At 40.0% G+C, this 118266-nt stretch overlaps 5 protein-coding genes across 6 annotated transcripts; 1 reads left to right on the forward strand and 4 right to left on the reverse strand.

Annotated features, from left to right (window-relative positions):
- Nucleotides 1–15184: 15184 nt before the first annotated feature.
- On the reverse strand, nt 15185–33930 carry LOC139714370 (probable arginine--tRNA ligase, mitochondrial). The gene is made up of 15 exons (XM_071626077.1): nt 33869–33930; nt 31747–31817; nt 30928–31051; nt 28998–29081; nt 28091–28185; nt 27048–27187; nt 25770–25931; nt 25016–25089; nt 24158–24264; nt 23114–23350; nt 22377–22501; nt 21589–21766; nt 17307–17489; nt 16038–16101; nt 15185–15271 (listed from the first exon to the last, which is right to left on the reverse strand). The coding sequence occupies exons 1-15, from the start codon at nt 33902–33904 to the stop codon at nt 15185–15187; spliced, it is 1767 nt and encodes a 588-aa protein (XP_071482178.1). The 5' UTR covers nt 33905–33930.
- A 7523-nt stretch (nt 33931–41453) lies between these two features.
- LOC139714367 (nudC domain-containing protein 2-like) lies at nt 41454–49078 on the reverse strand. 2 transcript variants are annotated; one of them, XM_071626073.1, is made up of 6 exons: nt 48951–49078; nt 47645–47861; nt 46717–46765; nt 45913–46064; nt 45219–45345; nt 41454–42362 (listed from the first exon to the last, which is right to left on the reverse strand). In XM_071626073.1, the coding sequence occupies exons 2-5, from the start codon at nt 47825–47827 to the stop codon at nt 45268–45270; spliced, it is 462 nt and encodes a 153-aa protein (XP_071482174.1). In that variant the 5' UTR covers nt 47828–47861; nt 48951–49078; the 3' UTR covers nt 41454–42362; nt 45219–45267. The 2 variants fall into 2 exon arrangements, with proteins under 2 accessions (XP_071482174.1, XP_071482175.1); XM_071626074.1 differs by lacking the exon at nt 45219–45345.
- A 7218-nt stretch (nt 49079–56296) lies between these two features.
- Nucleotides 56297–63198, forward strand: LOC139714371 (scavenger receptor cysteine-rich domain-containing group B protein-like). The gene is made up of 8 exons (XM_071626078.1): nt 56297–56645; nt 56966–57286; nt 58076–58197; nt 58604–58814; nt 59604–59933; nt 60597–60929; nt 61574–61885; nt 62540–63198. Exons 1-8 carry the CDS (start codon nt 56297–56299, stop codon nt 63196–63198), a joined length of 2637 nt encoding a protein of 878 aa, XP_071482179.1.
- A 10110-nt stretch (nt 63199–73308) lies between these two features.
- LOC139714368 (phosphatidylinositol-3,5-bisphosphate 3-phosphatase MTMR8-like) lies at nt 73309–106636 on the reverse strand. The gene is made up of 15 exons (XM_071626075.1): nt 106423–106636; nt 91975–92091; nt 90852–91014; nt 89931–90088; nt 88923–89051; nt 87278–87412; nt 85652–85784; nt 84798–84907; nt 84107–84232; nt 81349–81599; nt 80388–80522; nt 79596–79722; nt 77345–77500; nt 75208–75423; nt 73309–74759 (listed from the first exon to the last, which is right to left on the reverse strand). Exons 1-15 carry the CDS (start codon nt 106480–106482, stop codon nt 74499–74501), a joined length of 2277 nt encoding a protein of 758 aa, XP_071482176.1. The 5' UTR covers nt 106483–106636; the 3' UTR covers nt 73309–74498.
- LOC139714369 (uncharacterized) lies at nt 93104–97894 on the reverse strand. Its single transcript, XM_071626076.1, has 2 exons — nt 96397–97894; nt 93104–94483 (listed from the first exon to the last, which is right to left on the reverse strand). The coding sequence occupies exon 1, from the start codon at nt 97716–97718 to the stop codon at nt 96408–96410; it is 1311 nt and encodes a 436-aa protein (XP_071482177.1). The 5' UTR covers nt 97719–97894; the 3' UTR covers nt 93104–94483; nt 96397–96407.
- Nucleotides 106637–118266: the final 11630 nt, after the last annotated feature.

The raw sequence follows: 118266 nt of genomic DNA on the forward strand, positions 1-118266 counted from the left end.
TCAGAGATCCTTCAGCCAGTATTTCTGATTCTGTGAGGAGATGCTGTGCCCCACTCTCATTGATGAAAGTACCAATGGCACTGAAAGAAAGCTGATTCAAGGTGGAAATTCCCAAGCATGATGAGAAGCTTGTCAAAAAGAGGTGCATCCAGTGCTTGGATTGAGTTTTAGCTTTCAGAGCTACAGCCAAGTCATATGTTACAACTCCATAGCCTTGCTAAGTTTCAGTGGCCTCCACCGTTGTCCTCATCATGGTTTCATGGACAACAACATTTCTGGTTGTGGGGCAGATATTGGGTCCATGTAGCAGATTTGTTGTTGAGGCAAATGATCCATGGTGAATTTCGAGAAAAAGCCGGGAAAACAGTGGCAAACTTCTGATCAGAGTAGCCAGTGAAAGTAAAGACTGCACATAGGTGGTACATTTGCTCTTTCCTGGTCTTCATATGCTGATAGCTCAAAGCTAGCATTCTTAAGCTTCTTGTAATATGGTGGGATGTTGTGTTCTTTTCCATCAAATTGTTGCCTGTTCCTCCTAACATGGAAGTGAGGTTTCTTATTACCAAAGCTCATTATTATCAGTATTAGATGCCGGTGTAGAATCATGCATGTTCTGATAGCAGATCCCGACTGTAGCATGCAATGTGTCTATACCAGCAAGGGTATCCATGTTCACATCGGAGTTGTCCCATGTAAGCCCTGTACCCAGGTCGGGATTGAGTGTCATCGTATCAGTGTTATCTGTCATTTTCAACTGAGATATGCATATTCGGTCTCCAATGCCTTGACTTCGTTGTAATTCAGCGAATGTCCGAGACGATTCAGGATGCGGAGTGCCACTTTGCACCCAGTCATAGTTCCAATTCCCAATCCAAGTACTGTATGCTTCCATGGCCATACTGCACCTCGTGACATGTTGTACACAGCATCTGAGGACATGGCTGTTCCTTTGCATGTCATTGCATCACCCCAAAAGATTCTGTAAGGCCACAAAAGAGTGTTTTGTAGAACAGCAACAGTTCCTCTGGTAGCTCTGGTGAACAGGCTTTTAGTGCTGCAATAGAAGTTGGAGTTGGAGCAATGTCTTAATCACTGCTCTAAGATAAAAGGCAACTGTGCGTATCACATGCAGATGCTTCTCATCATCATCACGACTGAGACTTGCTCTGGCATCACCTTCAGACACTGCAGTACTGTAAAAGAAATTGCCCTTTCGGTGACCCGTCGAAATTTGACATGAAGATTTTGTCTCCAAACTTTTTCTGTATTTTTTCTCATCTGAGCTTGAATAGTGTAGCTCTCCAGGGTTTCTGTTGTTTCTCCCAAGCTCAGAAACTCTGTCTTTCATAATTCCATGATTGATGTTGAAAGCATTGCCAATGAGCTCTGTCTGAGTGAGCAGTTGCATGAAGACTTCTCCTTGACATGTTTTCGTGCTTTGAAACCTTTTCGACTTCCTTGAAGAACTCATGTCGACAAGATTTGTGGTATTGGGCCTCTTTGACTATGAAGTCAACTCCATTGGCAACTAGAGCTTTTACATGGTCATTGTTGCTACAGGGGGCAGCATCAATGATTGCTTCTCACCCATTCTTGTTGAGGCAATCTGAGAGCGGCTCTACTTTTCTCTTGATGGTCTTCTGTTGCACAGTATAAAAGATGCAAATGCCCTTTAGTAATCCCCTCCCATATGATGATGGTGTGGGACTTCTTCCTGGAGTGCGTGGTCTTTTTGATGGATGTTTCCATTTTGATTCAGGGGTTGGTCTTTTTGCAGCAGTGAAATTTCTGTAACACCTAGGATGGTACTTTGAATTTCCACTTTCTTGCATATTAACTTTAGAAGTTACATTCCTGTACAGACCTGATTTCATCAAATGTCTCATTTGTGCTGCATTCCAGAATGCGTCCCATGTTTTGTCAGAAAATGTCTTCAATGGACTACTTTCCTTTTACTTGCAAATGATGCACAAGTTATCACATGCTTCATTTGTGAAGTGTTTTTTTTTTTTCTGGAAAATAATTGTAACTCAAATGTTGCATTCCCAAGTCCATACATAGAAAATATCACACCTGGGATTAAGTTTTAACAAAATAATCCAATGACAAACTTTATTGGCTTGTTCATCATTCAACAAAGCACATCATTCACTCGAATTTGTTTACAGACTCAATTGTAACCTTTGTTATATGTAATATAATTAGATATTTGCCAGTGTATGATGATCATTAAACTCGTTGCTCTCTCTCTCTCTCGCCGGCTATCCTGTCGATGCTTCCAGAGCAGTCGCAAACCAGTCGTATGGAAGCTAGTACAATACTCAGTGCCCGTCAGCCACGCTGAACCAAAGGCTGGCCAAAATCTCTCATGCAAATATGTATGTAGTTAAAAGAGTTTACAAGACACCAGACTTTTCCAGTGCAATGTCTTTTCCAATCAATAATATATTTCTTCAGGAGTATGAAAATCCACTCCAAAATAGGATCTCGTACATGTCTTTACATGCCTGCCTCATAGTATTTATGAGTGCATCAGACAGTTCAGAGATCAATTCAACCATATACACTCAAACATTTGTCAGTTCATTTTGACATAGTATAATATGCATGCAAGTGCTTATGATCAATATAATTTCTCTTCAATTTGACCTCTTTTTAATGTTTAGAATTTGAGGCAATACTGCTGCCAAAGATAAAGCTTTGATCTGTATCTGATCGACCCAGCAGTATAATTGCTTCATTTGGGATCGCCAAACATTTGTGACCCCCATTCAAATGTCTCATAGTTTGAGTGGAAATAATGCTCCACGCACATAATAATTACACTGAGCAGTTGACCATTCACTTGGTCAGACAAAGTCTCAACATTGACCAAGGGCAATAGCCATCCCAGTCACCCTCTAACTTTCTGGGTACAGGGCCTCGTTCAAGTTCTCTATGGGTACGAGAAGGTTGTGGTGTAGGGTGCATGTACTACCAAACCCGTCTTCAGGTGCAACTTCGTAAACCAGCATATCAGGGTTGAGCTGCTTTGTGATGACATATAAAGGGTTTGCATACCACCTATCAGCCAGCTTCTGCTTTCCCGTCAGTCCAACATTCCTAACGAGGATGCGATCGCCAGGCTTCACACCATTGGCTTGCACTTTCGCATCGTTGCGGACCTTGTTGGCACTGGCAGACTTGTTGGATGAGGCTGACGCAAGCTTATATGCCTGCGTAAGCTGATCATACCAACCGTTGACATACTTCACATGGTCAGTCCCAGTGAAATTGTCAGGGCTAGTGCCAAATCGCAGATCAACAGGCAGCCTAGCCTCCCTGCTTAACATAACAAAATATGGCAAGAAACCAGTACTGTCATTCTTTGAACAATTGTAAGCGTGTACAAGTGCACTTACATACTTGCTTCAGTTTGCCTTCTCCTCTTCCAGGGTCCCCAGCATGTCCAGTACCTGGTAGTGTTCTGTTGAAATGCTCAGGCTGAGGGTCTCCCTGGGGGTGGTAAGGAGTTGTCCTAGACTTCTTAATGCCAAGGAGCCTTGACAGCTTGTGAATCACCTTGCTTTCTAAGTCCCTACCTTGGTCAGAATGAAGGCGCTGGGGCAGACCATAATGCACAAAGTTCTCCCACAGGACCGTGGCAACAGTGACAGCACTCTAGTCCTTTGTGGGGAAGGCTTGTGCATATCGCGTGTCGTGATCCGTCACTTCCAAGATAGACTTCTTATTTGAACGGTCTGGTTCAAGGGGGAGAAAGTCCATGCAGACCAGTTCCAGGGGGCTGGTCGTGTGGATACTCACCATTGATGGCTTTGGAGGAGTCTTTCTTGCAACACAGCAAGGACAGTGCTTGACCCATTCCGTGATGTCAGCACTCATCTTTGGCCTGTAGAATCTATCTCTAGCCAACGCTATGGACTTCTCGATCCTAAGGTGATCAACACTGTCATGTATGCCCCCTCATTGCCTCGACACGGCGCTGGGCAGCCAATACTTACTGGTGATGGCGGTTGCCTAAGGAGTCAGTGAAAGTTCTGCAAAGCACTCCTTTGCACAGAACTAGCCTATCGAACTCACAGAGTATTAGGGCAGCCTCTTTTGAAAGACCGGTATTGGTATAGGACTGCGGCCTCTCATCACATTCAGCATAATCCCTAACAAGTTCCGAATGAGGGTCTGCCTCTTGAGCCTGTGCCCAGTCTACTACATTTAGGTCTGAGCCTTTTGCATACAAACCTGAGGTAGACTCTGCACTGGCACACAGGGTCTCAGCGTATGGCTTGCTTGTATGCAGAGAGTCGGCTGCTACATACCCGGTATTGTGACTGACAGAAGACCGAGTCATTGGACACTTTCTCACCTGAGCCTGACGTCTTGTCTTATGCAGCCTTGCCTCCAGATCACTGATCTTGCATTGCTGGTGATCCTCAAACTCCTTGATTGGATGTGATTTCCTTGACAGTGCATCTTCTTGAATGTTAGCCTTCCCTGGCTTGTAATGAATGGAGAAATCAAAACAGGAAAGTGCGGCGAGCCATATATGCCCTGTGGAATCGAGTTTCGTCGACATCAGGACATATGTTAATGGGTTATTATCAGTCATAACTCACATCTCTTTTGCTGCATACAACTCCTCGCCTAACCACATAATGCATAACTTCCTGCAGGCGAAAGAGATACTCGGAAGGGAACTCGCCTTCTGCCTGGACTGCCTGATGAAATCTGACAAACAGCTCATCATCTGTGTCGGTGTCACCAAAAGCTAGACCAAGAGCCCAGAAGTGGTCTGCAGAACAAACCTGGGGGTTCTCACACCTTAGGTGGGTAATGATACTCGATGCAGGTGGATGCAATGATTCACGAATGCGCTTGCGCCGTTCAGCATCATCCAGAGTCTGCCACTCCTCCATCTTGCTCTCAACGTGCTCTATCCAGATGGGGTAGCTATCCTCATCACGCTCTGCCGTCTTTTCACTGGGGAAGCATTGAAGTTTCCGAGACCCTGTGGTCAGCCCACACTGTGCTAGTGAAGCTGCTAAAACTGGAATGTCTTGATCAGGGAAGGAAAGGGATGGTTCACTGCTGCCAGGGGAAGGGGTTGGAAGGTTATTGTCGAGCCCACCGGAGGTGAGGGTAGACTAAAGCAAGGTTCCCACTTAGCCGAGTTGGAGTCTCGAGTTGTGCAAGCTGCGTGAGCTTGAACTCGCGTGAACTCATGTGAAATTTGTCAATTTTAATGAGCTGTGCATGAGTGATCTATGAATCAACATGAGTTTACTACGATAGCTGTACGAGTGGTCCGAGCGTGATACGAGTCACACCGATCTAGGTGTGAGTTATGATGACCTGTGTATGACTTGTGTAAAAGCTTATTACGGGCCCGTTACAAGCCCGTTATGAGTTCGCGCAATCCCTGCTGTTAGGTTTGGCCTCCAGTGGGGTCTTTTCTCCCATTTTCTTCTACTGGGACCTGGTCTTGTGGGTCTTGTTTAGAGGATTGGCCTTCTGACTGCCTCTGTAGCTCATCACGGATGATCTCTTCTGTTTCTACTGTCTCTTCCTGCTCTTCTACCTCTACTTCTACCATTGCTTGACTGATCTCCATTTCCTTCACCTGTTTTTTTCTTGGATTTCTTGAGCCGAGGCACGTTTTTTGTCTTAATTTTTACGTAATTCTAGAAATGTAATGGCAATGACCTATTTGTGCATGTGCGTTTAGGGTTAAATGAATGTCTTCTGTCTTGAAAACGCTGGAAAAATGTGAATAATTCCATATTAATAGCTCAGTGTAATGCACTTTGAATAAGCTAATACAAAACTCGTAAGTCGCAGGGCTCAATCTAAACTCGTGCTTAGCTCGAGGGCAATTCCCCCTTGCACATACTGGTAGTAGAGTCGTAGTGCTTGTATCGCGCTCTTCAAAACTCGAGCAGAACTCGCGTATATACTTGAAGGTGGCGAGTTACGAAGAGTTCATTGCGAACCTCGTACGAGTATTGACAGTTTGTTACGAGTAGTACGAGTATATTACGAGTGTAAACAAGTTCAGCACAAGTTACTTTGAGTTAGGGAAAATTTTGAACATGTTCAAAAATTTTGGAACCACTCGCGAGTTCACGGGGAGTTTTGCAGATTCACTACGAGTTACGCCGAGTCGTGCCGACTTGTCGCGAGTTATCCCGAGTTACATGAAGAGCTTTACGCGAGTTATTGCGTGTGCCCCTTTGAGGCAACTCGCCACAACTCGCCAAAGCTCGGCACTGTAACTTGGCTAAGTGGGTACCCTGCTTAAGGGATCGCCTGCGGCGTCTGTCCGTCCATCCGTCCGTCGTCCGTCCGTAACGCTACAAAAACTTGAATAACTCTCTGCTGAGGACTTCAATTTCAATCAAACTTGAAGGGAAGAGTGGTTATACATGTACAAAGTTACACATTTTACCAAACATGAAGGTCACCTCAAGGTCAAAGGTCACAGGCAGGGGTCAATAAACTTACATGGCCCAATGTTAAGTTTTTATGGCGCGTTTCGATTACGGCTCATAACTTTTGATCCCTATGTCTGTTTGTGACCAAACTTGGCTGGTAAATGTCCCTTGGGGAGTTGAAAGTCACCACAAGGTCAAAGGTCATAGGCAGGGACAATGAACTTCCAGGAGTTAGAAAAACTTAATTTTTTTCTATGCAAATTGGCGAGACAGATTTTGGCACTTGCCTAGTTAGTATAGTAGGGATGTCTTCAGACTGAACTTCCTACGTCCTGCTTTTCTCCATTCCCTCACTAAACCTCTCTCCCTCAGGTCCTTGACACTGACCCTAATTCGTCTGACTGGTTCTAAACCGTCCAACCGCACTACTCTGCACATTGTCTCCCCATCTACTGGGATGACAATCTGTGCTTGCAATCCTAACATAGCAACTGCATCTTCAAATTCACAGAGGAGCGATGTTTCCCCTGTATCGGAATCATCCCGTCTTTTAAATAGTAACACTTCAAGTAAAGTGGAATATAGCTCTGACATTGTCAGTGCAAACATCTCTGTTGGGACAGTTTTTACACCTCTTGCAAGAAGGAGGGCATTCTCTACTCTAATCTCCTTGAGTTTTATTACACCAACATAGTCTAACACCAGCAGGGGCATTTTGCAGGACTTGACCAGTTTCAATACCCATAGGCTAACAATTGGACATTGGCTACTGGGGCTAAAGGCTGGAGGGAGAATCCTAAGATGATTCATGGGGGTACTAAAACACTGATCAAGGGGTTGCTGGAAAACAGATGGGGTACGGATGTCAGAGGAGGGATGAATGGAGGGGGTGTCAATAACAGTGACCACTGGTCTTCCAAGGAAGCATGCAGGAATCTAGTCTGACGGCATTCTGGAGAAATCTTGGTATCCATCTAGGTGGCCTCTTGAGTTTCCACTTGGTTTGATGTGGTACTTAGAATGTTTACTCTGAGGCCATTTTTGGGCCTCTTAAGAGGGCCCTGGGGCCCAGGTGCAGTGGAAGGGACACAGTAGACGTCCATATCTGCATATGGGAGATTCCCCTCTGTGAACCCCACCACTAAGATATTGGTACCTCGTTTGTCTAGTAATCAAAACCCTCTACCCTCTGGCTTGCCAGGCTGTTGTGATCAACCAACATTTGTGCAACAATATATGTTGTTGTTCATTCTTTTTTTGTGCCTCCGCCATCGAAGAGGCCGGAGGCATTATGTTTTTGGGTCGTCCGTACGTACGTACGTCCCGTTTTGTTTTTGTCGATATCTCAAGAACCGTGTGGTGGTTTTACATCAAACTTGGTATGAGGGTATATCCTGGGGGGATAATACTTTGTTTGGATTTTAGGATCACGGGGTCAAAGGTCACAGGTTATTTTGTGAAAAAAAGGGTTGAAAATTCATGTTTTTCTCCATATCTCGCAAATGGTTCAAGGTATCTTCATGGAACTTAGTAAATGCTGTATATATGCTTGTTCCAATGGGCAGTGATTATCTAGGGAAGTTGGGGGTCATGGTTCAAAGGTCAGGGGTCAAAGGTCAAGGTCAACTCCTCAAAATATCTCTACTTTCCTTATATTTATGCAATACCGGAAGGTGTTTTTTTTTTTTTTTTTTAACTTGATTTATACATGTATTACCCAATATATATTCTGTGGGAAGTTTCTTGCCAAAAGGTCAAAGGTCAAAAAGTCAAAGGTCAAGTGAAAGTGCTGAATTGCACTTTTTCCTCCATATCTCAAAAGTAACTCAAGGTATCATCATGAAACTTACATATTTATGCATGTTCAACCTAACAGTGATTCTCTTCGGAACTGTGAGGTCAAAGGTCAAAGGCCAGGTTTAGATAATGCTATTTTCCCATTTGATACTGAAATTATACTTTTTCTCAATACCTTGACAATTACTTAATGCATAAACTTATAAAAGGGTCAAAAGTCAAGTAAAAATCATCAGTTCCCCAAATACCTGCACTCTGACATTTTAATCATTCATCCAATTGAACCTAGTTCTAGGAAAGTGAACATTCAGCACATTTGTGTCAAACCTGTCATTTTAATATTTTGCCAATTGTGTGAAACTGTCATCACACATTGTCAAGACATTGTACTATAGACCTATTACGAGAACCATGCATTATGACGGAGGCATATCAGTCGCCGTAGCGATATATCTGGTTTTTAATGTAAGAGTATGTGTACCAGTCTGCACTCTCCTTCAAATCATTGTTAGTTTAATTCTCAGTGACATCAGTAAAACAGTTTAAGTTATTTGCTCAGTTCGAGGATAGATCAAATTATCATGCTTATGGAAAATGTAGGTAAAATGTACAATGTAAATATATTTTCACTTTGTGCAAACGTTTATATTTTATAACTGTGTGGTGTGTGTCATTACTGTACATGTATTGACAGCTAATAAATGTGGAAGAGTGCACCTAAAGGGAAAGCAATGGAAATGAAGAGAGCCAATGCCCTTTTGACTGCATGCAATCACTTTCATCCAACACCAACACCCTGAAACATAATACTTTACATATTCAATGCACATGTATACATGACTCAATGATACAACATTGTAGATCTGCTCATTTGACTGTTTACTTATCCATTCACCATCCAGAATATAAACATTCTTTTATCCATTCATTTGTCTCCCTTGCCACCATTGTATACATTCATTCATTCATTCATCCATCCATCCATCCTTCAATCCATACTGCCTTTTCACTATTCAAAAACTCTTTCCTTCATTCATTAGTCACCTCATAACTATTTTTCATACTTCATCCATCCATCCATGCTATTCATCTGTACATTCATTCACCCTGCCTTCACAGAGACATCTGCTATGTAATCTAACAATATAGTCTTTTCATTTAACTGTCAAGCCATGCTATCCATCCCCCAATACATCAGTACATTTGTATTATATATTTATCCTCTATTAAACCATGAGTGACTATTATACGTGTATGGTGTACAGAACCTCTCGCTATCTTACTTTCAGTACACATTCACTGATGGTGCTGGGTAGCATACATGTATTCAGCAAAGCATGTCCAAACACCACTTGAGATGCTTAATGTCATGAAACCTTGTATAAAATCAATGCCACTTTAAAGGGGAATGACACCCAAATATACATGTACGTAGACTAGATTGAGTGAATACAGTTATATTAGTAGATCATATAAGTGAAATTTAAGAAAAATCCAATAATCTGTTCAAAAATTGAGTTTTTAAAGGTTCAGTGCCGCCATTGCTGGATGAGAAAACTAGAGCAGTTCACAACGTCTTGCAAGGACAACGACATCAAGAAAAATAAATAGCGAAATTTTATGCAATTATCTTCATATTTTCTTTATATCGTCCTGCAGTGACATCATGAACTGCTGTAGTCTTCTCATCCAGTGAAGGCAGCACCCAAAATTTGAAAATTCATAGATTTTGAACAGATTGTCCAATTTTCCTCAAACTTCACTGCTGTGTTCTACATTATTGCGGCATTCACTATATATATATATATATATATATATATATATATATATATATATACTTTGGCTGAACAGCTGCCTGCAGCTATTCTACAACCACTAAATTCTTTTTGGTTCTACTTCATCGCTTCTTTAAATATGAAAACAAAACTGAAAGGATAACGATAGTGGCAATTTAAGCAAATTTGTATTCTACTTTTTTTCAAACTGGCCCGAGGCATTGTTTGTGCTTCTTGCTGATGTAATTTCGCAACTCACCGATTAAGGAGGGAGGAAAAATATTCATCTTGAGAATAATTTGATACTGTCCCTCATACTTGGCATAACTTGGTTCATATTGAATTACAACAGCTATCTTCCAAGATTTTATCAAAATCGCTCACAGTAGGACTTTTGTTTTGATAACTACAGTACAAATTACATCAGAGAAACCGAGCGAATTTTGTTTTCCTGATCATTTTCATAAGTGTAAACTCTGAATGATAATCTTATGGTGGTGAACCAGCTCTCAGTGCCATAGTTACCTTCAAGTTTTGATCATTGAGGATAAATTTGATACTGCTAATTGTCGGAACGTAATGTAGTGGCAACTGATGCTACATACCCATCATGTAACGGCATTCATATTCTGATTTTTCACGTATATACAGTCAACCTTGCATAAGTCGACCTCACACAAGTTAAATCATTGCCTATGTTGAAGGTCTTTAAGAAAATCCTCTTCATAAAATTCTATTGATTTTAATCCCTCATAGGTCAAAGCTATTTCTTCAGTCCAAATAGATTTGACTTAAACAAAGTTGACTGTATACACATACCTGGTACATCCAGTGACAGCTTCATGTAGGTTCAAAAGATGGAACAGGATATTCTCATAAATCATGTTGCTTAAAACTGATGTGAAGTGAGCAATCAGACCATTCCATGCAGGGTTCAGTATAGTCAAGAAGGTCAAAGGTCAGGATCAACTTGTGAATTTGTGTCATGTACAAAGACACTTCTGATGCAAATTATTTTAAAATTAACATAATGAAATCTGAATCTGAATGAATGAATGAATAAACCCAATACAAGGCTGTACTATGATTTCACTGACAGACATGTGAGGCAGATCAGATTGAGGTCAGTTCTCATAATCAAATTTCATTGCATTTATATGCAATATCATATTGATACACAGCATTGAAAATACTGTAATGTTATGTGATAAACAAATGTAATGTAACAGAGTACAGTGCACTCCCGTTACAACGAACACGGTTATAACGAAATTTCGTTATAACGAAGTAAATCTTCTGGTCCCAAAATTATCACCATTAAAGTCTATGGCACAAAATTCGCTTATAACGAACACAGTTATAGCGAAATTTCCGTTATAACGAAGTCTTTTCCAAGTGCCACAGACAAAGAAAAACGAAAGAAATGTGCTCCATTATAACGAAATGAGAATTGCTTTCGAAAATACGTAGCGGAACTAGCATTTATAGCGTCTCTGCATGGGTGAACGCTTCACACCACTGTGTGTTCGCTCCTTGTGTCACGCTCAGTTTCTGAGGGGAACTTGCATTTATTATTGTAATACAGTTATCCCATCACATTTCACATCGCTTTCCAGTGTATGATGAGTATTCAGCAAACATAATATGATATATATACGTGGTTCCTTGTTTTTGTTATATATTGTATTTGTTTGGTTATAACGAAATTTCGTTATAACGAAAGAAAACTGCCGGTCCCGAGCATTTCGTTATAACGGGAGTGCACTGTAATTGGAAATTAAGATTAGGATACAATGCCATGAGGTCAGGACTTTGGTTTGACAGCCAAATCCTGATTTGCCATTCTTATACGAAACAGCCTGAATATTGTTCACAATTTTATCTACACAAATGGGGGTTCTCGGCTAGCCCGGCAAGTGACTGCGCCCATCCTGACCAAACCCTGTGTCACATTGTGGAGGACTGCCACCTGCGGAAGTTCGCAGGCGAGCTTGAAGAACTTGCTCAAGCAAGTGATGGCACAATGGGGTTAAGTTCATGATGCATTACAGCTCAGAGTACATGGAATAGATTTTACTGTATGTGTGGTGGTGTGTGGATGCTTGTTGAGGAATGGCATGATATTACAGTGTATTGCAGAATTTTTTCCATTGCATCAAATGAATATTTAAATGACAGGTCAATATCTAAGAGACAACTATGACTTTAATACTGAGACACCAGAGGCATTTCATAAACATGTAGAAATGACATTGCTGGTACACTATATGCACAAAGAGTCCTATCGGAACTTGCAAAATAGCGAGACTAATGTGCCCATCAACATGAAAGAGTTTCTGAATCAGAACATATAAAAGGAAATTCACCCCAAATATGCAAGTGGATTCAAGAAATGCAAAAATAGTAGTAGAACACATTAGTGGAGTTCATGGAAAATGGGACGATCCATTCAAATGTTACAGTTCATCATGTCAGCTGCAGAACAATAAAAAGAAATGTACAGAGAACTGCACATACAGTGCACTCCTATTATAATGAACAGGGTTGTGATGAAATTCTTATTACAGCAAAGTAAAAATTCAAGCCCCAAAATTACCATCTTATTCATATACAGTACTTGACGATTCAGCTTCAATGAAATTTTGATATAATGAAAGAGACCGCCGGTCCCGAGGACTTTGTTTAAATGGGAATGCACTATATATTTATATAAAATAGCATACATACTTATGATACAGGCCGGCAGTGCATGACAAAAGTTATAGTGCACATAAAATATAACGATTGCAAACGATAACCCACTATCGATTTGATATCGGTTTTTGCTCCCTCATTTTAATCATCGAGTACCGAATCCGCACCTTATCGACGCGATTGCGCCACAACCGCGATATGCTTTGCTCGATATTATCGTTATTCTCAATTCTCGCTGGCTATGCCGGCACAGCAACTTATCTGTGTGATCTATGTGGGACTAGACTTTCAGCGGTAGATTTAAACATGGAAGCTGAAATGAACAGGTTCGCTACTTTTACAGAGACTGATCTATATAAACAGTATCTTAGATAATAAGGACACAAAGGACGCCATCAAATACGCCCTACGAATTTTGGACTCCTACTGTTCTGAAAAAGGAATCAATCCGACGGATATTGAGCAAGTCAACCCAAGATTTGTGCCGCTTTCTCCGTACTTGTACATTCTACGCGGAAGTGCGCCGTGGAAATGGGCAGCGTGTGTACGGTATACATACGCTAAGCGCTCTTTGATCACGCTACGCTATGGACTTTTACTACGACATTTACAACACACTCTCGGAATCTACATGTGCAGCAATGGTGACTTCAATGATGCCTGGCACGATCCCTGATCCTACAAAACATCATCTAGTCCTGGTCCTGGGGGGTGTTTCATAAAGCTGTTCGTAACTTTACGAACAAGTTACGAGCGACTGGTGATCAGTTTTTATGTGCTATACTTATCAGAATTTCCGTAAGTCAGCACAAGAACTGATCACCAGTCGCTCGTAAGTTGTTTGTAACTTTATGAATAGCTTTATGAAACAGGGCCCTGGACCCACAGTGCAGTAAGTAGGGCGTCTAACGTGTTACTGTTACTCTTAGATCCATAATGGTAGACCTACACTGTATTGTAGGGTCAAGTGTTAACTAACGTTAGCTCTGTCGCTCGTAAGTGACGTAGATCTAGTGTAGAAAACGTTAGGCCAGGGCCCCTTGACCTAACCTGTCGTAGGGCCTAGAAAGCGTTAGATAACCACGTAGACCCTAGACTCTATAGTTGAATTTAGATCTTCAGGATTTTGTCTACGCAGGTTCAAAGAAACTGGTATTATTGCTTGTCTAGACACGTGTAGAGTCTTAAATGATCTAGGCTTTCGTATTTTCTCAGTTTATCTTGCCTGGGTATGTATGCTATTTTATATAACACATAGTGCATGACATCTTATTGCACTATAACAAGTACCAAGCACCTCCAAATTCTGAATTTGCCCTCAGGCAATTATATTCAATTCGGCCTGCGGCCTCATTGAATATAACGAGCCTTCGGGGCAAATTCAGAATTTGTCGGTGCTTATATTGTTATAGTGCATTCAGCTTCATGCACTATATAAATAATAATCTTAATTTTTCTAGCATGATGAAAGAGCACTTGCATCCCTCAGAAGGCAGGGGGTATGATACAATGTATTGCCCCTAGACACATGCTACTAAATGCAAGTCGAAGGAATGAGCACTTTTCATATGAAAATTAAATCTTGTGAAAGTATCTCATTACTTTTTCTATATCATTCCACTACACTGAAATCAACTGCTGTCATGTTCTTATAGAGTGATGACAACATGCTTTCACCAAAATTTAAAAAGTTCTTAACTCTTTGAATGGATTGCCCATTTTTCCTCAAAGGTCACTGATGTGTTCTATCACAAATACACTGAATCTACATGATACACATGTTTGGGATTAATTTGCCTGTGAGTTGCAATGCAGGAAAATTAATGATGAAACTTGCTGAGAAAGTACTGATGATGAGCACTGAAGGAGCTTTTCTAGTATTTAGTGATGCTCAAGGCATTCTAGAACATGTCATTATCCTGGTCAATGGAATCAGGCCCTTGTCCAAAGTGCACCAAATCCACATCCTAGGGAGCATTCCTGTTTGGCAGACACACATGTTAAAGCCAGCTACATGAACATTCTGCTGCCTGCACAATACATTAAATCAGTTTCTGCACAGGCAGGTTTGCGGATGAGAAGTTTGTTGTTCTTCCGGTGGCTGCAAATCTTGGGGAAATACAACGATACATGGTGTGCAGCAACGTGGATTCTTCACTCCATCTATGGTGAAAGAACTCATGCAGGCAGCTTCTGTGGTCAGCCGACTTGCAAGACATTTTCCTCGGTGCAGGCCATGTCCAGTTCAGGTGTCAATTCAAGTGCGAGGTTTATTAATTGCACAGTCAGGAAGAGAATGGCTCAGCAGGAAGACATGATGTATATTGAGGGTCTTCTTCAGAATGCATGTGCAATGGCAGGGAGCAAACCCTGGACCTCCTCATTGATAGCACAGCATGCAAACCACTGGACCCTGACATATCCACAGGTCACGACACTTTTGATCTCCTGCGATGAGACAGGGACACTACTGGGCACAACTTCCAATATCTACATTCTTTTTAGAGGTTGCATTCCAAGCAGCCGCATTCCATGGCCTAGGGTGGATCTCGCAGTGTGGAAAAGGGCTAGTCTTGCCTACATGTACACGCAGAGAAAGCAAGAGCAAGGAGGAATATAATACAATTAGTGTGAGATAAAACAACAAAATTACAAACAGACAATAATAGTAAAGCTAAAGTCAAGATTTCTCTGTGTTTTTCGGGAGATTTTTTAATCTTTTTTTTTTAATTTTTGATTTTATTTAATTCTTTTTTTTTCTTTTTTTTTGGGGGGGGGGGGGAGGGGGGACTTATTACATTGCTCAGACATTCCTTTCTCTCATACCTTCACATTTTGGTATCTTATCATTGAAATCACACAATACATATCTGAAGACAACATTATGCAGTACAATATACTGAATGCACATGTCCAAGTGGCCTGAGATAGGGCAAAACGTAGACTGCAAAAACCTTACAAGGCTCACAAATTTGCAAGGCTTGCAAGGCTCACGTCTGAGCTAACATGAGCTGCAAACAGCACAAAGTTGTGTGATGACATGAAATGCTGATATAATACAGCACAAGGCAATAACACTGGAAGATCTACTTCAACAAATATGTGCATTCAAACGACATTTAAATCCATACTTCTTATGATGTACTTCAAATCCTTATTTTCTTACTAGGATTGTGACTCAATTTTCAGGTGTTTGTGTCACTATTAATCATTTTTGTTTTGATTTTTGTATGACTGTGCATTTTCTGACCACACTAAGCAGTTTAGAGAAGGATTTAGAAGTCCATTATTCTTTCCAAGTTAGATTGTGAATATCAATAATGTAATAGTTACAGGTACTCACTTTTTGGAGGTCCATGGGGCTCCCCTTCACTCTAAGCTTGTTGCTAGCCCTGGAGACCAGATGTCTGACACAAAGAATGCACAATACTAATAATTTTACCACCACTTTGATGCTGCTGATATCATATCACTAATACTAAAATAGATACAGCAAATGATTCACTCCCAATACCACCGAGTCATCCTCAAAGCATTTTGTAACATATTGTACATTTCTCCTTACAATGACGAAAATCATGATAATCCAGACAGCCTTTAAATTTTGCTGCAAATTCCATGCATATCATCATCACTTCCTATTTGAGTCAAATCCAACCGAGGATTCACTATCACATTGAAATGCCTTCACATGTGAAAAATTCTTGTCAAAAGCCAACTTGAGAAGGAGACTATTAATGGCAAAAAAACACATCAACTTTTATGATAATATTACAATGGAATGAAAATCAAACAAATAGATCAGTAGAAATTGGAAATCAGTCATGAAACAGGAAATAGAGGTATTTTAGAGTTATGTTTTTCATGAAATGATATGCACTGTGAATCATACATGCAAATTAGACATAGCGATGATGTGACTGCCTTACTAGTCTGTAACTGATTTGTACACAAAATGATATTAGAGAGAAAAAAATCCCAATGATTTTAGTCTTTAATTTGACAGCCATGATCCCCTTCCCTATGAAAATCATTACAGCTAAGTCATAACAACTATAAAATCATAATGCACTGGATATCAATTAGTCTTCATTTCATTTTATGATTTGTGTGTAGATCAATGTAAGACTTGTGAGGTTATGACATCATCTCATCTAATATGCATATGGGAGTGTAATCAAAATCAGTGTTTTGTGAAAGTATGAAACTTGAAACTTCCATAACACTTAACTAATGTGCAATTTTGATTAAACATCTACCAAGTTTTATGCAATTTCTTGAAGTCAACATGGACAAAGACAGGTATATTGCACTTTTAAAAAAAGAAGGTATTTCTACAGTAACTGAACACACCATCTGTTTTAGACCTCCATCTATCACATTTGCCTCATTGTAGAAAATTCTTTACAAATACCAAACAAGCTCCAGACAATTAATGTCATTGTATGAATCTCAAGTGCTGGAGACAATGGGCAGTAAGGATTGCTTAGGTTCACAACTTTTAACCCTTTATGCGCTTTGAGTGCCGACTGGCACAGACACACCCATAGCACTGTCCACACTGCCCAAAGTCCCTGGCACAAAAAGGGTTAAGAGGGGGGCACAGACTCACCCCAACTGAAGGAGGTACTGGGCCACTGCCTTGGGTTCCATCTCTTCCGCTGCCCTCTTGATTGCCACATCATAGTGACCAACCTGCCAGGCCAGCTGGACAGCCTCTGGTTCTGACAGGAGACTGACATCGAGCTCAGGCAAACAAGATGGTGGGGACTGCCAGCCGTTTGTCTCTTCAATACTGCACAAAACAAGGATGATATGTCAGACAAAATTCTAATTCGGTACAGTATGTTTGCATCTGAGCAGATGCGTACAATTACAATTTAGATATACACAGCTATGAGAGGGAGGGTCAATTGTGGCAGTACCGGGTACCTAGGCATTCTGAATAATATGGTCCAAATGGTGTTCATCAAAAGCAAAAACAAAAACTGAACCAACAAATCCAAGAAGACACTAATAGTCAAGGCGCTAATTCCTGTAGGAGGCTTAATTAAGGAGTTCGTTCAACCCACCCCGCAGAAAAGGTTTGACCAGACAAGGTGGTAGATGGGACCTCTATGAACATCCCCAGGTAGTATGTGGTTCCAAATTGTGGTGTCAGTAGAATTTTACTGGCCACATTTCATCATGATTTGTTGGAACAAACATAAAAGAGTCTGCGCACGCCAAGACTATTACACGCACCACAAGCACTGCTACAGGCGCCAGTGCCAGTGCTGCGTGTAGTAGTCTTAGCGCGCATATACTTTTTCTTCGATAAACAAGGGTTTTGCCAGCAAACTAACTTTTCACGCCAAGCTGTGTTCGGTGTAGTGTAGTTTCTAGCCGTTTTTATTTCGTCTTTATTTCAAGAGTTCAAGCAAGCCGAGTGAGAGCGCATACCCGGTGATTGTGACGACCGAATCGCAATCACTGGGTGTGTGCTCTCACTCCACTTAGCGCAATATATACAGCGGGCTTCTGCATAATACACAAACTGCAACTCAGAGAAATAAAGACGAAAAAACGGCTAGAAATTAAGACTAGGGTCGGTAAACGCTTGTCGCTATTTGGGGCACTGAAAACGACAAACTCACACAGTTTTTGCATTTATTTCATGAAGAATTCATCAAAACTGCATAAAACTATATATGTATATGTTGCTAGAAATGTCATCCATACAGTGGGATTCATTGTAAGTTATAATATTGTGCATGGTTACCATGGTAACCGGATGCCTAAAGGTGACTGGTAACCCCCAAAATGCCTCCTGCTGCTGCAAACATTGTTGTTGTTTTTTAATCTTATAGATGCAATAAAAAAAAACACGATTTTTTATTGATTTTCGTTAAACAAGGAAAAGTAGAAATTACGCGGTGCGTAATATATGTCCCCGCCGGAAGTAGCATTTAGTAGCAAAATGTACGATATAGGTAAAAAGATCAAGGTCAAAGGTCAAAGAAGTCAAAGGTCAAAATTCTATGTAGAAGTTTTGAAGCCCTCACCTAGTGCCATCACATAAAGCAAACGGAATCGAAATCGGGTTAGAAATGGCGAAGGAGTAGCATTTTGTAGCCAATGTACAATATAGGTCAAAAATCAAGGTCAAAGGTCAGAGAAGTCAAAGGTCAAAATTCTGTGTAGAAGTTTTGAAGTCCTAACCTAGTGCCATCACATAAAGCAAACGGAATCGAAATCGGGTTAGAAATGGCGAAGGAGTAGCATTTGGTAGCAAAATGTACAATACAGGTCAAAAATCAAGGTCAGAGGTCAAAGAAGTCAAAGGTCAAAATTCTGTGTAGAAGTTTTGAAGCCCTCACCTAGTGCCATCATATAAAGCAAACGGAAGCAAAATCGGGTTAGAAATGGCGAAGGAGTAGCATTTTGAAGCAAAATGTACAATATAGGTCAAAGGTCAAGGTCAAAGGTCACAACTGAAATTCTGTATAGAAGTTTCAAAGCTCCCATGTAGTGCTATCATATAAAGCAAACAGAATCAAAATCGGGTTAGAAATGGCGAAGGAGTAGCATTTTGAAGCAAAATGTACAATATAGGTCAAAGGTCAAGGTCAAAGGTCACAACTGAAATTCTGTGTAGAAGTTTTGAAGCTCCCATGTAGTGCTATTATATAAAGCAAACAGAATCAAAATCGGGTTAGAAATGGCGAAGGAGTAGCATTTTGAAGCAAAATGTACAATATAGGTCAAAGGTCAAGGTCAAAGGTCACAACTGAAATTCTGTGTAGAAGTTTTGAAGCTCCCATGTAGTGCTATCATATAAAGCAAACAGAATCAAAATCGGGTTAGAAATGGCGAAGGAGTAGCATTTTGAACATTTTGATCACACACGGACGCACGGACGGACAGACACACGGACACACACACGTACGGAGCCCGTTTCATAGTCCCCTGCTCGAACTCGTTTGGCGGGGACAAAAAGTTTTCCCTGTTGCCATGGCAACCAGTATTATCCAATCAGAATTTAGTTGTCAATAACTCGAAAACTAAAGCCCATAATTTCAAAAAGCTCAATAAGCATGTCCTTCCTTCTGCATAAAGTGTACGACATCAGGTATATGTGAAGAATATTTTGAAGCATTCTCAAGTTACAGCAAAATTTCCAAGCAAAGGCATAATAAACGGCCATTGAAAGAAAGATATCATTTTCGAATAGTAAAATACATGAAAAAGTTGCATCCGTCGTACTTTCAACACAAATTTGACTTCAAAGCATAGGCAAATGTATATAGTTTTTAATAATGTATGGACACAAATTTCCCTTAATAAGATAAATACAGAAAGCAAAGCCAATATTCTATAGTAGCTCTTTCGAGTATTTACAGAGCGATGGTTATTCAAAACAATCCTGGAAAAGAGCAGAGGAAAGCAATTGATTGTTTATGTTCTTAAAGGAAGTTTATTCAAGAATACCGATAAATTCCTTTCTAAAGAAGGAATATACACGTGCGCTGGATTATCCATCAAAGAATTAAGTGTACTTTTGTGTTCGTTAACTATTGTAATATATATATATATTTATATATAGAATTAAATGAAATATCATGATATGTAAATTTTATTCAAAACGTGCAGTAATAAATTAATGCTGAGGAGAGAATGAGGGAAAAATCTTGGGCGTCTTTTCCCTTTTTATCCAGACTAATTTTACAGTGTAGAACTCATCTACAATGAGTGATGTGCACGAAAGGCAAAAGAAACAAACCTGTCTAAATTCCAGATATTTTTGGGAGTTACCAATCACCTGTAGGCATCCGGTTACCATGGTAACCATGCACAATATTATACCTTACAATGTATCCCATTGTATTGCTGACATCTCTAGCAACATGCACATATATGTAGTTTTAAGGCGTTTCGATGAATCCTTCGTGAAATAAATGCAAAAACTGTGATAATTTTGTCATTTTCAGTGCCCCAATAGCGACAAGTGTTACCGACCCTAGTCTTAATTTCTAGCTGTTTTTATTTCGCCTTTATTTCTCTGAGTTACAGCTTGTGTATTGTGCAGAAGCCCACTGTATTGCGCTAAGCCGAGTGAGGGTGCATGCTCAATGATTGCCACAAAAAACGGTTCGGGCATCACAATCGCTGGGTATGCACTCTCACTTGGCTTGCTTCAACTCGGAGAAATAAAGACGAAATAAAAACGTCTGGAAACTACACTACACCGACTCCAGCTTAGCGTGAAAAGTTAGTTTGCAGGCAAAAACCGATGTTTGTCGCGGAAAAAGTCTTTGTACGCTAAGACTATAACACGCACCACTGGCACTGGCGCCTGAAGCAGTGCTAGTGGTACGTGTAGTAGTCTTAGTGTGCGCAGACGCTTCCTCGAAGAATATGGTCATGTCGCAACTAAAATGGCCTGTAAAATTTCATTGATACCACAATTTGATATCACATACTACCTAGGGGTGTTCCAGAGGGTCCAACTGACCACCCCATGCAGTCAAACCTTTTCTGCGGGGTGGGTTGAACGAAGTCATTTTTTCTGGGTCGCTGCGCCTGGACTATAAATGTTGCAGATGAGCCTTTTATGCTCCAATGAAAATTACCACAGCTTGTTGCGCTATTTGATGGGCAACCATTAGAATTTATGCGAAGCATGGCTACAATGCATTGCACTCACATGTAACAACCAAGAAACACGCACAAATGTGACAATAACACATACAATGGGATTACATAGAATGATATAAGACATAAAGAATGGCAAAGACCCAGTCATGATGGGCAGATTACATATCAAAATAATGAATAAAACCAGAGCTTACATATCAAAATGACTGACAGAATCAGAGCTTACAGATATGATCAACAGACATGATGCATAATACCTGCAAAGTCTTGCATGTGTGTACTGGAGAAAGACACCAGTATCTCCTTTACTGGCAAGCATCTTGTCCCAGTCAAAGCTGTAATCTGTCAACAGCGTCCCCTTGAGGTCTTGAAGGATGATTGCAGACAACCCCAGGGCCTCAGCCACTTGTTCTGCATCTCTGGAGGCTTTGGTTGCTATGGGAGATGATGAGGATAAAAGGAGACAACCTTTAAACGTTGTACTAAAAAATGTCCATGATCTATAAAGTGTCATGTTTCTGAAAATTCAAAATGGATGGCTTTGAGGGAATTACTGACCTAACAGCAATAGTAAAAGTTGTTTTTCCTGGACTTTGGTTCTTATAGGGAAACATAGTAAAGATTAGGATTTTGACAATATCACATTCACAAAGACTCTTGAAAAAAAAAAAAAAAGACGTAGGTCTGGTTAGAGCATGTAGGTCATAACCATATTTGTGCTAGCGGTTTTCAGCTTATTTGAAAGTTCGGAGCAATTTTCTGCAATACTGCATCACTTCCACATGTCCACTACAATGAAATTGCAATGGAATTTGCAAAATCGCCTACTAACAGCAAGTGAGGTTACAACAAGGATAGCTAACAGACTCAAGAGAAAGGATTGCAGTGTCCCTGTGGAAAATCTGTTTCTTTCTGCATATGTGGCCAAACAGTTCTGCATCCCACATTCATAGCAGGCATCTGGGATGTTTTCCTCAGTAAAATTAGTGGTCTGTGGAGCACAGAGCGGTTGCTACACTCGACACTGGCTCTACAGCATTCTTACTTGAAGTGTTCTCCATGTTGTGCAGCATGCGAGCCTTAGCCTCGTTCATGATGTCAGTGAGGAAGATAGCACTGCCCTTCCTGGTCTGCATTCCTAGAACCTTCCCAAACTTGATGTGATGAATTCTGTTCCATCATAGGGGGGAAAATAAACAAAATGACAATAAATTTCAATGACTTCTTATCCTGAACCCACCATAGATTTATGCACAGGTTCACATCATGGTGATTTGATGACCTAGAGATCCCCCCCCCCCCTCCAAAAAAAGGAGAAAAATACAGAAACAATCTTCACCTGACTATTGCTTGGTATTTTCTTGTTTTGTTGCTTCATTGTTTGTTTGTTTTGGGGTTTTTCCCTTGGTTTTTGTTTGTTTTTGTTGACTTGGTTTTGTTTGTTGTTGTTGTTTTTGCTAAATTTGACTGATGCACATGAGAATGAACTATTCAGCCTGGTAGCTGCAGCCCCCTTGCAGCAGATTATATACATCCTCTAAGTCTCCAACTGGCAACCACAACCTCCAGCACTGGTCTCTAGCTCTCTGCTTATACAGTGGACTCCCGTTATAACGAAGTCCTCGGGACCGACAGTTTTTTTTTTCTTCGTTATATCAAAATTTTGTTTTAACCAAACTAATAAAAAATAAAAATACATAGAGCATATGGTGTTGCGATCTAAATCTTTACTTCGTTGTAACCGGAATTTTGTTGTAACGGGAGTGCATTGTATCTTCTCACCCTTGTTGGCCCCATGGCTCCCCCAGTGCTGCCAGCACACCTTTCAGCTGCTCAAAGTGACTCTCTTGACCCTTGTCCACCACGTAGTACATGCGGTCAAACTGGTATCGCCTCCGCCTCTCGAGGGCGGCAACCACGTCCCGCGTCAGGTAGAGTGAGGACCCATCGCTTCTGGCCAGAGTTGCTAGGGGAAACCGGGGACATGCTTCTGTGACGTCAATTTCTTCAGTTCCTCTTCTGAAAATGAAAAAAGAATAAATAAACATAATGTGAACGATGGCCTGGTGTTAACAAAGCAAGTAAGACAAAAAAGATGGTAACCATTCATTTATCTCTTTTAATACAACATGTAAACATCAAGAAAGCAGGAACTAGCATTTTTAGATGGTCTACGATAGCTGCAAACTTATCATTATTGTTGAGAGTTTCTTTCTGGATGAAACAGTGCACTGTAGCTGTTTGCTTTTCTTTTCCTGTATTCCCGAGTTCAAATTCAGCGTTAATATCATATTCAGCATTTCCATCGAATTTGGTGTTTCCACATCTACACGGTGGACTCCAGTACTAAAAATAGTCATTTTTGTGATATCTCTGTTTTAATCTATCACACAGATATCACACAGATGTCTGTCTCCATTCTCCTAATACCTACTGGAAAAATTGCCTTGGTCTGAAGTCAGCATTTGATCAAAGCACCTGCCTTCTATTCCTGACATCACTATAAAATTCTCTTTCTGGGGTTTTTCACAAATATTCAGAACAGACCTGGCCATAAAAGCATTTTAAAAAGGCATGATATAGAAACCATTTCACAGTAGATGTGCCTGAAGATTTTATCTTTCAATCAACAAAACGAAGTTTCTCAAAAATTTTCAAGTCAATGTCACTTGCTGTAACTTTCCTAACTCACACTGAGTGAAAATAATCTTGCCTCACATGGGGATCTGCACTTGTTGCATACTCAAGTTCAGAGTCCAATCAGTTTGTAATAAAATTCTTGACTGCTTTAAAAGTTGTTTCATAGGCAGTTATATTACAACTCACTCAGATGTGTGGAGAAGTCTCCTCTGCCTGAGCTCACCCAGCAAAGTCTGGGCATCACGGCCGTACTCTGACTCACTGCGGTACTCGTCAAATCGAATGCCGAGTCTCTGCAAGACAAACACAATGACGACATTGTAAGTGTCACCCAGTATTCACTGGCATTCAGCAATTGAATTCACTCACGGCACAGCAACCATGTGATTATGAGGAAAATCACATGTGGCCAGTATGGCGCACACAAAACGTGATGCAGCCATTGCCATTAACCTATCACTAGGTCCAATTTTTCTACCATAAGAAGTGTTTTTACCATCTTGCTAAATGCTACTGTAAAACCAGAAATTTTCAGATGCATGTAGCTTTTACAAATTTCATGAGGAGCCAAGATTCGCGAAAGTAAAATGCACATGAAAGTTTTCGTCTACACTTTGCATTGAATGCCAGTTGCCAATTTGCAAAGCTTCATGCTGCAACAAAGGCTGTCAGATCCAATTCGCAAAAGTTTCATGCAGCGAATGCTTTTGGTTTTACATCACTTAGTCCAGTGGGTGTAATTTGAATTCAACATCTTACTTCCAATACATTGAGCCCTATGATTCCTCCTCATCATGCAGAAAAAGCACAGAATGCACAGATAAAGTAACCTTAATGTATAAGACCAAATAATTAAAGCAAATCTACTTTGTCAGGGTTGATTAGCATAGTTCAATTGCTGTTGAATATAATGAAAGCTACATTTGCATCCAAGATCGGTACAAAGTATAATAAAGGACTGTGGTGTTATGAATGGCATTGGCAAAATTTGTGTCAGACAATTGACAAATATGTGTGTAAGGAAAGAATATGATGATGACTTACCTCATAAGTCCTTGTGTATTCAGAGATGCTCAGATCTATGAACCTCTGTCTTAGTGCTAATGCATCAGAATTTCCTATGGAGGAAGACAAACAAGGTTTAAATTGTAAGAAATTGACAGAATAATGTCTCTCAGTATATCTTGCTAATTGCAATTAAATAGTCTCCCCTCAATTAATCATATTTGCTTGAATTTATTCTAAAGAATATCATTTTGTATGTGAGAACTTCATCTCACACATAAAGAAACGAGAATGTGTTAGCCTGTGTTCTTCCATAGGACATTGCATGCTTGGGTGTCACGCAAATATCACGACCCTATGACTTAATCCTGTTATTCACTCATCTGTAAGTTTGCAATTGCTATGTCGGTAAACCTCTACTCCAGCTCTGGGTCTACAATCTGATATCTTCCTGGCAATCTTCATATCAAAGCACAAGGGAGATCCCAATAATTTAATATCAAGTCATTACAGAGAGTGAATTGGGACTTCAGGACTGAGTAGCAATTCTAGTCATTAAAGATGTATGTAAGAATTACAGAATGCCTACAGATTTGAAATATCACCATGAAACATGCAAATTTGTAGTTCAATAAAAAAAAAAATTGTTAATCATGGCACGACAGAAAACATAGCCCCTGGATAAAGTCACAGCATCATATGACACAGCATCAGAAGTCATTTCAATTGACCACAAGTCCACACGTTTTACCTAGCGTACACAAACAGGGCTAACCTTGTGCCGTTTCCTAACCTTGTTCCATCTTTCTGAACAACTCCTTGGCTCTCTCCCATATTAAAGGGTCCTCCTCAGCCACCCTGTTTGCTGTCACATAAACTTTGTACAGATGTCCTATAGGGTCGAGGTTCAACTCCTCTTCATTACCAAATTCCTGGAAGCCAACCCCAAGAATACCTATGAAAAACAAAAACATGGGTAAATAATGAAACAAAAGCAGTATTAGATACAATATTGATTGCTATGTGCTTTTACAAAGGTTGCAGTATCAATTTAATACTCATGTTGCATTAACCAGCTCAAAAATGGATTTAGAATATTGGTGACATTTGCTCCATCATGGAAAAGGCTCATGTCCATACAAGACAGGTAATTTTCAACAAATGCACTCAAAAAAGAAACACAATCTATAAGTGAAAGCCATGAGGTTGACAAGCAACAAGATGTATAGAAATGTCATTCACAAGCCACACATGCAAACACATGATCATCCAACTGGAAGTCATTACCAGTCTTGGTCACAAGACGTAAGATACATCTTTCAAGGGCCAAAGTATCTGTATGACACATAATGCCATTACCTTCAGATTCTGATCGCAAGGTTTTGTGTCATACAATGTGTACTTTTTGTAATGGTCATACAACACAGTGACAATTCAACTGACAGTAAACTTGAGCATAATGCATGAATGGATTTACAACAGCGACAATATATTGGTTCTGTCATACGGCTGCAACAACTGTCCTTTTCCAAAACATTTCCATGCTAACATACTTTTTGTGTGGCATATTGCTATCGCTGTCACTATTGGATTTATTGTTTGTTTACGTAGTGTTGCTGGGGAATGACTGGGCAATACCACCAATACATAAGGCCTCATGTATTATGCAGATGATCCTTGAGAAATAGCTCATAGCTCACGATCAGGCATCCTAACATGAATTGGAAAGAAAATTATTCTAGGAAGAGCTTTGAAAGAAAACTAAAACTGATTCCCCTAATCACGCCATATTCTAACTTGGCCTCGCCATTAGTTAGCAAATGGCATGACCTTTTTCAGTAATGAATTGAATGATGATGTACAATAATCCTCCATTTAATTGTATCAGAGCCTCCTCTCAAGAATACATTCCTCTAAAATTTAATCTCACGACTAGAAACGGGCAAGGGGGTGAGATCTACATTACTCAGAACATCTACTCAGAACATAGGAGTGTTAAATGGTAGATTGTGCATACACAGTGCATTAACCTCAACAGGGGGAACAAGAACACACCTTGGGTTCAACTTACCAAACTGTGTACCCCAGTCTCCAAGGTAGTTGATCCTGGTGACATTGTGGCCAAGCAGATCTTGGAGGTTGGCCAGGAAGTTTCCAATCAGTGTTGACCGCAGATGACCCACGTGGAAGGGCTTGGCAATATTTGGAGAACTGGTGGGAGGTCAAAAACAGTGGAGAGGATGCACGGTGAAAAAAAAATCAAGAAGATTACATTGGTGATTTTTCATGACAAAAATACTTAGGAAGACAAGGAGAAAATGTGACTATGAAAGAATCATAGACAGTGGGCATTAATACCAAAATGAGGGGAAAAAAGGATGATAGTTAATGACAGGACAGTAATGAGAGATAAGAAAAATTAGGAGACAGAGAAATGTACAAACACAGAGGATGATATCATGTCATCACTAATAGCAAGATACACTGCATAATAGGGAAACAGAAAACCACACAAATTGAAAAGATAAACACCATACCATGGGAGAAAATGCACAAGTTTGTATAATTACATTTAGTAATGGAAGCACTAATGCATGCACACCATGCAGGCTATGAATCAAGGAAGGAAAAGTCAGAATGGTCACCTTTGAGCGCATATCAATTGTACAAACACAATGTATACAGTAGTCCAGTTCACTTTCCTACTCTTCTCCTTTTTCATTGATATATTTTGTTCTGGCCTGTCTCTGATCGAATCTGTGGAGAATTATCACATGTCAGAGGTCTAGAAAAGACAGCTCAATTTCCGAGCTGTGAAAAAAAAAAAGTTTCTTTTTTTTCCATGATATTGTACCCAAGTAAAATGTTGGTGATTATTATATGAGCACCTATGAAAAAAAAAAACACCAAAAAACAAGAAGAAATCAAACACAACTCAGCACTTAATGAAGTTACTAAACAACATCAATCTCCTATGTCAGTGGATAGATAACAAATCTGAAAGTGAAGAATGTGATAACTGAAGCAAAGATTTGAATCAATCAATTCTTTTTCCAGTATAACTGGCTGCACTTGTAAATCAATGCATTAGGCAAAAAGATGAAGTGTACTCACCTGAACTCAACAATCACATTCAAAGGGGATTCTTCCAGCGGAGAGCATGGGTGGGCGTGTCCCAGGTTTCCACGAAATGCATCTTTCAGAACTTGCTACATGACAAGAAATTAAAACCACACAGGCAAAACTAAAATCATCAAGCATTTGCAAGACAGCTTCATCTTCCATAATATACATACTGATGCTAATATTCATTTTATTTTTAGTTCATATCATATGCTTTATAATATATCTGTAATATAAACATGATAAAGTGTATAGCCATGTTCGATTTTACATATTCATACACTTAATATCAAGACATCTACATTTAAGTGCAACTTATGCATATGATTAATATGAAGGTATGTTCAAGTGCTAGTTTCTTCACTTTGTCTCCCTCTACAAATTAAATTTGTTAAGATAGCAACTGCTGATCTGTAAATCAACAAACATGTCGGAAAAAAAAAGGAACCAGTGGGACTCAAACCTGTCATCTACGGTAGATGACAGGTTTGAGTCCCACTAGTTCTTTTTTTCCGACATGTTTGTTAATTTACAGATCAATTTACAGATCAGCAGTTGCTATCTTAACAAATTCAATTTGTAGAGGGAGACAATTAAGTGAAGAAACTTGCACTTGAACCTTCATCCCTCTGAATAATACCTTTCTTTCATGAAGGTATGTTCATTGCAAATATTCAAACAACTACTTTGTGAGTTGCATGCAAATCATTTTATGTTCATTAGTTGGCTGTTTTCCATGAGCAGCCCCTTCTAATAAAATCCTTGCCACACTCTCCATGACTGGAATGACTATCTAAAATCTATGATGTGCATGTGACGATGCATCACAAAATGAACAAAAATTTGCACCCCTTGATTTTACATGAGGACTCAAAAAAGCATGCAATCATATACATACCTCCATGAAATGTTTAGAGTCCAGGGTGAACTGCATCACACCACTCTCGATTTTGATGTTGTGCACATGTTCTGGACAAGCTACCTGTCAAACAGAGGGAGGGTGCAAGGACAATTCATGATACTGAAAAGGCAAATTTGAAGGGATGTGAACCATGGCAAATCTATAAAATGACAACGAGGCAATGTTGCCACAACAGCTGGCTAAATTCCTCCAAACTATTTAGAGTCCTATACAAGAAACTATGCATGTGAAACCCACAAACATACTAAGCAAGAAACATCAGGGGTTTGAACTTGGCTTTGATGCTGAACAGTGGCCTGTTTCAACCAAGGTTTTCGTGAAGCATTTGCTGTGGGGCTTTCACAATCAAATCTACACAATTCTGTGAAAAAGACAGTCAAATAAAAAAAGAAACTAGATATATCGCTACGGCGACTGATATGCCTCCGCCATAATGCATGGTTCTCCTAATAGGTGTATAGTACAATGTCTTGACAATGTGTGATGACAGTTTCACACAATTGGCAAAATATTAAAATGACAGGTTTGACACAAATGTGCTGAATGTTCACTTTCCTGGAACTAGGTTCAATTGGATGAATGATTAAAATGTCAGAGTGCAGGTATTTGGGGAACTGATGATTTTTACTTGACTTTTGACCCTTTTATAAGTTTATGCATTGAGTAATTTTCAAGGTATTGAGAAAAAGTATAATTTCAGTATCAAATGGGAAAATAGCATTATCTAAACTTTTCGTTTGACCTTTGACCTCACAGTTCCACAGAGAATCACTGTTAGGTAGAACATGAATAAATATGTAAGTTTCATGATGATACCTTGAGTTACTTTCGAGATATGGAGGAAAAAGTGCAATTTAGCACTTTCACTTGACCTTTGACCTTTTGACCTTTGACCTTTTGGCAAGAAACTTCCCCAAAAATATATATTGGGTAATACATGCCATACATCAAGTTTAAAAAAAAAAAACCTTCAGGCATATATTGCATTTTAAGGAAAGTAGTGATATTTTGAGGAGTTGACCTTGACCTTTGACCCCCTGGCCTTTGACCCATGACCCCCAACTTCCCTAGATAATCACTGCCCATCGGTACAAGCATATATACTAAGTTCCATGAAGATACCTTGAACCATTTGCGAGATATGGAGAAAAACATGAAATTTCAATTTTTTTTCACAAAATAACCTGTGACCTTTGACCCTGTGACCCTGTGACCCTAAAATCCACACAAAGTATTCTCCCCCAAGGATATACCCTCATACCAAGTTTGATGTAAAACCACCACACGGTTCTTGAGATATCGACAAAAACAAAACGGGACGGACGGACGTACGGACGGACGGACGGACGGACGACCCGAAAACATAATGCCTCCGGCCACTTCGTTGCGGAGGCATAAAAAGAAAAATCTGTAAAGTTATGTACTGGGTACAATCCTACCTACACATCATTGCTATTTTCAACATGTGTGCTGCAACACAGCTTCCATTCTTACAAAATGTAGTTGCACTGAAGAGTGGAGGGGTTTGTGTCTGTAATGGCATTCTTTTTTTCAGGCTTTCACTTCATTTCAGCTGATGGTACTTGCTTTACACATATTAATTTGTACATACTCCAACTATTTCAAGTATTATTGAATGATAACACTTAAGAAATTACTAACACAGACATTACAGATCTACCTTGCAGAAGTCTAAAGTTACTTCACTAAATGTGTTATGGGTTTGAGTCCTTATACATGAACATAAAATCTATAATTTCTGTACATCAACTTCCTCTTTCAAAAAAAACCCCTCAAAATAATAATGATACAAATGAAGATGAAATTTTGTGACAACAATGAACCACAGTCAACTGTAGTTCATTTCATACGATGATGGAAGCAGAATGCTATTCCCCACACATACCTTCTTGGCAATCTTCCAAGCAACTTCATCCATGGCTTTGCCATTCCCTCTTTGTGCCTGGTTTGTGGCTGGTCCATTCTGCTGTGGTAGTGACCCAACTTTTAGTCCTAGCTTGAGGTCATGGCTGTGTATGAATGGAAAAGAAAAGACAACAAATGGCATTTTGATAACACTACATCTAGGTATGAATTCTGAACATAGCAATAATAGTAGAAAAGATTTCATATACACACAGCACACACTGTGTGAAAGGATCAATGTGAAAAGATCAAATCTTGATGTGAAAAGAGTTTTCTGCGGTGCATGCACCAATAAAATAAGTAACCAATACAATAATAACAGCATGTCATGAATAATTCAACAGTACAGACTGACTAAAACTGGATACACGCATACACATGTTTGTACATTCACAATACATAAATAAATTTAAAAAACACAACAAACATAAGCTAAAGTCATCCTACATGACCAAGAGCAAAAATTGCCTTTAGAAGCAAAAATCTCTACTCATACAATACCCACATATAGAATAGTGATGACAAGGGGAATGTTGTAAATCCACAAACATTCTTACCTGGGACAACACCCTCAAAAATCCTGTATGAAAACTTAGGTCTAATATACAGCATTTCATTGCTGAGTAAACTCGTTAAATACTTGTCCAAAAGTCCAATCAGGTAAATGGGGAACAAAACACACCAAAAAAAAATGAAAAAAAAAATTATTATTTCAATATCCTGACAAAATTTTTCATCAATGCCATACAATACCTTGCCACACAACTATTCAACAAAATTTGAGATACTGATACTCTACCTGTTTTTATTTCTCAAGGGTACCAGGAGTGGAAGAATCTGCTCTTCTTTACTTGAAGTAGCTTTGGCCACCTGAGACAAAGATGAAGAAGATAACAATGAACTGACTTGACATATGTTACACCCTTTATCTTCATGGGCTTAAAGGTGAGCTTATACACAATGTTAAATTCATAACACACATAATAAAACAACAACAAAAAAGGTCTTTTCTAGGCTGACTCAAATTGTGACATGCATGTACCATCTAATGTTGTTATCCATTCTACCATGCCACTGCCTCAATCAGAGACTCCAACTCTCCCGTTTTCGACGGGAGATCTCCCGCCGAAAACCCATTTTTGCAGAATCTCCCGTCTCCCGCTTAATATTTAATTTCTCCCGCCCTGGCTCTGTGTCTCCCGTTGGAAAGGATTTCTTACTTATTGCTATTGTATGCTGAAAAAATAAGCCTTAGATAGCACCAGAGAGCATCTAGAACCCTAGGAACTTCGCGCTTCGCACACATCAACTTGGAGTCTCCCGTTTGCAAGGGGTCTCAGGCGGGAGAATCTCCAGATCAGAAGGTGCTTTAGGTTGGAGTCTCTGCGCAATCGATACGTTTCTACTTAACAATAGAATGTGGGGTGGTAAGTGGTGATGAGGGTAACACCTTTAATATTTCCTCAGAAGAAACACATTGGGACGCCGCGCTGAGCTTGAATATTAGCCACGTGAACATGCAATCAAATACACCATGACCACCACGCTCGCAAAGAGATGAAAATAACGGTTACCCTCATTTTTCATACCTTCTAAAAATATTATTTTCTGGGAAGTACAGTGGGGTTTTTTTTCTGCTCCATTCTCATCGTATTTGTTTGATACAATAAATCAAAAATCAAAAGCAAAGTTATAATTGATTGGGGGACTTCGGATTGAAATTGCTGCGAAAATCAGAGTCCTAATAGTACATCGAGACTTCAGGTGCAAGCAGACTGGCGCCACTCTAAAAATATTTTTCCTTAAATTCTAGATGGCTTGATCTTTTTAAATGGCTTCCAATTCATTCTCTTTGTATTTTCTCCTCGTTTGGTTGTTTGTTTGTTTTTTAGTCTTGTCATAAACGTTCATCTGTTTTAATTGTAAGTTTTCTAAAACATTTTGCATCTTCTATTCCTGATTACACAATCGACGGCTGGCAATTAGTGTGCGTGCCAGCACAGCCACGTGCACTGGCTGCCTTGTGTACCTTATGCAGCACTTAGGTGCAAGGCTCGCAGTGCTGCATACAGAGCCAAAGTCTTGATACGTCCCAAGTGAGACCCCATCGTGGTCGAGTTGCAATGCATCCTATTAATTACTCAATTGGAAGTCCCCCAATCAATTGTAACTTTGCTATTTATTCTAAATTGGCTAAATCGTGATATCGGTCCCCTCTGAGTCTTTTTCTGCGTGTGCGTCTTCACTAGACCACCAGCTGTCTATGTGCAAAGGCTACAAAATGGAGGTTGAAAGCAGTCACCGGCTATGACGAAATGAATGGCTGTGAATGGAGTGGTGGACTATTAATGCCTTCAAATTCATAAAGACAATGAGAATAGAGTTATCTAATTGCAAGAAGGTATGATAAGATATAGATTATTAATTATCAAATGAGGTACTTTGGTAGGTCTATAGACTAGGTAATACTAATAATACTAAGTAAAAGGTTCCAAGTACTGTTAAGTACTTAGTGTTAATTAGAGCGACTCAGCTCAGCGAGGACTCCGAGGTTGACGTTGCTACGCTACGCCGAATATTTTGCGAGGTTTCTATTTTCACGAATTTCGCGAGTCAGGTACTATTCGCGAAATTAAAGACACGCGAAAACATGGACTCTGATCCCGATATGAAAGTGACGTACGGTACATGTTTCGCGAGTCAGGTGCTATTCGCGAAATTAAAGACTGTTTTGCATGTTCGCAAGTTTTGCAGATCAACTTGATCAATACCATACATCAAATCCAGTTAATGGGACTACGATATCTCCCGCCACTGTGAGCTGTCTTTCGCTTTCGTGTTGTAAATTCTACGTCACCATAATATCAAACTCTGCCAATATTTACTCAAGAAATTTTTACAATTGATACAAAGTTACTTACCTGCTGGGCAATAACCCGTCTAATCATTAACGACATTTTCGGGCATTAATTGCCGTCCAAAATTCCACACGCTGTCTCCCACCGAATGGTTAATAGCTGACGAATGTTGTCATTCATGAACAATAGAGTGCGCTCTATCATCTTGGTTCTGTTTTTTTTTGAGCCAAAGAGATTTTTCTCCTTCCCACTGGGGAAAATCTCTTTGTTTTGAGCATACTACTACAGTAGCAGGTGTACAAAACAAGACCGAATTTATTGTATTTAAACATGGCTGTTTGCGTGCTTGTTCGTTGGTTTATCATTGTCTCTATGATTGTTTGGTTGTTTTTCATTTGTTTGTTTCTTTTCTTCTTTTCTTTTTTGAAGGACCATTCCTCTCAACCCTTCAGGGCATATCAACATAGCGGTATGCCTACTCCAATCATGTCCCCACAGTTCAGTGTCAAACAGTTTCAATTCATTCAAATTAACTTAAGAAGTGTGACCTTTGCTCCTTCCCTGTAATTCCCCAAATTTCTTTTGCATGCACAATGGCGTCGAATAGCAAAGGAAATGGGAGACAAACACATGATACTTACACAGGATATATTACTGTACCGGTACGTCAAATCAACAAACGGTGACAAAGAGTTTTCTTGGTCATACGCTTGTACAATATTTCACAAATTTTATTTGTGTTGTTGTTGCATCAACATTTGGCAGGGAAAAAAAATGGAGGATGCATGGCCAAACGCATGTGCAAACCATCATAAACATATTAATTTATTTAACCTAACTTTCACCAGGGCACCTCCCTGCTTTCACACAGTATAAAGACATCAAAACAAGCATGAAGAATGATGAGCTATCACCAAAAGCACAAGGCTATTTTTGGTAATGTACATAGAAAGATTATGCCTATTAACCCGTTGAGGACGGGCTGATTTTGCTACAACACCCATTTTCCATAGACCTCTGCCCGAGTATCTATACTCGGGACACCTCAACGAGTTAAGTAATCCCCTTAATCTTGATTACTGAAGTATGTAACCATAGCCTTCCTATTGGACTGAAACATCTTGAAGCCTGACAAGTATACACGTACCAGGTACGGTACATGCATGGGTCCAGCTCGAATAGGTTAAAGAAAGAAACTGAAATTGGAAGTTAACATTTTTTAGGGCATCGTGCCAGGAAAGTCACAAATGCTGGCTGAGGTGAGCTCATAAATTTAAAGGGGCTAATCATATGCATAAAACTTTAAGCCAGTCAAATGCAGTCCAGTCTTCACCTGCTTGTGGAAACCTTCCATCAGAATTTACCCATAGGAACAGGGTAGTATTTCAAGCTTGTGAGCACACATACTAGTGACCCCATCAGGTGGGAAAAGAAAGAACACAGCCCAAATGATACACTTAATGAAGAAATCCACCTAAAAAATAAATAAACTTCAAAAGAAAGAGAAAAATATTCCCTATAGAATGATACAAAAATGTACAAAATCTGACAGGAAATCAAGAAGATATGACATTGTGAAATTTCACATTCTTTTCTTCTAAAACATTTCTTGACCAGTCCTTATGAATATTCAAATGTGCGAGTTGATGATGTCATACCCTCACAATTTTTCATGTATGATATATAATATGAACTTTGGAAAAATTGGTTTTATTTAGCTAATATACATACAAGTAAAAGTATGTTCCCATACCACAATATATCAGAGTTAACATTTGTTCTTTTTTATTTTGGGTGGTTTTAAGACACGTTTTATATCTATACAGCTGAAATATGAGATTTTTGTCATTTCCGTATCTGCAATTAATAGTAAATTGTGAGCACACGACATCGTCAACTTGCTGATTTGAATATTCATAAGGATTGGTCAGGAAATGTTTTCTGAAAAAATGTGAAACTTCAAAATGTCATGCCTTCCTCATTTTTTATCTGATTTTTGTCTTTTTTTGTACCATTCTATAGGGAATATTTTTCTTTTTCTTTGGAATTTTATTTACTTTTGGGGTGGGTATCCTCTTCAGTCATGTAGTGATACTTCATCATCTTCATTTTTATGTACCAAAGCACAAAATATACCACAAAAATTTAGCATATTCAAAGCAAACATTACGATGTATTGAATATTCCATTCTATCTCCACAGTACCAGTGTGTAAAAGAGAAGAATCATTGTATGTGTAAATGAAGTCATATCTACGACTGAATCTTTCATTTATAGACTCAACTGTGAAAGTCCAACACACTGGTAATACTTTCCATACACATCAATCCCAACTTTTATTTCACTTAATTTCAGCATTATACTGTACAAAGAAATCTTTATGTACACCCTACGTGTAGAAATAATAAAACTTGAATCTTGCAGCAGGGATGATATTGTTTCATTTTGGCAGTATCCATTCTTTTACCTTGAAATGACTGTTTCACTGAAAGGCTGAATAATAACTATCATGGTGGCAAACACATACAGGGAATGGTTCAATAAACATAAACATATTCAACTTGCATATCCCCCAAAAAGTTCAATTTAAACATTGGGGGTAGTAGCCCCTAGGAGGCATATAACACTCTGCATGACTTACACGTTGGACTGCTAAAGTTTCTGAAAACAAATAATGCTGCCAGAAAACTTTCCTTTTCAGCATTGCAATAAAATGTTGCCAAGTGTTAACAGACTACTCATATTCCAACATTCTTTATCACATACACCATCTTACATAAGCATACATGCAGAGACTCCAACTCTCCCATTTTCGACGGGAGATCTCCCGCCGAAAACCCATTTTTGCAAAATCTCCCATTCTCCCGTTTGAGATTTAATTTCTCCCGCCCTGGCTCTGTGTCTCCCGTTCGAAAGGATTTCTTACTTATTGCTATTGTATGTTGCAAAAAATAAGCCTTATATAGGACCAGAGAGCATCTAGAACCCTGGCAACTTCGCGCTTCGCACACATCAACTTGGAGTCTCCCGTTTGCTAGGGGTTTCAGGCGGGAGAATCTCCAGATCAGAAGGTGCTTTGGGTTGGAGTCTCTGTACATGCCATCACAATTTGTCTTACAAAACAATTATCCATGTGTACATGTATGTACTGAGTGAAAGCATGCTCAGTTTACTGATGCTAGATATATCCTAGAACTGAGCATGGTACTTTGACCCCTTTGACACACCTTTACTCAATGGTATTCATTTCAAATCAAGCAGTTGGTGGCTGACTATTTTAAGCAGTAAGAAAGAGGGGTCCTTTACTTCATTTAAAACCACCATCTTGCTTTATTCACTCACATTAAAAAGAGCAAAGAAGAATAATTTGTAAAAAGCTCCACTTGAGCTTTACTGGGTTTGTGACTGGTCATCATATACATGTATTTCAGTTTGACCATATGAACACCTTTGTCTTTGCACTAGTTTTTTTTTTTTTTTTTTGACTCATTTTTCACAGTGAGAAATGTTATTTGACATGCCACAAGTCAGTATTTAGTATTCAAGTATAAAAAACTCTGTGATGTTCCAAAGAAATGTGAAAAACAGACAGAAACTACTCAGCTTAAAAGTACATGTATAAGACATGCCCTGAAACACTTGCAAGATTAATGCTCTTGAAAGTGCAATCATACAAACATATTATTTTGATTTAACATAGGTTGGCTAAATCAAATTCATGGTTTGAATTTGTCCATGGACTAAAATAAGTGCAGAATATTAAAGCAAAACTTACATGCACATGTTAGTTGAGTTCATTACTGAACCTCTGTTGGCACACACAATATCTTACACATTTACGCAATTAAAATATGCATAATCCACACACTACATTTTCATCACCTTCATGATTTCGACTATTCTCTCTTGTGAGTCAAGCTCACAATAAATTTTTACACACAGAGAGTTGTTTTGCATGAAGTTTCAAAAAAAAAAATTGCAGAAAACAATGTCCAACCTTTGAGTTATCAAAAACATTGCAGATGCTGCATTATGGATGCCTCTCATGAAATACAGGTGTACATGAATTTACTTGAAATATTAAAAATCAAACACAGGATCTTGAAAAAAAAAAACAACACACAATTCCAGCAAAAAAATTGCAACTCCAAAAGAGAGCATGACTGGTGGGAAAAGCTTTTCATGCTCCTCATGGGAAATGACTTACTGATTAAAGTTTGGACACTGTGAGTGGTCACACCTAAGCCAATGAGGTTAAAGGCCCTTTCAACCTACACCACCCTTCATTCGCTGTCCATCAGGGTATTTTGGAAAACCACAACTATCACTGTAGTGATTGTTCATTAGAACAGTGTACAATATGTACATACCCAAGAGTCACCAACCCTGAAGGACAAGTGCATTGCTCTCTTGTGATTGGAAAGGCGAGAGTGGCACCATCAAAAATAGGGATTACATGTATTCCTTGCTTGGATCTAACAGCTGCTGTTGCTGCCATTAAGGTCAAGACCTTCTTGGATGCAGAATGGCGACTTGAAAGTGCTACTCGTACGTTCTGTACAGACAGCAAGGTGGTGCTTGGCTAAATAAACAATGCTGAGAAACGGTATAATGTCTTTGTAGCAAACCAGATTCATCAGATTCGAAGACATTCCTCTGCATCATAGTGGAGACATATCGAGTTGAAGGAAAACCCAGCTGATGAAGCCTCAAGAGATTTGATGATAGGCGAGCTGTGAGATTCCAAGTGGCTGCATGGACCCAAGTTGCTGTGGAAGAATACAATGTCCTCTCAGTCTACAAAATCAGAGTCACTCAAAGTGCACCCACATGATGCACACCTGAAGAAGTCACAGGTTCATACTTCTAATGCAAGCACACATTTCCTAGATTCCAATAGACTGGACAATTTTTGTCTTGGTACAAGGCCAGGAGAGCAGTTAATTGTTTGCTGTTATCTCTCGCCTGCAGCAATGCTGCAAAGGAGAAATGCAGCATGGCCCAGAGCAAGCCTTATGGGGAAGAGACTGACGATGTGGGATGCCTGAAGGATGCCAAGACAGAGATTGTGAGGCTGGTACAAGGGGAAATCTTTCTAGATGAGATCCAGGCCTTGTCAGCAATTATGCAGAGATGACCTGACTATCAGACAGAAAACATGTCAGATGAAGAAGACCCATCGTCTCCATCAGTTTGCCCCCTTTTTGGATGATCAAGGAATTCTGCGAGTTGGAGGATGCATCCATAAATGCAATGAGCCGTCTGAGAGGAAACGTTCTTCCTCAAAAACTCCACATGACTGAACTCATAATTTGTCATTGCCATGAGCAGACTGTACATCAAGGAAGGGGTATAATGTTCAATCAGATCAGGCAAGACAGATTCTGGATCCTTGGAGGTAGCTGCAGAGTGTCCTAGTACATGTAGTCTTGTGCTACCTGTAAAAATTCATGCAGTCCTGTCCTGACCAAGAAGATGTCTGATCTGCCTCCGGATCGACTTACACCAGCATCACCATTCACATATTGTGAGATGGATTGTTTTGGGAAATGGATGATTAAGGAAGGCAGAAAGGAGCTCAAAAGATATGGACTCTTGTTTACCTGCATGGTCTAGTTTGCCAACTGAGATGTGACCGAGGCCCAAACTTCATTGGGGCTGCATCTGAATTCCAGAGAGCTTGGAATGAGTTGGACCACATCAAGGTTAAAAATGTCCTTCTGACAGATGGATGTGACTTCGTTGAGTTCAAGTTCAACATTCTATCCACTAGCCATATAGGGGGGGGGGGGGGGGGGGGGGGGGGAGCGTGGGAGAAGTTAATCAGATCTGTCCGTACCACACCGGATGTGTTGTTGTACCATTTAGGAACAAAGCTCGAGGATGATTCCACACGCACTCTGATGTCTGAGACTGCCGCAATTGTCAACAGCAGGCCGCTGATGACGGATGATCTGAGTGACCCCACTCATCCTGCACTGCTGACTCTGAACCAACTCATCATGATGAAGACCTGCATCATTCTTCTACCCCCAGAATGCTTCCAGCGGGCCGACTTATATTCCAGGAAGTGATGGAGGAGGGTGCAACACCTACTGAACAAGTTTGGAGCACTGGAAGAAAGAGTTCTTGCACAACCTACAGTGTACAAACCAGACAGAAATGGACTGTCCCACAGCCAGACCTGAGAGCTGGAGACGTGGTGGCTGTAAAGGATGACAATGCTCCCAGAAATGCCCAGCCCATGGGTAAAATTGCCGAGACCTTTATCCATCATATAATGTAGTTAACAATAAACTGCAACATACATTGGTCACGACAATACTACAGCCATGCAACAAGCCTTCAGTCATCACTGCTACCGCATTGGTACTAAATTCACTGGTTACACTTTCTCTTTACTCCCCCCCCCCCCCCTACTTCCAACACTACTACTTCTCTTTTTCTCCTATGATTTATCCTCAACTTATAATATAATTTGAATGACTAAATATTGCCACATGTCTCTTGAAAATTGTATAGTGAATTTAAATTATAAAACAACATTATGTTCAATGCGCATACATGTACTGTATTTCCAACATGAATTTGATTCCTATGTAAGATAATACTCAGTTTGGTGCGAGGCTTCCATGAATGTTGGTATGAAATACATAAGCCATCTTCAATCAATCAATTTCTTGCATCTCTCAATCTCCTTTGATAGGCATACATCTGTATTTCCAGGAATGGAATTGTCAAATATACAAGGAGTTCATTACAACCACCTGCATGTTATATAATTATGTATACTCAGCCAATTCCATGAGGAGCGCAGCAATACTGCAGAAACAGTCTATTCATATTACCGTCATCATCCCACAAGTGGCAAAATGCAACAATATCTCAGTGTCACAGACTTTGCATACACTTTTCATCAAGGTAATCTGGATTCGCGGGCGCACCCTCTTCGAGATGTGTATGGATCAAAAGTCTCATAGGTAAACCACGCGTGTGTATGCTATTGACTCTGCGTGTATTGTCTATGCGGTTCCACTCGCATTGTTCCGCTTGGACGCTGTCCTGCGGGAAGCTGCTTTGATTTTGTCCCTCAAAGAGGGTCAGCTTTCGTTCGTCGGTCAAGTCTTTCATCCTTTTGTTTTGGTGAACATCACTAATCGTCCCCACGGTAGCATAGGAATTGCGCGCGGACAAAGGCCTGCCGATTTCAATAGAGTTCGCCCGCCCGCTGTCGGCGTAGACAAAAGGAGGATTAGCAGGTTCTTCCTTCTCAGGTGGACAAAAGACACTATTCCAGGGCCCGGGACAATAACTTTAGTTTCAAGTACAGGATCTGGGACTAAAGGACTCAGATTTGGGAATGAATTACTGAGGTAGAAAGAGAAATTGCTAAGACAAAATAAACTGCTAGTATCTTTGGAATCATACAATTCTTTAATAACACAAATCAAATTATGTGGGAATACAGGTTATCATACCCTTGGAGGTAAATATGTAAATATTTAAATGTACGCTGTGAATGCACCATGAACACAACCAAAAGTATCTATTTTTAAGAATCTTTTCATGATGCCATTCATGAAATTACTCCACAGCACTGAATCATTCTTTAAATGTCTCCATTCTTTTTTCATTACATCATGCACATCCATAAAGATAACTTGAAGTATGAAGATTTCATTCCAGAAAACTTTTGAAGTGATTCAATCAACTTCATCAAGGCAGAGTACAACCATACACTTAACTAATACTGAAGTGTCTGTAATTTAAACATCCAAGTTGCAAGCAACATTTTTAAGAAACTGTGATTACCAACTGTAATGACAACAGTGGTAGTAAACACAATTATCTAGGGTCTCACATCTTTTTTGCAATCTCTGCACTATGTGGGGAAAAGTAAAGGGCTCCAAGTAGGGAGTAGCTACTGGAATACAACATGTAGGAGAGTCAAGCCATATGAATATTCTGATCTGTTTGTTTGTTTGTTTGTTTTTTCCCCTCCATATTTGTGGTACACTTAGTGAAACAGGGCCAAGAAATTTACAATTTCTAGGAAACAGAGTTTACTTTTGAAGCTCAGTGTTCCATGGCAAATTTCAAATATCATCTCTTAGTGGCAGGATGTGAACACTACACAAGGAGTCATTTTAAAATTGTAATACTGTAATTTTCCAGCAATTTCCACAGAGATGTCTCACAAAAGAAGGCTCCATCTTTCTGTGGGGCCTCTCTGACTAGACAGCTTGATGACAGGGTAGCACAGTCATGAAACACCAATAAAGCATTCAATGACGCAAACACACAAGCAACGTTTTTCACACTTTTTTTTTGTATGCTGCAAACATCTCATCCAGTCTCGCATCTTTTTTTTTTATGAGTTGACATGGAAGAGAGGGGAAGGGAATGCTCTCATTAAGGATTTCCATCTCACAGACGATGTTGAGAAACCAGGAGGCACTCGTCTCTTCATTGATGATGTCGAGTCTTCCAAAAACTGGACGAGTGCTTCTTTCCCCGTCTGATCCAAGAGACCACATCAAGAGTACTGGTCAACAAACTGCAAGAAACAAATAGGGAATCAAAAGTCTACAATGGATGTGTACAATTTTCATTGTGAAATTGTTATACAAAGAAACCTTGCCATAAAGAGGTCAGACATAGCAAAACTCTCTCATTACAGGGAGATATTGCAGGTCCTAAAGCCCACTGCACACTACACAACTCACGACTATACGACCTTTCGATGACCATGAGACCACGTCGTACGACCTGGCAACGCACACTATACGATCAGACTACACAACTAAGCTTACGACCATTCTGGCTTCAGTACATTTTGCCAATGAGTATAGAAGCGCACACAGTGCGCATTGTATGCGCTTCTATACTCTTTACATAATACTGTATCATGAGTGGCTGAAAGCCCATGACCAGTCGTGGAAATTCAACATGTCAAATCTCTACGACTGGCACTAGGACCCAGTTGCACTACAGGACTCTGGCAAGGCTAGTGACAGCACACTTCGGGTCTTAAGGTGATACGACCGGTTGGATTGTACAGTGTGCAGCGGGCTTAACTCTTTTACTCTTTTAACTCTTAACTTCTTTGCTTTTGTAGCCTAATATAGTGAGAAATCTGATAAAAACAAGGTAACTGCCAAAGTTTTTAGGTCCACATTACAACAAGATTCCCCTGCTTTGGAAGAATCAAAGCCTTGAGAGTGAGAATCTGTCATAAAAATAAATAACGGCATTGTTTACAATGGAAATTCTAACATATGAAACATGTACACAATGCTTATGCTGCAAGTGAAGCTTTCATTCTCATTTCAATACATCCAAGCCTGGTATTGTGCCAGGTGATAACATTAGAGTCATCCTTGCATGAGTCAATTGAACGTGTGAGAAAGTTTTTGAGTTTATACATAATATTTAACTGAAAGTTTCACTTAATCTCAGTCAAGGATTCTTTGGCCACATGTATGACTTCTACAAGACGTTGAAAATGAGGCTGACTTTAGTTCATGTAAGTCACATTGATAACTTCAGTCAGTCAAAACTTGCTTTTGGTGGGATGCAGAGGAGTGATCAAATCAAATTAGATAATGAAAACAACTACTTTCACAGAAATAACATACTAATATCTAAAATGAAAAAAAAAGACACATACAGCATTAATATGAAGAGTTTGTTCGCAAAAACCGATACGTCCATATTTGCCAAATGGAGATATTTGCGATTAAAGGTCAAGAAAAATAAAGAGAATAATAAGAAAATTTTTGCTTCTTTTGACTATAACTTCAGAAATGTACCTTTATATGTAGTGACGAATATATTATTTAAAAGGTATTATTTGGTACTTTATGACAGAGACCGTACTTCAAAATCTTCAAAAATGGACGGTTTTTGCGAACAAACTCTTCGTGTTTCAAGCTCAGGCAGATAAAATCTATCAGAAAGCAAAAATTTAAGCGATCAGCATGACAAAAGTGAATTGCCAATTGCTGCGGAGATGGTCTGCAAGTCAAATTGTGGGAGATTTGCAATGGGATGTTCATGTGACTGTTTGGCAGCATCATGTTCAAAGAAATACGTCATTACAATTTGACTTAATCTTTCTAGGTCTTTTTTTTTTTTAACCAGCAGCAGCACTTTCTTAGTATGAAGTAGTACACAGTGGAAACTCAGCATAAAGAGGTCTTTGGGGCTGGAAGGATTGGTCATAATATCAGGTATTTTCTATGTCAGCTGGGAAAAAAAAAAATGTTAACAAAACACAGATATTTGTTCCAATGATTCTAATGAAAATAGGTTGTTGTACCATGAATTTTACCTAATTAGGTCGATATACATGCATGTTTCCATGTTTGTGCAGTACATAGTGCCAACTCAGAGTCTTGACAGTAATACTGAAGAAGTATGTAGACAAGAGAAGACACTGCTTTCATCAACACATAAAATAGTGGTACATCACTTTGAAATGCCTTTGTTTAGTTTAAAGGGGATGGCTAGTAACCAAACAGTGGGAATCAGTGGGAATGATAGGGGATGATTGTTCCAATCCTGGTGGGATTCATTTAAGAGTACATTATATATCTACTGTTGTGTGAAAATTATTTGCTTCAGAATGATCTCATATTCAAGTAATGTGCAGATTAATGCCCCGTCACTGACCAGGCACTACACATTACTTGAATATGAGACCATTCTGAAGCAAATAATTTTCACACAACAGTAGATATATAATGTACTCTTAAATGAATCCCACAAGGATTGGAACAATCACCCTCCAGCATTCCCACTGATTCCCACTGATCAGTTACTAGCCATCTCCTTTAATGCTCTGTACAGTCAAGAGGCATACCCATTATTGTAGTCACCAGTACATTGAAATAAACTATAAGCCATCCCCTCAGTTGATGCAGTTCTAGTTATATCAGAGGTACGCAGCGCCTGTTAATATTGGGAGGATTTCTATTTAAAATCCAACAATTGAATTTATGAGCTCCATCATAATTCTTGCACTCATCATCGATATCACACTGTCCACTCCGATGGATTCATATCATGTCTGCTCACAGGAAAGTATACTTGTAAGTTGTGATATCATTACACTCGGTAAAGAGCTGGTATTACTATAACAGCAGTCATAATTGCATCACACTGCCGACTTAGCATGCTGACTTATGTTGCTGAGCATAGAGATGTCGAACTTCTTCAGCTATGATACCAAGCACAGAAGTGGGTATTAAAGTGATGTTGTGTAACAAGCAAAACTGGTATAACAGGAAATAATAAATACATTTTGGTCATGTTCTCACTGAAAAGATGAATGAAAGAGAGCATGCTAATAATCTGGAATGGGAAGTATTTCAAGGATAAAAAAATCCCCAAAGTGGGAAAACACTCTAACCTTCAGCTACAAGGCAGAATTATATCTGTCCCCCCACCAGGATGCCTAGCTAGTCAGCGTCGAACTTGGGACCCCCTCCAGAATAATTGCCCGATATATCCGCATTGCTGAAGTCAAACCCTGGGTGCTGTGGAAGGGGTAGAAATCACATATTGTCCATTTGAAACACATAACCTAAACTGTGTACCTCTGGGCGTGATTCTGAATACATTCAAACCCCCCCCCCCAAATCCCATAAGGTAATTCATACACTGTAAATAATTTGTGCCATATACATCCCAGTCAAAAATTCTGGCATGTTCTATTGATACTGGCAGCTGCCAGATGTAACCATGACAAGCCAGTGATAAAGATACATTCATAGCTTTTGGACCCATATTCAACATTTTGTATCAACAACATACTAAAATTATCTTCTTCATGGTTTTCAATTTTTACATGCATGCAAATTTATCAACTAAATATCCACATCAACAATGACCCCCCCCCCCCAATTCATTATGTATACCTGGATGACCATCAATGCAAACAGATCTGCCTCTTGCTTCTCTGATGCTTCTTAATCAAGAAAACTTTTTTAGAGAGACAACATTTTTTTCAACATGGGATACTATGCTGAGGCTCTTCTATTTGCAGGAATTGGTACGCATCATATGGCATAAATACAAATGTGCACACATTCTGGAGAACACACCTGATATTGGAACCTCTGCAACGTCAGTTTCTTCTCCATCCTGTCAAAGGTCATGGGGTCAGCCTCATATTGACCTTTCAGCAGCGACTTCCAGCAGTTCTCAGCATGTCGATGGGACTTCACCAGGACCAACCTCACCAACTTTCTGTCCTCTGAATTGGCCAATGAAAACCAAGTTTGATAGAAGTTGACAGACAGACAGACAGACAGACAGACAGACATAACACAACTGCACTGGTCACTACAGGAGAGTAGAAGTGATCACAATAACAGCTGCCGTTGAATGCTCGCACTCCTATCAAAAATTTGATAAATAGAACAACTTATTTGATCTCCACAAGTAGTCAACAGGGAATCTTACAATTTCTCATGACTCACTGTGTTCTGCCGATATGGCTTCATCGCATGCAAACAAACTTCATTGTTCACAGCCTTCTATAACGATTTGTATTCCCATTGCATACAGGAGATATCTCCCACATCTCTTCTAGCATTCTTATCATGGTACATACATAGATGTTATGGCTGAAATATTATGTGTTAGCAAATGTTCTGAGACCTTTGCCCTTGACCTTTGACCTTACATCCCACCACTATATCTTTTGTACCCATGAATCATTTCGCAGTGCGGCGTTTTATACAGAAACATTCCGATGGACATACAGTTGAAGAAAGAGGAGACCCAAACACTTCAAACTTCCAGCCCCCTTTTGGGTGGAGGCATACAATTGTTCATGTTCACAAAAAGGGGTGTAGGTTTCATTTACAAAATGACGTTACACGGAACAGATGAGCATGACTTACCCAAACTCCACAGGCACTCATCTGGAATGACCTTATCATACAGAGTCCCCTGTTTTGAGATGGGGAAAAATGTGTGTAAGTTATGACATTACTTTTTTTTTTAATCATTCTTATAGGGTCAGCATTAAAACAGTTTCAGCCATTTCTTGGATGCAAGCTTAACAGTAGCATCACCCACAGTAAGGACTAAATCATTGTAAGTATTTTGTGCCATGGACTTTTGTGCAAATTATGGAGACCTAGCATGAGAACGTAATGACAACCACGCCAATAATTGGGGGAGAGATTAGAAAATGTACAGAGGTACTCTCCTCCTGAAAATGAAGCAATCAAAGTTTAATAAAGAAAGTTGTCCAGCATAAAATATCAAATGTGCCACAACCTCTACTAATTACAGTATTGTAAAAAACAATGCCACCTGTAAAGAAAATAGGCTGCTGATCCTTATAATTGCATAGATTCATGCTTTCAAGAAATGCAATGTGATTCTCTTTGAGGGGAGCAATGATAAAAAGACGACCATCTTGTAGTGCCATTGAAGATGGCCTCACATGGGGATGTAAAGAGAAACTCCCATTGCTGATTGTGGCTAAGCATCAACCACTCCCTTCTCTACACTTAAAAATAATGCTGTGCTTTTTGATATACGTGTAAATGACTGGAAACAGCAGAACAATGTGTACTAGACATTGCAAACTATTGAGTTTACTAGGTATCAAATTGATAGACATTATCTCAATTTTGGAAATGCCTTTCGTCATTCTCCAGTATATGAAATAATAACTCTTAGTAGATTGTAAATTTGCATAATCCTGATCATAGTGCTGCTGTATTTGTTATCACTCTGCCTTTAACACAATAATTGCACATGGTATTTCCTCCTTCTACTTGTTTGCCAAGAAATCAATCACACCATGAGTAAACTTACTTGAATGTTGACATTGGCAACAGAGACAGAGAGGCTGGTGATCCCAAAGTTGGCCTTGACTTCCTTTGACCTTGTGCCCTCAGGTACGTTGATCTCAACCACCACTTCATCCACAGTTTGGTACCACAAGCCCCATGGTGTTAGGCAGGGGACAACCCCACTCTTCTCATCAAAGTTTGACATTGATTCTCCCAGGAATGTCTAGGGTGGATGGAACCTATGAAGAGATTTAAATGTTGAAAAAAGAGAGAAAAAAAATGAATAGATAAGCTTAAGTGATCAATGTAAAATCTACTTCTGGTTCCCCTGAGATGTTCATGATACATGTTCCCCTCATGATCATGATACATAGCATGCATGCACAGTCGTGTGGGTTTTTCTGTTGCGTCACTAACACACAATCATAAATGCGCAAAAAAAAAAAAAAAATTGATACGTAGCTGGTAAATTTAAAAAAAGAAAAGAAAAAAAAGATCGTTCTGGAAGGAAAGGACAAAGGGTCTTCTCAGTTCTTCCTTGTGGAAGACATGAAAACTTAACTTAAAAATGTTTAACTTTAGAACATATACTGTGTTTACATACCAGAGATTGAAAAAGATGTTAGATGGTGGTCTTTTTTATGATAAATGTGTATATTAAAGACCATGAAGAAATAGAGCTATAATTTAGAGTGGGACCTACACTAGATTTGATGATCTACATTATGGACAAGAGACATAACGCAGCAGTCTGTGCATCTACAATAAAAGAATCAAAAGCAAAGCAATAATCTTAAACAAATAGTAAAATCATCAGAGTATCATATCACATCAAGACAATAATACATGAATAGACACTATTCTATGATTGCCTTGATTGAGCAACTTCACATCACAGACACACTCCCACATCATTCACATATCCATACTCAGCACATTGTCTACAGTTGTCAGTATCCAGATCCTGACCAGGCCAGGGCAGTGGGATAAATTGTGAACTGAACATTACAACCCCAATGTACACAGGCCCCACAACCCCAGGGGGCAGAATTTCGCTAAAACGCCAACCATATTCTCTGATCTCCGAGTAGAATTCTATTTTGCCGATCCACCTTAGTGTCACTAAATATAACGCAATTTCAGGAGATGTACGTGCCCACGCACCCAATTTCATGTTGTTAGTTTGCATGAGTTTTAGTAGCTGTGCTGAGCTGAGCCGGCCGTAGGCGTAGCCGCTTGTTTCGACACTGGCTGAGCTTCTCCTACGCAATTCAAGGTGCAAACATAACTGATTTCATAATCTACAGCGGCTGATATGGACAATTTACCTGAAATTTTCCCCTCTCAGAAGCACCAACTCATCAAAAAGGTCCAATTAGGAAAACGGCATGAGTACAAGGCTTGGTTTTGTTACGAACCGCGGTCGTCATACGCGTCTCGACGCTCGGCTCCACCACCACCGGTACTGGTAGTACGGTGTTTTCCCGTCGCGTCGGCTCTCGGGAACCCCCGCGAGCTGGCTGCACATGTAGTGATGGCGCTCTTTATCATAGGCTCCGCAGCAAACTTTGTGAGCGACATTTTTAGCTGACAGCTGTAGTGTAGGTACTCTAAAGGTAGATGACTTTTTAAACACTATTGTTATTAGGCCTACATTGTACTGTAACCTCTTGTGTAAAATGCAAGTCACTCCATATCCAAATTGACTCTATTGATAGAGTGAAATGAAAAATACAGCAGAGTAGAAGTTCCATCAGAATAGTATGTCTATAACGTGTCATATTACAAAACAGTGATCACTGTCACAACCACAACCACGTCATCCAATGTATGAATAGGTATCGGGGAAAAACATTTATATAAAAAGATGGCTCCCATACTTGTTGAGAGTTGAAAACAACCTAGCAATAAGGACCTTCAGGTAAAGGTTTTGTATACCTCTTATAGTTTGCTAGATGGGTAAAAATGTGCACAAAATTTTCACACGCAATACTCTCTAAATAAAAATCGAGTGAAAATAATCCACTCTTAAAGGAGTGAATTAAAAAAAAAGAGTGAATTTAGAGTGAAAATTGGAGTGAATTTTGAGTAAAATTTTTTTCATTTTCACTCATTTTGGAGTGACCTCAAGGATCACTCGAAGATTTTTGGAGTGATCCCTGAGGTCACTCTAAAAACGAGTGAAAAATGAAACATTTTTCACTCAAAATTCACTCCAATCTCACTTTAAATTCACTCTTTTTTTAAATTCACTCCTTTAAGAGTGGATATTTTTCACTTGATTTTTTTTAAGAGAGTAGGCCGCCTACTTATGGACAAGAAATCAATACAGCAAAATAGAGAGTTAAGAGTTACCATGGACCCAACCCCACTTCACTTTGAAAAGAAAACAAAAAAATCAACTAAGAATTGCGTCTCGTGAAAAAAAGAAAGTAGGGCCTATACTGTAATAAGTTTCCGCCTAGTAGGCCTACCTTTTTTGGTTTATATCTCATGTCCCGAGTATAATAATATGGTATAAAACGCAAACTACACACCTCAATCGGCCAGGGAAGTAGACGGGCATGAAAACTGAAAAAGAAAATGCTGTTGATCGAATCTCTAACTTGACACATTTTTAATGAGACTGTGGAGGCACTTATGCTTAGGCAATAGATACACGTTTGAAAATAAAAATTCCCCTGGGGGCGCTGTGGCATAGTGGATAAGACTCTCGACTCCCAGTCGGAGGACCCGAGTTCGATTCCCGCCCAGTGCTTACGTCCCTTGGACAAGATGTTTTTGACCCGCAAATGTCCCATTTCGACCCAGGTGTATAAAATGGGTTACCTGGCAAACGCTGGGGTAATAATAATGGCAGGGCCCTCTGGTAGAGCAGTGGAAAACACTGAAGAGGGCTACCCTGGATAAATAAGACCTTATTATCATAGATTATTTTCGTAGCAGATAATAAGGCCTACTCAAACTACGGCAAATTAATCATCCCACTGGCGTTCCTCAGTTGATATTTTTTGACTATATGTCGTGTTTTTTTTACTAAATAAAATATTCAGCCTGAAGGCCTTTTTTCAAAGGCTATAGTCCCGCTGCGACGAATCAAACGAACAATGTAAACAGAATCCCTCTCCAAGCATGAATAGGTAAAGTTCATGAACTTTAAGCAATAAAATCTGTTTTAAAAATGTTGTTTTATCAATAAAACGTCAGCCAATCTCTTCTAAGTATATCTCTATATAGATAGGCCTATGACATTCCCACAATATTTTTCCTATATATTGCTAATTTTTAATCTTTTTCTTGAAAACCTAACCTAATCAGCTCGCTGCATGGCAGAAGGACATGTTTCACTAAACGTCAAGAAAATGATGACACTGATCGGTGTATAATACGAAAATATGATTAAGATTTTTCTTTACTGAGAAAGTATATTGGTCTGTCATGTGATCAAAAATGTAAAGTAGGGCCCCTATATTATGTTCATACAGTAACTGTGTGCATGCATCGCTGAGGATTTAATTTTCAATGTATTTTCAATCACAGTTTATCTTCCTTGTCTTCAAAACTTTAAAGGACAAGTCCACCTTCATAGGCCTATGCATGTGGATTGTGTGAATGCAGCAATATTAGCAGAAACACATCAGAGAAAGTTTTGGGGAAAAATTGGACGATCTGTTCAAAAAGTAATGGATTTTTTTTTTAAAGTATCTGCGCAGTTCATTGCCTGGATGACAAGACTATACTACAGTGAAATGGTGTCACATGCGTACATTTTCTTCGTCCTTGTCAGTGGACGTATTATGTTAAGGGTAATATTATTCCACCCTGCCTTCTAAAAGAGGGCAAGTCAGGCGTTTTCTTTCATTATGCGAGAAAAGTAAATATATGTGTTGAATTTTTCTTTACATTTTCTTTATATTTGTTTCTACACATGTGACATCACAAGCTCTAGTAGTCTTCTTATCCAGCAGTGGCCCGAACAAAAAAACTTCACAAAATTCATAACTTTTGAAACAGATTTTCCTCAAACTCTCAGTGTGTTTCTATTAATATTGCTGCATTCACTCAATCCACATGTCTATGAAGGTGGAATTGTCCTTTAAAGATTTTCACCGTAGTCATGGTAGTATTGGCTAAACTTTTTGTGTATTTTTTTTTCCTTCATGTACATGTGCTTGTTTGGATCCCCCTTTTCATCTCGCTCTTATTCAAAAATTTCCCTATCTCCCTCAATTCGTCGTTTGTTTTGGGGATATTTTTTCATCTATTATACTCGAAATCTCTCTGGTGCACATCAGGTGACATGATTTTCAAAGTGCAGAGATATGCTTGATTATTCAGACGTGTGAAGGTTATAGTATGAGTTGTTTTACTTATAGGGAGCCAGTGGAGGTATTTCGACGATGGGGTCACACTGTTTCCGGGGTTTAAATATCTTAATCAATGTCTCCTTCGTTGTCTGTTTCTTCTTCTTCAATTATGCGTGTTGTTTCTTTTTCCCCTTCAGCTCTTCTTTTTTTTTTTCTTCGATCTATTTTCTTCAATTTTCTAAGGAGTCATGCCCCTATTACAATAACTTTACTGCTTCAAATACTTCTAAGAGTATCAATACATCCGTGACTATTTGAACCCGGCACTGTTAGCTCCGTGTCGTTGCTATCACAAAGGCTCAATCAAGCATAGATCCCACCGTGACTGATAGGCCCTACTGTGCGGTGATACCAAGAGATCAGTCAGTCGTATCCTCTTCAACGATCCCGTCAGAGAAAACAGAAAAAGAAAGGAAACAAAAACACATTCGAGTGCGTTAAGACAACTTCTCTAAAACTCCTTCCAACCGGGACTATTGTGTCGATCGCTTCTGTTTTGCCCTGCATATAACGTCGCGAAAGATAGGGCAACCGTGACGGATGAAAAAGAGACGAACCTATTATAGATTTCTATAGGGTCTAAACTGTTGCACTCTGCGCCTTTGAGGGCCACCGAGGGTTCTTTGAAGTTCAAGGGAGAGGATCATTGTCTCCATTCATCCAGCTATGATGACCGCTTTGCACTGTTTCTCGTGGCAGCAGACTGCGCGGTGTGCCCGTGATAGCAAACGAGGTCAGACACGGAAAACTGCTTCCTGCATATTTGTCCACGAGAGATTCTTTGCATCTTTCAAAACAAGTATCAAATCTAGCACATGTGGTGCATTCACTTCCATCTTCAAGAGATTGAATGAAATCTGTCAGGCACTCAATTTGTCATAATGACCACGTCTCAACTGTTTCTGGAGTTTTGCTTACTTCTGCGCGTCACTCATACATGCAGGCTGTGGTAAGTGATGACAATCATAATAATAGATCAAATTTGAGGGACTTCGATCACTACGAGTATAACTCTTAAAGATCTATTCTAATGTCTTATGAGAAGATTGTTGCGCGGTTGTCGACATTGTTGAGGCCTCCATCCATTTCAAGCTTAATCGCTTATGATGGTGGTTTCCTGCATTCAATGATCTCTGTTGTTTACTGAAAAATACTGTATATCTTATTTAATGCTTCTGTGTATCTACATTGCTCAATGCAATCACCTATGTGTATCTATTTATGTACTGTTATCGATTTATTTCACTGCACTTGTTATTCTTTGTCTTTGTAATTTTTGAAGTTTGTATTCAAATTGCATCTGATTGAATGCAGAAATAAAAAGCAAACAAATAAAAAACAAACTTTTTTATACAAGTTCACACTTGCGTGAATTGCCGGTAACATTTCAAATTGTTCAAATCAATTCATATCAAGTTTGGCTTCATTGCATTCTTCATCTGAGCATCATTAATGAAAATACAAATTTCATATAGCATCGCGGTTACTGTATGTTAATATGTTTACATCTCATCCCAAGAAAACGTCCATCAAATTTTAAGCAAGTTTTCTTGGCAGTCTAGCACGACTGTTATATTGCTTGTAGGACCTACATGCATAGGAAAAGAAAATTCGAAGACTCCCTTAAAAGTCAGAATGATATCAAATTCTATACGTGTCGATGTTTGTTCTTTAATGACACAGTCACAACCTCGATATTACATACGCAACTGCAATACTACGGCCACCCTTCTACCCATGCAAGTAGTTGTAGTTGTAGTTGTAGTTGTAGTAGTAGTAGCAGCAGCAGCAGCAGTATAGTACATAGTAGTAATAGTAGTAGTAGTAGTAGTAGTAGTAGTAGTAGTAGTAGTAGTAGTAGTTGTTGTTGTTGCTGTTGTTGTTGTTGTAAGGTGGTGGTAGTGGTTGTGGTAGAAGCTACGGGCATCAGTGGTAGTAGTAGTGGCAGTGGTGGTGATGGTGGACGTATAGGGCTTAGCTTTACACATCATGTAGAAGTATAGCTTTACTGATATATCTCTTAAGTAGTACATCATTGCCATATATTCATATTCCTGACATGTCCATGTGGTTAGACAATACACTCTATTGTGTCGACCATCGTTTTTGCAACATTTCGATAATGTGAATCTCGACGCTCACAGATGCGCATAATTTCAAAAGCTTCAGAAAGCCAGCAAACTTTCCTATAATTCGGAACTGTGTCCAGTATCACAACACATGGTTTTTAAGAGATTTGAATACAGAAAGTTAGTTTGATATCAAATTTGTTTTGGTGGAGTGACGAGCCACGCGCTAAATTAACAATAATACTAGTACTGAGTATGTGGTCACTACCGTGACTCGAGGTCACGTCGTACAAGGTTGTTGCTGTCAGTTATACTGCGACGACACCAGGTGAACGAACAAGATTATGGACACAGCGGTTGCCTCCTTTTTTTCTTTTTCTTTTTTGTGCCCAGTGATTACATGATGACAGAAAATTCTTCCAGAAATCTAGGACAGGGTCAGGACATATTGTTGGTGGGTTTTTACCCACCACTTGTCCTATGGTCTGATTTACTGAATCTGTGAGAAAAGTCCACAAATCAACATGATTATGAGCCTCAGATAGGGGTCTCAAAAGGAGAACTTGTTGATAACCGTTTGAAAATGAAATTATGTGTCGTGAATATCATAATAATGATTTTAGCGTATGTATACTTCACTTTGAAGATAAGAGTCTTTAACATTCTGGTTGACTGTCATAGCATATACCAAAACTATTCTCCATGTGTTCATCGAACAAACGCAACTGTTGATTCGTAGTTTTCCAAGTTTTGTTTGTTTGTTTGCTTATTATATGCATCATAGCCAGTCTTGTAAGACTATGGACGCGAGGCGTGTATTTAAAAATCTTTCAAATCCAAATTCTCATTCATTGGATGTAGTTGCTTTCAGGGGAGGGACTAGTCAGCATAATATGGTTGATGCTGTATAGCAATGAGTGTGCCAAGTAACTTGGGGATAAGTCGTCGTACGGTACTCCAATCCGCCCATTGTTATAAACGAGATTTACTTAATCCGTGGATCCCTGCCGCTTTTGAACGAGCCGTTTCACAAAATACATCAGATTCTACCAATCAACTTCGTCATTACCAAAAAACAACAGTACGCTCTAAGATGATATTTCAAATGATAGTTCTGATATGGTTGCGCCCTTGGATTCATTTTTTTATAGTTATGTCTTTGCGGAGATAACACAATGTACACCTGACTACTCCTCAAAGATGTTTAACTTACGAGAGGACTAGATTACGTCAATGTCGACCCTACTTATCCACGTTGCACTTCCTCAAGATTTTGGGGGGCTATTTCCAAAGGATTATGTCTTCAAGAAAGGCAGAAAAGGTCAAAAGGCGATTATCCCACACTGAGAAGCCATGCAGTGAGCTATCGGTGATATACGGTGCACGGTTATGTGAGGAAGATTCAAATAGCTCTAAAATGCACTTGACAAAGATGGATACTCTTTACAACATTTTCAAACTTTTAGGCTGACTTCCTCGTAATTGTCAGTTAGAAAAACAAAGGATTGAAAATGAGTGTCCCCTACGATATGGCCATGTATAGTTCCCCGATCACTCATTGATATTCACAGACTGCGCAAACCTTTCCCACTTGCTAAGGATTATTCACAACCACGAACGTATATACAATACGTTTGTGCGTCATTATAGTGTCAAAACTTAGCAGATCGCATCGCTTTCTTGGACCTAAGATAGTGAATGCAGTTTAGCGCCTGAAGCGATGTTCCCATTACCGTGTATAATGCAGAGGAAAAAAATCATGAACAATCGGATCATGTTCAGTTGCTGCTCTTCGTAACGCGAAAGGCGAGCTTATTCTTTTGCAACACACATATCACATTAATCTGAGTGTGAGTACACCAGGGACAATGTCTTAAACGAGTAACAATAGAGTATAACATTCACAGCATACGGGAAATGTTCTTTCTTTCAGCGTCTAAACGCAACCAGCAAAAATGAAAAGTCCTGGGGCTGAAGACTCAATAGTCGGTATATAAGAAACGTTATTACTACTGTCGTTGTTGTAATTATGGTAATTATGACAATAATGATAATACTAAAATTGTGATAATAGGGCAAGATGTACAAAAATAAAAATACGAGTAATCTACGTCCGTAGCATTATAACATAATAATTGTCATTATCCTAATCGCCATCGTTATCCTCTTCGATGTCGTCGACATGAATACCATCAAGAATATTTTCATGAGACATTTTATCACACAATTTATTTTCTCATGTCAGGCATTTCATCCACCGTGTTTCTCGTGGATGGCCCCTCCCCGCATGAGGGACGAGTGGAGATTGACTACGGAGGATACCGAGGCTGCGTGTGTGACGACCAATGGGACATGAAGGCTGCAAGTGTGGTGTGTCGGCAACTCGGCTTCGCTTCGGCAGTTCGAATCGGGGTCGGAAAGACCCGGCGCTACCCGACAGCAATGTGCAAACGATGCCGTTTGACAGGGGTCAGGTGTAAGGGGGACGAAGAGGCGCTGTCGCTGTGCTCCCATCGGAAATCTTCGGAAACGACCTGTGACACTGGAAGTCAGTCCGTTGTGGATGTGACGTGTTCAGCCAAAGGAGGTAGGACAACCTAATTTCTAGTGTAAGAAATGTTAATGGTTTCAATCCGCATTGTATCTCTTTAATGTCTGTAGTAATGTCAAGTAATGTCTTCTTTTTGATGTCTGTACTGAGTCTTTGAGCACTAGTGTCTATATACTTGACTTAAAGATCGGTCTGTATCTGGTCGTCGGGGATATGTTCCGCGGAGACTGCGTCTGGCTTCACGGATCCCCTCCGCAGGAGAGCGATAACGTAAAAAAATAACAGACTCCTCCGGACAGACGTATCTTCTACGTCTATACTTTCATTTTAATTACGCTTATCTTTTTTTTTATCAGTTCGTCTGATTGGAGGGTCCATCCCACAAGAGGGCAGTGTGCAGGTTTACAGCGGCGATCGGTGGGGCACGGTGTGCGATGACGGCTGGGGCCTTCAAGAGGCGACAGTCGTTTGTCGTCAGCTTGGGTACACCGCGGCCACGGCCGCCAAGAGTAATGCGCACTTTGGCGAGAATCATGACGTCGACATCCTTCTCGACGATGTGACGTGCAGCGGCGAGGAGGCCGACTTGTACCACTGTGCGCACAGGAGATGGGGGCAGCACGACTGCAAGCACTCCGAAGATGCTGGCGTGGTTTGTGCAGACGACTCGACGTCAGGTGAGATTAACCTTGTATTGTCTTTCCTTAAAGTCTTACCTGCAATGAATGATGAAAATTATTACAAGGGAGAAAGGTTCTCCTTGAATATGAAAGGAAGTCTTTATCAGATTTAAGTGAGATCTGCAAAAATGTACGGGGGTGATCCATCGAGACATGATGCTTGGGGAAAGTGAAATGGCGAGTATGAGAAGGATCGAGCGATGTGTGGTGTGAAACTAATGGATAAAAAGAAGACTGGGGATATGATGGAGCTGCTTAGGTTGAAGGAATCAGTGGAACTAGTTGATAAGGGCGAATGGATCGACCGTGGTACGGGTATCTGTTAAAGAAAGATGATGATGCGATGTTCTGAGGAAAGTGTCAAAACTTAAAGTGAATGATCCTCGAAGGCGAGGACGACCAAAGAAAACGGGGTGAAGACCCAAAGGAAGAGAAGCTTGGAAAGATTGGTATGAGAAAGGACAACGCCCTAATATTTTTTGATTATTTGATTTTTTATCCCATAGTCGAAGGTCGACAACTTTGTTTATGTTCTCCGGAATGAATGTGGCTATGTTGATGTTCTCTTCAATGACTTTTCATGAAAAAAATATATTTTCGTATATACATTTGTCTTTGCTATATTTCCTCATAACCTCTTCGTCAATCACGATATCTATCTATCTATCTATCTATCTATCTATCTATCTATCTATCTATCTATCTACCTACCTACACAAACACACATAAAATATATCTCTATCTACATCTATTTTACACGGAATTTCTCCATTGCTCTCTGAGCAGTTGTGGGAGCCGTACGACTCACCGGGGGCTACTTACCCTATGTTGGCCGACTGGAAGTTTACCGATACGGGGAGTGGGGAACGGTTTGCAATCAGAGCTGGCACGAGTCAAATAGTCAACAGGTGAGCGAAGATAGCCATCTCAAATAACCCCAATCAACAATGGCTCAGAAGTTCGGCATTTTACATGGAGGCAGTATACAGACAGTATATGAGACAAACCCTATCCTTAAAGTGGCATACGTTTCCATTCATCCTTCCCCAAGTAATGATATACACTAAATTGTGTCTGCTCCCATCTGTAGACATAATGCAATTTCATCATTTCCACCATCATCTTAGTGAATTAATTTGTTAAATCAGATTATGTAAATAAGCTACATCAATATGTCAAGCTAACTCGTGTAGTCGACAACCGGCCGTGTCACTCAATTCGGTACCGGACGATGTAAACATATAATCCATGACAAGCACTGATAAGTGGTCTTCTCACAGTTGTCAGTAATAACTCTATTAACGTTTCATCCAGGTCTGTAATCAGTTGGGATACCGCTATGCAGGGAAAGGCGATTCTAACAGCTGGGCTGTCAATATCACCTCGGACAATAATAGCCCAGTTTACCTGAGTAACGTCGATTGCGAAGAAGGAATCTCATTGGCCGAATGTCATCATGACCTGTGGCAAGACAACGACTGCACGCATGCGCAGGATGTTTTTGTCACGTGCGATCGACAACCAGGTAAATCACCTTCTTCGTTTGCCTAATTTTATGGTGAAACTATTCTTCTTCATTCCTATTCCCATAAAGCACACTGTTCTTAACACAGACACTGTGAAGAAATGTCTTTACAACGACAGTGAGAATGGTTTTTAATGGAGGTATAATCCCACCACAGACGTGAGTCCTTACAAAATACAGAAAGCTAGCACTCATATCGCTAGATAAAAAAAACAAACATCTCAATTAAAATCATAAAATACCAAAGTTTACTTGATTCCGGTTACATAGTACACAACAAAATACCAAATGTCTAAGTTACATGCTTTATGGTATGTTGCGAAATTGAAACGATTGTATTGTATTGTATTATATTGTATTGTATTGTATTGTATTGTATTGTATTGTATTGTATTGTATTGTATTTATTCAGACAAATTAAAGCAACATGTTTAGGGGTGAAAAAAAAGGATACGAATACCCATGCATGTCTGCACCCCTGAAGTACATTACACACCAATTTAAACAAATTAAAAGTTATAATCGGAACACTGAAATACAAACATCTGGATACACGACCGGAAAATCTAAGCTGAAATGTTGTGCTAACATCGAGCACAAGTTTGATTTTTGCTGTAGTTACAAATTGCAATATTGGCTTTAAGAACACCGAGGAGCGCCTTCTAGGTGATCACGCGAAGGTGAAGGGGGTGGGGGAGGGAGGGGATTTCAATGCTGGACATACGACAATATACCTTTGTCACGTGTTCTTTTGATACTGTGACGTCTGGTCATCGGTTTGATTTGCAGGTGACGAAGGTGAAGTTCGGCTCCTGAACAGCCGAACTCCGAACGACGGCCTAGTTGAGGTGTATCGCTCAGGTCGATGGGGCAGCGTGCTAGGCGATATATGGGATATCGTTGATGCGGATGTCGTCTGTCGACAGCTCGGCTATCGAGGCGCTCTGGAAGCGGTAGTCGATCAGCGATTATCGCTAGACTCCGCCGACGCAACACTCGTTGGTTCTGTAGACTGCGATGGCTCGGAAAGTCAGCTTCTTCACTGCAAACACACGACCACGCCGACATGGGGAGGGGCGCGAGCGGGACAAGCAGGCGTGGTGTGCGCAGACGACCAGGGTATGATTTATCACTCTGCTTAGTTCATTCTACATGCCACTCATTATTGGCTATATTCAGCCTATTATTGCAAATCATTATTGTTTCTTGCAACCAGCTACACTGGATATAAGGAACAGGTTCACAGCTGAAATCAAATGGCATTTAGATTTTACCTATCTGACATGACAGTCCAATATGAATAGCCAGAATTTTACATAGCAACAAGGTTAAAATTCTTTCTAAAAATGCATGTAGGTAATGATTCATACTTTGATTTCGTTTTCGACCGGAATTTAAGAACAATGCACCAACTGTGTGGAAAAGTTATCCAAGATTTCAAGGCATGGCATATTCATGATACATATTGCCATTCAAATGCAGGTAATGTGACAATGTGACAGAGTTATATTCATTTCCAGGACAGACCAAAAAAAAAAAAAACTTTAATCGATTTCATTACGCCATGTCAATGGTCTTATATACCGGCGGCATTGGTGTTAGAGCAAACACACAATCATGAGACATATGTGACTCTTAATTGTCTTCTAACTAGACCCGAAATAAAGTGGGCCTTAATTAATAGCATACCTGAAGACAAGAAGTAGAGAAATATAAGATATCACTACACCACTTTCCACAAACAGACATTTCACAAGTTTCAGGCACGTTTCTTTGCAGAAGGCGCTGGCGTGGATGGGGCGATCCGACTGATGGGTGGACGGCGGCCAGGGGAGGGCCGGGTGGAGATCTACCACAGCGGCGTGTGGGGAACGATCTGCGACGATTTCTGGGACGAGAGGGAGGCCGAGGTCGTATGCCGCCAGCTGGGATTCCGCGGCACGTCGGAACCAAAGCGAGGCGGCTACTTCGGCCAGGGCCACAGCCGGATCCATCTCGACGACGTGATGTGCGACGGCACGGAGGATTCGCTGGCGAATTGCTCGCACGCACCCTGGGACGACCACAACTGTCTTCATGGCGAGGACGCAGGCGTCATATGTCAGTCCTTAGAGAGTGAGTTGTCTTCCTTGATCTGAATCATGTAACTCGCGAATAGCAAACAGGTTTTAGGTAGTGGAATGGATGATTGCTTATTGGTAGATCCAGTAAAGCCTGCATGGTTGTCTATCTGCCTGAGGTTGAGGCTTGACCACACGTTTACACAAATTGTTCTAGAAGTATCAGGCTCGTATGTCATGTGACATCAGGCTCGTATACTTGTCATGTTTTCTCATCCAGTCAAAATAAAAAGAAACAATTACTACTATCACATAATTAACATAGTCTTTTTACATGTCACAGTTTCATCGATTAGCAATTGGTTCCATCTGGCGACTTCCCGGCAAAAGTTGTTCTTCACCAAAGCTGTGTGTACAGAAGGACAGTCTATCGTCTAGAATCCGTGTTCTCCTTTACTGCTTCCTGAAAACTTATCCCTAATACTCATGTACACCTTTAAACAGACCAGTGTTCTACGTACATGTACTATGAAAGTCGCCTGAAGAAGCGGATCAGGGATCGTTCACGAGTGAAACATGCTGCCGTTCAAACGTGTTCTCAGATTTTGGGTTTTAAAAGTGCAATTAATATTGTCACGGACAGTTCTCTATCTCCCGAAAAAGTGATGTAACGGCGTAACATTCAAACCTTTCTGACAGGATCCATCCGCCTCGTGAACGGGAGCCAACCAAACGAGGGCCGAGTGGAGGTCTATCTCGACGGCTCCTGGGGCACTGTATGCGACCATCACTGGGACATGACGGATGCCCACGTGGTGTGCCGTTTCCTTGGATACCGAGGTGCCTCGGACGCTCCTGGAGGAGCGAAATTTGGGCGCGGCTCGGGTTCGATCTCCATGAATCGCGTACTTTGCGGAGGCAGCGAGATATCTTTGTTCCAGTGCGCACACTGGCCCGTCGAAGACGACTGCTTGCACGACAATGATGCGGCCGTGGTTTGCCTCACAAACGGTAAGATAATTTTTTGAAGAGTGGAATAACGTACGTAATATCCATGATGTCACCTTCAAAGCAAACCAACGCCTAAACAAACGTTTGATCGACAATGATGCCATGTCCTTCTGCAGCTCATTTTCTGAAGTTAGTGACGGAAGTGAAATTCGATTTTGATAATTCTGAAATATAAAAAGATTATTTATATATACATTCACTTTATATGGTATTTTCAAAGCAGATAGTCTCATCTTTTGCCGATGGAAACGTTCTGTAAATGATCGATACTTACATAAATTGCAAAATCGAGGTTCACTTACAAAGAAAATACCGTACGTCGGATGATATTGCACCAAACCTGTTCAAATTATTGAGAATGCCGTAAAAACGACCCTTTGGTGAGCTAATGCACATTTTAGTCATCACTTTGTAAACAGAATCAGTGAGCTATTCGGTAAAAGAAACAGACCCTTCCGAAAATCTTTATCTTGGTCATTTAAAGAATTAATGATATTTCGAGTCCACCTGTCCACTGCTCCATTCTTTCTTTTTTTTTTTTTTTGCCCCAAGCTATCATGCACGATCTGTGCGCACGTGGTACAATGTGCATGGTTAAACGGAAACCATGTTTTACTTCTTATTTTCATGTTACTACTTGATCCCTCTCAACAGAAAATTCCAACCCATCTGTGTTGGCGATCTCCGGTATCGTTGTCGGTTGTTCAGTTGCTATCGGAATAGTCGTCCGCATCTTTTTCGAGTCTTGGCGCCGGCGTTGTCAAGGTGATGAACTCTGTTCTCCACGTCTCGCTCGAACGCTGCCGCGTGGCCAAGGTCGATCCCCGGCGACTCGGACATCAGTAGAACGGGGAACTAACGAGGAAGATAACAAGTACGTGGCGTTTTACCCATTCATGCCTCCTCCTTACTCACCGACGGCGGAGGACCAGCAGCCGCAACAGAGTGAGGAAAATGACTCAGAGGAATCCTCACCCCATAACGACAGTTGCTATGGAAGCGAAGTCCACTGCGATGATGGTAATGACACTGAGAGTATAGACCAAGCGGTTGTCGAAAGTGGCGATGCTAGTGAAGGCAACACGGACGCCATGTTTAGAACTTCACCTTCTGGCGCGCCATTAGCCCAACTGCCAGTGTACTTGACAACAAACATTGCACCACCCACATATAGCGATGCTCTGAAACATCAAATTATTGGACCGGCGCGGTACGGTGGCGTTCCTATGGTGGTCTACGCGTCACTGGATGAGTGCGGAGGATTATCAAATGGGCTGAGCCCTTCCGCTCTGTTACGTGGTGACCAAGTATAGTAACACATCTACTGCGGACTATATACATGTACTCTATTTATCAGATTTTATGACGAATATAATGTATACATTTTAAGTGTAATAATTCGGAAATGTATAAAAGACATTCTATACAGATTTTATCAAATTAGTTGTCCACAAGATCTGATAAAGGAACTATAGAGTACCAAAGTGTGATGTCATAGCCGTTCATCATCATGGAAACTGATTATATAAAACAACATCAACTGGTCAGAAACAATGCTCGCACCTGGGTTCCAACCCAAGCTGTAACAAAAAACTATAACATCATCATTTTGATTCTCTCTTATGCTTATACAGTTAAATAGGCTAGATTGATTCACATCTGCTGAAGGGAAATCCAACATGATCCCAATCAAGAAAAATAGTGTATCAAAGTTAAAAATTGCATTATGGTGGTACAATATACCACACAAAATGGAATCACATACACACCGACTCGCAGTCTACATTTATGATATAATGATTTACTTGATGTAATGATTTACATAATTATTCAGTGGGGTAAATGTCATTCGTAATTTCTTGAATAGCGTAGCAACAGGCACCAAGTGCATAACCTATTTTTATCGTTAAGGTATAGTACTCCATGTGGTGTTCACGATTGTCGTGGGGATCAGGGAGACACGACGTAGGCCTACACTGACCTTACCTTAGTCCCATCTCCATCTCTTCATTTTGTGTTTCCTTTTATCAATAAAAAATATATATTTTGTTCTGCTCTTATTTATTGTGCTGCTGGTTTGGTTTGGTAAGAAGGGTCGTTTGGTAAATTTTGCGCATCTAACCAGCTTTTGTCTCAGCCCATGTTTACACTGAATAAGGTTTTTAGTTTTTTAATTTTTTAGCGCCATTATGTATTGTAGAAAACAAGCAAGGGTGTGTCTAAAATGATCTCAGGAAGGTCCTAAATTATTCACTCATCCGTCATATTTTACTGTGACAGATTCATAATTAGTGTGACTTATTTCAGATTTTAAAGGAGACTTCCAGATGGTTTTTTTTTTTAAATTTTATCATTTGAACATACTGAGTATATGAATTAGTTATTGGGTACAGAGTTTCAGAATTTATAGTGGTTTTAATGAGGAATGATAATGTTTTCAACATTCATAGCAACTCGCGATGAACGAGGATGATGGCAAAGCAGCTTCCCATAAGAATGCATTATTGGGTGCTCTAGGAAGTAGAACAAAAGAACAAAGCATTAATAAATTCTACACATGTGTCAACTTGTTGATTAAATGGTATTATAGTGCATTACATTTCTATACATTACTGAAATATGTTAGCTTCTTACTGTATGTCTACATCCTTGTTCAATGTGTTGTGTTTTGGGTTTTCCACAGCAGGGGCGGATCCAGGAATTCCGTAAAGGAGAGGCGCCTTTACAAAATTAAAGGGGACACGCGCCCCCTCCCCATTTCTTCTTTTCATTTCTTTTGTTTTAACAAAAAAATAAAGAGGGACGCGAGCCCGGTGCGCCCCCTCTGGATCCGCCACTGCAGAGTATTGGTTTATATTCTCAAAGGCTACAATAAATTCCATAAATTTAAATCTATACATGGCACTATCGATTTATGTACTAAATGATGGGAAATTGTGTATATTGTCTGCAATCATTTTTATGCTAATCTAAGGACATTAAACAATGTGGAAATCATTATCTGTCTCATTCCTGTTCCAAAATCATGTTTTCTGCAGAGTATTATTCTAGGTTCCTATCTTTCCATCATCCATATCCTTCTTCTTTCTTTTCTAATTACCTCCGCCAGTAGGTGAAACCAAACGGCCGGCGGAGGTTATGTTTTCGCTTCCATAATCATTTTTGTCTGTCTTTTCTGTCTGTCTGTCTGTTTGTGTATAAGATAATTTGAAGAAAGAAAAGAATAAATTTTCGGGTCATAAAGTCAAAGGTCAAAGGTCATTGGGGTCGCAAAGGACAGAATATAAGCTGTTTCAATAACTCAAGAACGGATGATCGGATTTTCACCAAAGCAGGATGTGTTCACAATTAAGTCAGAAAGTGTTTTAAGATCACATCCAAGAATCCAATTCTACTGTACTGGGCTATTTGGCTCCATGAAAATACGGGGGGGGGGGGGGGGGGGGGGCTCCCAGGGCCCCCCCCCCCCCCCCCCCCCCCCCCCCATTGATCTGGGAAACGCAATGTCCGATGAACTTGAAAATTTGCATGCTGATAGATCTTCGCGTGGTGAATCTGATGGTGTAATTTATTTTAATCAATTATGCATTTTTTTTGCATAATTAGCTAATTAATTATTCATAATGCATATTTTATGCATTGGGGGATATTTTCATAATTTCAGCCTAAACAAGTAGAAAATTACATGAAAACTGTGTAATAATGAAGAATGTTTCCCAAATGTGAAATAAATCAGAAATCAGAGAGAAAAAAAACGAGAAAAAAACTTTTTTGTTATGTTTTGTATTGTTTTTATTTCTTATGTTTTCTATTGTTTTATATTTCTTATGTATATCATCGTTTCTAAACTTTGCCCAATTTATTTCAGAACAATATAGAAGCATGAACCAAGTGGAAAACCAATTCCTGAGCAAAATTTATAAAGTAATGCAAGCCATGGTCTATTGACAGTATGTATAAACTGTACACAAATATATGCAGCGATTAGCCGTTTTAATGACATGCACATACTAATTGGCCCATAACACCCCCTAGGTAGGTCCGATATGGACAAATGTGGTATCAAAATGTGCGCAAGACTTCAGGGGAAAAAGTCATGAAGCGAGAATCGGAAATTCCCAGCGGTAGCGATGCAATCGCCAAAAGTATGGGGGGGGGGGCCCTCCCAGCCCCCCCCCCCCCCCCCCGTGCAGTTAGGGTTAAAGAAAGACCCAATTTCAATATATCTTGCAGTGATCCGCGGTCTCGATGCATCTATTGTGTATTGATTAACTGAGGATGTCCACGGGATGTTAATGTTGAAGAGTCATTAGTGTGTATACATGGAAGCGGTCCAGGAACGATCCAGCCCAAATATCAATGTGGATTGAGAGTGAGAGCAGCAATATTGGTATATCACATGTACTAATGAAAGTTTGAGGAAACTCGATTCGAACGGTAAGAATTTTTTAGTTTCGGTGCCGTCATTGCTGTAAAATATTATTGCAATTAACGACGTCACTTGGGACAACGATTTAAGGAAATTATGAGAATTCCACAAAATCTCATTTTTCATGAAAAGTGCACATTCTGTTTTTACTGACATTATTCCCCCGCTTTCAGAAAGAGGTAAGCCAAGTGCTCTCTCATTATGCTAGAAAGTGGAAACACGATGAATTTTCTTTTCTTGATATTGCCTATAATGACGCCATGAAGTGAAGTGGTCTCTATCTTGCGATGACTGCACTATAACTTTAAAAATCCATCTTTCGAATTGATCGTCAGATTTTGCTGAAACTTTCACTGATGTGTTCTACTAATGTTGCTGCTTTCATTCAATCCACATTTATATTTTGGCTTTGGTTTCCTTTATAATACAGACACATCACACACACACACACACACACACACACACACACACACAGATATAATCTCATATGTAGGGATTACATATCATTCGAAGTCTCGTTTATTTGATTTTCTCTTATTTTATTTTAGTCCAACTGTCTAGTTGCATGCAGACGCAATCAAATTTTGAGTTCTTCAAATCGGTGTAGCAAACACAGGTGCACAATGCTAGGACCCTAGGTCTCGAGACCGGGTGGCTTCACAAGTACTTCTGAAGAGCTTGTACATTACACAGTCTGAGGTTACAGTTTTAAGATAGAAAGATGAAAGATGAGAACAGGTCATACTTCTCCCAAACCACCCCTCCCCCCAACCCCCCCCCCCAAAGAATATGGAGACAGACAAAAACACAACACAAACAAAAACAAAATAAGTATTTCTCTAAAATTACCTGCAAGACAAGAATATCGCAAGATGGGGGAAAGGAGTAAAATGGTTGCCCTCGACACCCCCACCCTGATAAAGTCTGTGGTCTGTAGTTCCTGGTTAAGAGAGGATAATAATAATAATGATAATAATAAGGATAATAATGATGATAATAATAATAATAATAATAATAATAATAATAATAATAACAATAATAATAATAATAACAATAATAATAATAATAATGATAATAATAATAATGTCTTCTTTATCCAGGGTAGCCTCGCAAGTATTGCCATTGTTCTAACAGAGGGCTCTGCCATTATCATTACCCTAGCGTGCCAGGTACCGAGTACCCATTTCTACACCTGGGTCAATAAGGAAATTGTCCAAGGATGTAAGTACTGGGCAGGAATCGAATTCAGTCCTCCGATTGGGGGTCAGGAGTCTTATCCACTATGCCACAGTGCCTGTGATGAATATGCAGAGAAGATTTTGCGTGTTGCTCAAGCTCCCATTCACTGCTGATTATCTGCGCAGTAAATATTTGAACACAAACTATTTCACTGTGAAAAAAAAAAACAAGAGACCCGCGGGTCTAGCGCTCACCTGAGTATCGCAAGTACACCTTTCACGCAGTCACTAATCTCAATTATTCACAGCTCTACCAAAATTTGACCAGGCATTCTCAAGTAGAAGATGAAAATGTACCATAAGGGCCCAAATTTTTTAAGATTCCTTAATTTGGGGGGATTGGGGCCCCCTGGGGCCCTCTGGGTGGGGCATGGTGCCCATTTTTATATTAAAATTGAAATCCTATACCCCCTAGGGATGCTACCTGCCAAGTTTGACGAAAATACATCATGAGGTTTTCAGGAAGAAGATGAAAATGTACAATTCAGGCACCCCATTTGGACCTTCCCAACCAATCCCCCCCCCCTCCTGCCCCCAAGAGGGGCACCCCTGGATCTCCTATGAACAAACTTGAAACTACAGTCATTAATGTACTCACTCATAGTATTATCTTAGCTCTATAACTTCTGATTCTAGAGAAGAGTTTTAAAGATTCCTTCATTTTGGGGGTTTGGGCCCCCCTGGGGGCCCCCTGGGTGGGGCATGGTGCCCATTTTAACAAATTGAGATCCTATCCCCCTAGGGATGCTACCTGCCAAGTTTGGTGAAAACGGGTCATGGGGTTCTCAAGAAGAAGATAAAAATGTACAATTCAGGTCCCATTAGGACCCCGCCTCACCCCCCTCCCCTGGGTCCCAAGGGGGGCACCCCTGATTCTGCCATGAACAAACTTGAAAGTGCAGTCATCAATGTACAAACTCATAGTATTAACTTAGCTCTATAACTTCTGGTTCTAGAGAAGAAGATTTTTACAGATTCCTTAATTTTGGGGCATTTGGGCCCCTTGGGGCCCCCCTGGGTGGGGCATGGTGCCCATTTTCCCAAACTGAGTTCCTAACCCCCTAGGGATGCTACCTGCCAAGTTTGGTGAAAATGGGTCATGGGGTTTTCAAGAAGAAGATGAAAATGTACAATTTAGGCCCCATTAGAACCCCTCCCCACCCCCCTCCCCTGGGTCCCAAGGGGGGCACCCTTGATTCTGCCATGAACAAACTTGAAACTACAGTCATCAATGTACTAACTCATAGTACTAACTTAGCTCTATCACTTCTGGTTCTAGAGAAGAAGATTTTTACAGATTCCTTAATTTTGGGGGGGTTTGGGCCCCCTGGGGGCCCCCTGGGTGGGGCATGGTGCCCATTTTAACAAATTGAGTTCCTAACCCCCTAGGGATGCTACCTGCCAAGTTTGATGAAAATCGGTCTCGGGGTTTTCAAGAAGAAGATGAAAATGTAAAAAGTTTACGCACGACGCACGACGGACGACGGACGACGGACGACGGACGACGCACGACGCACGACGCACGACGCACGACGGACGCCGGACGAAGGGCGATCGCAATAGCTCACTTGAGCCTTTGGCTCAGGTGAGCTAAAAAATCAACCTTGTTAACAGTCACATCACAAATCATTAAAAAACTAATAATTTATAGAGCATGCATTTTTTTAGTATGAGCATGCAGTGCAATATACATGTATCATCTCTGTTTTCGTAATGTAGATTAAATACATCATGTAGAATCAATCTCGACATCAGAGCCACTGTTTCCCTTTTTTTTTGGGGGGGGGGGGTTCTATGTGCACAATAATGATGTACGATGCCCAGGGCATGATCCCATTTTAGAAGTGCCAGTCTACCTTTGCCAATGCAATAACAAAGACTTTCTTTCATGTCTGCTGATACAACTGTACCATAATCTAAATGTAATTCCCAAAGGATGGCTTACTTACATGCATGTAGGGCAGTGTATGCACTTACACATGCTGTCAATCAACCTAATCTTCATGACCAGATTGAGGGAATGATAAATAGGAAGAAATGCACTGTAAGTCAGATATCTGCTTTGCCTCATATGCTTTCAAGCGAGATCTATTTTTTCATTACTAGTATTTTTTAAACAAGATTACTGTTTTGAATGTTAAACATATACTTAATATTTGATATTTGAGTTGCCTTGACACTGTCAAAGCAAATGTGGTAGGTCTTTAAGTTCTATGCATTTTTCTGAGCATTTAAGTCACTGGACAGGTCTCAGCAATAGGCTATGTTGGCACTGTAATGTATGTCATTATTGTAAGCACAGAACAGAGAAAAAAATATAGAAGAACACATTGTACATACATGTATATAGACAGGACACAATAACACACAGCTTCACAGGAAAAGGAGGTAAATGAGATTAAGCTATGATGAGGAGGTAGGGAGAAAATGACACAAAATTAAAAACATGTCACAGACATGAAGTTCTAATACTGTAAAAGTGGATATTTTCGCGTGACTAATTTTTCACACTTGGCCCGGTAAGAAGAGTTTCTCGTGTTTTTAATTCCGCAGAATCAAGACATCACACACAGGAACATATGGCAAGCAAAACTATTGGCGTGCTTTTTTTTTCGCGCTAGTTTTTGGTTGCGCGAAATGCGCGAAAATTACAACATCGCGAAAATTTCCACTTTTACAGTAAAACAAAAAAATAACGATGATAATAATGAGACGAGACGGGCTCTTCAGAGGCTTGCATCTTTGTTTCACTATTCCAACAAAGATATGAGACTTTTTTTTTTTTCATTCTAAATTTCCAGCATAATCTAAAATTGTGACATCAATCTTCCCAAGTGAAAGCACTGGCAAAGATAGCATATTCAGAGAGCAACGATAATTCTTTTTAGCTGTTATGAGTTTTTAATTACTTGCATCAAGCTTCACTGAGACTGCACCACGATATATGCGTTGCATTTGCACGTTGACTGATTGTAACACAAAGCATCATGAAGTTTGTTAGATGTGACTAATTGCAAAAAGACAGGAACTTGATTGCACTGCCAGCAGATAAACCTTCTTATTTATATTATCATCCAAGGATGCCCTTGGGGATCCCACTATTTGAACACTATCTCTTCACACTTGCCTCTTCATCACCAAAAAATAAACCTTACTATGATACTCGACCTTAACATTACATATATAGATCTAAATCAAAAGTTGTATGCTCTGACATGTACACATTTGGCTCTGTATATACAATATGGAAACATGATATAGAGGGCATGTTAGGGTAGAGTGAATACGTTAAAAGTTTTGAGTAACAATTATTTACAAATAAAGCAGAAAATCAATGATCTGAGCGAACATAAAACATGACTTTGATATATACATTAATATAGATTTTCTTAAGACTCTGAATGCTAGGAAGGACTGTATTTGGTATCTCGGCATTCCGTAGTGGTTCACATCGCAGTGGGAAGCAAACCACGTTTAGCCAGGAACAAACTCTCCTCGACCCACGTGTATGTATAACCATGGCCAAACACACATTGCTCACACTCAGCTCTTGTGTATGGGTGATGGATGAACTCTGTGTGCTTTTGACACACAGGTCATTGGTGTGCAGGGGCAAAGGTCACACATATTTACTCCTTTATATGACTCTCCTGCAAAGTGGATTCTATGCCTGCTAACACACATTCATAAAAACATTGCCATGATTTCCACACAACCAACTGACACAATTCTGCTCTATGACATTTAACTATATTGACTATATTCTACAATGGTAAAAACATTCACGATCATGTTCCTAAGAATTCAATTTATAATCTACCAAATATGACGTGCTCTGAAATGCATCGGAATTCTCAAATCTATGTAGTCATTCCTTCCTCTGCTATACAACTATTATAGTTAAGTTCATCTGGAGGTGGTTGCAAATGCCAAAGAAATTCCTGACATGTAGTACACCTTGAAATTCAAATCTTACTCATTATACCAATCAGTTAAGCTAGACAATTTCAAAAGTTTACCACGCACACAAAACAGTCAATATCAATTACAAACCAGGTGCCAACAACCCTTTAACAATGGAATGCGACAACATATATCAATAAAATCACGCATTGTGGTTATCTGTAATTGGCAAGTTGGCAAACTGGTAACATATGATGTGACAATTTACATAGTTTAATTTCATAGTTAATTGTGACACTAGAAGTCTGAATATCCTTGTAATCTCTAGATTCCTAAAACATGGTTGATTTTTAAACTGCTGCACAATGTCAAAACTATTACATTAATCTCACTGCTACAAGTGTAGTAATTCCACACTTGTACTCCTGTGGAACTTATTTGACAGGCATGGTACTCTTTATAGTTTCTTTGGAATGACCCCACCCATCACCCCCCCCCCCAAAAAAAAAAAAAAAAATAAATAAAAATAAAAATAAAAATAAAAATAAAAATAAATAAATAAATAAATAAATAAATAAATAAAAAATAAAAAATGATAATACCACTCAGTCTCTTTTCACTACATGACATTCTTGATGGCACACAACTGCTTGGACTTATAAATATAGTTGATTGACCAATTTGATTTTTCTTGTTACATAGCAGCATAATTCGCATTGTTGTTAGCAAAGTTCAAAAGTCATTGAGTCATGTTGTCACTGTTTCCTTTAAAGTTAGGTACCAAACTGCCTTGTCCACTTTTGAGTATTAGCCACATCTCTAAATTCTGGTCGGTTTGTTCAAAAAACGTTATAATGTTCATATCATTTTCATGATATCCAATGTTACATCTGAAGGTCTTGTTTTCATTATAGTCAAAATCTATTCCATGACAGTAGAGAGTTTGCTATTGTGCCAAATGTGGCCATAAGAGGGCATGCTGTGCAGTGCTCATGAGCTCTGCGAGAGCTGAGAAGTGACTTGCCATTCTAATCCTCTATAAGTGGGAGATATCATTCGATATCCTACTCAACATACTTCAGAAATATACCTTTTGCACTTCTGCTACCACAATACACTTTAGCCATGGTCGCACTTACCACTACCAGGTATTTTGCTTCACATAGTTTGGGCAGTGTGACCTCAAACTTCTCGAGAAACTTCCAGCATGCACTTGAGAAGTCTTTCGTTTCTTGCAAAACTACGCGTAGCTTTGTGTCGTGTAACCACACACAGCTGAAACTTAAAGAAGTTTGTCACATGATTAGATCCATTTCGTATTGTTTACGCACACTGTGCACTCTTTTGCACGCTGTTGCACAACTGCATTTTTTTTTACATTCAAGGAGGGTACACGGTTTTTGCCCATGCAGAGCATGCATGTTAGAGACGGAAATTTTCTAGAAGTGATCGGGAAGCAAACTACACGTAGTTTCATCTAGTATGACCACGGCTTACGAGGAAAATTTGTGGGCACATACTGTATACGCCAAATATTTTGCAGATTTTTTATTTTCAAGAATTTCGCGACACAAATTTAACAACACATGAAAATGCAAACTCTGATCCCCACAGGAATGCAGCATGCATGCACATATTTCTCCATCCATTGCTGTACTTCATGATCGTGAATTCAACCACTCACAAAATTGTCTGGAAGTCCCGATCTGCCACAAATTAAACTTGCTTAATATATGGCATACACAGTCTCTGGCTATCAACCACACCACCTACTTTGAGGGTTTTCTTGTCAGAGAAAAAAAAAGTGTGATTGACATACTGGTGAATACTATGTTTGCATTACCAGCCTTGTAAGAATGTTGGATTGACCTTACATAGCTAACCCTTCAGATGTCTTCAAAGATTTTATTTCTGGATTTTTTGAAAGGAATGTATTCTTGAAGATCTTTCCATCACATTTTATACCTCCGTGCTGTGATGTTATATTCCTTTGGCGGGAAGCCTCGATATCACACACATTTTCCTTATTCAACCTTAAACAGATCGAGCACCTAATACTGTAAAAGCTGTTATTTTTGTGAATTTTGCTAATCATGGTTGGGCCATAAATCTAACAACGCGCAAAAATATTGCAAAGGACAGGCATTAGTGCACTTACAATAGTCTCAGTGTCAAATTGCGAAAACAACATCTCGCAAAAATGTCTGTGACTTCCTCAATGGCAAATATATCTCTACACAAAAATAATAGCTTTTACGGATCTGGCTGATCAGGAGATTTTATTTCTTAAAATCTGAAAAAAAGGACCAAACAATCTATCACTTCCTCATAAGATATAATATTGTTACATATGAATCAAACTCTGTTTGAGATGAAAACCACTACTTATTAACAACAGATACATTGTATTAATAGGTGTGGATTAAGATTTATGTAGTGAAAAACCGGCATAATTTGGTCTACATGATTTTGTTTCAAACTTATTAAACACACACTAAGTAGGGTCTGTGAGGATGAAAATTGATACAAACTTCAAGTTTGAGTTTTGAGCACACAATAAAAAGATTAAGAAAATGCTTCCAGAGCAATAACATTGAAGTATTTGTTTCAGCTATCTAGTTTATAAGTTACCATGTGTGCACCACTACTTCTCTTTCCCTTTCAAATTATTGGGTTCTTTTCTGTAATTGTGCTGTTTAATTTAGGGGAATGTTGACTAATTATTTGCATTTTGACTCTGGGGGAAATGGTCACAAAGTACAAGTTTATGATACTCTTTTAGCAATAAATGTGTACCTCAAGAAGGAAAAAAAAAAAAGAGTGGCTACCGTGTGATTCCTAACATGATACATTGTGGAGGTGTAACACTATCTTTCTTTCTTTTTTCTGCTTATGCCCAACTGTTTCTGACATAAATAACTGTCCGTCTTGGTTAGTTTTACATTTAAAAAAAACACCAGTCCACAATAAGTCTTCTTATAATATCATTTACTGTAGACTGTAATGAGTTGTGCATCTATCCACTGGTCACCACCAGACTTGTTCATTCTGGTATATGGATGGCAGATAGAGAGTTGGCCAGGGCAGACGTTGGCATTGGCAAGCTTCCCGGGACCATGTGGGTGGGGGACAGCCCAACGGAAGGTGACCGGGACGGCGTGCTGGGCTCGGAGCACCCAGCCTTCAACTCCTTGTAGCACGGCCTGCAGACTGGTACGGGCCGCTGGGATTCGTGGCCTGGGAGCTGGGTCTGCTTGTCAATGCAGCGTATGCAGAATACGTCTCCACACTTCCAACAGTGATACTGCAATCATAGAGTGTGTGTGAGAGAGAGGCAGAGAGAAAAAGACAGACAGAGAATGTAAAGAGGAACAGATAATGTGTAAAAACAAGGGCAACAGCAGGAACATATGACATTAACTAATTTAATTGAACAGGGAAGTGAAGCAAAATGGTATTAAAAAAAAATATATGATTTTTATTTACTTCAACACTACAAAGTCTACAAATATGCTAACACATGAGTGTTCATCTGCAAATCTTGCCATTTCCCTTCTTTCACTCATGTAACATATAACAATATCTTTATACTTGAAAGTATGGGTCTCATTTCACACAGTCCTCTAGATGTCTTTATCCCATAGCCAAATTTTGATAAATCTTGCTAAATTATATTTGCTATATACAAAATTAGGCTGCCAATGGTAACGACCGATTTAATAATTGGTACGACTTTCTGCCACATCGCTCACCTTCATGCTGAAGTGATCAAACGGAGAAGAACAGGAGCACTGCCGGATGTTTCTGAAGCTCTGCCATTCCGTGGCGACACTGTCTACGGCGTTGTTCATGAGGGAAGCCGAGAGGACTTCATTACTGTCCTCCCTCTTCAGCGAGGGACTGGTCTTCAGCGGTGGCGCCATGTCATTGTTCGGATGACCGCCATTGACCGCATTGGAATCATGCTTCTGAGTAAGGACAGTGGCAAGGATAGTGCATGAGCGAGCAGGGCTCCTTGGACCATATATTCAGATACATATTACCGGTACTAATCCACTTTCCCTCTAATAAGAGGGAGGTTTGTGACTTTATGTCCTGTATCACAAGAATTAACTTGACATGATGATGAACAATAAAAGACAAGGAAGTATACTAACAATGTGCTGTCTGACTCTATTTTTTTTCTTGATCTTCTCAATCTATTATTCTTGTTTTATGAGGATGTTTGTTTGATGAGGGGTAGTCTGGGATTTATGATCTTGCTGGTCACTGCTCTAATCCTGAGACAAATTAAATGCAAAGTTGAGACACTTTTCAGCCTTGCATCATTTTTCTTCCTTTTGAATAGTCCATGCATTGCCTTCCCAAATTACCCTTTTTTCTATATACAATACCTCAGTACAATGTCTTGAAGGCTAGTAAATCATCATGAATGTCATGGATAAAAAATGAATGGTAAGACAGATCAAGGCACCATTTCATAAAACTTGTCAGTCACTGACAGATGTTTTAAGCTACTGAAATCCTTGCATCTGAATGGCTGAGAGCAAAATTTTCACAGAATATCGCTGAGCACTTGATGATATTTCCCCCTTGGAGTCATCTCTTATGCTAGCAATAAAGACATAATTACAAATGGCTCTCAGTTTGTTTAGAGTTTTGATGGTAGGCCATCGCAATTTTGTACAATACCACAGGGCCATGATGTCAATCCTTTGTGGAGGGCAAGGAAATGTCAGCATGAGCAAAAACACAACCAAGTACTGTAGTGTGGCATTTCCTATGTGTGTCTGCATGTGTGTGTGTGCTTTTGTGTATCTATGGTTTTAATAGGTGTTACAAAAATGGGCTTTAGAATCTCTGCAATCTGATTGGTCAATTGTCATGCATTGATTTTTACTGATCCACACTGAGCCATGCATCCGGTAAAATCCAAATGCATGGCCATGCAACCGGTAAAATCCGAATGCATGGCTCAAGTCCTGTATACAGTGTTGTAAGTGTACCAGACGCATGATGGGGAAAATGGTTGTATTTCATGAATTTACGGGCCCATTTTATAACACAAATGATGGACAGGCCTATTTCGTGGATCAGTGAGAATTGGATGCTCTCGTTTAACTTTGGAACACTCTAAAACCCCCTCGCTATGCTCGTGGGTTTAAACAGTTCCACAGTTAGACTCGCGCATCCAATTCTCACCGATCCACTCTGTCCTGTGCATCATTTGTATACTGTGACACAAGCAGGTACGGTCTCTGGACATGGAATATGCCCACTGAGGTTAACAAGTACAAGAGTGTGCAGTCTGAAATGGAGGTGGCCGTGCAAGGAAGCGGCCATTGCTGTCATGGGTGCTTGTCTTGCCTGGATACTTTTTAGTCACTGGAGTAGATGGCAGCACGCAGTTGCTGTAAACTCTCCATGTCACTGTAATTTGGGTTACATTTCAGATCCATTGTGCTATGTTAGAGTTACTTGAGTTGATAATCATCTAGTCTTCACTTAAGTTTATGCTTAAGTAATTATATTTTATTTTGCACATTAAAAAAAAACCAAATCTATAGGTACTCTGCAACAGTTTGAATGATATATCATTGTAACAATAAACATTTGAACAATGAAATGTAATTATGTTTCTGAAATTAAACAAGGTTTTTGAAAAATTAGAAATGTCGCTATGGCAACTGGAACGTCTCCACCACATTGCATTATTCTCCCGAAAGCTCCATATTGCATCTTGACAATGTGAAATGGCGTGTTTGAAACTTTGATGGCACAACTCCAAATGCATGGGAAGCCCAATCCAGTCAACTGACCACATTAAAAGCAAATAATAATGATGAGTACACAGCTTATATTCAACTGAATGTTTTAAGTAGGACTGACCTCGTTGGAGAGGTCATCTTTGGGAGTTATTGTGCTGTCTTTGTCCAGCGATAGTGGACTCTCTGTGCCGCCATTCTCCATGATGTGGGGCCTGTCCGGTTTCTCCTCCTGGTTCCCACTCTCACTGACCAAGAGCTTCTTCAGGGCTGCGAGTTGCTGTTGACACCATAAAAAAGAGAAACTCCATCAAGCTAGTGACCTCTAAGCATCACTTCATAGAGGGGTGGGCAGTCAATTTAAACTCATTCACAAGCCTGACTCAGTCTAAGGCTTGCCAACTTCACAAATTTTTAACCGTGCACAAACCGATCAATAAGTCACAATATGCCATAGTTGCATCACATACTCTTCCATTTCTCACACATACAGCTTGCAGTGCTTGGTGAGTGAATAGCAGTGTTTCACAGGGATTTTTTCAAGTAAATTCTGATTGTCTATCAAAGTTGTGTGTTCAAAATGTCATTCCTCTATTATAATCAAGAATACAATTCTGAAGTCTATTTGGTGTTTTTATTTTGTATACTGGTCATTTAAAACTTATTATCACAGCAAAGCTTGCAATTCTCTTTACAATTTTGCTGTACTGCAATTCTAACTAAAATACTTCAGTAATCTATAAAAAGCTACACTGCTTTGAAAAACAGAACATTTTCTGATAGCAATCATGTGTTGCGGTGTAAGAATTATGTGGCGCACAAATAGTTAAAGGCATAATTAACCATTTGCACATGAAACAAAAACCCAGCATTAGTGCTTCAAAATAGTTCTAAAATGTGATAGAAACTAGAAATAGATACAACCAATGTAAAAATTTGAAGCTGTAAAATCGATGTTATGTATTGTTAAATACACAAAATGTGAACAATAATTATAATAAAAATGTTTTCAGACTAAACCGTCTACAATTACGGTTTATTGAGAAAAATAATGATATCTCCTTATATTTTTGGCTTTATTGCAAAAATTCTATATGGTAGGATGTTTTGTGATACAACTGACCTACACATATGCATCAAATGTGATATCTTGAACATTTTTAAAATCGCTGTTCCCAAAGGCAAACATAACCTTTAAGTTACAAAACTATGGGCCCATGACAACAATATAAGGGCTCATAACTCATTGCTTGTTGCTAAGTGGTTCTCATTGTAACTGCAGAATTGCGACTTTCAATAATAACACTCCTTTTTCAGAGAAACAGGCCTAATATCTTCATTCTACTGTTGATTACACGATAGTTTTATATCCAGCATACAGTAGAAGAGTCAACTTGACAATGTGAAAAAGAAATATAGTCTATGGACATAAAAAGTGTCACCATTTTTTACACAATGAACACTGTACTATTTTTACAGGTTCACTGAGGAAGAACCATGATGCATACTGAGGCATACTGCATACTTTAGCACAGTAAATTCTTCACGAGCCAATGTCAGTGAACTTCCCTTCTTTATAATATCAGACAACATTGCATCTGTACGTATTTTTAATATTGCCATAAAAGAAATTATATTACATCATCATTTTTACTCAGTGAGCACAAAATCTGCAACAAATGTCACATTACAAAATATATCACATCTATGATACAACTAATCCTCCAGTAATTGTGCAAAATGTATGCCCTGTTATACAACATTAGCTTCAGGCAAAGTTATCCCTGCTTAAAATTGACAAACCCCTTCAATTCTGCCTCTCCATTTGTCTATGAATGTTCATGATTTCCTCAGTGTCACAACAACAAAGAAAATATGCAGTAGGCAGCTTCTGATTGATATCTTATGTTGTGTCTAAGACTATCATACTAATTATGAGTTTGGAATTATTGCAAGAGCAGTTATCAAACTGTATTAAAATAAAAAATAAAACACAAACATAATGTACAGCCCCTGCCTAAGAACAACAACATATCAGTGTATGAACATTCAATTTCTTTTAGAAAATGAATACGACAGAAACATAATTGTCATCTTACAAACACATTCAATGGACATACATACATGCACACATACACTGTATATACATACATACATACATTCATACATACATAAATACATACTGTACATACATACATACATAAATACACACATACATACATACAAACACACACACACAAACACATAAATACACCATGCATTGTAACCCACTGTCAATTACCCACTTAAAAATTGTTAGTGCTAAAAACAGAAAATACTTGACTTTCTCAGTGTACTGCACTGTAAGGACAACACATGATATCATGACAACTTACATTTTCCAAGAATTGCACATGATCAGCAAGTGACGTACTGTGGTCCTTCATTGCACTTAACACGTCAGTAACAGACTCTCGGGGGTGGACCCCATTCTCATAGCGATTGTACATGCCGCGCCAAAACCTGTTCACAGAAACATTATTCAAAGTGTTAGGTACATTCTTACTAATGTTGGGCGTGACAATCATGATATAATTGTCTGGTATGTTTTTGGCAGGTATGCAAATAAAAGTTGATAATAATAATAGTATTCTTGATAATACACCATCTTCTCTGCATGTCCTGTATGGCCATGCAATGTTAAATCTCCCTATTCGAATCATAAAATGGGAAACTTACAACTACAGTCATTGGGAGGTACAGCAGTATACACTGATTTTCAAATATCATCTTTATTCTTTATTGCAGAACAAGGAGACAGTGTGCTTTACAGTTGTGAGAAAAATACCTTGACCGCTTTCTCAAATAACACTTTCCGACATTCAAACACTGAATATTAAGCACAATAAAATTTCAAGGAAATTCTTAGGATCTGCAATAGAAACCTAAATTTGTTGACCATGCCATCATGAAAATATTTGTGCAGAGAAAAACTTGCAGCAAAATACAAGTACAGTGACAGGGAATTGAAGGATAGAGAAAAATTCCACCTGGCATAAAATGTGCCATTACTGCAGTGTCTCAAGTGCGCACGCATTTCTTTGTGCGCCTATGGGACACCACAGTAATGGTGGAATTTTGCCGCCAGTTTCGATCGGATGATATGGTCAGAGAGTTTTTGTTCTTACTTCAGCATTTGTGGACTAAAGTCTGGCTTCAGCATTCCCCTGCAGGTGGGGAGATTGGGCTGGTAGAGAGGGTTGATGTAGTCCGACATGCGAGCCTGCATGTACTGCCACAGTGAGAACGTCTTCTGAGACAGCCTTTCGTTCATGGTACACAAATATGAGAGCAAACAAAAGTATTTACCTGACAAAAATGGACAAAGTACTGTCCCAGAAAAAAAAAAACCACACAAAAGTCTAATGAGAATGCCTTCCACAATTGGTACACACAACAATGACAACAAACAAATTGTCATATCATGACAACATACAATTAACAATGAAAATTTCTGCCTTCTTCAAACACAGACAAATCAGAAACAAGGCATACCAATCCTCGGACAAGGTCACATTGAAAATGTAAACAAACAAATAAACAAACAAATTTTTGTCCAACGTGATTTGGAGATGGACTAAGTTTGAAACAAAAATTTAAAATGCCTGAACAACCATTCAACCATTTGGAACAAGAATCAATTATGCCGTTGATTGCCTCATATCATACTGTAAAATTGTTGAAGATCTTTGAACTGGTCAACAAACACAAATTAATTAATGCATAAGGCATACATTTCACAAGGTTTTTACTTTTGCAAATTTTGGTAGTCAGGTGCTATTGCAAATTTAACAACACTCAAAATGTTTTACTCTGATCCCGAAATGAATGTGATGTGCAGGCATACATTACTCACAAATTTAACCACTGTGCAAAATTGCTTCGAATTCCCAATTCGCAAAGAATTACACTCGCCAAATATATGGCGTATACAGTACTACATCAAATCTACTGAGCTGCCAGTAAACTAAAACGAGGTTTTTAATTGCTACATATGGTGGTAAACTAAAAAAAAAGAAAAAAAAAAAAAACCTTGGCACAGATCTCATTTCCTGAACTGAATTTGCACTTTGATGTGACTGGGCTCACCTCTTGCCGAGTCGCTCCTTCTCACAGTTGCCGAGGAAGTTGCCAAACTGGCTGGAGAAGACATGGTCGTGCAGCTCCAGCAAGAACCTCTCGTTGAACTGGAATGCACACGGAAACTGACTGCACAGCTGCCAGGCTGCATCCACAAACTGGGTGAAGACGGGCGACACCTCCCGCGGGTCGTACGCCAGGAGCCCGCATCGGTGGAGGAATTTGTGGCCGAATGCGAGCCACTCTTTTTCAATCAGCACCTTTAGATTCAAACGAGACAACACAAACCTAAGTATGAATGTGGTCATTTGATATACAGGGATGCCAGTTAGACTGAAAGTGAGGTCCTGAAATACATCTACATGAAGCCTCTTTGTACATGAACAAGCCTGAATTTTGAAGCTGCCAGGGGCTGGATTCAGGTTTTTGCCTGAAAACTGGCATCCCTGGATACATCTCCATGTATAAGGACAAGTGAGAGACTGAAGCACATACATTATACTTGTGATGCGATAGTTCCTGAAACTGATTTATTGTGCGTAGTGCATGCACAGCTTATAGTTTCAGAGCAGATACATCAGGGAGGTGGAAGGCACCTCCCTGGATACATACTTCATCCTCATTACCCAAACACAGCAAACCTTGTTATTCAATTTGCATGACACTTGAAAACTCAAGAACATGAGACTCAAGAATAGGTCGAGTTTGGAAATGAGACATATCACAGATGATGAGTGGTGTGGAAGGAAGCACACAGAATGATACTTCCAAAATGTGCAATGCTTTTTAAAATCTTAAAATCTCCCAGAAATAACATTTCAAACCCTAAGGTTAGATCAATCTGTGCATTCCCCTACGACAGAAAACATCAGTGGTTACATAATGCGGGTACATCAAAGCACTTTGAAAGTAACAGCATCGCCAGCAAGCCTTCAAGAAGCTATGCATGGCACTGTTCTAGCGATCTAGACCCTAACACAAACAATGCATACCAAAATGTTCATACTCTAGTTTTACTACGCACTGCTTCCCTAAATCATAAATTACCATATCATAACTTATTGCACACCCAGATTTAGGCATTGAATACAAAACAACAATTCATTGTATCAACTGAAAAAAAAAATGTCATTGTGACATCAATTGGTATATAATTTGTTATTATTTGTTTACACCAAATTATTTTCTAACTTCAGAGAATATCCCAACTGAGTGCCTGCCCATGGGAAAACAGTACAGAATGGTAGTGTGATTATGTTTTTTTCCACTTTGCAAGAGGTAAGTACGTGACCCATACAATACATAAGCATATGTTCTGGTATTTCCGAAGACAAGGACACATTTATGGCAATTTATCCTACAAAACATAACAACATTAGGGTCATCCATAATATAGAAAAAAAAATCAACCCCAAAAATTCACCGAAATAAACAATTTGAAAGGCATCTGTTACATAATGCTTAAACTTTCTTTGACGTGATCGCATAAATTGCAGGCAAAATTTGAGGTTTAAGAGGGATGGCTTTCAAAAAAAAAATGGCCTTCGAACAGAAACAACTTGATTCAAAGATTCCTGAAATTATACCTCTTGTGCTAGCAGCATGTCACTCATGCTTCATTCAATAACTTCAAACAATTCATCAACCACTGCATTACAAAGGGTGAACTCTTTAATGCTTTGTTTCTTCAAAGGTTAGTATGATCTGCAATATTGCATGAGACTTATGTTATGGCACATACTACATAAATTAAACATATATTAGACATTACTTGAGGTTTTGAGACCACCACTTAATGGGTCCTAAAGGAAGTTTCTACTCAAAATCATGTGAATCATGTATTCATGCATGGAGATGTTGAACACTGTGTATATGAAGAAGACGTAGTAGTCATTTGTTTGCCATGAATGACTGACTTCAGAGTTTCAATTGGGACTCTGGGAAATAGATAGGTCATAAGAAGAAGGAACAGGATACCATATACTGAAACCCATTAGGTTGAACAAGAAGTAATTTTCACAGGTATAGTATGGGACTGATCGTAATTATGGCATTGTCTCTAGGACAAATGAATCATAAACTATACAACGAACAAGACTGCACAGCCTATGCGAAAGAAGACTATCCAACAGCCATAAGAAAAACTAGACAATTTTTCTGCTGCATGCAGTCCCGTGGGATGTCTCCACTTCTCATGTAATAACAACATCTGCCATCATTAGATGGCCCTGCAGTTATATTTTAGTAAACTGTTCTTGAACACTGACCAAGGACTATTCTTTCACTCTCTGTTTGCATTGCGCAATTATCATTGCATTCCACACTTCATCCATGAATTAACATCTGCAGTAGTATCTGCAGATTAAAATTTATGATAAAGGTTGGCCAAATAATCATCTAATGCTTTAGAAATGGGAGTTTTTGAAAGTGCCCATATTTCAGCATTGCTTTAATAATATTCAAGTAGCTTTTTATCATTGGAAGAGTACATTATCAATAGAAAAATTGTTGCAACTTTTCACTTTTGATCTGTCCCCAAACTCAGCTGTTTTACACATTCATAAACACCAAATTATAACAAGCGAGGTGTCATTGTAAAGATAATTGATCAGGGTTTCTTATCGTATCAACAAATTCAACATGTTACAGGTAATCTCTACTACAAGTCTAAATAAGATCTCACTAATGCATGTTTGTAGTAAGCACGCCTTGGGATTGGAAGTCACTTCAAGTGTAGCTTATTACAAATAATGCAAGTGTGGCATACCTGAAAACCCTGTATGGTCCTGTAGTAGGGGTCCAGAATGATGCTTGCCAAGGAACATGTCTGAGCCGTCCTGTCCCAGCCATCTGAACAATGCACCAACACTGACAGCCCCTCTTCTCCTATTGCCTGTGGGGGCAAGTAGATCATATACTGTAAAACCACAAGTTTTCACACGCATGAAACTTTCACAAATTTTGCAAAGAGCCAAGATTCGCAAAAGTAAAATGTACAGGATAGTGTTTGTCTACACAATGCATTGTACGCCAGTGGCAATTTGCAAAAGGTACATGCCACGAAAAAAAGCCACTGTCTTCCATTCTCAAAAGTTGCCTGCCACAAAATGTTTCTGATTTTACAGTACCATAAAATCTCATGCACATGGCGCATTCTAATTTTTCATTTTTAAATAATATGATACATGTATATAAATATCTAAATTCATTGACCTATTGAATGCCATATATCTTATTGAATACACAATCTAAAAAAAAAAAAAAAAAAATCAAGCTTTGCATTTTCATGTCATTGCTTTTATTCAAAGTTTAACAAACATTCCCCCTCCCCCCCAAAAAAAAAATAAAAAGAGGAAGTGATCGACCAAATACTACTGTACAAACAATCTTCATAAATATTGATAACAAATACTGGTTCAAAATCCTCTTTCACAAATCAATTGAAATGACTTCACTACCTTTGCAATAAAATGTGACGTGTCTAGGATGGCTTTGATGTGCTTCAACCAACAGCTCGACTCCAGACCACTCAAGAAAGCGTCCATTGATGGATTCTTCAGTTCACACACTGTCAGGAATTAATAGCAAAGTCATCTTTAAGGGCCCTCCTATTACCACTGCATAAGTTATTACCAGTACGTTTGTGACATGTGCAACTCTGGGCAAAGTTATAAATTGAACAACACTTGAGAAACATAACTGTCTAGTCTCGCTTATATCCATGGTACGTTTATCCCTTATCCAAGACAGTCTCCAGTACACAGGAGATTAAGTTTTGCAACACTGCACAAACCAAGGCATCTCTCTGCCAATTGTCTTTCCATCTCACAAGGTCTGTTGTAAATTTAATGCAAAGGACTCACTGCCACTTTGGGAACTGCAAGCTGAATTAAAAAATGAAGTTAAAGGAAGAACTCATTTTCACTTTGTAAAAGAGACAAGTTGGAGGTCTTTATATTAGTGCAGCATATTGTCGCTGTTTTCTTGCAACTTTCACAAAGTTTCATGCCATTATTGACATAACTATCTGACCTTTGAGAAAGGAGTGAAATATATCACTGTGTGCACTAAGCATGTTTCATGTATGGTTTCATGATCTGATATAAAGGTCATGTGTATAAGGGTGTATCCCCCTCGCTCTGCTTCTCCTTCTCCTCCTCCTCCTTTTCACCTTCCTTGTCATTCTTCTCTTGCTGTAAGATCCACAAATGATAAAGTTGATAAAGTGAGCCAAAAATTAGCAGATCACCTATTATGATACCCAACAATTCTATAAGAGGCAGAATCTGAATCTTTTCCTTCACTGTCTCACCTTCAATCAGCTTCTGCAGACTACTCCGCATGACGTGTATATTCTCGATGCCGAGAAATTTGAACTTGATGTTCGTATAGACATCTGTACTCTCATACCCCTTCCCAGAAGCTTTATTGACCATTGCATTGATCTGTGTGACGAGAAAAAACAAAAAATAGACTCAAAGAATGTTGATCATTTTGCACACTCAGGAGACATGAGGTGTTTTCAACCACATTGGCCCTAATTCACAAAGGTGGTTTAAATCTAAACCATGGTTTAAGCAAATTTTTTTCTGTGTAAATACGATTGACAGATTGCGTATGCCAACAGACATCCAGTAACAAATGCACATTGATATGTGCATGTCAAAGATATGCTTTTTCATGCTTAATTTCAGACCATGGTCTAAGTTATACCACCTTCATGAAGTTGGTCCATTGCATCTGCAATAGCCACACAATATATGACAGGGAAAAGTTTCAGAACAAGGGCATTCACACAGAAAAATGTCATATGACCATGTAGTATCGCGAAACAATGCTCTACACACCTAATCACTGTATTATGCATGGTCATAATTTGTTTCGATAGGCAACCATTAATGCACAACCTCCCCCCCCCCCAAAAAAAAAAAAAAAAAAAAAAAAAAATGTTTTGTATGTCCTACAGGGAAACATGATTTACGTGAACAAATATATGGCACTGTGAAACAAGAACTCTGAAACAAGAACTCTGAAAGTCTGAAAGGGGGGGGGGGGGTTGGCACAGGTCTGGTTTTGCTTTGACTTCTATAACCACTTATATACCTTCTCTGAGTGACTAACAGGCAATTACATAAAATGACATTGCAAGTCAAGTAAAAATTGTGTAAACATGTTTATGCTATTAAAAATGACAGCACTACAGTATGATATCTGAAATTAGGTCCATAAAATGCTCACATGATTCAAGTTTCTTCATGTACAAGATATGAAATAGTGTATTTTTTTTTTACCAGGTACAAAACAGTAAATGGTACCATAAACATTGTATGTATGACAAATAAATGTACAGAACTTTATCATGTAAATTTGATGCATATATTTCAACTCTTTAACTCCTTGTCAGTTCTTTGCAGCAATAGGAATTTTCTGGCCATTTATTCTTGGAACAGTCACATTTCAATTTCTTTGAAAAATTTTCAGACAAACTGAAATCAATAATATGGGGGGGGGGGGGGGGCTACATAATACATGTAAGGTTGTCTAAGGCACTCAGTATCAATGTTCTTACTCGACAATGGCCCTGTGTTTGTGAGTTGTAGCATCAGCAATTATTTTTAGTGAACTGAATTCATTGACAGTAAACTGGTGTAGGCAAATTTGACAGTACTAGACCTCTCCATTTCAGTCCATTCATTGAGGCACATCTGAACCTATACAGGTCTGCAATTTTCTCAGCTCCACATACCCACACATGGCACCATGAAGCTCTCGGTAAACCCTCAAAATATATGAGGCCTACAACTGCAAAACCACCACTCAGAGCCACAAAAACAACAGAACTCCACCTTGCATTTGCTCTCAGACATTGCTGAGAAAAATCATACCTTTTGTCACATTTTTTGGAAGTTCTTATTACTACTAGTATTGAAAAACTCACCTTTGGCCTTGTATCTACAATGTACATGACATCTGACTTTGGGTTCGTCTTGAGGATGGCTTGTAGCATCTCCTCATCTTCCACACAGCGAGCACTAAACCCTGCCAGGGGCTGACTACATCGACACATAGCAGCCTAAAAAGAAAAAGAATTTGTTGAAGGTAGAACTTTGAAATATTAGTCATCATAACAATACTCTTGATGACAATGCTGTGATATACGGCAGGAGTGGTGATGATGATGATAACGGTAGTAATCAAAATAATGATATCATCATTATCATCTCTGTTCATTACTATTATTATCATTATTATTATTATTATCATTATTATTATTATTATCATTATTATTATTATTATTATTATTATTATTATTATTATTACTATTATTATCATTATCATTATTATTATTATTACTATTATCATTATTATCATTATCATTATTATTATTATTATCATCATCATCATCGTCATCACCAACATCATCATCACTGACATTATTAAAATATTGGTACAAACTGTATTATAACAGTGCTCACCCATTAACAACAAAACTTGATGTGACATATTTTTCACATGTTATTTCTACCGCTTGATCGGAACCACAAACCACTTTATCGAGACAAATTCTGGCTGAAACACTTCACTGCCTGTCATTAACATCTAAAAATAAAATATGAATCCTCACAAATAATCGCATGGATTTCCTTTCCTTTCCAGAAGGATTATTTTTTAACCAATTCCTGATATATTATGCCGACTGCACAGTCTAAACATTTGCCATTACACAGTAGGATGTAGTGCAGGCGATCATATCGAGCGTCGTCAGCTTCTACTCCTGCACTTTATACCAACCCCCTTCAGTACGATAGGCAGAGCCACCTATCGCACGTGTGGCACACACTGCACATACAACTGTACTCTCCCTGTTTGTGCATAGTATGCTTGTGTGTGTGTGTGTGTGTGTGTTTGTGTGTGGCAGATGGCGTAAGGAGGCAGAAATATGACAAAAGAAGTATTCGTCACAGACGCGCTTCCGTGTCGTCGTGTAATGTGTATGTTGTTAACAATGTTGCCGCTTTCTCTGCATAGATAGGGTTATAAGCATCATGACTTGATATGTGCAATGTACTGTGAACTCTAAAAAGGTTTTTTTGTGGATCAAATGATTGAAGGTTTGCTTTAATGATACATTTGCACAATTATGAGACTGCTGTCTTTTTTTATCACCATTTTGTATCTGCGTGTCATTGTGTGTGTGTTCTTGATGCTGTGGTTATCAGTGGGTTTAATAACTCTGCATGGATTACTGTTCTACCCACATACTGGGCTTCATGTAGTGGGATTTGCACGGGCCATTACCAGCCACCACTTAAGCAGGAGCACCGTTTAAACGGGAGAAAAACTTGTGTCCCAACCCCTCTCGATTAAGCGGTGACCACTGTACTACGACAATGATTATAAAGATGACAATCACACACTACTGGGAAGCCGATGGCACCAACAGTATACTGATCATAAGCCACTTTTCAAAGCATGATTATCCAAGCAATCGTGAATTGATTACATATAACACAATCACACTTTAAATATCAATTGTTCATCACAACTAATTAAAAGCAAATGATATACAAGCATACACTAACCTTGTTTTCTTGATGGAGATAGGACAAGACTGGTAACCGACCTCTACTTCTGAACCTTGCACTGCCCACCAGGACTGGTGTACTGACAAATGTTGGAACATACACCGTCTTTGGATACGTATCGCAGATCTGATGGAGAGATAATTTGTGGAGCAGATGTTTCACTATAGATACAATATCTCTGCACACATTTCAGCTGGTAGACTTTACAACAGAAGTACTTGCTCTATTCCTCACCTTTGTTGAGCATCATTACTCGATAAGCAGTATACTTGCCTTTTTCAACCTGGAAAGAAAAATATCTACCAGCAATCACTAAAAAAACAGACAAACAAACAATTAAAGAACAACAAGATAACATCAGCAAATGGCATAACACCCAAAATGCAACAACTGCAATATCATTCATTCAGCATATTACAAGATATAAAAGACTTGCATACAGGGTGTTTTTCTTCTGATCAGAAGCATTACTAACATGTTATTCAGGCTTCACATTTATTTTCCGACCGCGGTTTGCATGGAAGTTATTATAGAATTTCACAACAATGTTTTGAAATTGTACTTAGTTTTACCACTCAACAAAAACAACAAAAAACTAGAAATGTCGGTACGATGGCAACTGGAATGCCTCCGCCATATCACATTATTCTTCTATACCTGTGACGGACTGACAGACAGACAGCTAGACAGACAAACAAATGGATGGATGAACGGATGGATGGATGGATGGATGGACAACCTGAAAACACAGTGCCTCCAATCCCATTATGTGGATGAGGATTTTACGAAAAGGAGATGAATTTACAGCAATTAGTATGACTGACTACTTTAAAACAATTGAACATTGGCTATAAAGGTATCAACCCTAGCCTGTCATCGCAGCATAATCATTGCTCTTTCCAAGTTTCAAAACTAGCTCTCAAGAGAGGGAGAGATACATAGCCTCGCTCGTATTACAACACTTAAGTTTCATATAAAGATTGATAATGACAATTAGAGTCATACCTCGTAATTTTTGTTGATTGTCGTGCTGCACCACTCCTCATTGGGGATACCCATCCGTGCATACTCAGCTTGCAGATCAAACTGGTCCCAGCCCGTCATCATGGTGGGAACTACAGTGGCAGACTTGTAGTGAAATGCATACAGGTCCTCCAGCTCAGCTGTAACAGAAAGGCCAAAGCTGTCAAATCCCCTAGCAAGGAAGATTGGGTGGAGGGGGTGGGGGGAATCTGTCTAAATAAAGACAGGGATTTGACTAAATTGACCACATCAGCCCAGCGTTGGAAGCCGCAGTGAGAGATTTTCAGGGAAATTTAGACTGTCCCACTGTGCCATAAAGAAAATATCATGGTTTTCACACAATTCTGGCAGTTAGCATGACTACTTGAAATGGATATAACCAACACAAATGCAGTGACACTATTCAATGACCCACATTTTGAGACAGCTTTTTTTTTTTTCCCCATGAGCATTGTACGGATTCAAAAAGAGCCTTTACTTCATGTTGACTCAGATGGCATAATGCAAAAGTAACCAAGATTAGAACATCATGAAAATATGCAAATTAGACAAGACAATGATGTCACACTGCCTCTCAGATCTTCAAAAGACTTATACACCAATTCCAACCACATTTTCCAATTTGTACAAAATTCAAGAAAAACAGTATCCTTCCCTCTCTTTTTCCTAGAGTTGCCCTGATTCAACAGCTATTGTAGATGACTTTTCTAGAGGGAGACAGCATTTACTTTGCAGAATTGCCAACCCATTGACAGAAACGGGTTATTTGTCATGATCAAAGATGTACAACATCAAAACTAACGAAGATGTTGTGAGGTTATAATCTCATTATGACATTATCTCACTATGCTGTCTACTGGATATGAATGTGTCCAACACCACTGTCATTGGAGAGATTTGTACCTGGATTTGAAAGCTTTTGCAGTGACTTGTACAGCTCCTGGCAATCTTTTTCACGTGGAATCACAAAGGTTGCAGCTTGGAATGTCTTGCAGCGGATCTGTATGGGAGCCCCTCCTGTCGTCAGGGGAAGTTTCTCCACCGACGCAATGTGCATGTGCAAAATCTGAACAAGGGGATCACAGAGAGAGAGAGAGAGGATCTATCAAAACTGAAACTTTTAGAAAGGCTATCAAGTTGGAGCAGGTTTTTAATTGAGCCATGACAGACGAAGATATTTGTTCTTGTAAACCATTTGGAAAGCTGTCAAGTGACTCTTACATTAGAATTGCTGCAAAATTTTTCAAAGATACGTCAAATGTGAGATACATGTACCTTGTACTGACTCATGTAAGCAAATCAATGAAATACCCATTTATGATGGAGTTTGTTATCAAAATCATAGAAAATAATAAATGGCTTGATCAGTGATCGTTATACCTTAATCTGAAGCTTTGATCATTGATCTAGATCTGGATTAATTTATGCAAATAACCTGTTCATTGTACATGTATAGTGTACAGTACCAAATCATACACTTGTATTCCTATTTTAGAAATGAACACATAACAATACACTGTAGCAATTGATGCAAATTACACGATGTAAATTTAGCTCTGATATTTTGAATTTCCCAAATTTTGTCTAAGGTTTGGTTATTTCTTTGCACCCCAGTGATTAATAAGCGAATGTACATATAGAATAATCAAAACAAATTCCACATTAATTACAAGCACTTGTGGGAGAGATGTGTATTAACCCACTGAGGACGAGTCCCGAGTATACTCGGGCAGGTGTCTATGGGAATATGTGTTGTAGCAAAATCAGTCTGTCCTCAACAGGTTAAAGAGACAGGTGCACCAGGCACAAATTAATATGAAAGCCTGCAAGGTGAATGTTGAGTTTCTTCTGTGGACTCTATAAAGTCTATGAATTGCAATGCAAGCAGCACGATACATATTTTGCTTTGACTGCCTTTTTTTCCCCCCTGTCCTTCTTGAACAATGCTGTTACTACATGTAGTTTCACCCCTCTCTTGTCTACAGCATAGACAGGTTAAAGATCAGGTTTGACAAAGTAGACGTACCCATGTCTCCTTTTTGCCCGCAGGATCCACAAAGATCAGGTGGGTGGCTGTTAGGTAGAGCGTGCCTACAGCTGGTTTGCGAGCATTAAAGCGATCTCGCAGACGCACATTCTCGATCTGCAGGACAGGATGTGGACATACACAAAGTCATTACGACATTGCTAATGAAAATCACTTTAAACTGTAATATGCACATATCTTCCAAGACATGGCATATTTTTGCACCTGCCTACTCTGATACACCATCAAGCTCAAAGTAATAAAAACGTACGGCATTCAACATATGACATGTGTCAATGGGAATGTAGTGGGTCCTACGGAAAAAAACAAACAAACAGGAAAAGAAGTTGAAAACAAATATCAAAGGGATTCACAATAAGATGCATGGTTTGTTTTTTTCATGAAAATTTCACACTTTACACATAGATACATTGATGTGAAATTTGTTTGTCATTTCATATTTTCTGTTCTTGTCATTTTACTTTTTCCCCTGGGCATTTTATTACCACAAATCTGAATGTCACCTTGTGGGAGTATCAAGGGTGACCAGCTTGCATTGCATTTTGACAAAGATACCCTTATAAGCGGTTATTTTCACAAGGGTTAAATTTGGAATCATGAATTTTGCGAGTCACTGATGGACTGTGGATTTAACATCACATGAAAATATCTTGAACTGACATGCATTTATGACAGCCTCAGTGTCAAATGGCAAAAACAACATCTCACAAAACTGTCTGTGACCTCCTCATTCGTGAAAATATCTACAGAACACAAAACTACAGTGTAACAGCTTATACAATACTGTGCATGGCAACTAAATTCTATCAGTGTGATATTCTCGTGCAGAATACCTGTAGCCAGAATCATCCCAGACAAGTTGTCTGGATAATTCTCCAAGCTGCCTACAATAGAAACAACCATCTTTACCTTCTGCCATTTATCAGAATTATACCAACATATTTCAACCCTGAAATTTCCTTCAAGTGAAACTCATTGGCCCGAATTCACAAAGGCGGTATAATTGAAACCATGGTTTAATTGTAACATACCATACAAATTGTCCATGTTTTACACCATGGTGTCACTTTCAATAGAAAGATTAAACGAGAACTTACCTGTTCGAAGCTTTAATCTCGATTCTATTAAGTAATAGGAGGGTGATATTACGTCAGGAGAGAGCCCGCCATGTGTGCATGCGCAGTAGAACCAATTTTCGAAGAGTGAAAAATGGATTGTCACTAGATGAAAGATAACGGGAACTTGCAATCCTGTTCGAAACAATGCCGACTTACACTCCTGTTAGAACCGCAGGGTGGGTGTGGAGGGGACGTAATATCACCCTCCTATTACTTAATAGAATCGAGATTAAAGCTTCGAACAGGTAAGTTCTCGTTTAATCTTTCTATTCTATTGCGTAATACTCGTGAGATATTACGTCAGGAGACTTTAAAGCCTGTGACGATACATTTTTCCCCCAGACATAACATAAGTTATGTGAATAACTGAAGCACCTACCAAGAGGTCATTAGTATTCTGCTACACGAGTGACAGCCTGCGAAAAGCTCATTTTGGCGTCTTTTGGCTTATTGTAGAAACGTCGAAACGTTCGTTCGTTTGACCATCCAGCCTGTTCAAGTACTGCAGTCACTGGTACATCACCCCTGGTCGCGGCTGAAGTTGATGCTGCTCGAGTGCTATGCGCTTTGTACTTATCAGTGTTGATACCTGCTGATGTAAGCACTTCCTTCAGCCAACGAGCAATAGTTTGTGATGATACCCTTTTGTGGGGTTTCTTGTAGCTGATGAATAGCTGTCGTTCATCCCCCCTGAGCATACTTGTTCTCTCGATATACTCTCTGAGGTACCTTACTACGCACAGGCGTCTGTCTGGAGGATAAGATTCCAGGGTAACCGAAAACCCAACATTCCCTGGTCGGTTCTGTTTGATCAGTTTTTCAAAGTGAAAAGTAATTGAACTGTTTCTCAATTGTAAATGATCAAGATCCATGAATTTCAGAGACTGAATCCTTTGCGCTGAAGTCAAAGCAATGATCATGCACAGTTTTAATGTTAATTTCTTCAGAGACAGCGACTTTGCTGGTGACATAATACGCAACAATCTAAAAACAGGACCAACATCCCAGATTTCTTTGTATCTGGGCAAGGGAGTCCGTAGGTGAAAAACTCCTTTCAGGAACCGACAGACTAAGGGATGTGTACCAACTGTACACGAAGCGTCAGTTAGTGTCAAGAAAGATGATAAAGCACTGCGAGCTTGGTTTATGGTGCTGTAAGCTGCATGTTCCACATGATAGAGTTTACTGAGGAATTTGAGGACATCCGTAACATCTGCATAGTAGCAGTCGATATTGTTCTCACGGCAAAACTGGTACCATTTTTTAATGTAGATATTGTATTGCGCCTTGGTGGAATCTCTCCAAGAAGCAGCCATGATGTTAATGATGTCCCTCGAAATTCCTTGGTGCTCTAGTGGTGTGCACATAGCCTGCAACAAATAAGATCAAGAGTTGCATGTAAGGGATGTGGTGTGTTCAAATTTGGGAGTGTTAGGAGTGTCTTGCTCCTGTGAAGCAACATAGGTTTCCCAATTGTCATTTCTCGCAAGAGGGGAAACCATGCTTGACTGGGCCAGTTGGGTACAATGATTATTCCATCTGCATTATCCTCCCTTATTTTTTGCAGGCATTTTGCAATCAGACAAAATGGGGGAAATGCGTAGAATTTCAATCCATTCCAATTGAGAGTGAATGCATCGACTGACACTGCTTCTGGGTCAGGTAACCATGAAACATAATTCTGTACTTGCTTATTCAGTCTAGATGCGAATAAATCAATTTCAGGTTCTCCAAATCTAGCAGTGATGGATTGAAAAATGTCCCTGTCAAGCATCCATTCTGTCCTGTCATCAAACTTTCTAGACAAGCGATCTGCTTCTTCGTTTAGTTTGCCTGGTAAATGTGATGCCGTTATCCACACATTGTGATCAATACACCACATCCAAATGTCTCTCGTAATGTTATTACATTCCACTGATTTCATTCCTCCCATGTTGTTTATGTAGGAAACTGCAGTGGTGTTATCCGTGCGGATGAGAATGTGCTCATCGTTAGCTCTACTACATAGTGATTGCAGCCCAAATTTTACGGCTAGTAGTTCAAGATAATTTATCTTACTGTCTTTGACATATCTTAACTCTTCTTCATTCCACCTACCCCCTGTGGAATTGTGTAGGTCAGTGGCACCCCAACCACTACCACTTGCGTCTGTACGAATTTCAACAGACGGATTGGGTCTTCTTAGTGGCATGAATGCCGACTGGACATTGGAAACCCACCAATTGAGTTCTTGTTTAGATTCATGTGATAACGACATTCTCCTGTCAAAGTGACCTCTGTGCAATCTTAAGGCAACAACTTTCTCTTTCTCTGTGGCTCTATAAAACAAAGGCCCATACTGGACTGCTGGCGAGGCTGCCACCAGCTTTCCGATCACTTTGGCAACTTGCCCAATTGTAGTGCTCGAGCTTAATCTGAGCTCTGAGCAGAGCATCTTAATTTCATGCATTTTTGCCTCTGGCAATCGAAGAGTCATGTCTTCCGAGTTCAAGATAAAGCCCAAAAATTGGATCACTTTTTGTGGCTGTAGTACAGACTTGTCTGGGTGTACTAGAAATCCTAGGCTTTCGAAGCCCTGAGTGACTGCTTTAACAGAGTTCTTTGTCTGTTCTACTGTGTCCCCAATAATGAGTGTATCATCTAGATAACAAACCACAGTGTGGCCTTGCTGCCTTAACATTGCCAAGAGAGGTTTCAACAATTTCGTGAATAATCGAGGAGCAGTGCTCAAGCCATTAGGCAGGGCCTTATATTGCCAATACTGGCCTTCCCAAATAAATTTGAAGAATTTTCTGTGAGATGGGTGGATTGGGACTGCATAATATGCATCCTGGAGGTCGACTGATGCCATGTAGGCATTTCTTGACAAGAGCTGCGAGGCAGTATGGATATTTTCCATTTTGAAATGTTGGTAAGGTAAATACTTATTCAGATCTGTTAAATCTAGTATGAGGCGTGTACCTCCATTTTTCTTAGGTCTTGAGAAAATATTAGAGACAAAGTCTCCTGTTTCTCTGGAGCATTTTTCAATGACCCCCTTTTCAGACAGTTTATTAATCTCAATAGATAGAGCTCTTCTATCAGTTTCAGAAAGCCTGTAGCTTCTTGGGGGTTTGTTTCTGGATGGTGGCAACGTGGCCGCAAATTCTAGTTTGTAACCATTTATGACCTCTAAAATAGATGGGTCAGATGTAACAGCTCGCCAATTATCCTGAAAGGCATACAGTCGACCTCCAACTTTGGGAGAATCATGTGGGGTTTCTAGAGTTATTTCATCTCTCACCTCTGTAAGGCTTAGCGTTTCCGTTGTGTGTGAGGCGCTGGAGGCAGTGGCTTCTTGTTGCCTTGTGCTTGGCTCTGGCGGTACTGCCTCGGGTTCCGCTCTAAAAAAGGCCGGTCACCAGTACCAGAAAAAGGCCGAGTCGCAGTGGCAGGGGCACGAGATCTGGACCAGCCTGCTTCCTTGTAGCTTCGGTGGGTAGCACTAGCGAACCCCGGCGAGGGCCTAAATCCCCTGTAGGGATGTGGGCTTGAGTAGCTCTTTCTTTGTCCCTTCATCACCCCTGCCGTAACTTTCTGTTCTTCCATAAGGTCCTTAACCTTCTTGCTGAGGTTGTCGCCAAACAGTAGTTTGTTGGTAGTACCAACCATATTCTCTGGCTTGCACAGCCTGGCACATCTTGAGTCTAGGTCTGGTTTGATTAGCTCACGTCGTAAGCAATTCAACTCAAAAGAAGAACTGCAAAGTAGGGCCAGCGCATCTTGTTGTGGGTCCGTGATGTTGCCCGATGGAAGTGAACGGACAAAGGCATTAATGCCCTTTGTCATTGATTTCTGAATTTTTTGTAGTTTCAAGTCTCTTGACTTTGTATGTGTCGGAAGATTGTCCCAAATGAAGGGGTTCACTTTTGGGGAATCCATAGCTTGGCAGTTACTGGGCAGAGCATATTTAGCTGCTGTCTCCTCTAGTGCTTTGTTTTCCAGTTGATGTGTGAGCAAATATGTAGCTGACTGAGCAATTTCTTCCTCTATCGGTTCCCCGATATCTGCGTTCACTGCGAACTTCGCCGCAATATGTGGAACTTCGTCTGGCATGATTGGGTAGCATTCCTCGTCATCCGCGATTGAATGCGTTTGCCCCATACCGGCGCCCGTGTATTCACAATGCTCGCCACTGTATGGCTGCTGTGTACTCGTATGTGAATACGTATCATCGGTAGTGTGTGCAGCCCGTGGCTGCGGTGTAACTGCAGACGTATGCAATACTCCTGTAGAGTTTGCAGTACGATTTTCCGCCGGTAATCGCTGAATAACTGACTCCAGCAAGTCTTCCAATTTACTCAGTCTAGTGTTCACATCGGAGCTTGTCGATGACTGGGTTTTTGCCGGATTTGTAGGTTTGCTCTTCTTTACTTGCGCTGTGCGCTGAGCAGGTTTCGATTTCCCGCCATCTTGTGTAGCCGTAGGGGCACACAGCTCTGTGAGCTTCCCCTGTGCGGCGGCTGGTTGTCCGCCCGTGGCGGCGTGTGAAGCTGCCGTGGGCTCACGTGGAGCGGCAGCGCGAAATTTCTCTTTCACCGAGATCGGCGAAACCGATGAATCCATGATTTGATACTCGAAACTGCTTTCGATGCTCGAAAACTGTTTTGTCTGCCCAATAGCAGGGTACAGTTCTAGTGTCTTGGAGCAATTTTACCCCAAAACACATTCACTAGATAGGCAAAATCCGAAGAAAAATGCCAGAAAAAACGGAGGGATAAAATCCTCCGTCCGAATCTCAGCATGCACGATGACGTATTGGTTCTATTGCGCATGCACACATGGCGGGCTCTCTCCTGACGTAATATCTCACGAGTATTACGCAATAGAATTGTACCACCTTCGTGAATTTGGGCCAATGCTTTGGTGTTGTCGGAAAATTGGCAGTCACATTTTTGTACATCTATACACATGTACTGTACAAGTACAATGTATACTGTACAAATTGAATGTATGCGCGTCAAGTATGTATTGATATTACTGTCACATCCAGGGTTTGTGACATCATCATGTAACATCTTATTTTAGTGCACAGATCTGTACATCATTCTGTTTCTACATACATTCCACATATTTTGAAGGACAAGCTAGGACTAGGACAACAAAATTGCCTCTGTTTCTTACTGAAATCATTTGATTACTTTCATCATAGTGTACATGTACATTAATGAACTACAGTGTACAGTGTACATGTATTGTACAATGTAATTGATAACTTTATCATGTTCCAAGTGTTCTTTGCTAATATCATACATCTTATGCATCATTAATGATTGCAGTTTTTATTTCTGGCAAAGCCTATTGGATTCACAGAGATACAACTGTATGTGAAAGTGACTACATGTACACTTGTTGTAATCAGAACAAGAAGCTTTACTTCAGAACAAATCAATTTTAATTCATTATGTCCCCTGCTGTTAGAAGAAATCACCACCCCATATGGCACCCTGTTTTGTTATGATCTATTCAAGATTCATACCACCATGCTTGGCGATCACATTCAATGCTCTTGCCAATAAAGAAAGTCTCTTTTCATGAGAGCGAATGACCCTGTGGGTTCTTTGCCAAGTTAATGTCACAGTTACGAGATACAGTACTGTACATTGTAGGTCTACCAGTTTTCCACAATGAGCTGCATACACATGTACAAATTGTACAGTTGTAAAATGTAGTGTACAATGTAATATGCTTAGATCTCAAGTTTTCATTACATTTGATATCTACAAATGATGTACATTGTACAATGCACATTGTATTTGTACACTGTAATAGTATGATGGATCCTGTGAGGGTATCCACTGAGGGTACTGTAAAACGAGAAATGTTCGCGTGCATTTTAATTTCGCGAATTTCGCGAGCGCCAAGATTCGCGAAATTTCTAATCTACACTATATGCATTGAACGCAAGAGGCAATTCACGAAATTTTCTTGCCACGAAAAAGGCCGTCGGCTCCAATTCGCGAAAATTTCGTGCCTTGAATACCATGTTTTACAGTATCCATGGTGTAACATGTTGGCTATGAATGAGTCCAACATGTGGAACATAATATGAGTACCGGTATCTATACTTCCCTCCCAACTACTGTACATGTCCACATATGTACCTGCAGTGAAGGCATTTTCATTGCAGCAATGCCCACACTTAAAAGTGACTGAGTACAAATTTCTACATCAAATACGGTACTCATTTTTTTTTTTCGCCTTCTACTGACACTCCATACAGTAAGTTGATTTTTCTTGACCAGTAGTTTACAATGATAAGGTTCAAACCATAAATTTTAACATCTAAATGTCATTAATATACAGATTACAAAGAAAAAGTTTAAACCACTAACAGGTTTGTGTCATAAATTTGTCAAAAGAAAGTACAACGTAATTCTATGAAAGTGATTACATTTAATGTAATCACTTTGTCATCTTTTCTACAGTATTCACATCGCAGATTGCTACAACACAAAATACATGCAAATGATTATAACCCTGATTTGACAAGCACTATCATACAAAATACTCAATCCCTCAACATGTGAAACCTTGCGTCTGATAATGCAGAAATACACTGCAAAATCACCTTCCTAGTGGGCTCAGTGGGTTGGTTTAAGAGTCTGGTCAGACATGTCAGCTGAGACGAGTAAATGGCAATCTCATCTTCATGCTGTATTACGAGATCACCGTGACTCCTTTTTGGCCTCACACTTTTCACATCATGTTACTCTATACCATGGTACCCTACCTATTACAAACAGTCTGGGCTTTGCATCTACATGCACTGTACAGCCATGCTTTGTTTTTGTTTTTGTTTTTTGTTTTTTCAAGAGACATGGACTTGTGAGAAGGGGACTGAACCATCTGCTGTGGCTTTAACTGTTTTTACATGTGATATTCATCTGCAAAACAAATATCTTTCTTCCCTTTTCTTAAAAGAACCCCAACAACATACAATGCATTATGATGACGAACTTTTCATCATCTCAGTCCAACAGATGAATAATGAATTTGGCTTTCCTACAATGCCCTAACATGTGTAGTCCTCCCTGCCATGATGTACAAATTTCTGATCAATTAACCTGACCTATACACTTGTACATTGTACAAGTATACAACACAATTTTTCTTTTTCTTTTTCAGTATACCACTATACATTATGAAATCATTCAAATTTCAACAGGACATCAGGCCAAAGGCCAGTAAGCCCCTTTGACACCTGGGCCCTGTTTTATGAAGAGTTAAAATTGATTATAAAGTTGATTTCTATGATATAAGTCTATGGCAGACTGTGTGTTAAGGAAACTTAAAATCAATTTATCTTTTGATAAAACAGGGCCTTGGAGTTACTGGTCATCTGCCTTCTTGTCTTTCAGCATCATATTTTTTCTTTGAGACAATCTCACCGCAATATCATAATCATGTCAAAATGCCACCTTCATAAATTTTTGTGTTGGTTGTCTACTTGAAAGTTTACAAGTACCAATTACATACATGTACAATTTAATGTACCCTGTAACATGCATAGCAATTAGGCTGCAATGCATAATGGGAATGCCTTGCATGATAGAGCAGCCCCCAATGCACAAACCCACTTACATGGTTTTTTGTAGCTACCATAACATCCACACATAGCAGACAATGAGACAATTTTCAAATCATGATCTATTTTCTGCTAAATTACCATGTATCAAGTTGGATGGGAATAAGTCCAAATATTCTCCAAGTACTCCAGTATACATCATGTACAGGTCTGGGGATGGTGTATGCATACAAAACTGAAAGGTGGCTGCAATATCTCCTGGAATTTAATTGTTATATTTAATTGATTGCATGCTATGGGTCAGCCACTAATGGTTGATCTTACTAGATAAAAATTGGTATCAATGAAGACAAGTAGAGAAATAAATGTCAGAATTGCATTAATTGCATCATGCACTTCTAGTATATGAATATGGCAAATCGTACAGTATCACAAACCTCTCTTTCTCTCATATTACACTACCTTGCAATCTTGTAACCTTACATGTACTACTGTTGTGGATACTTTCTGGTTTGTTTAGTGAACTACTGTAGGTGTAAACATCTTATATCTAGCGAGTCTAAATTTTTGTGAATCGGGACTTCCCGACGATTTTGCGAGTGGTTAAATTCATGATCGTGGAGTACTGAACTGAACGGAGAAATGTGATACCAATACACTAGTACATCACATTTATATCAAGATCAGAGTTAATTTTTTTCGTGTGTCTTTCATTTCGCCAATGGCACAGACTGACTCGCAAAATTCGTGAAAATAAAAACCTTACAAAATATTTCGCGCATACAGTATTAACCACAGCATTCTACACAAAAAAAAAAAAATGTATTCCTCTGGTTCATCTGTAAAACCTTGGTCTAAACATCATACAGTGTAATCTAATGTTCAGTACAGGATGGACTGTTGTACTTAAAAGTTGGGTGCATATCAAGAGGGATTCACATTATGCAAAGGGGTTGAAGCAGACAGTGACAGTTTCAGTATTGTTTTTCTGTAGTGCTGTCAGGTTTAATAGCATTTAAACATGTTTACACAATTATTACTTGACTTGCAACATTCTTTAATGTAATGGCCTATTCGTCACTCAGAGAAGGTATATATTCAAGTGGTCATAGAAGCCATTTGAAGCAAAACCAGACCTGTGCCAACCATCCCCCCCCCCCCACAAAAAAAAAACTTTCAGAGTTCTTGTTTCACAATGCTATATATAACAGTGCTTGTTCACAAAAGTTAGGCTTCCCTCTATGACATTTGTAAATTGATTTTTAGCTCCCAGTTACTCTAAAAGTACTGTGATGTGTCGCATAATATCAGATCACTACATTGGAACTTCAGTTTCAGATTATGCAGGCAGAGTAGATCTACACTATGCCACGATCACAAAGGGTAAGTTTTTTGAGCTACGACACGAAATTAGATATCGACAGCGACACTTTCCAATACTCAATTTCATTTTAAATTTATGAAAATATGTGAGGGGAAAAAAAAGCTACCCTGATAATCAATATGAATGTTATTTTGGACTTTTGGTGCAATTTGGTCATGAGGAATTTGAGATATGGATACGAAAGTACATTAGGTACAAAATCGCTTCCACTTTAACTTCATATATATAGCACAACTCATAAAAGTACTCGGCTGCGGAGATATCAATAATTTTATTAGCTCATGTCAAGTGGTTTAGGAAATCAGTGTTTCAAGAAAACCGCCTTCAAATGTTCTCCTTCTGATGCTATCATGATCAATGGAGGCAAGACAGTTTCCACCTCAGCGTGCTCCTACAGTAGCAACCTCCACGATGTTCATTCAAGCTTAGCGCCAGCGGCCTACGCATGACCAATCAGTAACTAGGATGCCACGCACTGACCAATAGGATCACTCCCTCGTTGCTGCGGCGGAGTTTTGCTGCAGTGCTAAATCCGAATCTTCAGACAGGTTTCTGATCCATTGAAAGTCAGAAAATCATGGCCCAGAAAAAACGCTAATGTCTTGCCTTGTCTTTGATCATTTAGCTTCGAAATTTCGATGATAGACGATACGTTAGACTACAAAATTAAGGTAAAAACAGAAATCTGATTGTTTTGACCGAGTTTGATGATCTGACTTCACAGTTGATTTTCTCGGTTCAAACGTCAGGGACTTTGTGATCCTTTTGTTGTGGCGGGTCACATGATAGATCTTGACCTCTATTTAGAGGCTGTACAAAATGTACTCTGCAAATTATCGTGTAGACTCTAACCAAAAGTCAGTAAAATGTGTATGTGTAGACAGATTACGTGTAGATCTAACGCAATCCGCCCATAACTTGACCACAAAGCCGTCCAAAATTATCCAGCTACTACATGTAGAAGCCTACATGTAGGTCTACCGGTATTGACCGATTCTGTGACGCGCTATGTGTATTTTTGGCATGGGCAGCGCCATTACGCGGTGTCTCAGCCGACCCCCCCTCCCCACTCCCCACCCCTCTCCCTACATTAGCACGCGCGCGAAATGAAAAACTGATGCATGGTTGCTTTTAATAGCCAATAAGCGTCTCGTACTGAGTGCGCGAATGCTTGCTTAGTGCGCGAACCTTTGTTACAAGTGCGCAGTAAACATGTTGCCCGTGGGGTGGGGGAGAGGAGGGGGGGTCGGCTGGGACACCGCAAAATAAACTAATGGCTGCGCCCAGTGCCACAAATTGTCTGCTGCCCTCAACGAACCCGAATCGGTCAATAATGCTTGTGCACATGGTTGAACCTTGGCACAGGAGGTTGAATCTTGGTGCAGGTGCCAATATATTCTACACGGCATAAGGTCTATAAACCATCCAGCTCAAGAGCTCAGTCTTGGCAGGGAGGTGGCACCTCCCTTGTCTTGGCACCAAAGCCGAAGGCAGTTGTGGAAGAGATTACACGCATAGCCTACAATGTAGATCCACAAGGCTTCTTTTAAAATCACTCAATTTCATTTTTACCTGGCCTCTGCATACATGTACTCTCATAGAAGTGACTTTACAGCAATAGTCAACATAAGCATTTGCCTTGTTTTACCAACATTTGCATACATGATGAAGGATGAGCATACTCGTGTCACAAGTGATACATGTATACCAAATGTGTTTTGTGTTCTCTCAGTACCGAAGTTACAGGTAAACTCTGCCTAACAGATAAACTCAGCCCCTTGTAATGAGGGTGCCATGGGCCAAGTTTACCAGCAACGGCGCTAAGTCGAGTTTACCACCGTACATAGAACTAGAAGTAAAATGTACTACTTGAAGTGCATGACGTTATTATATAGTAAATATGAAGAGTTAAAGCCCAAACAAAGTTCTGGTACGCCTGCAAAAGTTGTCAAATTTCACTCCCAAATGTAAACGTATGCTTAGGAAATGTGCAGGATAACGATGTTATAACAAGATATTCGATGGGTAACGACAAAAATGCGAAATATTAACCAAAAAGGTTCAGTCTCAGTACCCGAACGGGGTCAGGCTAAACTCCGACTCGGGTATAACTCGGCCTCGCTTTAATGGCGGGCTGAGTTGTACTGGTTGTCCCTCTGGATTGTACAGTGTTGTACTATGGGAGCGGCCTTTATAAACTAGCGCTTCGCGTTCTGGCTACTTGCAGTAATGGTCCGAGTTGTTACAACACACTCATCAAAAAACCTCTTTGGTGCGCATGCAAAATCAGTGTGCGCCTATCAAGCACCTCTAAAAACAATCAAAGACGCTTGATAAACAACAACAAAAACTTCAAAGACAGCGTGTCTCAGCAACTGAGGTGATGTGCGTATAGGCTTGACGACCGCGCGCTGTCCATTTGTTTTGTACAGGATTAGCACGCACTTTCCTGTCTGTTCAGTTAGGCCTCATTTGGTATTATAGAGTAGAATATGGCAATCACGAACTGCCTGTAAATTGTCTGAAATAGGGTCGAGTTTTCCCTGAGACCGAGTTAGTCTGGATCCTTCTGGAATAAAAGTCGGTTTTCCGACTTTTATTATTTTTCTCAAAATACTCCAAAACGACTCATCATCCCGGCAAATCGCGTCAGCCATGTAAGTTTCTTTGATGTAGACTCTTTCGATATATTGCAAGCAAATATGAAATGGTGCTAGACGGGTTCTCACCTTACCAAAAACAAAACTATGTTTTCACTTTAACACAGGACCTAATTCGTGCATGGTTTGGAAAAGTTGCGCTAACTCTGCATTTTTGATGGTTAAATTCTGGATTTTAGATGGATTTTTGGAGTTGACTCAGGCACTTTCCTGTCGTGAACGACTGTGCAAGTAGTAGTATGGTAGGTGTGCAACACACTGACCGGGTCTATAACGACCGACCGCGTATTATAATGGCATTGCGCGTACAGAAAGAAAATGTACGCATGGGACTACACGCAACGGTGTTCGATTCTTCACTGGGCTACGCTACCGAGTAAAATGTGGCGAAAACAACTAGTATTCCCTCTAAATTACCGAAATTTAGCAAAATCGAATAAGGTTTTAACCGTGTAACTACATATAACTAGGCCTACCTTTGCTGACTCGTTGTTAGATGTAGAGTATCCTTCCGTAATAAATTTGACGATTTTGACCGCAAAATTGTCACCGCCGCTTGTACGATCGTGCACACACGTTACGCATACACGTACACATGACATAAACATTTTGTCGCCCGCTACGACCGTACGAGTTGATGCAGGAGAAACGAGAAATGAATGTGAAAAAACAAACCGACTCATCTAATTTATTTCAATTACGATGAAAAGTTTCCTAATGAAACTCAAGTCAAATTCATCAAACAGTCCTTCAAAAGTAATATTGAAGGATTCAAAATATATTCAAATATTATTGGGGAAAAAATGACGGCTAGAAAAAAACAGCGGCCTGTCGAAAAAACGCATTTAAGTGCCCTTTATACGTATTGTCAGGGTGGTCGGCTGAAATGAGCAGGGCAACTGAGTGCGGAAAAAATGACACCCCACGCGTTCGAAGCCGCCATCTAAAAACGCGTACCTCAGATCGCATTTTCAGTGTGCGCTTGTGAATCCGGAGTATTTTCTCCACACGTGAGTAAATTTTCAGGCAAATTGTGAGATTTTTCATGTTTCTATTGATAGAAAAACGTTAGGTGTCCGGTATAATGAACACCCAACCACGTAGGCCTACACAGGTTCTACAGTAGAACCTCAGTGCCACTGGACTACACATTGCCCGTCGATGCCGATGGTATTTTGCAGAACTCCAAATAGGGATGTTCTAGATGTCTACTCTAAATCATCTGAATATCCCTCGTACAGTTCTATTCACCTTGGCCTGCAGACTCGGTGAAACAAAACAGCACTGGGGATAATTCATACAAATTACAATAAAATTTAATGGCCATTTCATTTGTCGTTCTACAATACAATCCAGATCACCTGCCAGTAGAAAAAGAGTGTGATTACATTTACAGTGATGATGAGCATGAGCATTATTACCCCATTGGTATAAAAATAGAAAACTAGAACTCTATTATCAATCAACAATGAATTAGAGTTCTAAACTAGCTAGCACATTATTAACTACTAGTCTAGTATGTTACAGCAGCAGGACAATTGATTGTGTCGCGAACCATTCAGGGGCTAGCATGTCTTGTAGGGCATCACACACAAGCTTCAGAATCAGAGAATCACACACAGGCCGGCACAGCCTATTCCTAGCTACACGTGACATGGTGACACCATAGGAAATCAGTCTCCACATTGCTAAGCATACCTTTGGAGTAGTAATGTATTCCATAACGGAATTAGTTCGATTGCTCCTCCTTCTCGGCATTAGCTTAACAACATGAGAAGTCGTATGCTTTCTTTCCTGTCCCGCCGCCGGTCATGTACAGACGATGGGGTAATGAATCACTCGCACACTCAGTCGTAGGTCGGACTCACAAGCTTGATGCTCTAGCTGCTGCCTGTCCTGCTGACGATCTCAGTCCGTGCACTGTGCAGTGTCGCTGTACCGGTACCAGCGAGACGTTGTCAGCAAGATTCCCAGACGGATCCTGATCAGACCACTAATTGACATGAGTTGTCAAAAGAATCCGAAAAAACAAACAGTACAAAAAGCCGACCTCTTACTTTCTCGGAATCTGTGCATATCACCTGTCCCGAATAGTCCAATTATGCGAATATTTGGATCCTATCCACCATTATACAGCACACATATAAACTCGTATCCTCCGTCGCGCGACTCGCTCGACCTCTCCGCGATATACTGTATCGTGTATACTTGTACATTCACGCTGCTGTACTGTGTACGCGCATAGTGTACTGTACGCTCGCGCGCGAACCCATGATCGATCATCCCTCTTCTAATGTGCACGCGTTTCCACGTACGCCTCTCACCTGACGCGTACGCTTGTAGAAACAAAAACAGATGAAGAAAAGAACAAAACCCCCTCAAAACAGAGAGGGGGACCTCCCTGCCCAAAAGAAGGGCATTTCTCACCAGTACACGCCCACCAGTTCAGCAGTGCATCCAGAATTATCTTTCCCTTCCATAACCATTCCCCCAGATACATGTACCTTTATTCTGCACTATAGTGCCTGTATACCCCATCCAGGGCAGTTGTAACTAAATAGGCCTATAATGTCTCATTGCCAGTCAAAATTCCATTTCAAGCTCATTGTTTCTCACTTTACTGTCTGTTATAGGAAATAATATTACCATGACGAAATAACGTCATGATATCACCTTCTTCTTCTTTTGTTGACTTCCTCCAGTCCTGGAGAACTGCGTTATCTTCGCAGAAACACTGATTGTCATATAATAGGTCCTAATAATGTGGTCAGGGTTCAAGCCAGAGACAACAGACAAGAATCAACACAGTCGCCAAAACAAAGTGAGCAAAGAGCAGGATCAAGGGAGAGATGAGGAAGACAAAATCAAAGCAACAAATCAAGCAGCAGGTATGAAGAGTTTACAATGTCAGTGATATGAGCGAATCACATGCACATCAGCAAGGAAGCGAAAGGAGTTGATGTGGAGAAATGCAGATTCTTCCTGAGAAATATTGGGGTCACTTGTTCCGATGACTATTACTATAGGCTGGCATCATCACCCAGCAGTTCTAATCCTGGAAAGAGTTATACACAGACCATTGTATATATATTTCCTAAATATCATTCATTGATTTAAGCCTACTTGTCCCTAACCAATTTGGTTTTAGATAAAAACACCCTGCCTCGTTATTGAATAAGGTGACAGAATATGTTTTGAAACACAAAGAACATATGGTTGGAGATTTTATGGATTTATGAAAGGCATATATTTTTGATACAATCGATCATGACATTTTGATCAGAGTATACTGATGAGACATGGTGTCCGTGGTATAGCTTTATCTTGGGTTAATTATTTTATCCAACAGAAAACAAAGTGTAACATTTCACTCTTCAGAATCCTTTAAATCTAATATTTATATGTGGTATCCCTCAAGGATCCATATCGGGTCCCTTGCTTTATAAAAACAAAACTTTCTAACAGTTTAAATTCACCTTCTCGTCTTAGTCTTATACTCTTTGCAGACGGTACAAACGTTTTTGGTTTTTTTTTTTTAAATTCCCACAAAATATTTGTAACTCTTATCATCACACATAAGCATTGATAAGCTAGATTCTGAGATATATAAAGTGTGCTGGTATAGTGATAAGTTATCCTTAATATTTCAAAAACAAATTTTGTAAGATTTAAGTTGAATAACCTTCACATGTCGATTATATTGATTACAGTAACTACGGTGTTGACGAACAGGCAATTTTTGAAAAGAGATCTACTAAATTCTTAGGCTTTGCTATAATTGATTCGAATTTGTCTTGGAATGATCACAGAAACAATGCTCATGCTTCGTTTTCTAGTGGCATCGGAATCTTATACCACCTGCATGAGAAACTTGATTTCTCCGAAGTCTTTGTCTATTCTTTGTAGTTCCCTTTTCATGATATCACGTGCTGTAACATTGTGCTATTATAGGAAATTGTGCTTCAACTAAAAACTAACTCAATATATTTCTTTTGAAAAAAATGAGTATAGTGCGGTTGAGTATATACGATCTCCCGGGTGATGTTCGTTATTCAGAAGGTTCGTTATTCCGGAGGTTCGTTAATCTGAAACACAGAAATTCCCTATACCTGGAGGTTCGTTAATCCGAAAAAGAAAAAGGGTTCGTTTATCCGAAGATTTGTGGCGTTATTCCAAAGGTTCGTTATTCTGAAGGTTCGTTAATCCGAAAAATAGGGTTCGCTATTCCGAAGGCTCGTTTATTCGAAAATGAAAAAGGGTTCGTTATTCCGAAAGTTCGTTAATCCGAAAATGAAATAGGGTTCGCTATTCCCAAGGTTCGTTGATCCGAAGTAAAATAGGGTCCGTAACGAACCTTCGGAATAACGAGCTTTGCTTCATTTTCTGATTAACGAACCTTCGGAATAACGAACCTTATTTCGGATTAATATGTATACCTTCGGAATAACAAACCTCATCACATTTTCGGATTAACGAATCTTCGGAATAACCAATCTTCGGAATAACGAACCTTCGGAATAACGAATCTTCGGAATAACGAACCTTCGGAATAACGAACCTTCGGACTAAAGAACGAGCTGTAACCCGATCTCCCAATTTCCCTCTGACCCACAGTTTTCTCAAATAAATACATTTGAAACTACTAATATTCGCACTTTTCAAACTGCAATTTTTATGCATGATATACACGTTCGATCAACTTCCCTCGGTGTTCAATGACTCTTTTAATCCCTAATTCCAATACGCTCAACAAGCTAGCTTTTTAGTAGCTTCCTTCATAATTATTTCTGAAGCATTTGTAGCACCGAAAATTTTAGGGTGGGGGAGGATCGGTTAATTTATTGAATTAATTATCAAACCGATGTAGTATTAATACGCAGCGGAAGTCTTTGACATTATTATTAATAAGGAATGAAAAGTTGTTCGATTCAACTTGTCCCTAAAGAGGAAATGTAGAAATATACCCCACCTTTCGGCCTACTGATAACTGGAATTACACACCAATGTCAGACTATACAATACTCACAATTACAGTCATGATATATCACATCACTAACCAGACTCATTCACTACACACAATCATTCATACTTTACTCAGTAGTAATCATCACACCAAACATCCTCATGTACATTTGACACTGCCTATACAATACTAGGAGGCATTGTTTAAAGGAATAATATCCTTTATTCCGTGTTAACTAACAATCAACGTATATACATTATTTTACAAATAGGGAGTATGAACTCCAGATGCTTCTAGTCCCACATGGTACGTGTGTAGTAAGCATTTATAACCGAAGTTACATTTAAAACTATAAGTTCCACTACTACATATCAAATTACAATACAACAGACTAAAGCCTAACACAAGGGATTGTGCCACTAAGGCATGAGGGTCTCAATGATTTATGTTTTCGAGTTCATCGTATGGGTTGTCTGGATGTGGATGGCTGTAATGGGTAAAAAATAATATCTTAACAGCAATCTGGCATCAACTCCTCTCCTCTCAAAAGTTAATTCAAATATGGAGAGAGCGTTTATAATCAATCAATATATTAAATATTTGACTACTAATTAACTGAAATATCATTTGTCAAAAATCATTGCTTAGAACTAAGGGTTAATAATAATTTTGTTCCCATTTAAACGCATGCACAGACAAAGAGGCTACTTATGCAATCATTGTCTTGTAGGGCTTTTCATTATGACATTCAAGCTCTGACCCTGTGACATTGATGCGTCAGATAGAAGAGCTTGTGTCTATCTGATTGACCAGACAATGTCACTATTTGGGCTTATATATGATTATTTTAAAATGCATCAAATACAAAATCTATTTCGGAAGTTATGCAATTTGGGCAAATTTGGAATAAAATGCTCCACGCAGCTGCATAGCCATAAACTCAACAATGTGCATTTCATATCCACTTAACAAGATGTGGGTGTTAGTCACAAACATAAAGTTTAATTCATAGTATCATTTTACTAATCTGCAAGATATGACACCACATGGTGCTCTGGAATAATTAAGTTGCAAGTGGTATTTAAATCCATTTATATCTCACTAAGTTAATGCCATCCACAAATATGAATCAAATATGTTGAAAATATAATATACAATAGTTCAAAATAACTGTAGAAATGATGTATTTGCTTACCTGTAATGGGTAAAAAATAATATCTTAACAGCAATCTGGCATCAACTCCTCTCCTCTCAAAAGTTAATTCAAATATGGAGGATGAGAGTAGTTCCAAGATGCTGGGAAGGGGGCAGACCCTACCATTTCTCCTGCTAGAAGGTAAAACTGCCTGAGAATATGGCTAAATACCAGGTCATGATAAGCAAAATACACAATAATAAGTTACATATCAAAATTCATTGAGTAACCCTCTTTGACACAATATTAACAAAGTGATATATTATCACTAGAAATAGTTGGATTAATTACAAAACAAAAACTTTCACACCTAAATAACATGGACCAGTCTGCATATATTAAAACGACAAGTCAGAGAGTGACCTTCCATTCCTCAAGATTCATCGTCCTTGCGGACTCTCGAGAACAGGATGAGTTATTGTTTCTGGCTACTGTACTCCACTCCATGAATGGAGGACTAGTACTATGTGCTTTATGTGAGCAGGGGTGCCTGTGTGTTGGACTTTGGTTACAAAGTATTAAGGCACATAAACTCTTGTGATATGCAAGGCATTGACTTTAGACTTCTCTTTTAGTTTGTTGGTTACTGTATTATAGAGAATCTTGGCCTGCTCAAAACTAGTGTAAAGCATATGCTTAATGCATAATATCAATAGCACAGAATCATAACCATCAAAACAGTAGTATACATAACATAGCCAGTACTTGTGGCTGAAATGACATCCATCATACATTTAAAAATATGATGCGACTATAGTATAGCCTATAGCCAGTATGACTATAACTAGTCTATGACAAATAAAACTATAATGTAGCCTATAAAGAAGGGCTACATACTCTTCCCCCCTTAAAAGAAGGAAGGATCAGGAAGCAATATAGGACTCTTGCGCTCCACAATAGAGCCATGTGGATCATGTGAACCAATGGTGGTTCACAGAACGTGCAGCCCAGTTTGCACGAACGCTGACATAATAATAGCGAAATAATGAAGACGGATCAAACATTTTAATGATGAGTATTAAGAGTCATCATTTCAATGTGCAAGGCAGGAGCAGTCCAAATCTCGAAACACCCTGCAGACTTTCTTCAATGACAGGAACGCTTTGCAAAGAGTTCGAAGTTCATCTTGAGAAGACATGCGTCCAAGATTGTCGAGGTTCTATCCAGCTGCAGTCAAACCACGTTTGTAGCTAAGCTTTTTATAAAGTCTCAGCTCAGTACAGATCGATAAACATGGTCCTTATAAGTTGGTCCATTATGATCACAGTCCACCATGGCAGGAATCTCTCAGCACGTTGTATAGCTTTACTGCTTTGACGGGGTCACTCTAGTCCTGACGTGTAGAGTCAAATGCAAATTCACAGAGAAGCATACATTGTGTTCTGTTCAAGTATTCCTGTTCTACTATTCTGCACTTTCGGCTCTGCATGCAGTCACATCATGCCGCAATTGAGTTCATTCTCTCGATGAAAGTCCTGAAGCCTTTCATCTGGACTCCTAAAGCCCTCCATCTGGACTGCACGATGATGCTGACCTGGCCAGGAGTTTGCGGGGAGCCTCGTTCAGTTTGTGTAGTGACTGCCGATAGACCTCCATCCCAACACTTATCATGAGAACCCTCAACCTCTAGACACATTCTAACACGTGCAAATCCTTATACTTTAGGATATTAAATCATTCTTCTTGAGCACATAGATTTATTTGTAATCTGAGTTCTCCTAAATTCAACAGGTTATATGCCCTAGAGCCTCCTGTATCTACATTTAAAAATAATGCCTCCTACATTTTCAACACAAAACATAATCATTAGATCTGTACAGTTATTAACATACATGCACATCTGTGCATTTATTAATCATAAGAGATTCTCCATAAAGGCACGCATCTGTTGGACTAGTGCCAATTTAAAGTCAGCATTATACTGTTCACCAGGGTGACTATAAGCAAGTTTATTAGGTCCTATACCTTTGCTACTTCTTGCAGACCGTCTTAGAGGTACATTAGTCTCCAATGGGGCAGATTGTTTGCTGCACATGGGATCAATTTGATTTTCAAGATGGTCATTTTGGGTGTCAACACTACATTCGGGAGTTGAGTCGGCCGAAGAGTCAGTTGGTGGGTCTTTGTCAGTGTCGTTCGAGAGAAAGTCAGTCCCACATGTTATGGCGTTCCGTTGGCTGTCAGTTTCACATGTTTTACCATTATCATCCTGAGGAATATCATTTGACGAATTCATCGGCTCATCTGAAGGGATATGATCACTTGGGGTTTCACAAGTCTGACTCGTCCTGTCATTTGGTGGGTTGTGAGTCTCAGTTATTGGGTCAGCTGGGGGGTCTATGTTGTCATTGGGTGCATTAGTCAAGTCTTCATCACTCATTTGGGGGTCATTCACATTTTGGGAGTCTTGTTTTTGATTGCAAGGTGGTGTGTCATTCCCACCATTATAGTTTGAAACAAAGAGTATGTCTCTCTCATCCTCGTCCTCACTCTCGGACTCTCCCGTGTTGGGAGGAGCATTAGGTGTGTGTCTTGTCACCTTCCTCTTGGGGCGTGGAACCTTTTCCGGGCCCTTTTGTGTTTGTGGTGGAGTAGCATTGGGTTTTGTGTACGGTAACAATAGGTTACGGTGCAATACTCTTGGTTCGTCATCACTACCCTCCTTTTTCACTCGGTATATGGAGGAATCGTTAATTCGCTCTACTACGACATACACATCGTCACCCCAGCGGTTAGCAAGTTTGTGCTTTCCCCGTAGGTGCACGTTCTTGACCAAGACAGTGTCTCCCTCTGTCAGAACAGGGGCTTTGGCGCTTTGGTCATATTGCTTCTTGTTGGTTTGTGCACGCTTTGCCATGTTGTTTGATGCCATTTCATATGCTTCACGAAGACGATCTCTCAGATCGTGTATGTAGGTGGTCTTGTCCTTGACTGTTGACCACTGAGGATCTATGCCTAAAGCCAAGTCAACTGGGAGACGTGCATTCCTTCCAAACATCAGGAAGTATGGGGAGAAATGGGTACTGTCATGCTCGCAAACATTGTAGGCATGAACAACGGTACTCACATGTCTTCTCCACTCTGACTTGGCCTTGTCTTCAAGGCAGCCCAGCATGTCCAGCAACACACGATTGAAACGTTCGACCGGATTGGCTTGGGGATGGTAAGGAGTGGTCCTGATCTTCTGCACTCCGGCCATGGTACACAACTCCTTTATCAAACGAGAGTTGAAATCTTGTGCCTGGTCAGTGAGTATCTTGGCTGGCCACCCATAGTGAACTATGAAGTTGTCCCACAGTGCTTTAGCTACTGTACTACTCCGTTGGTCCTTAGTGGGGACGGCGACTGCATATTTGCTGAAATGGTCCGTCATCACCAAGACATTCTCTATACCCCCATTGTCAGGCTCTATGGAGAGGAAATCAATACACAGGAGTTCCAGTGGTTGTGTGGTGACAATGGAATCCATTTCAGCCTTCTCCTGTTTGGACTTCCTCTTGATGCAGCGGTCACAGCGGTCAATCCAACTCTTTATGGTAAATGCCATAAAGGGGAAATAGAACCGCGCTCGAGCAAGTGAAACGCACTTGTCAAAGCCAAGGTGACCACACTCATCATGAATACCTATCATGGCCTGTTCGAGAAAATTCTGCGGAAGGACCAACTGGCGCCTCATATCTCCAGACACAGGGTCCTTAGCCTGGCGATATAGGACCCCATTATGAATGACCAGTCGGTTCAATTCACGATACAGTACCTTCAACCTAGGATTTGCTCCTTTCCTGTCCATAGGTGATGGCCGTGAGTTGGTTTCGATACAGTTCCTTACCAACGCGATGTCTGGGTCCAAACTTTGATGATGCTGCCATTCGGCATCAGTCACTCCAGGGAGAGAAGGATTTCCTTCTATAGACTCAACATAAGGGCCTGGCAAAGATGCCGGCTGCATGGCGAGATTTGCAGCCATGATCAGTGGGGGAGCAGAGGGAACCTGTGCCTCGAGAATGGCGGTCACCTCATCACTGGAAGCCTCTTTTACACGTGAAGCAAGAAACTCAACCTGAGCGTTTACCTCGTCCTTGACCTGGTCTCCATCCGGTTCCAGGTCTGGACGTCTACTCAGGGAGTCCGCATCGCTCAGATTCTTACCAGGGCAGTACCTGATTTCAAAGTCATACACTGACAGATTAGCCACCCATCTCTGCCCTGTAGCATCAAGCTTAGCGGATGTCATCACGTAAGTGAGAGGGTTGTTGTCGGTTATAACAACAAACCGGGTGCCGCACAGGTAATCAGAGAACTTCTCTGTTACTGCCCACTTGAGGCACAGGAATTCTCGCTTCCAGGCACAGTAATTTCTTTCAGACTGGTTTAGACCGCGAGAGGCAAAAGATATGACCCGTTTCTCACCATCTTGCTCTTGGTAGAGCACAGCTCCAAGCCCATAGCCTGAGGCATCACAGTGGAGCTCAAAGGGTTGGGCCAGATTAGCAAAACCTAGTACAGGTGCTGATGTGAGCATCCTCTTCAATTCGAGGAATGCGTCTTCACAACGGTCTGTCCACTTTTCCTTGAATGGCTCCAACTGTGCCTTTCTCACCTTTGAGCGCTCAGCTGGTGAGCTTGTGCTCTTGCGGGGCATGCACAGTCCCACAAGTAGGTCTGTCAATGGTTTGCAGATTTTGCTGAAATTCTTGCAGAACCTTCGGTAGTACCCGCAGAAACCAAGCCACTGCCTCAATTGCATGACATTAGTAGGTCTGGGCCAGTCAATGACCTCCTTGATCTTGGAGGGGCAGGGACGAATACCCTTTCCACTGACTTCATGACCAAGGTGTGAGATGGTGGTGTACAAGAAATGGCACTTTTCCTTCTCGAGTTTAAGCCCGGAATCTCTAACTCTTGTGAGAACCTTGATTGTACGCTCAATACACTCTTCTCGTGTAGCCGCGTGGATGACAATGTCGTCAATGTATGCTACTGCCTCTCTCAGGGAGCAGTCACCAAGGCATCGTTCAACAACCCTTTGCATTTGAGCTGGGCTGGACTTCAGGCCTTGAGGCATGCGCTCAAATTCATACAAACCGAAAGGAGTACTAAAAGCACTATACTTCTTGTCCTCTTCCCTCAATGGAACTTGGAAGAATGCACCCTTGAGATCAACGACGGTAAAGAAGTTTGATCCGTGCAATGAGTTGAACAATTCTTCGATTTTGGGAATGTTGTAGGCATCTGGGACAACTCGGCGGTTTGGCTGTCGGTAGTCCACCGTCATCCGTAGCTTCCCTGACTTTTTCCTAACAAGGCATATGGGAGAGCTGTAAGCACTCTCTGAGTGGCGGATGAGTCTGGCATCGAGCAACTCCTGGAAAAGCTGACGGGCCTCCTCATACATGCTTTGAGGAATTGGCCGTGCCCGAGAGTTCCAAGGGGTCTTATCAGTGAGTTTAATGCTGTGCTCTACTCCGATGGCACAACCATAGTCTAAGTCATTTTTGGCAAAGAGACCATCCAGTTTGTCCAATTCGGTCCGAAGAAAAGCAACAGACCCTTCTGGAGTATCTGGAGCAAAGTCGTAGTCTCCTGATTCTGAGCTGGAAGTGTCAACTTCCTGTGGTGGGGGGAACTGACACGAAATAGGATGGTAGGGGACCGGTGGCACCTACATCTACCTGGACTGTGTCATTCACCAACTCCTTCATGTTCTCACACACCTGTGAGAGTGGCTTACTCCAAAGGGGAGTATAGGCCTCAGCTACAGCCTGCCTATTGTGTAGAGTGATGGGGTTGTCACTGTTATTGACAAGAAGCACCTTAACCTTACCTTTCTTGCCAATGACCTCCTGGGTAGTGTTTATTATGGTCAGGCCGTGACAGACTTGCCCTTCCATCTCTTGAATGAGCAGACTATGCCTACCTGCAGGAAGTGAGCTGGAAAGTGTCCCATTGATCTCTACGACCTTGGAAGGTTTCACCTTTAGAGGGTGACGCAACCTGCATCGGACCTTCCCAACCTTGCCAGTAGTGGGGTCTCCCAATTTCTCCTGGAAGGCTGCCTTCTGAAAACATGCTCGGATGGAGGGTGGAACTTCCAACTGTGAGAGAAAGTTTGGGCCCAAGTGGGCCCTGCAGTTTCTTGCCAGATCTCTGAAAACGTTGGTCCCAACAATGAGGGGTGACGAGCAGGAAATGGGGCATGTCACTATGACAGCTAAGACGTTGACTGCCTTGTCTATGCCAACAAGTTCAGGGGGAAGGGTGATTGGTATGGATGTGTACCCTTCAAAAAGAACAGGCTGCCCATTTGCGCCTTCAATTCGGAGGGCACCATCCACTATTTGTTCCAAAGGGTACCTATGGCGCAAATTTGAATCATAGAACTGTTTTTGTATGGTAGTGATAACACTGCCGCTATCTATGAGACATGTAGTAGGTATATCCCCTATTACACACGCGGTTTCACATGGCTCTCCTACTAAGTCTTGGGGTAAATTTACATTGTTTTGGGGGTTGGGTCCTGGTGGTTCATTTTGTTTATTTTGAGGGCGTCCTTTGTTGTGTGGACTCCTTGTCTGCCCCGTGACAGGAGTCACTGTCCGTTTGGGGATGTATTGTTCTGGCCTGTGGTGCTGGAGTTCATGGCATCCCATGCCTCCATCATTCTTTGTCGCTTTTCAAGATTTTGCTTTTTCTTTTCTTCGTTGGGGGGATTTGTGCATGTCTTGTCTACATGGTTTAGTTCCCCGCAGTTGTAGCAAACAATTATTCTAAAGGGGCGCCCACCGTGTCCCTTGGTTTGTGTGGAGGGCTGAGCCCGTGTGTTTTGCTTGGAAGAAGCACCCTTTGACTTATTCTTTTGGGAATTAGTGCTGCTGCCATTTGGGGGTGTTGGGTGAGATTGAAAGTGGGCCGGCACTTGTTCATAGAGGCTAAGGTTTTCCATCTGCTGTGTAAAACTTCTTGCTGGTGGCCGTGAGGCTGGCTTATGTTGCGCAAGCTTTGCTTCCCTGGTAGCCTCAGCCCCTCGAATGATGTTGATGAGCCTTGAAAACGGGGGTGCAATTATTTGGTTGTGAAGGTTAGTCACGGTGAGGATGTACTCATCGTGACATCCCATCATAAACCTATCAAACAGCTTTTGTGTTGCTGCCTCGGGGGAAAACTCCCCAACCTCAACCAGCTTATTAACCTTTAATTGACCCCTTTTCAAGAAGTCAGAGGGCTTTTCATTTTTGTCTTGGACCATTCCCATGAACTCCTGCAATAGCAGGTTCTTGTTTTGTACCTTTCCGTAAATCCCGTTAAGGTATGCCACCAACTCGACAGCAGAGCACGTGCTGCTCACTTGCCTGGCAAAATCTTTGGCGGGAAAGAGACAAGTCGG

The sequence above is a fragment of the Diadema antillarum genome, unplaced genomic scaffold, assembly GCF_040938485.1.
Source record: "Diadema antillarum isolate AM-2024a unplaced genomic scaffold, OU_Dant_1.0 seq00002254_RagTag, whole genome shotgun sequence".
Taxonomy (NCBI): domain Eukaryota; kingdom Metazoa; phylum Echinodermata; class Echinoidea; order Diadematoida; family Diadematidae; genus Diadema; species Diadema antillarum.

Coding starts and splice junctions, on each gene's coding strand:
- LOC139714368 (XM_071626075.1), bottom strand. CDS start 106,482: ATGCCGAGAAGGAGGAGCAATCGAACTAATTCCGTTATGGAATACATT. Junction 81,600..84,106: donor GGACCATACAGGGTTTTCAG/GTATGCCACACT, acceptor TTGAATCTAAAG/GTGCTGATTGAAAAAGAGTG. Junction 77,501..79,595: donor ATGTGCAATTCTTGGAAAAT/GTAAGTTGTCAT, acceptor TGGTGTCAACAG/CAACTCGCAGCCCTGAAGAA.
- LOC139714367 (XM_071626073.1), bottom strand. CDS start 47,827: ATGTCAAACTTTGATGAGAAGAGTGGGGTTGTCCCCTGCCTAACACCA. Junction 46,766..47,644: donor TTGCCAATGTCAACATTCAA/GTAAGTTTACTC, acceptor ATCTCAAAACAG/GGGACTCTGTATGATAAGGT. Junction 46,065..46,716: donor TGAGTGCCTGTGGAGTTTGG/GTAAGTCATGCT, acceptor TGGCCAATTCAG/AGGACAGAAAGTTGGTGAGG.
- LOC139714370 (XM_071626077.1), bottom strand. CDS start 33,904: ATGTCGTTAATGATTAGACGGGTTATTGCCCAGCAG. Junction 23,351..24,157: donor AGACTTCTCCACACATCTGA/GTGAGTTGTAAT, acceptor TTTCATTTTCAG/AAGAGGAACTGAAGAAATTG. Junction 15,272..16,037: donor GCCCCATGGACCTCCAAAAA/GTGAGTACCTGT, acceptor GTGTACATGTAG/GCAAGACTAGCCCTTTTCCA.
- LOC139714371 (XM_071626078.1), top strand. CDS start 56,297: ATGTCAGGCATTTCATCCACCGTGTTTCTCGTGGATGGCCCCTCCCCG. Junction 58,815..59,603: donor CACGTGCGATCGACAACCAG/GTAAATCACCTT, acceptor TTTGATTTGCAG/GTGACGAAGGTGAAGTTCGG. Junction 59,934..60,596: donor GGTGTGCGCAGACGACCAGG/GTATGATTTATC, acceptor TCTTTGCAGAAG/GCGCTGGCGTGGATGGGGCG.
- LOC139714369 (XM_071626076.1), bottom strand. CDS start 97,718: ATGGATTCATCGGTTTCGCCGATCTCGGTGAAAGAGAAATTTCGCGCT.